Below are 138738 nucleotides of genomic sequence, written 5' to 3' on the forward strand. Positions count from 1 at the left end.
CCTCTCAGCGGGGCTCCCCGGTGCGGAGCCACAGTCCCCCAGCTCGGTACCTCCTGACACACCCTAGCACCTCCCATCACTGCGCCTGGCCCAGCTTGGCCTCCCCGTGCGCGGATCCACCCAGATCCTGACAGCTCGCAGCCCGGCTGAGACCCCCCCTGGACAGCCTGGCCATCTCCCCCCACCCGCCCCTCCTGGTTCAGCCCCTTCCACCCCATGGTTCTCCGCCTCCTCCTAAGGGGATGGTCTTGTGGGTCAGGCCCCAGATTGGGCTCAGGAGACCTGGGTTCAAATCCCTGCTCCACCCCAGGCTCCCTGTGTGACCTTGGGCCAGTCTCTGCACCTCAATTCTCCATCCTCTCTGCCCGCCTCCCGGCCCTGGTTCAGCCCCTGTGTCCCATCCGTCTGCTCCTCCCCACACAGCCTGGAACAGCCTCCCTGGGCCAGCGGCCCAGCGACCCCATGGCTCAGAGCCCCGCATGTGCCATACCAGCTGCTGACGGGGACATTGTCACTCAGTCGCTCCTGGTCCCCTTTCTAGTCTGCAGGTCCCATCTCCGGAGCCAGCTGGGAGCTCTTCAGAGCAGGGTCCATGCAGCACCTAGCGCCCGGGCTCTACTGCAGTGATATTGACTGCCACGAATCTCTGGTGCCCTCTGTGTATTGGACAGCAACGACAAGGGCACCCCCTAGGTAGGGGGTCGGGATTTGAGAATCTGGCTGGTGGCTTCCCCTCCCCTTGATTCTACCAGACCCTGTCTCTCTGGAGGACACACACACACCCCTGCCCTGCTGGCTGGATGGCCGCAGGCCCCTTATGGGGGGTTCATGCAGGCCCCTTGACACACGGCTTTGTGAGGGGCTGGGGTCCCCTGGCTGCAAGCTCTCCCCTGTGCCCACCTTGCAATGCATGGTGTCCTGCCTGGGGCTGACTCCATGGGGCATCTCCTGCCCTCCGATCTGCCCCTCGGGCCCTGCCCCCTCCCCATCCCCGCTGCATGTCGTTAGCCGGCTGGGCTGCCTTCCATTAGGGGTGGATTGCATCAGCGCAGCGGAGAAGCGAGCTGGAAAACAAAGCTCCCCCAGGGGCCGGAGCCCCGGCTTAGCAACGCGCTGTCCCTGGGGGGGAGCTGAGCCAGCTAATGTTGCCTGGAAGGAGGGAGGCGAAGGCAGCGTTTGCTGGTGGAAGGTGCCCTGATCCCTGCCGACCTGCAGCTGCGTTCTCGGCCCCATCTTGTGCCAGCCGCACCCTGTGTCTCCCCCCATGTCTCCTCCGGGGGCCCTGGGCGTGGGCTGCAGCCGCTGGTGGATGCACCCTGTTTACAGGACGATCCCAGTGCACACCATTGGCTCGCCCTGCACATGCCCCCCAGCCTGGGAAAATACAGGGTTCCCCAGGCCCCCCAAGAGCCACCAGCCCCGGATGACCCAGCCTGGGGCCCTTGCTGCTCTCGAGGTTCCCAGCAGTGCACCCCTCGGGGGGCTACAGAGACGTGCTGCTCGCACTCTGCACCATGGGGTGGCATTGGGACGCCAGGCCCCCTTCTGGTCACCTGGCCCCTGGGGCGGGTGGGAGCCAGTGGGTGCATAAGCCCCCCAGAAAGGGCTGGTGACCAACCCCACCCCCCCAGCTGGCCCCTGTGCTCTGGCTAGGGTTACGGTGTCCAGCTGCCGTAAGGCTGGTGCCCATGCGCTCAGGGGCAGGAGCATTTCAGGGGTGGCTGCAGAGCGAGCGGACGTCCCCCCCTGTTCGCTAAAGCCCTGGCGCTCAGCAGCCCTGCGTTGGCTACTCTGGAAGGAGCCATTGGCCACCGTGTCACGGCCACTCGGTTTTCCCCGGCCAGACCAGGGCAGGGGAACGTGCGGGCTGACAGGTTGGGGATGGTCGGGGTGGGGGCTTGGCAGAGGCTTCCCTTCTCATGCGGCTCCCCCCGGGAACTGGCTGCCCTGGCAGGGCAGGAAAGGATGCCATAGGAAGCACTGGGATGGGGCCCAAAGCCCACTGGCCTGGATGCGAATCTTTCCACTGCCTTTGAGCCGGTATCCGGGGCCATCCGAGGGGCCAGAACCGTCACCGGGCCTCAGTCTGCACCCACCCCCGTGGCACCAGGGCGCCCTGCGCCAGCGTGATGTGAACGGTGACCAGCATTTAGCCCATGTCATCCCCCCTGCTCCTTCGCCCCTGGCACCGAGTGGGTTTAGTGCAGAGCCGTGATCAGAGAAGTCCGGGCCCACACTGTGTGCACAGTGCAGGTCGAGGGTCCACCCCTATGGGGCCTGTTCCACCACCGGGGACTGGCCCCCCGAGAACTCTCTGGCTCCTGCACTGATGTGCCCACTGCCCCCCCACAGCAGACAGCTCCCGTGTGCCAGCGGGGGGAGCTGCCGGTGGCCCTCAAGGTCCCAGAGGGGCTCTGAGTGCCAATGCCCTGGAAGGTGGTGGCCAGCCCCTCGGCCAGCGTGGACGGGCTTCACTCCCATGCAGTCAAGAGCATAACCGAGTCACGCAGCCGGGGGGCTGCTCCGGGGCTAGCCAGGCGATCGGAGCGAGGCCACGTGCCTGGACCGGGGGACTGGCTCCGGAGAGGGAATGGAAGGCTCAGCCCAGGAGCAGCGGGTCACCGGGCCGTGCGTGAATGTCGGGGCTCCTAGGAAGCGTGTGTGTATGGTGCGGGGGGATCGAGGGCGTTTCGGCCAGGCCCTGAGGAGCCCGTGGGCTGGGCCTGCCAGGGTCAGAGGAGCCGTGTTCTGACATGGGGCTGGAAGCTCTGAGCATCCATTGTTATCGCTGCCCATCACCGCCGCGCCTGGGCACTGGCTTTATTCGGATCTCTGCACGAAGGCAGGAAAATCCCCTCCCCGGGACGGATCCTGCTGGCCAGCGCCAGAGCAGCCTGGTGCGAAGTGAGGGGGGCACCAGGTGATGCACGGGGCGTCAGGGCTCGGGGCCGGAGACGGGCCAGAGGGCTGGGACGAGGCGGGCTCAGGACAGAGCCAGCTGAGAGAGCGGGGACAGGAGGGTGGAGGCATCTGGGGCTGAGGGAAGGGGGCAGCATGTGAGGCGAGACAGCAGAAACCAGCAGGCCTGGAGGAAGGCGCCTGCCTGGAGCGGGACCCCAGCGCCTGGTTAGCCTCTCTCCTGCCTTGGGAGGGCGACACAAAGCTGAGAAGTGGAGCAAGTTCTTCCACACACACACGCACCCCGGGCAGCACCCCGGGCCAGGCGCTGAGCGTGCCTCTGCGGTTTGCATCTGACGCTGGGGAGAGGCAGGGATCTCAGCCCGGGGCCTCGCCAGCTCTCCCGCCCGCTGCAGGGAGGGGAGACGAGTGGGCCAGGTGGGACTCGGTCGCTGAGGGCTCCGGAGGAGACGTAGGACCCCTCTGGGGTAAGGCTCCAAGGAAGGGCCGGAGCCGATCCCAGACGTTTCCTCTCCGCACACCGATCAATAGCCTGGAACGCCCCAGAGGCTGCCCGTGGCTGCACTGGTATGGACGGGAGCGTCGGCCAAGGTGGGCACCTCGTGAGAGGTCGAGTCTGTCCCAGGGAGCTCCCAGGCCACGTGGAGAAGACAGACAAAGGGGCGGGGGCTGGGGGGAAACTCATCCAAAGTCCCATAGCAGCAGAGCCAGGGGTACAGCCCAGCCCAGCTCCTGGCTCCCAGCCCTGTGCACTGAGCTCAGGGCACGGACATGCCCAGCAAAGTGCCCTCTGTGTGCACCTGTCAGGGGAGAAGTGGTGGCCCCTTGGTGATGGTGGATGGATATGAAAGGGCTTGAGGGGAGGCAAAGGGTTAGTTTGCCTGCCCCCTCCCCCGCCCCCCAGAACCCTGGCCTTCGGGGACATGGATTTATCCAGGGTTGGATGGGCAGGGCAGCCCAGTGCCCCCTCATCCTGTCTCTCTGGACCCGTGAGCTCCCAGAGGGGCCAGACGCCAGGCCTGGGGCCAGACACCCACGGCCTGGCCTGGCAGAGAGGGGGCGCTGCACTGGCTGAGAGGGGCTAGGGGCTGACCCAGGCCGGCACCATCCAGCCCCTCCGATCACAGATCCCAAAGTGCCCCATGGATCTCTCTCTCCATGTGCGACATGGCACAGTCACTGCCCCACGCTTGCCAAGTCTCATGATCTGACCCGCCCGGAGCTGGTTCTGGCCCCTGTTGCAGGCAGGTCTGTGCTGGGGCAAAGAGCTGCAGCCCTCACACGGTTTTGGGGAGGCAGCGAGAGCCCCCACCAGGCAGTGCCAGGTGGCCCAGGGGAAGGTGCACTAAACGGCAAGCCCAGAGCCCTGTGCAGTCCAGTCTCAGCTCCTCTGCTGGCTGCTAATAATGTTTCTGTGCATTTCATAGCCCTTGTTAGGTGCCACGGTCTCACTTGTTCCCCTACTCCCATGATAAACCTATCGACAGCTTACGCAAGGCCTCTCCGGGCAGAGTTGGGCACAGAGCCCGGATTTCGCCCAGCCCAGCCCAGGCTTCCCCGGGAATGGGCCAGTCTAAGCGCTTATGTGACCCACACTGACGTAGTCTGACTGGGTCACGCTCTGCAAAGCAGACGGCGGGTACAGGCTTATGAGTGACTGCAGCCCAGACCCTCAGAGGCATCCCGGTGTCTAACGCACCCCGATGCGCAGCCGGGCCTCTGCCGTGTCATGGAGCTGGTGACAGGTTTCTGGCCCAAACACGGGCATTGTTACATTTGCTATGTGCAACCACTAGACCGCACTCTGCTCCCAGAGCCAGGCCCAGAAAGCTGGAATCCTGCTGCCTTGTGTCACCCTGCTGCGTGATAGCCAGTAACGCTCCCCCATGAGGTCTGCTTCACCCGGAGGAGAGCAGCATGCCTCCCCTACACCTCTGCCGCCTGTCGTGCGGATCAGTGCTCTCTGCTTGTTCCCTTGGCTCCCCCGCGATCTGGCTCCATCTGTTGTCTCCCATCTTGTGAGCACTTTGGGGCAGGAGCCTGTCTGTACCGCACCTCGCACAATCGGAGCATTGGTCATGCTGGGTGCTAGGGTGTGACGAAGTGGGACTGTTCTTAATGTTTCCTCTGAATAGTGTGGGGGTGCCTTGGTTTCCCCTATCCAGTTCTTAAGTCTCTAGGGGATGGGGTAAGGGTGTATGGTCGTTGCAGAGCCCTAGAGGGCAGGTGTGTGCAGGGGTCTGGACACAGAGAATGGCCGACACCCTGTTTCCTGGCAACTGATGGCCTGGGCCCTTCCCCCCTGCAAGGTGAGAGCTAAAGGGCTGGAGAACAAAGAAATCAGGTGCCCTCCTGGCCGGGGAAAGGGACAAAGCCCAGAGGAGGAGGGGCTGGAGGGGGAGTCAGTTTTGGGGCTGGCTGGGGACATGGAGTGAAGTGGAGACGGGGTTGTCTGGCTCACTGCCCCCCAAAATGGACCCAGCTGAAGGGTCCTGTTCTCTGCACCTACAAGCTCTGTATTAGACCATGTTCCTGTTGTCTAATAAACCTCTGTTTTACTGGCTGGCTGAGAGTCACGTCTGACTGCGAAGTTGGGGGGCAGGACCCTCTGGCTTCCCCAGGACCCCGCCCGGGCAGACTCACTGTGGGAAGCGCACGGAGGGCCGGAGGATGCTGAATGCTCCGAGGTCAGACCCAGGAAGGTGGAAGCCGGGTGAGCTGTGTGTCCTGAAGACAGGCTGCTCCCAGAGAGCAGATGTCACCAGAGTCCTGCCTGGCTTCATGGGGAGCAGTTCCAGAGCATCGCCCCGGGACTCCGTGACAACTGGTGGGAGCTGTGGGATGTACTGCACCCCATGGACGGCGCTTCCTGCAGTAAGTGATGGGGGAGCAGTAAAACGAAGGGGGATTGACAAGGACCAGGCGTGCTGAAGGCTCAGAGGGGAGCAGTTTCGGGGGGTGGTTAACCCCTGGGAGTGTGTGACCAGCGAGAAGGACTGTGCAGTAATGGGGTCCCCCTGGGGACTGCGGTGAGCAGTCTCAGGGGCGGAGGAGCCTGCAGCTTGGCCCGGGGAGAGAGAAGGACTTTTGCAGTAACAGGGTTCCCCTGGGGATTGCAGCGAGCGGTCCCAGGGACGGAGGAGTCTGCAGCTCGACCCTGGCAAAGAGGAGGTGACCTCGAGAAGGGCTGGCACACTAGGGGTTCTCCCTGGAAACCGTGGGGAGCTGAGAGCACACAGGCCTATGAGTCTACAACAACTTGGGAGGAGCGGAGTGATGGCCTGTCACCGTCTCCTTAAGAAGGACATTGTAACCCTGTGCAGAAAGAGAGGGTTGAGCATTGGAAAGTTCACCAAAGCACAGTTCATCGTGCAGCTGGAGGAGGATGACCGCTCTAAGGAACAGATTCCTGACCCCAAATGGGGCTATAGCAGGATCTGGGAGCAGCTGGAGTGGTAGCCAGGCATCGCCAAGACTCCTGTCCCCGACCAGACGAGGGTCTTCACGATCGGGTTCCCCATCCGGGGATCGGAGACGGACGGGATTGGAGCTGAGTCCGAGAGAGCAAGAGGACTGTGGGAGACAGCGAGAGCCCGAGAAAGAGCTGCAGAAGCAGCAGCAGCATGAACTGGCGGTGGGGGAGCGGAGAGGCCTAGGGGACCCCCCAGGGGTGAGTGGGGATAGACCCCGGGGGGCCAGTTCCGCAGGGAACCTCGAGAGTAAATTGCTGCCCCTGGTTAAGGAGGGGGGGGGGGATGTGGATGCCACCTCACTGCCTTTGAGCAGGCTGGCGATTTGAACCAGGGGGACCCTGCGGAAAAGCCCCGGTGTCTAGCTCCCTTGCTGGGTCCCAAGGCCATAGACTCCGTCAGCCAGATGGGTGGGGAGGTGGACAGGCTCCCACTCCTGACCCCAACCTATATGTCTGTGTGGAGTTTCCTGGGGCCAGGCCCCGCGGACCCCCAGTGGGAGCGGAAGGGGATGGTCAATGGGGAGACATGCCTGGGGTGGCGAGATCCTGGGACAGAGGGAACTGGTGTCAGGCCCTGGGTGGTGCAGCCTCAGAGGCTGAGGGGCTGTGTGAGCGGGGTGAGGGTCCCAGGGATGAAGCCCCTTGCCCTGCCTATGGCCCAGATCCCTGTGCAGACCCAGGAGGAGTGGGGTGCTCCAGGACACCAGCTGCGAGACCCTGTTGTGGGGTGACTGTGTCTCTTTGGGACAGGATCCAGGCCCTGCTCCTGTAACTGCCAAGGGTTTGAATTTGAAGCCAGGGAACCAATCAGTGGAGGGGGAAATGGTCACTGAAAATGCAGACGACCTGGCTGGCAGCAGGGAGGAGCCCTTAGGCTCAGGGTACCTGCCTGCCTGTGACCAGACCCCTGGGGCTGGGTGGGACAGAGAGATGCTCCCCGCCCCTTTGCACACCGGAGAGGGGGGCTCAGGGGCGGAGGATGCTGGCTCTGATGCAGTGAGGAAAGCAGCGAGCTTGCTGCCTACCCCCACTGGGACAGCAAGGGCAGCGCTGAGCACAGGGGGGGAGATAAGACCCCAGCTGAGTGGGGGGAGACACAGGCAGGGCAGGGCAGGGGATCTGTTGGGAGGGGCAAGGTGCTGGGTAAGGAAAGTCTGGATGAGCCTAGGCAGCCTTGTGAGCTGATGGCTGTGTCTAGTCAGCAGGGTGGGAAGGCGAGGAGAGTGGCAGATGAGTGTCCCTGGACCTTGCCTGTTACCTGGGTGGAGAAGTGTGACAGGGAAGGAAACGTGCCTGTGTCTGCCAGGGGTATTGACTTGCCTGTGGAGGGAGCTACCCTGGTCTCCAAGCAGCTGTCTGTGACCAGCCTTGTATGCTGGGACCAGGGGAATGAGATCCCAAGCTGTGTGTCTGGGAAAGGAGAAAGTGTGTCCGGCTCTTCTTTGTCTGTGGAGCAGGCAGAAGGGGCCTTTCAGCCTGTGATGGTTGAGGGTCGTGCAGTTGTCTCAGAGCTGGTTCTGGATTCAGCTAACGCCCAGGAAGGGAAGGGTCCTAAGTTTGTGTCTGCTCGGGAGAATGGCCCTGTAACTAGGTCGCATCCAGTTAGTGTCTATGTAAAATCCCAGAGCCCAGACAATTTTGATGCTTGTATTTTGCCTGTTGCTAGTGTGTTGTTGGAAAGGGTGGAGCAACTCTGTCTAATCAGGGTGAGATCCTAGCCAGGGCACAAGGAGAGCATGAAGGTGTGTGATTGTGCTACCTACTGAGGGTGTGGAAACCTGTAGCAAGAAGGAAAAGATTCCTGAACTTGTGTGTGGCAAAGGGAAGGAGAATGCTTCTGACCTTTTATCTAGGAAGTCTGTCAGTTTGCCTGAAAGGGGGATTGTGTAGGAATCCGCTGGATGGGCCAGAGGTAATTCTGGGTGTAAGTGAGACCCAGAAAGAGTCTGTTGTTGCTCAGGAAAGTGTTCCTCTAGAGCAAGCCCTAGGTAAAGAGGGTAAGGGCAGAATTTCTGTGAGGGGTGAATTGTTGCATAGAAAAGCCCCGAGGGAAAGGAATCCTCATGGAGTCTTTGCAAGCAGTTTACTGCAACTGAAGGGTGTGAAAGTGATTTAATCAAAAAGCAAAGGAGGACTTGTGGCACCTTAGAGACTAACCAATTTATTTGAGCATGAGCTTTCGTGAGCTACAGCTCACTTCATCGGATGCATACCGTGGAAACTGCAGCAGACTTTATATACGCACAGAGAATATGAAACAATACCTCCTCCCACCCCACTGTCCTGCTGGTAATAGCTTATCTAAAGTGATCATCAAGTTGGGCCATTTCCAGCACAAATCCAGGTTTTCTCACCCTCCGCCCCCCCCCCCCCCCAAACTCACTCTCCTGCTGTAGGGAGAGTGGTTACTTTGGATGAGCTATAACCAGCAGGAGAGTGAGTTTGTGTGGGGGTGGGGGTGGGGTGAGAAAACCTGGGTTTGTGCTGGAAATGGCCCACCTTGATTGTCATACACATTGTGAAGAGTTTCCACGGTAAACATCTGATGAAGTGAGCTGTAGCTCACGAAAGCTCATGCTCAAATAAATTGGTTAGTCTCTAAGGTGCCACAAGTCCTCCTTTTCTTTTTGCGAATACAGACTAACACGGCTGCTACTCTGAAACCTGATTTAATCAAGAAAGTTTCAGTTCCTAACAGCCAGAAATTTTCTGTTGTGAATGGATCCACTGACTTTCCTGTTGAAAGACCCAGTGTGGAGAGCTTTGAGAAGGTCTCAGATGAAGTGAAAGCTGTTAAGAAAGTTAAACAGTCCTCTAACCAAGTGGCTGTGTTTGGCCAGCTTGTTGGGGAGAAGACCCAATCCCAGTTTGACCCCCTGGGGTTTTGGGGTGGCCAAAGGGCACGGGCCGCATAAACCTTCCCACATGCAGCCTGCGAGTGCTATCGACCACCCCCGACCTAAGGGAGGGCGTGAAACTGGAAGGGCCTGGTGTAACTCCCACCAAGGAATGGGAGAGATGCTGGGGCATCCATGGGAACGTTGGTGGCTTCGAACTTCCCCAGGTCACTGGCTAAAGTGACCCCACTCAGTTCGATCTCGAAGCGGGGAGAGATGTAACGAAGTGGGACTGTTCTTAATGGTTCCTCTGAATTGTGTGGGAGTGCCTCGGTTTCCCCTATGCAGTTCTTAAGTCTCTAGGTGGTGGGGTAAGGGTGTAGGATCATTGCAGAGCCCTAGAGGGCAGGTGTGTGCAGGGGTCTGGACACAGAGAATGGCCGACACCCTGTTTCCTGGCAACTGATGGCCTGGCCCTTCCCCCCTGCAAGGTGAGAGCTAAAGGGCTGGAGAACAAAGGAATCAGGTGCCCTCCTGGCCCGGGACAGGGACAAAGCCCAGAGGAGGAGGGGCTGGAGGGAGTTTCAGTTTGGGGCTGGCTGGGATATGGAGTGAAGTGCAGATGGGGTTGTCTGGCTCACTGCCCCCCAGAATGGCAGCTGAGGGGTCCCAGTTCTCTGCACCTACAAGCTCTGGTTTAGACCATGTTCCTGTCGTCTAATAAACCTCTGTTTTACTGGCTGGCTGAGAGTCGCATCTCACTGCGGAGTTGGGGTGCAGGACCCGCTGGCTTCCCCAGGACCCCGCCTGGGCGGACTCGCTGTGGGACGCGCATGGAGGGGCAGAGGATGCTGAATGCTCCGAGGTCAGGCCCAGGAAGGTGGAAGCCGGGTGAGCTGTGTGCCCTGGCGACAGGCTGCTCCCAGAGAGGAGACTTCCCCAGAGTCCTGCCTGGCTTCATGGGGAGCAGTCCCACAGCATCGCCCGGGGACTCCGTGACATATGGTAACACACATAACCCATAATCCTGTAGTAGAGGTGGCTGAGAGCTGTGTGGGGTAGATTTGAGGGTTCAAACCCTGCATGTGTGTGTGAAAAAACACATGGCTGCCTAAATGCGAGTGTAGGACCCACAGAATAGCTGTCGGTCGGATCTCGGATCTGAGGTTGCAAAACCTCTTAGCTGGTTGTTGTGCTGATAGCTGCACCGCGGTTGTGTTATCATGGTCTGTGTGTGGTTGTGTGGAGCTGTGCCTTTAAGAACCGGGTGGGGCAGCTTGAGCATGTTCGAGGGAGAGGGCAGTGTGTGGGAGACTCAGCCCGCCAGAGCTCTGGAAAGGTCGGCCCTGGATTTAATCGACTGGTCTCTGCAGACAGCAGCCACCGGCTCCAAGGCATGACACTAGCATGTCTGGGGACTGGCTGCGCCAGGTGTTGCTAATGAACTCAGAGCCATTCACCAGCAGGTGACCCAGCTGAACTCAGCTCCACAGCGGATGGAAGCTGTTCCCTTGCAATGGAAGCTCGGCAGCCCCTCTATGAGGTGAGTTTGTGAGGTCCCAGCCCCCAGGGCACCGACCCCCCATCATGGGTTGCACTTGAGCGTGAGCTCTTCAGGGGCTGTGTTTGTACAGCGCCAGGCACGGTGGGGCTCAGATCTCTGCTTCCCTAGACATTTCCCAGTTGGCCACTGTGTCCTTGACACACCCGTTGGGGGCAGGGCTGGGGGTTCACCAATCAGGAGGCAGCCCAAAGGCACCAGGGAATGGTCTGGGCCAGCCTCCTGCGTGGGGGGGTGCGCGTCTCGCCCAGTGGGACCTGCTGGGGTTGGCGAGCCTAGATCTGTGGTACCGGCTCGCGGCTCCTCGCCGGCTGGCGGAGGGCTCGGTAGCCAAGCTGTTTGCCCCGCAGCAGGGACGCTGTTCCTCACGGGCAGATGGCAGAGCCGTGTCGTGCCGCCCTCGGCCGAGGCTGCCAGCTGGCACCTGGGTGCTGGGCCTCGGGGGAAGCTTTTGGGGCAGCGTTTGGCCGGCTGCCCCATTCTGGGTATTGAGGAGCGAACCCTTCTGCAGTCACTTGGTCTGTCTCCTGATGCCGTGCCAGTCTGGGAGACTCTCCCTGCACTCACCTACCTGCCTCCTTCCCCAGGCCTGCACTCACCTACCCGCCTCGCTGGCTGGCAGCTCTGCCATCTCTCCCCCGAGCTCCCAGGGCATCTCCATCCCCCCGTCTCCAGCATCTGGTCTGCCCTGCGCTGAGGGTACCAGCGCTCTCCCCATCTGACTCCCCCTTCTTCAGGGCCATTCCTCCACTGCTCATGCCGTCTCTGCCGGCTCCTGGTAAGGAGGAGCGGGGCAGAAAACCCCGCGGCTCTCCCTTCCCTGCCCCATAGCAGCTGGGTGCCAGGCTCCAAGTTCTCCACAAGGCCCTAGAGAAGGTGACCTCGCCTCTCGGCCCACGTGTTCACTGGGGCCTGCCTGGGGCTGCCCCTCGCTGGCTGGGGTGCTGACCCTCCCTTGCCTCAGGCAGGGAAATCACTTGATTGGGCGATGAGCCCTCCAGGGCACAAGCCACCCCGCAACTGCCAGGGTCAGGAAGGAACGCCTCCCTCCGTGGGCCCCTAACCTCTCACTGCTTCGGCCTCGGGCTGCAGCCGGGCCCTGTTTTTTTTTGGGGAGCAGCCCCAGGAAAAGACAGCAGAGTCCCCGGTCGCTAAATCTCCCTTGACTGCTCTATGGAGTTTGATTAAATAATGCCCACCTCCTCGCCCGCCCTGGGGGGCACTGACCACCCGCTGCAGGCCCCTGCGCCCAGGCACCGCCAGCCCCTCATCCCACCAGTGTGGCACAGAAGCTGGGGCAGTTGCTGCTCCAGGCAGCAGCGGCTCCTGTCCCCTGGGGCTGGGCCTGATGTCCCGAGCTCACCCCACAACGGACGCTCCTGTCCACTGGGAGCTGGGCCAGGTGCCCCATTCCCAGCGTGCCCTGGCATATGGGTTCACGGTGCCACTCAGGCTTGGCCCACCCTTCTGTCATGATGCCAGGGCACGGCCCAGCGCCACTCGCTGAAGTTTGGCCTGCCTGCCTGCCCCGTCGTGGAGCCACACCTGCATGGCGCTGCAACCCAGTGTGCCAGGTCTCACCGCCTGGGGGGGAGCCAGGCCCAGCCCCATGGGCCTGCAGCAGAGCCAGAAACTTCACCCAGGTCCTTTGCACCCCAGGCCCGTGCCTTAGCCACAGATCTTCCTCCTTCTCCAGCCCCCTTTGCCCAGCAGCAACAGGTCCCGGGAGCTCACCCGTGTGTGCCGGAGCAGCCCATTCCTTGCAGTTGCAATTGTATTTTTCAAATGACATGGCTCTCCCCGCAGGGGGACCTGAGCACTGGGAACAGAGCGAAGGGCTGAGAATCTCTCCTTCCGGCCTGGCTGGCTGGTGGGGTCAGGACTGCAGCCCCTTCCACCTGGGCTGGGGCACAGAAATACGGATCCCTTTGGAGAGCTCGGCTGTCTGCACCCGGGATCTCCGAGCCCTCCGGCCGGGTGCAGTGGGCCAGGCGTGGGGTGCAGCAGTGAGCTCCTTTCGTCAGGGCTGGGTGCTGACAAGCAGCTCACAATGGAAAAGAACTGGTAGAGTGTCCTTGGGTATCGATAGTGTCAACAAACAGCCCTCTCCAGAACTGATCCTTGTGCGACATTCCCCAGGGCTTTGCCCCGTCTAGCGCTACAGACGCCAAGCAACAGAGCTCCCACCCCTTCTGTACGGAAACAACCCAAAGCCAGAGACTTCTCCTGCCAGGAAACGTCCTGATGTCCAGCCAAAATGTTCCTGTCTTAATCTCATCCCGTTACTTGCTGGCCAGAACCCCACGTCCCACTCTTAACTCCTCTCCCTCCTGGGGGTGCGGGCCCCTCACACGCCCCTAGACTGGGATCGTGGCTCTTGCTCAGCTAATCCAGACCGATTCGCTTTTTTCAGCTTTCCTCCCAAACCGGTCCCAGCTTTCCTCCCATCCCCTCCCTGAACCCCCTGCTGCCGCATCATGATCCTCTGGGGAACGCCCTGCCCTGGCACCAAGGCACTAATCAGCCTCTCCCCGGACAGGGACAGAGGAATGGCCGGACTGGTTCAGCCCCGAGAGCTGGTGTCCCGTCTCTGGTGGGCCAGCACCGGCTGCTGCAGAAGGTGCAAGAACCCTGCAGCAGCAGGTGTGGGCTAGCCTGCCCCCAGGAAGGTCTCACCCTGAGAGTTGTTTAAACTCTGGTGCATGAGGCAGCCTCTCCCTTCCAGCCGGGTCATTCCCTGGGGCAGCCCTGATTAGTCTTGTCCATATCAATGCCCAGTCCCCCGTAGGCTGTGTCTACACCAGAAACGCTGGAGCGCTGCAGTGCAGACACTTCGGACAGCGACCTCCATCGCCGTAGGAAATCCACCTCTCTGCGAGGCAGCAGCTAGGCCGCGGGGAGAATTCTTCCGGCCGCGCTGGGGCTTCAGCTGGCTGAACTATGGCACGCCGGCCGAGCCATGCTCCCCAGCCCGGGGTGATGCCGCCAAGCTGACCTGGTTTTGCAGCGCAGAGCAGCCCTGGGAAGCCTGCTAGGTTCTGGGCTGCAGGGACAAGTCGCGCCTTGCTTCTCTCTGCCGCTTGCAGCCCAGAACGCCCCTGGCCCTTTCTGGGAGCCACAGCTCGGTACTAACCCACGGGCTACTCTGCACGGCAAACAGGGCAGCTTAATGCCCTGAGCGGGCTGGGGGGACGGCGCGCTCCGGACGCCGCTCGGGGACGGAAGGGTTCCTCCACCGACCGAGCTGCTGCCTCTCGGAGAGGAAGAGCAGCTCCAGCGCTGGAAAAACCGCGGCTCTGCTGTCACCGCTCTAGTGTAGACGGAACCCGTGTCAAACTGGCTGCCTGCCCAGCCCGCTACGTGTCTCAGCCATTCCTCACCCACCCTCCTACTGAGCATCCAGGTTCTTTCCCCCCAGATGTGTCAGCTACAGGGTTCCCAGGGGACCCTATTTTATTTTCTACCCACGTCTCCTGGCCCCCGCTGTTATTTCCCATCCTTGCAGCGCTGCCCCCATTAGTGATTGCATCCCACCTCCCCAGTCCACTGTTTGTCCTTCTCCTTGGCCAGGGTTTTCAGCTAATCTCCAGGTGTCCTTAGCGGGGCTGGAGGTTGGGGTGCAGATGGGGAGGTCCCACTTGTTGGAGTGCAGTGGGTGAGGCTTGCTGAGCTTGGCTGAGCAAATGGTGTGGCCCTGATCTCCCTGACAAGATGTTGAGGGGTGACACTGAGGATTTGCTTGAGCTGGGGTGGATGTGGGGGGGGCACTACAGGGGAGCCCCTTTCACCGGAAGCCTTTAGGATGCAAAAGTTGAGGAATCCCTTTTGCTAGATGCAGCTCGGGGTGCAGAATTGGGGGCTTCTTACAAAGATCCATTGAAGGGTACAGAACTAGGGGTTGCCAAGGGGGAGCATTTTGGGGGTCTCTAGATGGGAGGGTTTGGGGGGGACTGTAATGGGGTCCTTTTGGATAAAGTGGATTATGGGGGAGCTGTTAGTTTGGGTGGTTTAGATTAGCAGGATTGCGGGTGTCTCTAGACAGTGGGCAGCAGTAATTTGGTATGGGGGATTCCTTTCATGGGTGAATTGGGGAGCCAGTATTGAGGTACCATTTACATGGATGGATGGGGGGGCAGCGTTGGGGAGAATGAGGGCATATTGGGTGGTCCCTTTAGCTGAATGGATTTGGGGGGCAACATGGGAGCCCATTTAACCAGGTGGATTTGGGGAGGCAATATTGGAGCTCCCCTTGGATGGGTGGACTTGGGGGCTCTTTTGGGGGCAGTATTGGGAAGTCTATTAATTTGGGTGCATTAGTGTGTCCTTGAGCTGTGTGAAGTTGGGGGTAGTATTGGGGTCCCTTTCACCTGGTGGATTGGGGGGACCCATATTGGGAGGTCCCTTTGGCTGGGTAGATTTTGGGGGCTGTATTAGGCCTTTAGCCTGGTGCATTTGGTGAGGCCGTGTTGGGGGTCCTTTTAACCTGGTGAATTTGGGAGGGTTGCATTGGGGTCCCTTTAACTAGGAGGATTTGGGGGGACGTGTTGGGGTCCCTTTAACCTGATGGGTTTGGAGGGCATGTTGGGGGTCCCTTTAACCTGGTGGATTCGGGGGGTGCGTTGTGAGTCCCTTTAACCTGCTGGGTTTGAGGGGCTGCATTGGGGATCCCTTTAACCTGGCGGGTGGGGGAGGCTGCCTTGGGGTTCCGTTTAACCTGGTGGATGTCGGGGGCCACGTTGGGGGGCCCTTTAACCTGGTGGGGGCTGCATTGGGGGTCCCTTTAACCTGGTAGATTTGGAGGGCTGTGTTGGGGGTCTCTTTAACCTGGTGGATGTGGGGGGCCACCTTAGTGGTCCCTTTAAGCCAGTGGATTTTGGGGGGCCACGTTGGGGGGCCCTTTAACCCAGTGGATTTTGGGGGGCCACGTTGGGGGGGCCTTTAACCCGGGGGAGCTGCATTGGGGGTCCCTTTAACCTGGTAGATTTGGAGGGCTGTGTTGGGTGTCCCTTTAACCCAGTGGATGTGGGGGGCCGCCTTAGTGGTCTCTTTAAGCTAGTGGATTTTGGGGGGCCGCGTTGGGGGGCCCCTTAACCCGGTGGGGGCTGCGTTGGGGGTCCCTTTAACCTGGTAGATTTGGAGGGCCGCGGATTTTGGGGGGCCCTTTAACCTGGTGGAGGCCGGGTTGGGGGTCCCTTTAACCTGGTGGATGTGGGGGGCCGCGTTGGGGGTCCCTTTAACCCAGTGGATTTTGGGGGGCTGCGTTGGGGGGCCCTTTAACCCAGTGGAATTTGGGGGGCCCTTTAACCTGGTGGAGGCCGCGTTGGGGGTCCCTTTAACCTGGTGGATGTGGGGGGCCGCGTTGGGGGTCCCTTTAACCCAGTGGATTTTGGGGGGCCGCGTTGGGGGGGCCTTTAACCCGGGGGAGCTGCGTTGGGGGTCCCTTTAACCTGGTGGATGTGGGGGGCCGCGCTGGCGGTCCCTTTAACCCCGGTGGATTTGGGGGGGCCCTTTAACCCGGTGGATTTGGGGGGGGCCGCCTTGGGGGTCCCGCTCAGCGGGCGGGCTCAGGGGCGGCCGCCGGGGGAGCCGCTCCCTGCCCCGGCGCTGCCCCTCGCCCCCCGCCGCCGGCTCGGGGAGGGGCCGCTCCTCCCCGGAATGATGTCAGCCTGCCCGGCTCCGGCTCCGGCCCCGCCGCCCGCCCGCTCGCCCGCCCTCCCCGGGGAGGAGGCGGCGGCGGCGGCATGGCCCGGGTCGGCCAGGCCGGCAGGGGACCGGGCCGCCCGCGGGCGCAGAGCGGCGGCTCCCCGGGGGCCGGGGCGGCGGCGGCGGCGGCCGGGCGGCTGCTGCTGCTCATGGTGCTGCTGCCCGGCGAGGGGCGGAGGAGCCGCAGCGGCAGGAGGCGGCGGGGAGGCGGCCGGCCCGGCGCCCCGGCCCCGCGGCTCCCCCGGGAGCGCCCGCGGCGGCGGCGGCGGCTGCTGCCCGCTGCCCCCGCCTGGATGGTAACCAGCGCCCCGGCCCCGCGCCTGCATCCCGGCTCCCCGCATCCCTCCGCCGGCCCCATCCCTCCGCCTCCTCCCCGGCCCCGCCGCTGGGATTTCCTGCCCTGCTCTGCTTCCCCTCCCCGCGCGAAGCTGCCCCTCCCCGCTGCTGATTTCCACTTGGCTCCTGCTCCTCTCTCCAACTTCCCTGGACCTCCCACCCCCCCGAGCACCACCCCTTCGCCGCACTTGGAAACAAACAACCCCAGATGCGGCTTCCCTGGCTGCTGGGACAGTCGCCCCTGGCACCTGGGGGTCGCCTGGGCTGTTGCTGGGCGGGAGGTGGCCAGGAGGACACTGGCCTGAGCCTGCGCCGGATCCAGAGCCCTGTGTTGCTCTGAGCTGGGATCTGGGATCAGCTGCAGAGCTGGGGGCTGCCTGGGGCTTTGGGGATTCGGACCCCCCCCCTTTTTAAATAGCATTTTCTAGAAGTTTGGCCAAACAAACTTTTGGTGTCCATTGCTTCAGTGGAGCCTGGATTCCTGTCTCCCCCCGGGAGGTGGCCTGGGGGCGCTGAGGGGCGAGCTGATCCCCCCCCTTCCCCTTTCAAAGGCGGTTTTGATGTTCTCCATCCAGGAGGGTCTCCCCAGAGGAGGGCTGACCATGAAAGAAGAACCCTTGACCAGTGGACTGACATCCGTAAGGTCCTGGATGCAAAGCACTGGGATCCTGGATGCCAACACCGCAGCCCAGAGGTAAGGGACCAGCCGGCCCCAGCCCTGACACTTCACAGCTGAGCAATCTGTCATGCCACCGCTCTGTGCAGGCACACACGTCCTCCCAGAGCCAGAGCCCTGAAAGCCAGTCCTGCTGAGTGCTTGCTTCTGTGTGGGGGCATGGTACTTGCCAGACCAGTACACACCTGACCCACAGCTTTATGCTCGAGGGGGAGCGGGTTTATGGAGGGCAGTTGTTAGTTTTATTCTAATTGGCCTCTATTGTTTGAGCTGGTTGGTGAGGAAACGGCCAAAGAAGTAAACTGAGGCTTCCTGGAAGGAGAATTAACGAAGGAATTTCTGACCCCAGGTTTTTTTGTTCTTAGTAAATGTTATCCTTCCCTTTTCCCTCCCCCTCAAGTTCGGGAGGGTTAATATTACCATCGTTTGGTCGACGCGTCGAGCGATGATAAACCATTTAGACCTGTTCTGGTACCAAGGAGACCAGAGAGAGAGAAACGTGCTTTTGGGGGTTGTTCTTAGAGCTGTGCAAACCGTCAGAACTTGCAGAAATATAAATGCTTTCAGATGTATCTCTCCACAGCGTCGAAACGATTTAGATTGGAAGGGACGAGGGAGCTCAGTTGACATGACTTTAAAAAACCGGCGTTGCGTTTCCTTTCCCCAGGCCGCTGGAAAGTGTTTTGAAATTAACACTTCTGGCTGAAACGCAAAACTCTGTTGCCAAGACAGCTGAGGGTCTCCAAGATGCAGGGAAAATTGTTCCTTTCCCCCCCTCTCCTCCCTTGCCTAACACCCAGAGGGTTGAAACTTCGGATCCATGACTCTAAGTGGCCGGGAAAGTTCTCAGTACTGGTAGATGTGTGGGGTTGGGTTGGATTTGGTTTTTTAATCGGTTGCTTTATTGATGCTCCATACCAGGCTGATGGATTTCAATGTGGAAATTTAGAAGCGTGGCAGGCTTCCTTTTCAGGTTTCTAATGCACAGATAGACACCTCTCTTTGTTGTGTGGGATGGCTACGTCTGTCTACAGTGGACCTGACTTCATCCCCATTAGATTGTTTCGGTATACTGCTAAACAGGAATATGTGAATCCCATGTCTCTGTGCTTGGAGGACATAGATTTGTGCTTCCTTTGATTTAAATTGGTTTTTGTATTGATCTTGAATGTTGCCAAAGCTTTGATTTCTGCTCTCCTTGAGCATTTATTTTAGTTCAGTTATGCAGAGAGGAAATTGAGATTATGAAAATAACGTGCATTAGATAATATGTAAAGTGTGTGTGTGTGTAGATAGATATATAATATGATTTAGCATCTCTGTTGTCTTTCCAACTCATTGTCCAGCTGGCTTTTCACAGAAGAAGGAAAGGTGCTGGAGTGCTTGACTTTAGGCAAAATTCCCCTAGCTGGGTATTTTCCTAACCTTCTCTATGAAACAAGAGGCAGTGAACTTGGCCAAACCTTGGTCTAAGCCCTGATCTTAATGTAGCCTCCTTCCCTGCAGCCTGTGACACAGCAGCTCCTTGGGTGTAATGTATCATTTCCCTCCTGCTGTTCTGGACTTGGACACTCACCTCAAACTGTCAAACAAAACTGAAATATCCAGGGTAGAATTGTGGAGGAGACGGTAAAGACCTCTTAGTTCCTGTCTGGTCTATCCCCAAGCAGGCTGTTCTGTTTTCTCTGTTTCCTAATTCTGAGTCTAGGCTAGTTTTAAGCATCAGAAGCAAGCAGGCTGAGCAGGACTTTATCTATTAAATGTATTTTGGGGTGGTGTTTGTGTGGCGATCCCTGGAGAAATTGTAAAGGCTTATTTTAAAACCCTGTGATCATAACCATACAAAAGATCTATCTATCTATCTATCTATCCCCAAAGGTTACACTGAGGTACTTTCTGTGGACCAGATGGCACCAGACAAAGCAGGGTAGATTAGCAGGAATTCTGCCCCATCTCTCTGAAGTACCCTCCCAGATTGTGCCTGACACGGGGGAAAAGCAGAAAATCCTTCGAACCCAGCCAGGAGGGCTATGTGCGGGGCACCGAGGAGGGTGGAGCTGGACTTTCACAGCTGACCTGGGCTAGGTTTCTGGACCTGCACCGTGCCCTGCCTTTCCTCAGTGCTATTGCTAATGCTCGCCGTAGGGATCAGCAGCCCCTTCTTCCACTCCTGGGCTTGGTGGGGCCAGTCCACAGAAGCATCTTTTAGGCCAGGCAGCCTTGATGGCTGAGGGAATAACCACCTGCAACGTCAGACACAGCGGCTGCGCTTAGCTAAATTCTGCCCTTGGAGCCGCACGCCCAGCTCTGATCAGCGGAGAGGGGCCTCTGTGTGTCCGAGGCTGGGTTCTGCCCCTGTTAGCACTCCTACAGCACTTTGCAAACACTGAGCAATTAACCCTCCCAGCCCCCTGCCAGGGAGGGGAGGGGCGAAACTCAGATTGAAAAATAAATACGTAAGGCAGGGCAGAATGGCGTAGGATGAAAGGGGAGATTTATTTTCCCCCTCACACTGGTTGCAATAACAGGCAGAACCAGACGTTCACAGGGAAACTGACAAATTCCAAGATTCCTCCCCGCTTTTCGGGGCTCCCATATTGCCTAACCCAACAAAAATTATGCTTAGTAAAAGATTTCCAGCCTGGCCTTGTAACCGAACCTTCCCGCTGTCCTGGAGAGGTCAGGTTGATTTCTGAGGTCAGAGGGGGGAGAAGGTTTGCACTTAGACAGGTTTCCTGCAGTACAGAATGTTGTGTTGGATTTTGTTCCAGGTATTAACTCCGCTGTCCAAATTAATGCCCCTGGCTAATAATGCTGGCGGGCTCTGCTTGGGGGTGGGGGGTGGGACAATGGGTCCAGAAACACGCAGGAGTTCTTCAAACTGGCGCTGTTAGAAAGGCACCAAACCCCTTCCTGGGAGCGTGAGGCTGTCCTTAACTTCGCTGCCTTCTCCTGATCCCCAGGCACCCTGGCCCAGATCTCCCTTCTGTCAATGTCAGCTGAGGGAATTGATCAAAGGCAGGAACAATTTGAGCTCCTGGCTAATTGCACTTGATGGGGATTTTTTTTCCTTTTAAATCTTTCAACATCCTTTCCCAAGTTGCTTCCCCCTCTCCCCCCCCACCCCGCCAATTCCAAGGGCTGGGTGATTCCCTCTCCCTGACTGAAGAGAAATTTTACCAGGGCAAAACCATGGTTCCCCAGAGTGGGATTTTCAGTCCAGGGTTTGGGTAGAGGCACTAATTAATCCTTAGGGTTTGGAGGATCACGCTTGGCCTTTCCAAATGCACCATTGGGATCCGAGTGCAAGACAATAAGCGATGCATGGAGGGTTGGGGGGCAGAGACGAAATGCACCAGGCCAAACCCTCTGCGAGCGTAAATCAGCAGGGGTCTCTTGACTTCAGTGGAGCTGGTCTGGATCAATTCCCAGGGGCGTGTTCTCTAGCTGGGACTCTTGGACAGGTGTCCTTGGAGAAGCAGGGCACTGGGATGAGGAGGGCAGGGATGTCACAGAGCTGTGCAGGGAGTGGGGCCGGTGGAGCGGGGCACTGCGGGATGGGGGAGTGGGCAAAGCGGAGGCTGGCACCCCGGGCAGGGAGCGTGCCTTGAGAGGAGACGGGAGGGAGGGGCAGAGCAGTGCCGGGCTGTGCACGGGAGGGTGAGACACCTGAATTTGTTGCAGTGGAAAAGAACAACATCGCTCCCATATTCAAGCAGATTTAGGCCCTCTACTGATTTACGCCCGGCGAGGATCTGGCCCTGTGGGAAGTGTTATGTCTCCGGGTGGCAGGGAGCAGCTCCCCGAGCAAAGCATCATAGAGCTGGGGTCTAGCCCCGCAGCCGCCTCTATTCCGAGCTGTACACCAGGGGCCTGATCCTGTCTTCCCTGTGTGCTGGGACCCAGGATCGGCCCTCTGGAGAGGGGCCAAAGGCTTCCCGCTCAAGCCCTGGGTGCAGGAGCAAAACGCCCCCCGGCACAAGTCTGGGGTGCTGTGGGTTGAATTAACCCCTTGAGCGCTGAATGAGGTCTGGCCTGCCGTTGCCAGGGTCCCCGTCTAACGCTCTTGCTGAGCTGGTTAACCCGGCCTGGCCCCCGGGGTGACCGTTGAATGCTGTGCATGCTGAAAGCGAGGAGAGCCCCAGCGCCGGGGAGAAACCGGGCCTGATTTCCAGGGGGCCGACCCAGGCCAGCCAAGGAACTAGTCAGGCAGCAGCCTGGGAGCGTATGTACCTCTGGCTGGGCAGTGCCTATCCCAGACCGCCACACGAGAGCCAGGGCACCTGGGGGCCCGCTGACCCGGGAGATGGCCTGGAAGCCGCCGGCTTTCCCTGCGGTCCCCCATTCCCACCCTCGTGTCTCCCAATGTCTGTCCTGACCAGATCCAGCCAGCGCCCGCCACGCAGGCGTGGCACACTGGCAGACCCAGGCGTGGACGTGGGCTGCACGCACACGCTCACTCTCTGCCATTAGGCAGCTGGTGGGGTGCTGCAGTTTGGGTTTGCCCTGGCACATTGCCAGGCTCTTTATGGAAGTTGCTCCCAGGGCTGCTCCGCTCGCGGGCCGCTTATTAAAAGTAAAATCCCACAAGTCGCCACCTGCAAAGACCCGTTAGATCCCATTCCCCCCCCCCCACTCCAGCCAATGCAGGATCGTTCCCTCCCACGGGCTCCCAGCAGGAGGATAAAGTCAGTGGAGACCCGGTGACCCGGTGTGGCCATTTGCAGATCCGAAAGGCCAGGGCCCAGCTGGTGTAAATCAGTGGCTCCATCAACTTCTGCTGATTTGCGCTGTCTGGGCTCTGGCCCCTCTCTCCCCTGCCCCTCTCTGGAGTTAACGAAGGAGGAATCTCGGCAGTGTAATTGCCTCGCGCCCCTTGTTCCTGGAGGATCCGGGAGTGGAAGCTGGTGCTTTCCTGTAACAGACATTCGCTGGTCTTGTTTGCTAGGAAATGCTCTGATTTCCTTTAATAATTAATGGCAGCCGGGCCCGGCACTCAGCGCACCGGGGTCTCCGCAGCGCTGAGAAGAGAAGCAGCCATTAACCGCGTGACGGCTGCCTCGGTCGCTCAGAGTTTGCCTGTTTGTTTATTTCTCTCCTCCCCGGCTGTGGGGAAGTGGCGTGGAATTAAAGGCGGGCTTGCGGTCTCCCCAATGGACAGGGAAAGATCGCTGGCCTGGGTGCCAACTCCCGGGAGCTGGCGACAGAGATGCCTCTGCCAGGGGGTCGTGACACTTCGCGTCAGACTGGACAGAGTGCCAGGACACCTCCCGGGGGGAGCCAGATAGAGGGGAGAGCAGGGGGAATGGGCCAGCGGGTCACCGAATAGGCTCTAGAACACGGGGTGGGCGTCCCGAGCCGTCGCTGGGCCATACACGGCACTGCGGCACGCTGGGCGGGGCGGGCGTTGTTGTCATGCCTCCCTTTCCTGCCTCCTGCGCCCACTCGGGAGGGAAGTTGTAGCCCAGCCTTCGCCATGGAGGGCTCCTCTGCCTTGCTAGCGTGTGCGTGGGCGTTTGGGTCTCTCCAGACGCCTCTGCCCGAGCAAAGCCCCATCGGGGCGGTTTAGCTACGTTTAATTCCAGGCTCTCCTTGGTTAGCGTGGGGAGCGGGGCAGCGAGGTGGCTCGGGGCAGCTCGGAGCCCGGCGGGGCAATCGAGCGCTCTCTCTCGTTCGTTGTCTGGGCTCTCTGCTGTGCCCTTGCCCGCTGCGCGCTCCCGGGCCCCGCGGAAGGGTCTGGCTCAGGCAGCCTTTCCATGCTCGGCCCCAGCGCGCTCCGGCTCCCGTGGCCCTGGCAGCTGCACGCAGCCCTCGGCCAAATCGGTCCCACCCGGCTGCTCGGGCCAGCTTTCGGACAGGGCCCTCGATGGATTAGCGCCGACGCTCGCCTGGCTGCCTGCTCATGTGTGGGCAGCAGGGGCAGGGAAGGCCCCGGCCCGGCAGACTGACTCTTGCGAGGCAAGATGTACACGGAGCCCTATGGAGCTTACAAGGCAGCTCCAGGGATCGTGTCACCCGTGGATGAGAGCGTGTGCAGGGTCAGTGCTGGGGCCCCCCAATCCCGGCCCCTCTAGTCGCGGCCGCCTTATTTCAGGTGAAAAACGAAAGGCAAGGTTGGATTAAAATCCCCCCAACCCAAACAGCAGCAGCAGGGTGATCACTGTGCCGGAAACTTACCAACGCGAAGAGGACGGAGAGAAGCCGGGGGAGGAAGGGAATCGCGGCGAGCGGAGGGAGCCTGGCGCTCAGCAGAGGGGGTGCGTGGCTGGGGGTGGGGAGCAGCCCACCTGTGTTCCCTGTGCTTTATTCAGGAGAGACCCTGCAGCTAAACAGGCTTTCTACCTGTGGCGGGGGGTGGGGGGAAGCGATCCAGCTGTCAGCTCTGTTCTCCTCAGCCCCTGGCCGGGAAGAGCCGGGCTCGCTGGCTTCCCAGCAGGGATTGTACAAGGAACCCAAAAGCAAAGGGGAGGCAGCCGTCCGGCGACGGGGGCGACTCTGGAGCGCCCGTGCTCTCCGCACACGGTACCGGCGCGGGGCCGGAGGACAGAGCCATGGGGCCTGTCGCGCTTTCCTCTCCGCTCGCTCTGCTCCCCCCCGGCCTCTCTCACTCCTGCGGGGAGCCGCAGCTCCCCAGGGCAACGCTGGAGCCTTTCAATCCCTCGTGCAAACGGCCTTGAGCCTGAGTCTGGGTCGGCCCCAGGGGCCTCGGCGCATTCGCCAGCTCTCCTTAGCCGTCAGGCGAATCGGCTTCCACAGCCTACCGGCGAGTCAGCTCGCCCGCTTCTGCCAGCCCAGTGCATCCTTCATTTATTTTCTTCTTCCCAACGGGATCTTTTTAACCATACCCCCCTCCCCCACCCAGGTGATAACCCAAGCGACCCAGCAGTTCTCTGACAAGCCAGAGGTTTCGAGGGACCCCATATGAATATTGGGCTAATCAGGATTCTGGTCGGAAGACTCTGAAGGGAACACCCGGGATGCCCCCAGCCTGGCTTTGAGCATCCCCAGGGCTGGCTGCCCGTCTGCACCCAGGGGGAGTGGAGCTGGTCCAGGGGGAGTGGAGGTGGAAGGCTTTCCCAGGGGGGCCTCACGCAGCGAAGGCTGGCGGGTTTTCAGAGCAGGGTTTGCCGTAGGTACTGAGCGAGTACTGGAATGGCTTTTCCTGGGACAGTTTGTGTTCCCACTCGCTGGATGTCTGAACCCTGCGGTGCTCTAGCTAGGGTACTGTCTGCCCCATCTCCATAGTAGCATCACTCTTTCCTGGCTTCATCCTCACGCACCCCTGGGAGCTGGGGCAGGGCCAGCCTCCCCATCGTACCGAGGGGAAACTGAGGCACAGAGTGACTGGCCCACGTTACAAGGACTCTGTGGTGGAGCAGGGAATTGAACTCAGGTCTCCCAAGTCCCCATCCACGGCCATTGCCTCGTGGCTGCCCTCCTCCCCCTTCCTGGAGCATGCATGCAGGACACGCTCACATGGATGTTTGCCAGGAGCATGTTCCCAACCATGAAGCACTCGCTTGGGAGCTCTTGCGCTTTGTCCTGTGTCGTCAGGGGGCTGTCATGTGACCCGCAGGCCTAACTTTGGGCAAAGGGGGACGATAGTTGGCCAACAGCTGGTCGAGAATCTGCTGCGGAGGATGCGCGAGCAGGCAGGGGGCCGGCTGCTCTCTGCATGGCCAGGGACAGTCACTAATGAGCCCAGGGGTGGGGAGTGCTTGGCCCAGCTCTGGCTATTGGAAGGTGAGCCAGAGAACAATGGCTGTTCATTCCCTCTGGGGCACCTGGCACTGGCCACTGCCGGCAGACAGGATACTGGGAGAGCTGGACCTTTGGTCTGACCCAGTATGGCCGCTCTCATGTTCTTATGATGAAGCCGGCGTAGGTCCCTTCCAGTCAATGGAAGCGGGCCCATGGGCATGAGGGCCGAACGGGCACTGAAGAACTCCAGAGGAGTTTTGTCGTTGGTTTGAATGGGAGCAGGATCTGGTCTTTCAGCTCCAGTGGGTTTTCCTCTTGGCTGCAGCTTGGAAGGGAGGGAGGGAGCGGCTCTGTTCATGGATCCACCCACCCGCTTGGCCACTTTGCTGCCCGGGGGCTCGTCTCGCCACGTCCCCTTGAGTTCTAACCTGGCGACATCCTGGCCCGCCCCCAGCTCTGGCCTCCCCGGCCCGCCAGGGGACGAGGGTTACAGACCGGCACCTGGCCTTGGCTGAGCCTCTGCCGACATGTCTGCAAGGGTCTTGGGGCCACTCTGCCAGTGGGGGGGGGGGGCACAGAGGGGACCTTTGGCTGAGCCCTGTGGCAGCAGACAGGGCTCCAGGGAGCCCCGTGCCCTTAAAGAAGTCTGGGCTGGATGAATGGCCGGTTTTGTTCAATATCTTCATTAATGATCTGGAGGATGGTGTGGATTGCACCCTCAGCAAGTTTGCAGATGACACTAAACTGGGAGGAGAGGTAGATAGGCTGGAGGGTAGGGATAGGATCCAGAGGGCCCTAGACAAATTAGAGGATTGGGCCAAAAGAAATCTGAGGAGGTTCAATAAGGATAAGTGCAGGGTCCTGCACTAAGGACGGGAGAATCCCATGTACCGCTACAGACTAGGGACCGAATGGCTCGGCAGCAGTTCTGCAGAAAAGGACCCAGGGGTGACAGTGGACGAGAAGCTGGATATGAGTCAGCAGTGTGCCCTTGTTGCCAAGAAGTCCAATGGCATTTTGGGATGTATAAGTAGGGGCATAGCGAGCAGATCGAGGGACGTGATCGTTCCCCTCTATTCGACATTGGTGAGGCCTCACCCGGAGTACTGTGTCCAGTTTTGGGCCCCACACTACAAGAAGGATGTGGAAAAATTGGAAAGCGTCCAGCGAAGGGCAACAAAAATGATTAGGGGACTGGAACACATGACTTATGAGGAGAGGCTGAGGGAGCTGGGATTGTTTAGCCTGCAGAAGAGAAGAATGAGGGGGGATTTGATAGCTGCTTTCAACTACCTGAAAGGGGGTTCCAAAGAGGATGGATCTAGACTGTTCTCAGTGGTGGCAAATGACAGAACAAGGAGTAATGGTCTCAAGTTGCAGTGGGGGAGGTTTAGGTTGGATATTAGGAAACACTATGTCACCAGGAGGGTAGTGAAGCTCTGGAATGGGTTACCTAGGGATGTGGTGGAATCTCCTTCCTTAGAGATTTTCAAGGTCAGGCTTGACAAAGCCCTGGCTGGGATGATTTAGTTGGGGATTGGTCCTGCTTTGAGCAGGGGGTTGGACTAGATGACCTCCTGACGTCTCTTCCAACCCTGATCTTCTAGGATTCAATGATGGTGCTGTTCACAAGAGACGTACAGCAGCCCGGAGGCTGGAGACATGCGCTGCCCGTGGGCGTCCAAGGGTCTCGCGGAGGACCTGACCTGGCAAAGGGCTGTGTAGACGTGCCGAGAGAGCCGGGCAGGGAGCTAGGTGGCGTCATGCCCCTCCAGGTGCCCAGTGTCCTCCGGGAGCTGCAGGAGACGGTGGAGCTCCCCGCTGGCCCCGCCTGGAAACGCTGCTCGGTGGTCATGGGTGAGCTGAGTTTGGGAGGGCTCTGCCCAGCTCCTAGAGGCAGCAGCTCTGCAGCAGGGGGGTGAGAACTGCCTAGACTTGGGGAGCGGCTCCCCCTGCCCCCCGAGGGAGCTCCCTGGTTGAGGGCTCTGGGGACACTGTGGGAAAGTGCCCACAGCGTGACTGTGCCCCTCCCTGAGAGAGTTGGGTGTAACCTCCTCGTTACAGGCAGCCAGTCTGAGGATGGGGTTCAGCTTTGCGGGGGGCTCTGCCCTTAGGGGCAAGGCCCTTGTGACAACCTGTAGCCGCGCAGCTCTGACTTCTCTGCTCGCCAAGGCTGCCTGGAACCAGATGGCAGCAGCTGGAGTAGGACTGGGCTCCTCCAGCTTTCAGAGGCACCTGAGCTGCCGGAGAATCTCCGTTAACAGTATAGGATCCATGACACGCAGCCAGCCACTCTGATCCCCTCCGGTGGAGGCAGGTGGGCACACAACAGCCATGTGCATCGTGGCAGCGTCAGGTGGTGGTGTGGATGTTTCAGGAAGTGCCCAGACGGAGGACAGGGACCCAGCCAAGGTGCGGGACGGGGAGCTGTGACCTGATGGACTGTCTGGAGATGGGGCTCCTCCAGATGAATTGGGGGTTGATGGGTGGGGAGTCAGAGGGGTCCCTAGGCTGGGGGTTCTCGGCTGGGGCTGGCTGTGCTGCATGAGAACCCCAACACGGATGTTTAGGGGTACACTCACTGGTTCTCTAGCTTCCCCACCTGCAGGGGGGCTAGGACAGCCGCAGTCCTGCTGCAAAGGGCTATGGGCTGGTTCCTCCCCTGCCTGTGCGCGCGGGGGCAGAGCCGGGATCCATCGGGGCTGGGGGGCCGGGAATTGAATGTTGTGAAAGTGAGGGGTGGGTTAACGCTGGCTAGAGTCAGGGGTGAGTTGTGCAAACTCCCCACCCGCAGCCCAGCCAGTGCCCCTCACTCCCGACCTATAGCCCCCTGCTAGCCTAGTCCTGGGATCCCCCCCCCCCCCGGCTCTGCCAGTGCCCCTCACTCCCGACCCACAGCCCCCTGCTAGCCCGGCCCTGCCCCCCCCAGCTCTACCCGTGCCCCTCACTCCTGATCCACAGCCCTCTGCTAGCCCGGCCCTGCCCCCCCCCAGTTCTACCGGTGCCCCTCACTCCCGACCCGCAGCCCCTGCTAGCCCGGCCCTGCCCCCCCCAGCTCTACCGGTGCCCCTCACTCCCGACCCGCAGCCCCCTGCTAGCCCGGCCCTGCCCCCCCCAGCTCTACCCGTGCCCCTCACTCCTGATCCACAGCCCCCTGCTAGCCCGGCTCTGCCCCCCCTGATCTCTACCGGTGCCCCTCACTCCCGACCCGCAGCCCCTGCTAGCCCGGCCCTGCCCCCCCCAGCTCTACCGGTGCCCCTCACTCCCGACCCGCAGCCCCCACTAGCCCGGCCCTGCCCCCCCCAGCTCTACCGGTGCCCCTCACTCCCGACCCGCAGCCCCTGCTAGCCCGGCCCTGCCCCCCCCCAGTTCTACCAGTGCCCCTCACTCCCGACCCGCAGCCCCTGCTAGCCCGGCCCTGCCCCCCCCAGCTCTACCGGTGCCCCTCACTCCCGACCCGCAGCCCCCTGCTAGCCCGGCCCTGCCCCCCCCAGCTCTACCCGTGCCCCTCACTCCTGATCCACAGCCCCCTGCTAGCCCGGCTCTGCCCCCCCTGATCTCTACCGGTGCCCCTCACTCCCGACCCGCAGCCCCTGCTAGCCCGGCCCTGCCCCCCCCAGCTCTACCGGTGCCCCTCACTCCCGACCCGCAGCCCCTGCTAGCCCGGCCCTGCCCCCCCCCAGCTCTACCCGTGCCCCTCACTCCCGACCCACAGCCCCCTGCTAGCCCGGCCCTGCCCCCCACAGCTCTACCCGTGCCCCTCACTCCTGATCCACAGCCCCCTGCTAGCCCGGCCTTGCCCCCCCCGATCTCTACCGGTGCCCCTCACTCCCGACCCGCAGCCCCTGCTAGCCCGGCCCTGCCCCCCCGAGCTCTACCGGTGCCCCTCACTCCCGACCCGCAGCCCCTGCTAGCCCGGCCCTGCCCCCCCCCGATCTCTACCAGTGCCCCTCACTCCCGACCTGCAGCCCCTGCTAGCCTGGCCCTGCCCCCCCCAGCTCTACCGGTGCCCCTCACTCCCGACCCGCAGCCCCCTGCTAGCCCGGCCCTGCCCCCCACAGCTCTGCTGGTGCCCCTCACTCCCGATCCACAGCCCCCTGCTAGCCCGGCCCTGCCCCCCCCAGCTCTACCGGTGCCCCTCACTCCCGACCCGCAGCCCCTGCTAGCCCGGCCCTGCCCCCCACAGCTCTACCCGTGCCCCTCACTCCTGATCCACAGCCCCCTGCTAGCCCGGCCCTGCCCCCCCCGATCTCTACCGGTGCCCCTCACTCCCGACCCGCAGCCCCTGCTAGCCCGGCCCTGCCCCCCCCAGCTCTACTGGTGCCCCTCACCCACAGCCCCCTGCTAGCCTAGTGCTGGGATCCCCTCCCAGCTCTGCCAGCGCCCCTCACTCCCGACCCTCAGCCCCCCCTGGATTTCTGCAAAGTGTGCGGTGATTTTCTGATAGGTCTAAGCCACCTGATTCGGTTCCATGTGGTGACCTGACCCAGAGATGTCAGCAGGTGGGGTGGGGTGCATTCTCTCTGGGGAGCTGGGGCTGGCTGCAGAGGGGGAGCCCTGGGGCTGCCCCATTGACATCAATGGCAAACTCTCACTGGTGTCCAAGGGACAGGCTCAGCCCCTCGGCTATGGAGAGATGGGTCACGGGGGGCACTGCCCCATCCTGCAGAGAGCTGGGCACCCTCGCACCCAGGGCCCTGAAGGCTCCCCGCACCCTGTCTGTCTGTCCGTCCAGTCACCGGGGCATCTAGGCTCTGTGGACAGTGGGCTCTGCCCTGGAGGAGCGATACCCTCACCCGGGTACAGCCTGGCAGGCCCCTGTCCCGGGGGGCTTGCCGGGGTGTCAGCCGGGATCCGGCCTCGGGCAAGCACTGAAGGGTCAAGGCAGGGGAGACTTCCCGGTGCACTTCGCAGAAGGGCCAACAGGGGGCAGTGGTTTATCGTCTGTGCTGTGGGTGCGGGGGGCTGGCACCAGGCGCTGGGCAGACGAGCCTGGCGCCCCCTCGTCCCCCCCCCCAGCCTGCCCCCTGGCCCCGCTCTGGGGGTGAGGGGAGTTCCGGTAGCCGCCCCGTCCAGGCTGCCAAGGCAGGGTCCGATGCTGGCGTGATGGACGCTGGCCCTGCGCGGAGCGAGGCTGAGACCCCCGAACTCATGGCACATGGGGTTGCCCAGCAGCCGTTAGCCAGGAGCGGCTCCCGGACTCGAACCAGCAAACCCGGCACCGGACGGGGCAGCAGGACACGGCCCCCAGGGAGAGCAGGCACCACTGCCCCGGAGACGCCCAGGGAGCTCCCTGCTGTCGGCAGAGGGGCCAGGCCGGGGTCCCCGGGCCTGGGCCAGGGCATCCCGGGTCTCTGCACACACGGGCCCAGCGAGGCTGAATTGCCGGCTCCCTGCGGGGCGGCCAGGGGGCTGGAGTGGGGGCCAGGGCTCTCCAACAGGCCTGTCCCAGCTGTGTGGGGCAGGGGGAGTTTGCCCCGCGCCCACCCTGCCGGGGGCTGCACGGATTGCAGCGGAGAGGTGGGTTCAGGAGGGCAGGGCCCAGCAGGCAGCCGCCCGGAGGGGCCGGGGGGGCTCTGGACCTTTGTGTGCTAAGTTATCTGGGGCGGGGCTGCTCTTTGGGGTAGAGACAGGTTGGGGGGGGTCTCTCCAGAGCCAGCTGCACAGGGGTCTCCTCAGGCTGCGCCTTTAAACGAACAACCCCCCAACCCCCCCCCCCCCCCCGGCCCATGCACCATACGGGACAGTTACGGCTCCGTCACTCGGACTCGGAGCCGGCTCCGGCGCTGGGAGACGTGGGCAAAGCAGGACGTGAAACCGCCCTGCCTCACGGCCCTGTCCCCATCCCTGAATGGGAGACGGGGCCAAGAAAGCACACGGAGTAACTCCCCGGCCAGCTGGGGCAGCTGGACTCGGTCACAGCCGGCGGGCGCCCGCTCTTTGATCACGGGACGTGAGGAATTATTCCTGATCTATATTTCCCTCGGCATCGTCCCCCCGACCGGCTGTGTGTGCCGCAGGCCTAGATCCAGGGCCAGATCCTGCTCTCAGGCACACCCAGAGAATCGAGAGCACTGTCCCACGTGGCTCCAGCCCTCGCCCGGGTACCTGAGGGCAGCGTCTGCCCCGCTGCGTATGACGTGGGCCTGCGGGATCGCCGTAGTGGGGCAGCCTGGTGCGGGGGGGCAGTTGTGGTTGGACATATCCCTGGGGGTTTCCTCACGTGACATCATCTTTAAGTCAAGACAGATCTTTCATCCCTGGAGACTCCTGGCCAGTCCTGGCGGGTTGGCACCCCCTGGCAGAGCTGGCTCAGATGCAGCCCACATGGGTACCCCTGGCAAGGGGCGAATGCAGCGGACAGGGGTTTGTCGTGGATCTGGCACTGTTTGGGGGTTTGCTCGAAGCTCCTGCTCTCGGCGGCAGGGTTACAAGGGAACCCAGCTTCTGTTTTCCTAGCTCTCAGCGTGGCAGAGAAAAGCCCTGGCTGTGTGACCCCAGCACGACCTCCAGCCTCCGAAACCGGAAGGCAGAAAAAACTGGCAGGGAGTTTTGGTGCCCGGCTGGTGATTTTTGAACACTCGGGCTTGTCAGCACTGTGGGTTTCCCCCCATTCGTGCAGGTAGACCACGCCGACCCCTGTGCACGCCGACAGGAGGGACTGGAGCAGAGGCCCCTCTGCAATCTGTTGGCTAGACAAATCTCCACTCCCTGCCCTAAGCTGTTGTGTAGCAGTGCTGGGTGCTGTTAAACAGCTGCCACGCCCTGTTTCAGAGGTGGCTGCATTTTGGTGGTAGGTGAAGTGATTCGTGTGTGTGTAAAGGCTGGAAAGCCTTCTGGGATCTGCCGGGGTGTGAGGCGTTGTCTGACGGGCAGACGTGGTTGTGGCTAAACAGCTTCTGAAAGTGTCCTGGTGCCGGCAGGGGCTTGGTAAATGGCGTGAAATTAGTCAGTTGTTTCCGTAGCTTCTGGTACCCCACGTTCTGGCTGACTGGAAGGCCGGGGCTGCAGTTCACACCAAGGGACCCAAGCCCCTCCCAGGAGCAAAGCAATATGGGGCGTCTCCTCCCAGTGCCCACTGGCGTGATCCATGTTCTACTCAAGCCATGCCGCGGAAGGGGGGGGCTGCTCTGCATCTAGGCACAAACCAACCCCTTTGTGCCGGTCGCTGGTGATTTCGAGGGGGGGCACTGGCAGAGCTGCAATCTCAGGGGAGGGGTCTGTGCAGTGCCCCGTGTGACAGGGCCCCCGATCTCGGGGGCGAGGGGGCGGTGTCTGTGCAGTGCCTGGCACGACGGGGGCCCTGGTCTCAGGGGGGCTCGGTGGGAGCCTCTGGCAGGACTGAATAGAAAAGGTAATAGCCTACCAATACGTCATGCTCCTTGATCATGTGCCCGTGGCCAGAGAACAGCACGCAGGGGATAAAACAGGCCCGATGGGGGGGCTCTGGCAGAGCTGGGGGTGGCCAGGCCTAGACTAGCCGGGGGGATGGGGGTACCTGTGAACCGTACTTAGCTCCCCACGACCCAGTCCCGTGATGACGAGGAAAGGATTGGCATTTTCAAAAGCAGTTAATGAGAGACGCAGGATGCCACCGGCTCTGGTGCCACGGGGCCCTTTCCCCGGGCCGTGGGCAGCCCCCTCTTCCAGCCCTGCCCCAGGGCCTTTGGCTGGCTGGGCAGCGTCTGGGCCATGGGGACTTTGGAGCTCACTGCTCCAGGTTTCCAAACCCTAAGGGAGCTCCCCGGGGTTGGTCACGTCTGCAGGCTTCCTGGCGGATCTGTTGGCCGGTCACTGTGCCCGGGCTGGCTGCCCCACTGGCCCCGAGGCTCTCTCGGGTCCCTCGCCAGGTGGGAGCCTTGGACATTTATCCTCTGGGGGTGGAATCCTGCATCTCTCCCACCCCTCGCCCGGCCCCGGGCTACAGCCCCCGCGTACCCGCCCCACATACCTGGCAGGTCTGACCGGGCTCTGGTGGTTCCTCCCGTTGGGAGCTGTGACCAAACCCCCGTCTTCACACCGATGCTGCGTGGGGCCGAACGCAGGAGACAAGGGGCTGTAGCAGCTGCCAGCTGCACCCACGTCTGCCTGGCCCAAGGCATCCGTGCCATGACCAGGTGACCACATGCCCTGCACCAGCTACCACAGAGCCACTCCGGTGCCCTCCCAGCCCCGTCATCGGTGCTCCCGTGACGGGTTCCTGGGGTACCACCTGGAACTGGGGTACCACTGAGCCCTCTGACCCACCAGCCTGGGCTCCCTCTCACCCTGGGCTGCTGTGAGGATGTCCGAACCCCTCCAGCCTTCACACAGGTAGGGACACACCCAGCTGCAGTTACACACAGGCCCTCTAACTACCAGCTTCCCAGCCTAGGACCCAGAGCAGTACCGTCCTGCCCTGGTCGGATCTGGCCAGTATATGGGTTTAACACCCGGTCCGCCTCTCCCTCAGTGTGAAGAGAACAACGCACACTTGTGGTAACCACACTGGGATTTTCCCCAAGCACTCCAGTCAAAGCTCACTGGTTTGGATTAAAACTTAAAAAAAGTTTATTAACTACAGAAGGATAGATTTTAGGTGATTATAAGTGATAGCAAACAAATCAAAGCAGGTTACCTAGCAAATAAACAAAACCGCAAACTGAGCGTAACACACTCGATTGGTAGGAGATGAATTAGCAAATTCTCACCCTGAGCGATAAAAAGGCTGGCAGATTCCTAACGCACAAGCTGCCTTGGCTCTGCAGCTTGGCTTTCTCAGGTTTTCATACTCAGGCTACACATCCCTCGAGCCTGGGACCATCAATTCTCCCTGTTCAGTCCTTGCCCCTCAGGTGTTTTCAGGTGCGTTGTTGTAGGGAGAGTGAGGTACCCTCGTGATGTCATTGTCCCCTTTTTATATCTTCTCCCCACTTGCTGGAAGCTCTTTTGCTGGGACCTGGGTCAAGCAGTTCCCGTTGTGTAGTGCTGTCTCTGAGAGGTTTCTGTTGTACACAGTTCCTGGGGTAATTCTGGAGCTTGTGTGTCTTTCCTGAGTGAGCCATTAACGTTGTTTGGCCTTTTTATGGTTGTGCCTGAAAGGCTGCTTGTGGGTGTTTTCAGCCTCACAACACATTCCAGTAACACATACAGAGCCAAACTCCATAACTTCACACACGACGGTAGCGCATACCGTCCAACGAGATACGACTGTCTAGCAGACCAAGACTTTTACAGTGACACCTCACAAGGCAGACTTTGTACAAAACATGTCCTAATTACATGCCAGTGGTGAATATTGGGGTGCCAGGGTGTCACAGCTCTGGTGGCTGGTGCTCTGCTGGGAAAGCCAGGGCTGCCAGGCCATGGGGCAGGATGTACCGTGTCTAGCCAGGCAGGGGGAGCTCAGCCATGTGTTCTGGCTTCTTCGACATGCCTCAGCAATGGCCACTGGGCTCTCCTGGGCTCTCTCCCACCCTGGTTCTGGATGCAGGCTTGTGGCAGGGGGCTGTGGTGGTCTCTGGGGGCCCGTTCACTCAGGGCAGCTGTGGTGGGTGTGGGGGGAGAAGCCTCTATCACTACCAGAGCCTCCGCCCCGCTGCATCATACTCACCAGCCACGCATTGGTTAAGTCAGGCCTCGGCCGCGCTAGGTGCTGCATGGGGCAGACTCAGCCCATGCACCTCCCGCCTTGTGGCCAGGGTCTGTGTAGCCCTGACGGGCACTGGTGGGGGGGGGTGAGGCGGACGACAGAGCCCAGGCTGTGCTCGGGAGAGGAAGGGTGGGCCCAGCGGACGGGGAGACCCACTCGCTAGGACTGTGGGTGTCTGGGAGTAGTGTCGTGCCAGCTGTAACGTATCCATCGCCAGCAGCGAGGTGCCTGGACCTGCCTGGGGAGGGGGCCGGCCAGGGTGTTTCTCTGCAGCCGGCGTTGGGCCAAGGCAGAGCAGGGAGCTGTGGGGCAGCCAGGGGGACAGGGTTTGACCAGGTGGGGCCTATGAGGGGCAGTGCAGGGAGCTGGGGGGCAGCGAGAGGGAGGGGGTCTGGGCAGGCAGGGCCTGTGAGGGGGAGCCCAGGGGTCCCGGGGGGAGCTGGGCGGGGGAGGCTGGCGGAGCCCGCGGCAGGGACACCGGGCCCTGGGAGTGAGGGATGGGCACGGCTGGGGGGGCCCGGTGGGCATCTGGCACTCAGCACCCTGCGCTCTCCCTTGCAGCGGGGTGGGCCTGGCCCGCGCCCATTTCGAGAAGCAGCCGCCCTCCAACCTGCGGAAATCCAACTTCTTCCACTTCGTGCTGGCCATGTACGACCGGCAGGGGCAGCCCGTGGAGATCGAGCGCACCTCCTTCGTCGACTTCGTGGAGAAGGACAGGGTGAGAGCCCGCCCCTGCCCCCTCCCCAGGGCCAGCCCTGGCCCCGCTCCTGTCCCATGGTCAGCCCCGCCCTGTGCCTCACCCCCTCCCCATGGCCTACCCCACCCCCATTAGGGTTGCCAGGTGTCTGGTTTTCGACCTGAAAGCCTGGTCGAAACGGGACCCCAGCGGCTCCGGTCCGCGCTGCTGACCAGGCTGGTGGTGCAGTGAGGCTAAGGCAGCTCCCTGCCTGCCCTGCCTCTGCGCGGCTCCTGGAAGCAGCGGCATGTCCCCCTCCGGCTCCTAGGCCTAGGGGCGGCCAGGGGGCTCCATGAACTGCCCCTGCCCCAAGCGCCGGCTCTGCAGCGCCCATTGGCCAGGAACCGTGGCCAATGGGAGCTGTGGGGGCGGCGCCTGCGAACAGGGCAGCGTGCAGAGCCGCCTGGCCGTGCTTCTGCATAGGTGCCGGAGGGGGGACATGCCGCTGCTTTCGGGAGCGGCTTGAGGTAAGCGCTGCCCGAAGCCCTTACCCTCCCCCCATCCCCTCACACCCCAGCCCCCTGACCCAGCCCTGATCCACCTCCCACCTTCCAAATCCCTCGGTCCCAGCCTGGAGCCCCCTCTTGCACCTCAAATTGCTCATCCCTCACCCCACACCAGAGCCTGCACCCCCAGCCCAGAGCCTGTATGCCCCCACACCCCACCTCCTAGCCTCAGCCCGGAGCCCCCTCCTGCACTCCAAACCCCTCATCTCCAGCCCCACCCCAGAGCCCCAGCCGGAGCCTTCACCCCCCCACACACCCCAACCCCCTGAGCCAGCCCAGTGAAAATGAGCGAACGCATGAGGGTGGGGAGAGTGAGCAAGTGGGGGGGGATAGAATGAGTGGGGAGTCCAGCCCCAGCCTCCCGCTCAGACCCATCCCCCAAGGGGGCCAAGACCCCCCCAAACTCACGTCATGGGCGGGGGACCCTGTGCAGCCGGCAGATCCTCAGCCCATCCCACCCCGTCCGCCTGCGAGGTGGAGGCCACGCCAGCTCGGGCAGGGGCGGGGGCTGGAGGGGGGGGCAGATAGCCGTGTCCCAGGTACCCTGGAGGAGGGGGAGGGCCAAGGGCTCGGCTCCCTGCGAACGGCCAACGTCCGACCTGCTGTCTCCCTCCCCAGGAGCAGAACGGTGAGAAAACCAACAACGGCATCCACTACCGCCTGCAACTGCTGTACAGCAATGGTAGGGGCCGGGGGGCTGCGCGGCGGGGGGCCTGGGAGACAGGGGCTGCGGGGGCAGGGATTATGGGGCCAGGGGACTATGGGGGATGGGGGCTACAGAGCAGGGGGTCTGCAGGGCCGGGGGCTATGGGGAAGGGAGGCTGTGGGGCCGAGGGGCTGCGGGGCCGGGGGCTACGGGGCAGGGGGGCTGTGGGCCCGGGGGCCTGGGAGACAGGGGCTGCGTTGTGGGGGGCAGGGGTTATGGGGCCAGGGGACTATGGGGGATGGGGGGCAGGGGTTATGGGGCCAGGGGACTATGGGGGATGGGGGGCTGGGGGTTACAGAGCAGGGGGGCTGCGGGGCCAGGGGCAGGGGGCCGGTGGCAGGGGTTATGGGGCTGGGGGTCAGGAGGCCAGGGAGCAGGGGGGTGGGGGGCAGGGGTTATGGGGCCAGGGGACTATGGGGGATGGGAGGATGGGGGCTACAGAGCAGGGGGGCTGTGGGGCCAGGGGCTGGGGGTAAGGGGGCTTGGGAGCCGGGGCTAGGGGGCTAGGGGGCTGGAGGGCAGGAGGCTGTGGGATCAGGAGGTTTTGGGGCCGGGGCCTCAGCATCATGTATGGCACCGAGGACTGACTCCCTGCTGCAGCCCAGCACCTGCGGTCCCGTCCCCCTCTCCTGTCTGTCCTGCCTCCAGAGGGGCCGGATGGGTCTCCTGCCTCCCCATCGACGTGCCGAGCTGCACGTTCTCAGCTGCTGAACTCCCCGGACAGTGGCCTAGAACTACAGGGGAAATAGCATTGCCTGGGGGGGTCCTGGAGTATGCGGGGGCTGCGGGTCTGGAGTGAGGGGCACCGGCAGAGCTGCGGGTTGGGGGGAGCCCAGGTCTGGGGTAACGGGGGCCTGCGGGTCGGGAGTGAGGGGATCAGTGGCCAGGTGAGAATGTCTCCTCTCCCCCGCGCAGGGCTGCGGACGGAGCAGGATCTCTACGTGCGGCTCATCGACTCCATGTCCAAGCAGGTAACGCTGCCAGCTGGGGACAGTGCAGGGGGAGGCTTGGTCCGGGCTGGGGGCTGGGGGTTCAGACCGGGTCACCCCCCACCCCTCCCAGTAACTCCTGTGCCTCTGAGGTGCCACCCAGCCCCCGCCGGGCCTGCATCTCGGGCCCTCTTCTGCCCCCAGGGCTTCCCCCGCAGCACCCGTGTCCTTCCCCGCGGCCCGCTGGCCGGGCGGCTCCCGGTTTGCTCCGTTCCCGCGGGGGCTCTGAGACGCTTGGTGCCGGGTCAGAGCCGCCCCCCGGGCGGTGCCCATTGCGATCAGAGACCCCACGGGCTGCGTGCTGGCAGAGCCCCTCACCCGGCGCTCTCTCCCGCCAGGCCATCATCTACGAGGGGCAGGACAAAAACCCCGAGATGTGCCGCGTGCTGCTGACCCACGAGATCATGTGCAGGTAGGTGCCGGGCTCTGCCGCGGGGCCCCCGTCCAGCCACTCGCGCGGCTGCAGGAGCCGGCCTGCGGGCCCAGCACGCTCTGCGCAGGCCGCCGGTGGGGGGCACTGCCAGCCCATGCTGCCGGGGCCCAGCGCACTGGCCTCAGCCGCCCTCCTCTCTCCGGCTCAGCGTTCCCACCGCCGTGCCCCCGGGGGCCCCCCAGGCGGGGCGGGAACGCAGGGCACCTGCCGAGGGCGGTGGAGGCAGAGCCGGGGCTGGGTTGTTGGGCGTTGTCACGGAGTCCTCGGGCGATGCCCCGGAACGGCTCCCTACCGAGCCAGGCACGACTCTGGGGAGTCTCCTCTCGGGGAGCAGCCTGTCTGCAGGACACACGGCTCCCCCGGCTCCACCTTCCTGGGTCTGACCCCGGAGCATTCAGCCTCCTCTGCCCCTCCGTGCGCTTCCCACAGCCAGTCCGCCCAGGCGGGGTCCTGGGGCGGGCAGAGGGTCCTGCCCCCCAACTCCGCAGGCAGACGTGACTCTCAGCCAGCCAGGAAAACAGAGGTTTATTAGACGACAGGAACATGGTCTAAACCAGAGCTTGTAGGTGCAGAGAAAGGGACCCCTCAGCTGGGTCCATTTTGGGGGGCAGTGAGCCAGACAACCCCGTCTGCCCTTCACTTCATGTCCCAGCCAGCCCCAAACTGACTCCCCCTCCAGCCCCTCCTCCTCTGGGCTTTGTCCCTGTCCCCAGCCAGGAGGTCACCGGATTCCTTTGTTCTCCAACCCTTTAGCTCTCACCTTGCAGGGGGGGAAGGGCCCAGGCCACAAGTTGCCAGGAAAGAGGGTGTCGGCCATTCTCTGTGTCCAGACCCCTGCACACACCTGCCCTCTAGGGCTCTGCAATGATCATACACCCTTATCCCACCACCTAGAGACTTAAGAACTGCCTAGGGGAAACTGAGGCACCCCTACACTATTCAGAGGAAACATTAAGAACAGTCCCGCTTCGTCACAGGCGCGTTGGTGGGAGGCAGGGGGCAACTGGGGGGCGTCCGTGCCTGGCAGGCCGACAGAGCCGAGCTGCCCTGCCCGGAGCACCGCCCTGGAGCACTGGAGGCCCGTGTCTCCCGGCCGGCTGCACGCGGGCGGGGTGGGGGGGGCAGTGAGCCCGCGGGGCCGGGAGCGTCTCTCCCCCAGCTGCGTCTCCGCATGGTCCCTGGTGCCCCATTAGAGCTGCCTTGTTTATGGCGCTCGTGCTCGGTGTTTGTGGGAATTAGCGGCTGTGTCAGCACCGGCTTTCCCAGCTAATTGATCTCCGGGAACCTCACTAATGATCTCGGGGCTCAGGGAATAGGGGCAGCCTCCCGCTGGGTTGTTTATCCCTCGTCTCCATCCCAGCCCTGTTTTCGGTGCCTGGAGACCCAGGGGCCAGGCCGCAGCTCCCGGCCTCAGCCAGCCCTGACCACGGCTGCAGCTGCGACTGGGGGCCGGGCTGGGGGTGGGGGGCAAAACCTCTCCCTGCAGGGCCAGCGGTTCAAACCCACCTGGCTGGCAGCGAGCGGGAACCAACGCCCCCCCCACTTACCCAGCGCTCGGGGTGTGTAGCTAGAGGGGCGCAGGGGGACCCGGGGGTCTGAGCGCCCCCAGCAGACGAGCCTCTCGATTGGTGCTTTGCCCCCAAGCTGGGAAGGGGCGTGGGTCACCCAGGCTCACAGCAGGGCCCCAGAGCACCCCCAGAGCTGTGCGGAGACCAAGACACCTGCTGCCACCCTAGGAACAGTGCTCCTGGCCCCCAGGGCACCCCCCAGCTCTCTGGAGCCTCCCACAGGGGTCTTGGCGTCTTGGTGCTGCCCCATACAGGCTCCCCACAGTCCTGGCTATGCTCCCTCCACGGGGCAGAGCCTGAGCCTGTGTGCTGCGGGCCTGGCTCTGGTGGGGGGGGGGCATTCGTGAGGGGTGTCAGGGGGAAGGGGATTGGAGAAGCGGGGGGCAGAATGGCGGGGAAGGGCAGGGGGAAGAATGGGGGGAGGGGGAGAGGTACGGAGATGGGACAGGCAAGGGGATGGGGGGCTCCTAGCCTGGGCCACCCTGTCCCCCTGCCCCCATCAGCCGTCCCTGGGGGTGGGAGGGGCGCCAGGCCCTGGGGGTGCAGGTTCTCCTCCCCCACTCACCCCGACTTCTCTCCCCCTCGCCCCGGCCCAGCCGCTGCTGTGACAAGAAGAGCTGCGGGAACCGCAACGAGACGCCCTCCGACCCCGTCATCATCGACAGGTGAGCGGGCCCCACGTGGGGTGAGCGGCTGAGCGGTGGGGTGGGGTGAGCGGGCCCCGCCATGGGACTCCTGGGGTCCTGTCCCCATGCACCATCCCCAGCGCGCCGACAGGCCATGGGACCCCCCCAGACTGTCCCAGGGTCCTGGCCCCACACGCCATCCCCAGCACCCCACCAGGCCATGGCACTCCCTCCCCCACGACCGTCCTGGCCCTGTGGGCTGGATCCCGTCAGGCGGGGCTCAGTGCTGGGGCCTGACCCCGCCAGCGGCTGAGCACCCTCAGCACGGCCAGTGGGGGGAGCTGGGCACAGGCTTGGGCCCCGAAAGACTGACGGGCACCTGGCTTGGCTGAGCTGGGGGGTGGTGCCTGGAGCCCCGTCCTCTCCCTCCCCCGCTGCCTCGGGATGCCCTCAGCTGCGTCTCCCCGGTCCCCAGGCTGTGTGGCTGTCTCCTCCCTGGACTGGGCCCCGCGCTGTCTGGCTCCGTTCAACCCCTCGTCTGCTCCTGCCCGCTGGCGTCGTGGCTGCCCGGGTGCAGAAAGGGTGACTGCAGGATGGGGAAATTGGGAGTTCCTGGGTCCAGCCTGGCTACTGCCCTGCTCCATGCCGCGGTCCCCCCAGCTGTAAATTGGGTGTGCTGATGTAGTCCTACGCTCCTGGGACTGTGCAGTGAAATGCGTTACAGCTGGCCAGTGGCCCTTGGGCAGGAGAGGCTGGGACGTCTGTTCTCACCCAGCACGTTTGGCCTGTGGAACTCACTGCCACAAGAGAGCCCCGAGGCCAAGAGCTTTGCAGGATCCTAGGGGAGCAGGCCTTGGCATCGACAAGGAGAATGCCCAGTTACATTGAGGGGGCAAGGGATGGGGATGTAACTCCTGCTGCTACTGGACACCAGCCACCCTCCCGCCTCCGGGCCTGGGATGCAACCCCCCTGGGGCAGGTTATTCCATAATTGGCCATTGTGGGATTTCTTGGGGTGTCCGATGCAGGCTGCTATCAGACAGGACACTGGACTGGACTAGCCAGACTCTGTGTGTGACTGCACGCTGTTGGAACTGTTCTGCTCTGTGTCATAGGCCCTATACTGCCAATAGCAGCGATTCTCTGTTATCTGCAGCAGCAGGAGAAGCGGGGTTCCGTCCCCGCTGTTGCTGTTCAGTGCCGCCAGCTCTGGGCTGCGTCCTCGGGGCCCATGGCTTTGCTGTGTGCTGGGGACGGGGCGCCAGCATGTGTGACATTTGGCGAGGACATTCCCTGACGGCCAGCGCAGACAGCAGGGGAGAGCTGGCCTGGGAGCCCGAGCCAGATCTGTGCTCCCCCTTCCCGGTGCCCCCACTCCCCCGTGCACCGCGTCTCGTCCCCAGCGTGTTCCCCTGGAGCAGAACCGTCCCCTGCCAGCTCCGGTTTCCTGCGTGGACGGCTGCAGTGCCCAGAGCCACGCTGCAGTGATGCTGCATAGCGGCCATTTCCCTCTGAACAAACCGGCCCGTCCAGGCGACGTGCCATGGGGCTGGTGCCTCCCGGCAGCACCCAGATACCTGTGCGCCCCTACTGTGAATGGGGCGGGGGGGCGGGGAGAGGTGGTGACTCGGGGGAAGAGACCTGGGTCACAGAGCCCCTTCCTGCATTCAGACCCCAGACGGCTCAGGAGCTCGCCAACCTGGGTCAGCAGGAAGGGTTGAGGGGCAGTGGGGGGGGCACTTGCCATCTGTCCCACTCGGCTCCCTGCCTCCCGGGAATAAGCAGGGCTGTAAATTCCCCCATTAAAACAGTCTCACCCCAAAGGCCTCCAAGCCTCAGGCTCCCCGGGGACCCTGGAAGCCCGAGAGGAGGCGGAGAGCGGGCCGGGGGAACCTCGGGGCTCTGGGACTCTGCATTGCCAGCGTCAGCCCTGGTTTCGAGGCTTGGCCTGGGTTCTTTATGCAGGGCTGGGTCTGCGCCCGCCCCGGCTTGGGGCCCGAAGCTGGTCCATAAATCGGGCAGACAAGGAAGCCCCTGTCCCCACCACAAACTATTAGCATCAGCTGCCTCCATAGTGGCTAATGGGCTGAATTCATGGTGTCGTCCCAGCCACGGCTGGTCGCAAATTAGGTGGTGCTTTGTAAATCGCCCTGGCCTCTCGCTGCCCCACACGCAAGGCAACGGCTCTGTGTCAGAGCCTGCATGGGGCTGGCTGGCCGGTCGAGGGGCCCGTGGGCTAGGGATTGTGGCAGGAGCCTGTCGAGGGGTGCTCGGGACCCTAGGAATCAGAGGCGGCAAGGGCGTTTGGGCCAGGTGAGCTTGCTCAGTTCATGCATTAGATCAGCTCCCGGTTCTGGGTGTTTGGGTCAGGGGAGGTCCCTCAGGGCCTGCATTGGATCGGATGCGGGTTGGAGCCAGGGCCCTCAGGCCCTGCATTGGATCGGATGCGGGTTGGAGCCAGGGCCCTCAGGCCCTGCATTGGATCGGATGCGGGTTGGAGCCAGGGCCCTCAGGCCCTGCATTGGATCGGATGCGGTGTGGAGCCAGGTCCCGCAGGCCCTGCATTGGATCGGATGCGGGGTGGAGCCAGGTCCCTCAGGCCCTGCATTGGATCGGATCCAGGTGGAGCCAGGGCCCTCAGGCCCTGCATTGGATCGGATGCAGGTTGGAGCCAGGGCCCTCAGGCCCTGCATTGGATCGGATGCGGGGTGGAGCCAGGGCCCTCAGGCCCTGCATTGGATCGGATGCGGGGTGGAGCCAGGGCCCTCAGGCCCTGCATTGGATCGGATGCGGGGTGGAGCCAGGGCCCTCAGGCCCTGCATTGGATCGGATGCGGGTTGGAGCCAGGGCCCTCAGGCCCTGCATTGGATCGGATGCGGGTTGGAGCCAGGGCCCTCAGGCCCTGCATTGGATCGGATGCGGGGTGGAGCCAGGGCCGTCAGGCCCTGCATTGGATCGGATGCGGGGTGGAGCCAGGGCCCTCAGGCCCTGCATTGGATCGGATGCGGGTTGGAGCCAGGGCCCTCAGGCCCTGCATTGGATCGGATGCGGTGTGGAGCCAGGTCCCGCAGGCCCTGCATTGGATCGGATGCGGGGTGGAGCCAGGGCCGTCAGGCCCTGCATTGGATCGGATGCGGGGTGGAGCCAGGGCCCTCAGACCCTGCGCGGATTAGTCCCCGGAGCCGAGGTTCGGGGCGCTGACCCTGCCTGTGTCTCCCCCAAGGGGGGTTTCCCCGGGGAGGGTTGCCTGATGAGACGTCAGTCTTGTCGCCTGCTTGGAGCCCCTTCCGCAGGGACACAAGCCGCGTACTCGAAACCAGGTTCCCTCCCGGCTCCCTCCCTCCTGCTCGCGGCAGCCAGGCAGCCAGACGCGGCAGATGGTGGAAGTGACATTTGCCGTCAGCGCCGCACTTTCACTGCAAATAAAACAAATAAATAACACAAACAACAAGGAGCTGCTTGAATTAGCCAAATGGGGACGGTGAGTCACCGCCGTCCTGCTGCCCCGGGACACGACAGCCTCACCCCCGAGCGTGGGACACGCGCCACGCGGGGCTAAGACACGCCCGGACACAGACACGGCATCCACGCGACACACACAGAGACACCGACCAGACACCCCCGGCCCCCCCCGTCCAGACATAGCTAAGCCTTGCCCACACAAACGTCACACAACCCGCCGCGCCCCGCCCCGTAGGGACCCAGACACGGCCGGCTCGGAACCCGCCCCGCCCCCGCCCCGTAGGGACCCAGACACGGCCGGCTCGGAACCCGCCCCGCCCCCGCCCCGTAGGGACCCAGACGCCGCCGGCTCGGAACCCGCCCCGCCCCCGCCCCGTAGGGACCCAGACGCCGCCGGCTCAGGAACCTGCCCCGCCCTCGCCCCGTAGGGACCCAGACGCCGCCGGCTCGGAACCCGCCCCGCCCCCACCCCGTAGGGACCCAGACGATGCCGGCTCGGAACCCGCCCCGCCCCGCCCCCGCCCCGTAGGGACCCAGACGCCGCCGGCTCGGAACCCGCCCCGCCCCGTATGGACCCAGACGCCGCCGGCTCGGAACCCGCCCCGCCCCCGCCCCGTAGGGACCCAGACGCCGCCGGCTCAGAACCCGCCCCGCCCCCGCCCCGTAGGGACCCAGACGCCGCCGGCTCGGAACCCGCCCCGCCCCCGCCCCGTAGGGACCCAGACGCCGCCGGCTCGGGAACCCGCCCCGCCCTCGCCCCGTAGGAACCCAGACGCCGCCGGCTCGGAACCCGCCCCGCCCCGTAGGGACACAGACGCCGCCGGCTCGGGAACCCGCCCCGCCCTCGCCCCGTAGGAACCCAGACGCCGCCGGCTCGGAACCCGCCCCGCCCTCGCCCCGTAGGGACCCAGACGCCGCCGGCTCGGAACCCGCCCCGCCCCCGCCCCGTAGGGACCCAGACACGGCCGGCTCGGAACCCGCCCCGCCCCGTAGGGACCCAGACACCGCCGGCTCGGAACCCGCCCCTGCCCCGTAGGGACCCAGACGCCGCCGGCTCGGAACCCGCCCCTGCCCCGTAGGGACCCAGACGCCGCCGGCTCGGAACCCACCCCGCCCCCGCCCCGTAGGGACCCAGACGCCGCCGGCTCGGAACCCGCCCCTGCCCCGTAGGGACCCAGACGCCACCGGCTCGGAACCCGCCCCGCCCCCGCCCCGTAGGGACCCAGACGCCGCCGGCTCGGAACCTGCCCCGCCCCCGCCCCGTGGGGACCCAGACGCCGCCGGCTCGGAACCCGCCCCGCCCCCGCCCCGTAGGGACCCAGACGCCGCCGGCTCGGAACCCGCCCCGCCCCCGCCCCGTAGGGACCCAGACGCCGCCGGCTCAGGAACCCGCTGCGCCCCCGCCCCGTAGGGAACCAGACGCCGCCGGCTCGGAACCCGCCCTGCCCCGTAGGGACCCAGACGCCGCCGGCTCGGAACCCGCCCCGCCCCGTAGGGACCCAGACGCCGCCGGCTCGGAACCCGCCCCGCCCCCGCCCCGTAGGGACCCAGACGCCGCCAGCTCGGAACCCGCCCCGCCCCGTATGGACCCAGACGCCACCGGCTCGGAACCCGCCCCGCCCCCGCCCCGTAGGGACCCAGACGCCGCCGGCTTGGAACCCGCCCCCGCCCCGTAGGGACCCAGACACCGCCGGCTCGGAACCCGCCCTGCCCCGTAGGGACCCAGACGCCGCCGGCTCGGAACCCGCCCCGCCCCCGCCCCGTAGGGACCCAGACGCCGCCGGCTCAGGAACCCGCCGCGCCCACGCAGCTGCAGAGATGCCTGGCACAGGCCATTTGCACACGCAGCCTGTGCAGATCATACATGCACACCTGTTCCTGTACCGCCCGGCCATGCAGACTCCCCGCTCAGCTGCACCAACACACATTTGTTCATGCCACGAAGACGAGATGCCCACACACAACCCTGCCATGCCCCTGCGATGTGCCCAGAGCACCCCTTACAGAGGTGCAGACGTGCCGTGCGCCAGGACCCACTCATGGAAGATGCCGGGAACACGCAGGCATGCTGAGACGCACAGGCCAGGCCGTGTTTTTCTGTCAAGGGGCCAGTTGTAGTGGCAGGTTTTGCAAAGCAGAGACTTGTCCACTAGGAACTTGGCTGAGGCCCCCCAGACTCATTGCACGTGAGCTGCCTCACCACTTGTGAGAAGGCAATGACTTTCAGCCCCAGCCGCCGTGGGATGGGTTGGGCTAACGGCTTTGTAGCCAACTCCAATTCCCTGAGGCACCCAGCACTCTGACTCAGACTTTTGGGACCTAGATGGTCTCTGGCCCTGAACCCCCCAGCGGCACTGAAGGTGGGGTCCTTGGAATATTTAGTTTCTTTTGTATAATCCCAGGTGACCCCTGTCAAATGACTTAATGTGATCAAAGAGACTCAAATACAGAACCCTCAGAGGAGACGACCGTACCTGGGTAGCCCTGGTCCAACCGCCCAGGGAATTACTGAGGGTGCCCAACTGTGTCCCTCAGACTCGCCTGTTTGCAGTCCCACATAGCTTTCTGAAGAGCTGAACTTGCAGGCTGAAATTTCCCTTGTTTGGATTCTGCTCACGGGTGTATATTTCTGGAAAATTTGGGTACAAACAGTTTAGCTGTTTTTGAGTAAGAATAAAATGACCAAAAAGCCACACAACAAACAAACCCAAAACACACGCACACTTTCCCCCTTGCCAAAAAACCCTCCTGCAACCCTTTTTTTTTTTTTTTTTGGCCACCTTTAAAGCCAAAGGGCGAAAGTTAAAAATTGGCTCCCTGGGGAGGAGCGTCTGTGAATGTCTGGGTGCTAACAGGTTTGGATTTGACGGAATTAGGACCCATGCAGTGACGTGCACGGCGAAAGGGGGCTGTGTTGGGCATACGTGCCTGGCTCGTTCAGCTGCTGTGGTGTGGGTGTGCAGTGCCTGGGACAGGAACCTGTGTATGCTGGAAGACAAAATCTGACCGGCTCCAAAGCGAGCCGTGGGAAAGCCGTTGTCCCTGCTGATGTCCTAAGCTGTGTCACTGTTCCGGGAGGGTCTAGCCACTAGTGACCCGTTCTGGAGTGTTCCTTTTAAACAACCGAGGCAATTCCACCCAGACAAAAACTTTGTTAAGGGAATTTTAAGGGTAAACAATCAAAGGGCAGGAAAAAGCCAAGGCGATGGGCTGGGTTCTTCCTGGACTAAAATAACACCTTGTTCTGAGCACCCTAGTTCCCCTGCTTGTGGAGTACGGTGCTACTGAGCATGGGGAAGGGTGCTCGAAAGTTACCCCTCCCTCCTGCGTTATACAGCAGTCTAGCAGACAGTACAATGTAACCCCCTGCTGGGGGAATTGCCGATCATCACGTGCAGCGTTTCCCCCGTCCTTGTCTCCTTCCTCGATTTCCCTTTTCGCAGTGCTCTGACCTGTCTTTTGCTTTGTGTTTTTCCCGTGCGGCGGTTTCTCCGAGGCTTGTATCTGCAGCGTTCTCCCAGAGCCTGGCATGATGCGGTTTCTTTTCAGGCAGTAGCAGGTTTCCCTGTGCAGTCCAGGGAGGAGAAAACTCGGAGGGGACCTGATAGGCAGCAGGGCCCAATGGGCAGGGCAGCAGGCTGGTGCTCAGAAGAGCTGGGGTCGGTTCCTGGCTCTGCTGGCTGACACCCCGCCCATTGCTTCTCTGGCCTGTCAATGCCGGTAGGACACTGCTCGGGGCAGGGACGGTCTCTCCCTGCGGGTGCGGCACTGCCTGGTGCTACTGCTCTGTGAAGACATGCTGCCATGATCCTGGCGCGCAGAACGAGGGGGGAGACGGGGGCACTCTGAATACAAGCGCCGTCAATGGAGCCGAAAATCCGTAACTCTCAAATAGCTGCAGGGACCTGCTCTTCTCCCCGGTGAGCCTGAGCTGCCAGGAGAGAGCGCCGCAGCCAAGAGCTCCGTCAGCTTTGTCGAGAGACGTGGCATTGCCTGGAGAACGAGAACATCCCCAGTGGTAGGTGCTCGAAATCTGCCTCCTCCAGCCCACGAGGCAGCCCTGCCACCCAGGTATGAGCAGAGAATTTCTCTGAGATGATCAGGGCTTTAGCCAAGACGGTCAGGGAGGCAGCCCCGGGCTCTGTGTCCCCCTAGCCTGTTTGCCATTAGCAAGGGGATGGGTCATTTGATGATTCCCTGTTCTGTTCATTCCCTCTGGGGCACCCGGCACTGGCCACCATCAGAGGACAGGAGATTGGGCTGGATGGACCTTTGGTCCGACCCAGTCTGGACGTTCTGATGTTCTGTGGGCAGGTGGTTCTGTAATGGTCACCAGTGGCATTTCTTCCGCTGACTCATTGGTCACTGGCCTCTGGTGGAGGCAGGAGACTGGATGGGCCACTGCTCTGACCCCTGCCAGCCCAGGCTAACAGGGTGGGGCTCTCTGCCCTGTCTAGTGGTAGAGCGTGCAGAGAGGTTTGCCCAGGAGGGCTGGCCCTGGCGTTCAGGTGGGGAAGCCTCATGCTTGTAGATCCCCGCAAGCCGCTCACCCAGTCGTTACAAGTGATGGTCCATATGTGGAACGGACCTCTGAGGGACCTTTCCCAGTCTGTAAGAGGTTTCTGACCCTCCTGCTGGCTAACACACCCGGTCCTTCCATGCAGGCAGGAAAGCCTTGTGCATTTGCTCCCAGAGCTCTTGGGTTCGATCCCCACAGCTGTCCCAGACGGGCTCGGCATTGCATCCCCGCTTCCCCAGGCGCCGCACGGGAGGCGAGGAGGTGGCGATCCCTGCAGGTAACAGCCATGTGCTTCAGCTCCCGTTGTGGAGGGGGGGACAGTTCCATCCCTGCAAGCTGGGGAACGCGCTTTGGGAAGGGTAGAGGGGCCCACCCCCCACCAGAGTCCGGGGTGTCTTTGCTGCACCCTGACTCTCCGGTTCCGCAGTGCTGCAGTAGCCAGGGAATGTGTGCTGGGACCCGGGACATAGGCGCGGGAACTGGGGGTGCAGGGGGGAGCCGCAGCACCTCTGGCATGCACTGGGGGCTCTGCTCCTGACCTCATACTTGGGGTCACAGCTGCCAGCCCCATGCCCAAGGTTCTGTTCCAGGCCTTGGCTTCCGGCTCTGCGCCCAGGGTCCCAGCTGTGGCCCCAACCCCGGCCCCCTTACCCCTGTCTGAGGGTAAAAAGTTTGGGGCCAGTTTCGCTGGCTTTCAGCAGCCCCACTATAAAAAATATTCAGTGTCTCTGACCAGGGATGCTCCTGGGACGGGGCCGGTGGGGGGAGAGCTGGTCCTGCTGGCCCGTAGCCTGTAGTTCCCTAAAACAATTCCATTCTATCAGCATCGGACCTGTCACCCTGCAGGGCCCAGTGAACGGACCTGAGCAGGAGTTATACACAGGTATCTTCACCGGCCTCGGCAATGCGGCTAGCTCTGGGGGGTGGCAACCGCTGCCCAGAGGTGCCACTCAGCGGTGTAGGAGAGGTAGCGAGGTGGAATCCTGTGTCCAGTGAGACAGTAGGGGCTGTCTGAGGGCAGCCGGCTGTGGTGGGCTGGACACCAGGGTTAACACTTCAGCTCTGGAAGGAACGTGCCTGGGGACCCCCGATGGCCCCCGGTGGTCAGGGCCACGCTACCTCTGGCTCCCTGCAGGGAAGAGCTCAAGGTGAGGGGGAGAGCCGGGGGGGGGGGGCAGGGGGAGGACGTGCAGAGCAGAAAAGGGAAGGCTTACAATTAATTTTGTGGGTGCCAGGGTGCATTGTGGGAGAGCGATAGGAGCCCAGCTGTCAGTTTGAGAAATGAGGTGTGATGCCGGGAGCCAGATGTGCCGACGAAGGGAAGAGAGCTCGTTAGCTAATTGCACATGCAAATCACCGTTCTCTGTCCCTTGGCACCAGGACTGGTCCGTGCAGCTGGGACCATGGCGGCCAGGTGAAGGGGAGAGTGCACCCCCCCATGCCTGTGCACCCCAAACGCTGCTTGGGCTGGGCCGCGAGCGTCCTGCTCCTGGGAGAGACCGTACCCCTCCTGTGGGGCAGCGGGGGACAGCCTTCCTCTGTGGGGACGGGTGGGATGTAGGGACCCGGAACAGCCAGTTGAGGTCAGGGGATGCTGGCTCTGAGCCATTCGGGCTGGTCGCTGGGTCAGACACTGAGCTCCTTCTCTGGGGAGCCCCGTCCCCGCCAGTGGGGGGCACCAGGGCTTTTTCTGCCCTTTACATCAGAACAGGGGAATCCAGGGAGAACCCTCCTTTTCTTCCCATCCCTAGCAATTCAGGAACACGGCAGTGCCATGCTGGGCCAGACATCAGCCCAGCTCCAGCGGGATCTCCCCGCCCTGGCCAATCAGGACAGACCATTGGCCCATCTCCAGTGGGATCCGCCCTCCCTTGCCAATCAGGATGGACCACTGGCCCAGCTCCAGCGCAGGGATTTCCCCACACACACCCCCGAATTTCCCCAACACCTCCCCCCACCCCAATTTTGGGAACTAGTTACATGCAGTGTTGCCAATTTAGTGATTGTTTGGACATCTGAATTGAAATGGAAACATTAATACACACTTTAAAAGCATACACAGTGTATGATAAAATACGTGTATCTGAAGAGGTGTAATAGATTTGAAAAGTATGAACAGAGACCAGCTTCCTTACACAGCTGTTGTTTTTATGACCACGTCACTGCCTTCATTTCGGTGATGTTGGCCAACCTCACAATTTCAGGTGATGATTTGTAAGCAAAGTCGAAAGGAGCTCTCCCTGACAGCTAGTGATGAGCTGGGGCTGGGGGGAAAGGCTCCAGGACCAGATTGTATTTACATTCACACCTAATCTACCCAGGTAACCAGCAAACAGAGCTGCGTTGCCCAAGTGATAGATTTGGGCTGGGGTGGGGTTACACATCACTTGGATGCGGGGTGTGAGGGGGGATGAAATGGGGTTGTTCTTATTGCAGGAGTAAAGGGCAGTAGAACTGGACGTAGCCTCTGCTGACTGAGGGCATCGAGCGGGAGGGAGGGTGGGGACAGGTGTTTTGCTTGATGGTCTGCCTGAGTCACAAGTACGATTTGACCTGCCCTCTCCACTGTTTAAAGACAGAGCTGATCAGGCTCCATAGAGAGTCTTTTGTTCTGCTAAGTGACCCCTGCTATAGCTGAAATCAGGTCTAAGAGCTCAGACCGGCGGTGGGACCGTGTTTCTGTGGCAGAGACGGCCCAGCCTGCACCCGCAGCGAGGTTCCCCCACTGCGAGCTCGGCTGAAACCACTGGGAGCCGATGGAACCTCCAGAGACCCACTGGCAGAGGTCACAGGGGCAGGTGGCAGCCGAAGGTGACGGCGCAGGGCCATGGGCCACAGAGTCATAGAATATAGACTATCAGGGTTGGAAGGGACCTCGGGAGGTCATCTAGTCCAACCCCCTGCTCAAAGCAGGACCCATCCCCAACTAAATCATCCCAGCCAGGGCTTTGTCAAGCCTGACCTTAAAAACCTCTAAGGAAGGAGATTCCACCACCTCCCTAGGTAACGCATTCCAGTGTTTCACCACCCTCCTAGTGAAAAAAGTTTTTCCTAATATCCAACCTAGACCTCCCCCACTGCAACTTGAGACCATTACTCCAACAGAGCGAAGGAGTGAACGGTGGCACAATGAACAGCAGTGGCCAGAGTGAACAGTGAGCAGCTGGAGGAATGAGCGAGGGGCCTTCTTGCTGCCCACCTGGGAGGTGAACTCATGTGAAAGCACCTCTGAACTCTGAGTCTCCACTGACCCAGGACAACACCGGTGTGTGCTAATGAGGCTGTTAAGAATGCTGGAGACACAACACCATTCATGCGAACAAACGTGGCTGTGGCATTGTCCTTTCTATTTAAGCAAGAGACACCACACACTGCAAACTGGAGGCCAATGCTAAGTGCATGGTCACTTGTTCATCCTGAAGTTGAACACTGGTTCCGAACACGACCAGCAAATGCTCACTGTCTTTCTGCAAAAAACTCAGCTGACTGGCTAGACGTATGTGGTGCAACAGTGAAAAACTCAACAGCTGAAAAAGTGAAGACCTCTGTCACCACATTTGAAAAGTGTGCATACCTGGCTGATGAATGCACCATTGCAAATGGTCATCAAGAATTAAGTCATTGTGTACGTTATCTTGATGTCAGGGGAAGGCCAGTTGATGCATTTCTAGATGTTCAAGTTATAGAAGACACATCGGCTGCATCTGTGACAACCCACATCTTAGAAGAGTTAAATGCTTGTCAACTGGATCCCAAAGAGATGGCTGCTTGTGCATTGGATGGAGCTGCAAACTTCTCTGGAAGACGTGGTGGAGCACAAGCTTTGCTCAGAGAAAAGTGTAACCCTGGTCTCTCCTATCCACCCTGCAGAGGCCATCTACTCCACCTAGCGCTAGTACGAGCTGCAGACTCTTCAAAAGACATTACAAAAGCTATAAATGGAATGTCTTCCTTCTATTCTTTTTTCAGCAAGAGTCCAAAAAGACTGAATATCTTGGAAAATATAGAAGATACACTGGGACTGAAGTTCAAATTAGTCCAACCTGGGAAAACCCTCTGGCTTTCTCATGAGTGATTCTTTGCTGTTGTCTTAAAATCACTCCAGCCATTATTACTGGCTTTGGAAAGTATCTACCAAGATGGGATGGATCTAAGTAGTGAGGCTGGTGGATTGCTTTTGCTACTACGTTCAGAGAAGACTATTGCCATTCTCTCTCTTGCAAGTCTATTCTTGAAACCACTTGGGTCATTAAACAATGCCGTCCAGGCATCTGCTACAACAGTAGCAGATCTTTGTCCAGCAAGAGAAGCTACATTTGGATCAATCAGAGAGCTATCCACTGAAAACGTACTGGAAGAAGCAAAGACTTCAGTCCAGAAGTTGACGAATGAAGGCATTTATATTGAATCCTTAAGTGGAGAGGACAAGAAGTGTTTGTTAAGACAACTGGAAAAGTCCACAGACTTGATTCTTAAAAATCAACAACAGCGACTTCTAGATTCTACTCACCCTCTACGTAGCTTTTACAGATCCCTGTCCTATAAAACACCGACAGCTGAGTGGAGTGAGGCACTGCCAGCAACGGGGCTGCCGTGTGCTCAGGACAGAACAGAGAATTTGAACACAGAGTGGAATATCATACGACGAATGGATAAAGATTTGACTTCAACTTCTTTTTCATCATCGCTAGTGGCTCGGACGGATCTTTGTGCTCTGTTTCCTGGGCTGGAAGAAGCAGGAATTCATCTCTTGCGGCTCCCAGTCACAACAGCGACAGTCGACCGTTCTTTTGCCGCATTGAATAGAATTTTGTGCTCTGAAAGACGTCACCTTCTGCCTGATCCTGTGAATGATCTAATGAGCCTAGCAACTGAAGGAATGGAAGTACCGGACACACGAGAAGCCACCAAAGATGAACACATTGCATTCGAGAAGTTCATTAACAGAGTTGTGCAAAATTATAACAAGAAACCAAGAAGGATGTAGATGTCATGCTTCATAGAAGGCTTGAATAGCCAACTTTAATTTGTGCGATGATTTTAAAACATGAGTTAAATCTAATTAAATGGTCATGAAACATTTTTCAGTTTTTACTATGGTGCCTGTCACGGAGTCACCAGGGTGATGCTCTGGAACTGCTCCCCATGAAGCCAGTCAGGACTCTGGGGAAGTCTCCTTCCTGTGAGCAGCCTGTCTGCAGGACACACAGCTCACACAGCTTCCACCTTCCTGGGTCTGACCTCGGAGCATTCAGCATCCTCTGCCCTCCCTGCGCTTCCCACAGTGAGTCCGCTCAGGTGGGGCTCCTGGGGAAGCCAGAGGAAGCCCCCTAACTGCGCAGTCAGACATGACTCTCAGCCAGCCAGTAAAACAGAGGTTTATTAGACGACCGGAACATGGTCTAAACCAGAGCTTGTAGGTGCAGAGAACAGGAACCCTCAGCCGGGTCCATTTTGGGGGGCAGTGAGCCAGACAACCACGTCTGCACTTCACTCCACATCCTCAGCCAGCCCCCAACTGACTCACCCTCCACCCCCTCCTCCTCTGGGCTTTCCCCGTTCCGGGGCCAGGAGGCCACCTGATGCCTTTGTTCTCCAGCCCTTTAGCTCTCACCTTGCAGGGGGGAAGGGCCCAGGCCATCAGTTGGCAGGAGGCAGAGTGTTGGCCATTTATGTACCCTGGCCCTTTGCTCTGCAACAATTACACCCCCTTATCCCACCCCCTAGTGACTTAAGAAATGTATAGGGGAAACTGAGGCACCCCTACAGTATTCAGAGGAAACATTAAGAACTGTCCCACTTCGTCACAGTGCCATAGGGCCACCTTCACCCTCACGGTCTCACCCCTCATCGGCCCTGACCACCTCCCCCCATAAATTCGAATCCCCCCCCCCCCAATTTCAATTCCTGGAGAAAACACTGCGCCAGCGGGATCCCCTCTCCCTGGCCAAATCAGAACAAACCATTGGCCCAGCTCCGGCGGGATCCCTGGCAAATCAGGACTGACCATTGGCCCATCTACAGTGGGATTCCCCCTTCCTGGCCAATCAGGACAGAGCAGTGCCCATATTATCTGGTAACCCCGACCTGGCCAGCAGTGGATACGTCAGGGGAAGGTGGACCCCTCCCGCTGTGTGCCGGGGTTGGTGCGCCGTGGCCAGTGGGTGCAGAAATCCTCTGCTTGCCCACTCTGGTAAAGGCACTGGTGGGCACCTTGGTGGGTCACTTCATGGTCACCCCGGCGGGCCGGGGATGGAGTCTGTTCGAGTGCACTAGGCCCCCCAGCCCTGCATGCACTGCATCCGCCCTGCGGTAGGAAACAGAAGGGCCAAGAGGTGGGCCCAGGGGGTGAGCTGTGACCCCACGTCTGGGCCTATGCACACACACCCTCCCGCCCGGCACTGTTCCCAGTAGCTCTCCCCAGGCTGGTCCGTCACAGGCGGTCCGGGGGGGCACCCGCTGGGCTCACTGCGACCTGGGGGCTGCAGCCAGGGACAGTGCCGGAGCAAATGCCGCGGCCTTTCTGCGGGTGGCCATGGTGAGGCCGGCAGTCGCCGCTGTTGGGGTTCGGACTGTCAGCGGGGGGGCGTTGTCGGGGGGGGGTCTCGGTGTGGCTTCAGGAGTCGGTGTATACGTGTGTCTGGGGTGTGATGTTAGCGGGTGTGAGCGAGCGCGCACCTGGAATCATAGACATGTGGGACCCTGGGAGATGCTCAAGTCCTGGGGCAGGACCGAATGCGCCTAGCCCAGCCCTGGCAGGCGCCTGTCCAGCTGTTCTTGCAAACCTCCAAGGCCGGGATTCCTCAGCCTCCCTTAGACACACGCCTGGGCTAGAGCTTAACGAGTTTTTCCCAGTATCTGACCCAAATCTCCCTGGCTACAGATTAAGCCCATTGCTTCCTGTCCTGCCTGCAGTGGACATAGAGAACAAATGATCTCCGTCCCCTTTATAACAGCCCTTAATATACCTGAGACTGGGATCAGGTCCCCCTCTGTCTTTCCTCAAGACTAAACATCTAGTTTTTTTAACCTTAGAACGGCCAGACTGGGTCAGACCAAAGGTCCGTCTAGCCCAGTGTCCTGTCTTCTGACAGTGGCCGATGCCAGGTGCCCCAGAGGGAATGGACAGAACAGGGCAATTAGCGAGTGATCCGTCCCGTCACCCAGTCCCAGCTCGGGCAGTCAGAGGGCAGCTTTTTGAAACCTTTCTCCCTTTCGTTGCTGTCCTCTGGACTCTCTCCACTTTGTCCACATCTGTCCTGAAAAGGGCATCTGAAGAAGTGGGGTTTTTACCCACGAAAGCTTATGCTCAAATAAATCTGTTAGTCTTTAAGGTGCCACCAGACTCCTTGTTGTTTTTCCTAAAGAGTGGCACTCAGACCTGGACACTGGACTCCAGCTGAGGCCTCCCCATGCCGAGCGGAGCAGGACAATGACCCCCTGGGTCTGCCGTACGGCACTCCTGTTAATACACCTCAGAATATATTGGCCTTTTGTGGAACAGCATCACCCTGTTGGCTCATGCTCCGTCTGTGATCCACTAGAATCCCCTGCTCCTCTCCAGCGAAACAGCCGGCTTGGCACTTCGTCCCCGTTTGGGAGCTGGGCGTTTCGTTTCCCCTCCCCACGTGAAGTACTTTGCCCTTGTCTTTCTTTGACTTTCAGCCTGTTGATTTCAGATCAATTTCCATGGTGTGTGAGCCTGTTGTGTGGCTGGGTCCTTGTGTGCATGCGTGTTAGTGAGTGTGTGCTGTCACGTCTGTGTGCAATAACAATCACCTGTCTACCTCCTTCCCCCCGTCCCCCTCCGAGGGCTGGAGAATGGGCTGGGAAGAAAGGCCCTTCCCAGCGGTGATGGGGGAGCCCTGATAGCGCGGTGACATTTCTCCGGGTTTTGTCTGCCTCGATAGCATCTGATGTGTCCTGTTGAGGCTGGAGCAGCGGGGACACTGCCTGTCACTCCACCAGCAGCCAGGGAGCCAGCAGCTGGGAGGAGAGAAAAGGGGCTGACAGGGCAGCAGACAAGATTAGAAGGAGAAGAATCAAACCCATTACAGCCAGTCCACACACCCATTGTGTGCTCCGGCCTTTCATACTCCCCTCCACCACCCGCCTTAACCCCTGGAGCCCCAGTGTGGGGAGCAAATGCAGCCCCCTCGGGGGGCTGGGGAGGGTGGTTTGGACAGGGAGGTTGTGGGTCGTCCTGGGGAGGGCACTCTGGCTGGCTGGCTGTCCCTATGCACGTCTGTCTGTCTATCTACCTGATCCTCCCCTTCCATCCGCTCAACCCCTGCCCTCTGTTGCCCTGGCATGAATCCAGGGGAGCTCTGTGGAAGCACCCAGGGGGAACAGAGATTGGGTCTGAGCCCTGGGTTTACATTGCCCCCGTCAGCGCAGGTTTGTAGCACGTAGCCAAAGCCAAAAGAGCTGCCCAGGCACCAGCGAGCCTCCCCTGCGCTGGCCACGGAGCCCCGGGCAGGCTGCCTCTTTGGGCCAGCGTGGCCGGAGGGGTCAGTGCCGGGGCAGGGCTCCCAGAGACGGGGGAATGGGCTGTGGCAGACGGGGCTCTGTGCGGTCAGAGCACTTAACCAGGGCAAGGGCAGGAGCAGATCCGGCCCCTCCGCTGTCGTGCCTGCCCACCCCTTTAGCGGAGAGTGAGGTGACAGGGCACCTTTAAGCCAAAGGCGCCCGTGAGGGGCCGGCTGGGAGCTATTGTTCCTGCAGGGAGCATTGTGCTGAGAGTGCCAGGAGACAAACTGGCTTTTCCCAGCCTGTGCAAACAGAACCTGCCTTCCCTGCCACTGCATTTCATCCCCTGCACAAAGGAGCCCAGTGGCTCAGTGCCCTCGAACGGAGGGGAGCCGGGCTGGGCTGTCTGGGGAAACAGGAGGCTGGAGGGCCCATTAGAGGGAGTGGACGGGGAGCGTGCTCGGGGGAGACAAGCGGCTAGGTCTGAGTCTGCAGTGGGATATGGCAGCTGCAGCAGTGGCTTGTGCGGGGCTCTCGCCCCACGGAGCTGGCAGGTGAGAGACCCTCGGTGTGCGATGGGTGGTGCCCGCACCCGGGACACTGCGTCCATTCCTGGGCTGTCTGGCAGGCGGCAGGGCAGAGGAGCGCAGGGTCGGCCTGTGGCCCGCTGTCTGCTCCAACACTGCTGCCCCGGGGGCGTGGGCGAGACCCAGCCTTAGCCAGGGACAAGAGAGCTGGCTCCTGTCCTCTCCGGGCGGCTCCAGCCCACGTGGCAGAGGGCTCAGCTGACGACTTGCGCGGGCACCGGCCCGGGAGGGCACTGGGCATGATGAAGTGGGCCCAGCTCAGAGCGAGGGGATGGGCCGAAGGAAGGGTAATGGAGACCAGGAACCCAAGGGCGTGGGCGAGAGTCCCGGGAGCCGGGCCAAGCCGAGTAACGCTGCAGGGGCCGGAGGGGGCGAGAGGCCAGCGGGCCCTGTCGTCTCCATGTGCGACGCTCGCTGTGACTTGCTATGGGAGCTGAAAAGCCGTCTCTGGGCGGCTGGTCGTGGATGGCGTTGTTCTAGGGGTACTTTGTATCAGGCGCCCGCTGGGGCAGAACCTGCGTCGTCCGCTGGGCTGGGAAATCACCCCATGCGTTGTCAGGGCTCCTGCCATTTGAGTAACGCCAGTAAGCAGTAGCTTGTGACTTCCTCCATTCGTGCCATAGATAACTCTCTGGCCCTGTCACAGCAGGGTCTGAACAGCCCCTAGCCTTCGAAATAGCCGAAATAACCATCTCTCCCTCCCTCCCGAGTTCGCAAGTGAAACAACTTACTTAGTTCAGAGAGGCTTCTCCGGTTCATCTGGGTGGGGCTGTGGGAAGGGGGGCTGGGTGTGTCTGAGGGAGGAATGGGTGTGTCTGGGTGTGAAGAATTTATTGAAGAAAGGAATGAGCCATTTGGGTCTTCACAGGCTGTGGCCTCTTCTTTCTAGTGGCAGGGAGTTCCACAGTCTAGGCCCAGCTCCTGTGTAAATTCCGTCTTCTGCGCTGCTGAGCATTCCCTTGTTGGCTTCGTTGCTCTAGCGGGCTCTGTAATCTAGCAGAGAGAGGCAGAACAAGACCCGAGGGCTGGAAGCTGAAGCCAGACACACTCCAGTCAGAAAGAGACAGACATTTTTCACATTGAGGCTGATTCACCATTGGGCCGAGGGCAGTGGGGGAATCAAGGCTGGCTGCATTCCTGGGAGACGTGCTAGCCAAAGTGACTGGGCTCCAACAGGGGCAGCGGGGTGCGGTGTAATGGCCCTGGCTATGCAGGGGGTCAGAGCGGATGATCTAATAGTCCCTCTGCCCTTATGGCCGCTTACATTTCAAGCTCTGAGCCTGGCAGCCGGCAGCCTCACCCTGGCTCTGCCCAGCCTGGGTACTCCTGGCAGGCCAGCCTCTGATTCCTCCAGCCCCAAATTCACCCCCAGTCGCTGTCCTGCAGGGACCGGCCCCATGCTGGGCCCTCCCAGAGCCACCTGTACAGAGACAGGAAAACACCCCGGCCTGGCCACGGGGTGAAGTGATCCCAGGTAACGAGGAGAAAGCCAGTGGTGGTTACACACATCGAAAACGTAACCTAGCAGACCCAGTCTTTGTCCTCAACGGTTTCTCTCACCCCCAGGCTCTTTTCCAGCTTTCACCGGCCTGGCCAGGCCCCATCCCAGAGAACAAGTCGCTTAGTTCCCGTGTCGGCCAAGGTGGAGGGTAAAGGCAGTCTCTCTGTCCCTCGTATCCCCAACGGGATGGTTTTGTCTCAGTCAGGGAGGCCTCCTGGGGGCTCCATCTCCTTCGTCTCCCTGGGTGCAGATGCCATGGCACGTCTCTGCCTCCCGAGTTCAGGCCCGCCCGGGACAGCCCCTGCTGGGTTAGCTCCCTGGCTTGTTTACGGCTAACGTGGAAACCGGGGTAAAGCCAGATTCCTTTGGCTAGGCAGCCCTGTCCCGAGGCCCGGCTGCCTGCCCTGAGGGTTGTAGTGGCAACACGTCACCATGAACACCCGCCTTGCACAGCGATGTTCAGACCCGGCCTGTCCTTAGCGCTCCTGGCAGAGCGCACGGCACCCTTTGCACAGCGGCCATGACAGCCGTGTGTTGGGGGCAGAGAGTGGGCTGGGTCTGAGGGCAGACAGTGCCCCGAAGCCACTGGGCACTCGGGCTCGGAGGGTCCCAGGGAGCTTTGCCTCTGACGTCAGTGGAGCCCGGCTTTCACCCCGGGGTGCGGCTGGGCTCCGCCCGTGGGAGGCAGCTGGCTGCTGCTGGCCCAGGCCGGATGTCTCTTTGGAGTGATCTGTCCAGGCTCCCACTGGCGTATCCTCTGCTGGGTTCCTCCTTCCCTGACTTGTCCCAGGGAGGGACGTGGGCCTATCAGGCAGTGGGATGCCAGACATGCAGGGAGCCGCCAGACCACTGAGTCCCGCGGGCTGGCACTAGGGAGGGGAGTTGGGGAAGATCTGACGCACCCCCAGATGCCCACGGACTGGACACGGGACACGGTGCTGATGCTGTGGTTAGGGGCGAAGCGTCAGACACTCCGGAGTGGTGGCGGTGGGAGGGATGACTTGCCCTCGGCTCCTAGAACAGTGGCTCCTACGGCCTTTCCCAGGCTGGAAGATCAGAATGTCGCGCTCCCTGCCCCGTCTGGTGTACGGCCCTCGGGTGCCCAGACCTCCCTGCCCTGTCTGGTGTACGGCCCTCTGGTGCCCAGACCTCCCTGCCCCGTCTGGTGTACGGCCCTCTGGTGCCAAGGGCTCCCTGCCCCGTCTGGTGTACGGCCCTCGGGTGCCCAGACCTCCCTGCCCCGTCTGGTGTACGGCCCTCGGGTGCCCAGACCTCCCTGCCCCGTCTGGTGTACGGCCCTCGGGTGCCCAGACCTCCCTGCCCTGTCTGGTGTACGGCCCTCTGGTGCCAAGGGCTCCCTGCCCCGTCTGGTGTACGGCCCTCGGGTGCCCAGACCTCCCTGCCCCGTCTGGTGTACGGCCCTCGGGTGCCAAGGGCTCCCTGCCCCGTCTGGTGTACGGCCCTCGGGATAGGACACAGAGGGCCCTAGACAAATTAGAGGATTGGGCCAAAAGAAATCTGAGGAGGTTCAACAAGGACAAGTGCAGGGTCCTGCACTAAGGACGGGAGAATCCCATGCACCGCTACAGACTAGGGACCGAATGGCTCGGCAGCAGTTCTGCAGAAAAGGACCTAGGGGTGACAGTGGATGAGAAGCTGGATATGAGTCAGCAGTGTGCCCTTGTTGCCAAGAAGGCCAATGGCATTTTGGGATGTATAAGTAGGGGCATTGCCAGCAGATCGAGGGATGTGATCGTTCCCCTCTATTCGACATTGGTGAGGCCTCACCCGGAGTACTGTGTCCAGTTTTGGGCCCCACACTACAAGAAGGATGTGGAAAAATTGGAAAGAGTCCAGCGGAGGGCAACAAAAATGATTAGGGGACTGGAACACATGACTTATGCGGAGAGGCTGAGGGAACTGGGATTGTTTAGTCTGTGGAAGAGAAGAATGAGGGGGGATTTGATAGCTGCTTTCAACTACCTGAAAGGGGGTTCCAAAGAGGATTGATCTAGGTAGCAGATGACAGTGGTAGCAGATGACAGAACAAGGAGTAATAGTCTCAAGTTGCAGTGGGGGAGGTTTAGGTTGGATATTAGGAAAAACTTTTTCACTAGGAGGGTGGTGAAGCACTGGAATGGGTTACCTAGGGAGGTGGTGGAATCTCCTTCCTTAGAAGTTTTTAAGGTCAGGCTTGACAAAGCCCTGGCTGGGATGATTTAGTTGGGGATTAGTCCTGCTTTGAGCAGGGGGTGGGACTAGATGACCTCCTGAGGTCCCTACCAACCCTGGTGTTCTATGATTCTATGTCCAGGGCTCCCTGCCCCGTCTGGTGTATGGCCCTCGGGTGCCCAGGGCTCCCGGCCCCGTCTGGTGTACGGCCCTCGGGTGCCCAGGGCTCCCGGCCCCGTCTGGTGTACAGCCTTCGGGTGCCCAGGGCTCCCAGCCCTGTCTGGTGTACGGCCCTCGGGTGCCCAGGGCTCCCAGCCCCGTCTAGTGTACGGCCCTCGGGTGCCCTGGGCTCCCGGCCCCGTCTGGTGTACGGCCTTCGGGTGCCCAGGGCTCCCAGCCCCATCTGGTTTACGGCCTTCGGGTGCCCAGGGCTCCCTGCCCCGTCTGGTGTATGGCCCCCAGGTGCCCAGGGCTCCCGGCCCTGTCTGGTGTACGGCCTTCGGGTGCCCAGGGCTCCCAGCCCTGTCTGGTGTACGGCCCTCGGGTGCCCAGGGCTCCCAGCCCCGTCTAGTGTACGGCCCTCGGGTGCCCAGGGCTCCCGGCCCCGTCTGGTGTACGGCCTTCGGGTGCCCAGGGCTCCCAGCCCCATCTGGTGTACGGCCTTCGGGTGCCCAGGGCTCCCTGCCCCGTCTGGTGTACGGCCCTCGCGTGCCCAGGGCTCCCAGCCCCGTCTGGTGTACGGCCTTCGGGTGCCCAGGGCTCCCTGCCCCATCTGGTGTATGGCCCCCAGGTGCCCAGGGCTCCCTGTCCCGTCTGGTGTATGGCCTTCAGGTGCCCAAGGCTCCCTGCCCCATCTGGTGTATGGCCCTTGGGTGTCCAGGGCTCCCTGCCCGGTCTGGTGTACGGCCTTCTGGTGCCCAGGACCTCAGCCTGAGTCCCAGTGAGGCCCCATGTGCACAGGACAGAAAGCACCAGGTCTGGCACTGACGGGCCCCCTTGTCAGCAGCTGCGGCCCTGAGGCCAAGGACTGAATGGCCCATGGAGACTGAGCTGCTCTCGCCCCTGCAGGGCAGGGCTGATGGGTGGCTCTGGGTATGGCTGAGCATGCATCTCCCCGTCCCCCTCACCGTGCTAGTCTCCAGCCTCCAGGACTGTCCATCCTAAACCTCCCATCAGCCCAGCCTCGGGGGCAGGCTGCAAGGGAGACCCTCTGTGCGCCTTCTAGCTTCATCCAGGTGATCCCCCCTGGCGGCCCAGGGGAGCAGCCTCATGGTGCTGTCATTGCCGGTGGCTGCCGGGTGATCTGAGGACCTGGCGAGCCATTGCTTTCCCGATGTGGACACGTGCGAACGAGTCGTGGGCCAGCTGGGGGAGGAGATGGGGTCGAGCTCCTGCCCACCACAGCCTCCACGGGAAGAAGCTCCCAGCTGACTGGAACCGGATTTCTGACCCCCACCCCCTGTTCCCTCTGTTCTGAGTGGATGCTGGCAGGTCTCTGGACACCACGACACACAGTAACAGCAGCAGCATCTTCTGCAAAGGGGAGTTCAGCGTTGGAGTCCCAGGACCCTAAACGCCATGCTGCAGTTCCCGGCATCCAGCGGGGCCCTGGCCGCCCAGGGCGTGGCTATGGGAGGCGTCGAAGCGCGGGATAGACAAATCTGCACCTTCATCCCAAAGGAAGGACACTGGTGGTGGATGAGCCACATCCATAAACCTTCTCCAGGAATGGCCACACCGACAGCCAAGCTTTGTGTTCTCGGCCCGTGAGCCCTGGGGTGATGGGATCTGAACCTCACTGGTGTTTCTGGGACAAGAGTTACGTGAGAGCCTGCTCCCACTGGCCGGGCTTGCACGCTGTAACCAATCCGGGAGCAGAGACAAGCCCATATGGTTGTTTGGCCAGTCACAAAGAACCGGTGCAACTCAGATCCGGTGCAACTCAGATCTGGAAGGCTAGAAGTGCCCACGAGAATCCTTGGAGTGAATAAAACAATTCGAAAAGATGTGTCTGATGAGGAATCAATGAGAGGGAATTGCACCTTGCCCGTAGGCATAACAGGACCACAGGATCCTCAGGGATCACACCACACAACCACCAGTGAAATGCAGCCACTGCTGGGCTGGAACATGCTACGAAACCGCCTCAAACAGGAAAGGAAGAATCCCAAGGAAACAGGAGCTGGGTTTTGGCCAAGGCATGGGTTGATATCCCTGCTCTTGGGCTCTGTCAAGGCACAAAGTGTTTGGTGGGGTGGTCATTTCCAGCACAATATCCACCAAACCCCTTCCGGCCTTAGGGGAGTCACTGTGGCTGTATGCCACTGGTGGTCCCATGGGAGAGGCTCTTGGATCCCTGACGTGTTCTCTTGACCTTTCTCCTTCCCACCGGAGCAGAGATAAAACCCTCTGCTCTCCTCGGGGGATGCCATCCCATCTTCCCCCCACTCGCCATCTTCCCGCCCCTCACTCTGCCATCACCACCTCGCCCTCTCCCTCCGGACAGTGCTACCAAGGCATTGTTGACTGGGGACATTTTGGTCTCTCCTGACAGAAAAGAGACTCCGTATTGTCTCCTGCGTTGAAGGTGCCGGGTTCCCTTTGGGGCAGGCCAGGGCAGGGGGAGCTGCCTGACCCATCAGGCTCTCTCTTCCTGGGTCCAGAATCCTCTGCAATGTCACTGCATCATTACAGTTCCTCCCCCCTGCCCCCCATCTCCATCTGGCTGTTCTGGCTTCTCCCCCTTCCCCACCAGCTTCTTCATCTAGCTGGTGGGGAAGGGGGAGAAGTCAGCTCAGCCCCATCCTTCTCCTCTTTCCCCCTGCACCTCCCCTCTCCCGGCAGAGATGGCGCCGAGTCGCTCCAGACGAATGACTGTTGGCTCTGGGGCGAGAGAGGCTCAGTGCATGGGGCCGGGGTTTCCTGGGGGAGACTGGAGCCTCCGGCAGATCTGTAGGGGTCAGGGTCTCCTCAGACCTCTAGGAAGGCCTAACAGCAAAGCAAATTGCCCTTAGGGGTCCCTCCCCCCCAACACCTGCTGCGTAGCCTAAGGGGCCTTTCCTCCATCCTCACCAGGGCTGTTCCCCCCCAGCAACACTCCCTGTCCCCAGACCGCTGTGCCCAGAGCCCTGCTTGTGGGGGGCAGAGGTGGGGGCAGCTGTGCAGGCTGAGGCTTGGGCTCCTCTCTGACCCCCTGGAGGAGCCAAGGCCAAGAGCCGCTGGGCTAGCCATGGCAGGGGCTCTGACAGCAGCCAAGGCCAAGCCCTGGGTTCCAGGGCGAGAGCCGGGAAGGGCCAGGTCTGGTTTGGTTCCTGTTCCCAGGGCGGGTGAACTCCCAGTGCGACGGCCGGCGTTCATTTCTGCTCTGCGTGCCCAACTCCGGCTGCCCAGGGGCCCATAGTGGAGGGGCCCAGCCCCAGAATAATTCCCCTGTAGGCAAGGGGCCCGGCCCGGTGGTGATTCCCCCGTAGGTCAGGGGCCAGGCCTGGCGGTGATTCCCCCGTAGGTCAGGGGCCAGGCCTGGTGGTGATTCCCCATAGGCAAGGGGCCCGGCCCGGTGGTGATTCCCCCGTAGGTCAGGGGCCAGGCCTGGCGGTGATTCCCCCGTAGGTCAGGGGCCAGGCCTGGTGGTGATTCCCCATAGGCAAGGGGCCCGGCCCGGTGGTGATTCCCCCGTAGGTCAGGGGCCAGGCCTGGCGGTGATTCCCCCGTAGGTCAGGGGCCAGGCCTGGTGGTGATTCCCCATAGGCAAGGGGCCCGGCCCGGTGGTGATTCCCCCGTAGGTCAGGGGCCAGGCCTGGTGGTGATTCCCCATAGGCAAGGGGCCCGGTGGTGAATCCCCCGTAGGGGAGGGGCCTGGCCCAGCGGTGAATCCCCCCAGGCGAGGGGCCCAGCAGTGATTTCCCCATAGGTCGAGGGGCCCAGCGGTGAATCTCCCATAGGGGAGGGGCCTGGCTCGGCCCTGAATCCCTGCCTAGGCAAGGGGACCAGCCCAGCAGTGATTCCCGCCTAAGTGATGGGCCCGGCTTGGCAGCGATTCCCCCGTTGGCTATGGGGCCCGGCCCGGCAGCAAATCCCCCGTAGGTCGAGGGGCCCAGTGGTGAATCCCCTGGAGGTCGAGGGGCCTGGGCCCAGCAGTGATTCCCATGCGAACCAGATGGGGAAATGTTCAGGCTGCAAGAAGGTCTCATGGCTCTGCCTGTGCCCACATGTATCCCCCTCCCCTCTTGGCCCGGGGGGAAGGACGCTCCATGGCCAAAGGGCCGGCACAGCCCTGAGCCTCGCACCACGAAGCCTTCCCCAGGAGGCTGCGGCGATCCCCAGCAGGGCAGGGCTCCGGGACGCCTCCGGCCCCGGCCCTTCCGGGGTGTCTGACTCGCTGCCCCTTGGGAGGCTGGGGCGTCTCTGTTCCTTCCTCCTCTCCCCGCCACATGCCTCCCTCTTTCATCCCCCCTGCGCCCCCCACCAGTGCTCAAGGGATCCCTGTCGGGCCCCTCCTGCTGGGCGGACCCCCTGCCCCTTGTTCGAAACATGGTAGCGCTGCGGGGAAGGACCATGTAACCCGCTAACCTGGAGCTTGTGAGCATGGTGCTGTACACTTGGGGCAGCGGAAGGGCGAGATGCTGAGCGAAAGGGCATTTCCCTAAAAGGTCCCTTCAGGTAAAGCCTGGCCCTCATTTTTCCTGCGGGTTTCCCTTCGTGCCATCCAGCATCGGTGGCCACCATCTCTCCTTCCAGCCTCCTCTCTCTTCCCACCCCTCTCCGTCCATCCCTCCCACTCCGAGAGCAACCCTGGCCTTGCTCAGGTCAGCTGGGGGGCAAGGATCTCCCCAGCCCACCCCCTTCCTCCAGCCTTCCTTTCCCCTCGCCGCCCTGCTCCCGCGTTCCCTGATGCCCAGCCCCACTGGTTTAGGGAGCCCGATAAGTGCCCTATCAACATGTTAATCAAATTACTTAGGAGCTAAAATTGATGCTTTTCATTAATTATACAAGATTATTCTAATTGCAAATTCAAATTTATGCACTCGGAACAGAAGGTGTTCGGCAGCGTTGCTGGGAATTTGCATATTAAATGGGGAGCGTTGTGCATTATAGATGCTAATGTATGCACATTGTCTTTATTTTTAACTCCCGGGCCCATATGCGCGGCTGCCGCTTAAGGAGGTGAAGAAGTCCAACGTGGGTTTATTATTATTTTTCCCCCCTCCTCTTAGTCAAAGTCGGCGGTGCCAGAGGGGTGTGGGAGCAGCCATGTGGGGGTTCATTGGGGGATCAGAGCTCACTTGCTTGCTGTCAATCTTGGATCCTTCCCGGGATAGGGAGGGGGAATAGTGTCCCCCCCACTGCACTTCCACGTTCCTTCCTTTCTTTGATTTCCACCTGGGACGGTGGCTGGGCCTCCTAGAAACGGGATCCTTACCTAGGTGCCCTTCTCGCTTTCTGTCGCTCTGTCTTCTACGTTCTCGCGCTCTTGGAGGTTGTCTCCTGGACTCGATTAGCCTCAAAGGCTGAGTTATTTCTTTATTTCTTTATTTGAATGGGAGACATGACGAGAGAGATTTTCTCTCTTTCCTTCTTTGGATTCCCCGAGACAGTTTTGTATTTTCAGTGCGTTTAGTTGGACTGATTGACTTTTCCGGGGGAGGAATCGCCCCCTTGCCTGGACCCTGCCTTCAGCTGGCATGGGGGAGAGCCATGCAAGCAGGGCGAGACAGTCCTGATTGAATGCGGGAGGGGGGTTGCCATGTGCATAAGGTTGAGACGGCCTTAGAGGTGCTGTCCAGGCCGGGGGCAGAGCTGAGCCGTTCTAGGGTGGGCACGGAGGGGCTCCAGCACATGTCTTCGTGTGGGTGCTACAGGTTCTGGAGCATTTCCGACGGGGTTCGAGAGCAGCAGCGTGTGTTAAGGACTCTAGATGGCGGTTCTAAAGCGGCGGTGTGCACCGAGGGTTCTAGGTCAGGGTTCTAGAATGGTGGCGCACGCTAAGGGTTCTGGAGGAGGTTCTAGATCGGCCACTTGTGCTCGGGGTTCTAGACCGCCACCCCCACGCCATTCTCTCCACGAGGCGGGTTTCCGTTCTCTGGGGCTGGAGGTGTAGGACACCTGCTCTTTGCACTGGTTTGTCTGAGCTCCATCTGCGAGGGAGGGTTCGTGGGCACAGTGCCCTGGAGCAGGGGATGGGGCAGTCCCTCGCGGGGCAGCTCTGCTGTGGCTGGGTCTGTATTAGAGCCTCCGGGTCAGGACACCACGTGACCAGGGAGGTATTGAGAAATGCTGGGGAGCTCCGAGAAGAGCCACGAGCAAGCCTGGGTTTGGGGGCGCTGGAGGGATAAGCAATGACGAAGGAGGGACTTGAGAGTTGTCTGCCAGTGCCTGATGGGCAGTGACCCTGGGGGAGAGCCCGGGGTCAGTCGGGTGCAGCTAAGAGGCTCGGGGCTGGTGTTCTTTGTGTTGTGCTGAGTCCCATTGTGCTGAGCAAGGCCCAGAGCTATGCGGAGACGTGGTCCGCGCCACGCAGCTCTCATGGTCTAATTAAAACCAGACCCAGTGGGCCAGACTCTTAGCTGGTGTTGATGGGTGTGGCTTGGCTGACCTCGGTGAAGCATCACTTGCTGGTGGATCTCCTCGGACCTCTAGGAAGGCCTAACAGCAAAGGAAACTGCCCTTAGGGGTCCCTTCCCGCCCCAACACCTGCTGCGTAGCCTAAGGGGCCTTTCCTCCATCCTCACCAGGGCTGTTCCCCCCCAGCAACACTCAGTGCGGGGTGGGGAGGCGGTGTTACAAACCATAAAGCGATGGGGAAGGGAGGGTAGGTGGGGTCATGGTAATGAGCCTGCAGGTCTATCTGCTGCTGATTAATTATTCTTTGTACAGTGGTAGCACCTAGGAGCCCCAGTCCCAGAGCAGGGCCCCACTGCGCCAGGCGCTGGACAGACAGGGCAAAGAGAGAGTCCCTGCCCACAGACCAAGAACCCACAGGAGGATCCAGGTGGATGGGGGGATACAAGGGAGCGAGGAGCTCATGTTGGATACCGTGTGCACGGCTTGGTGGTTCCAAGGCATTTCAGAGTGGGGGTGTGGGGGTTTTAAACATACTAGATAGGGACTGGCAGCCCCCACGTGCCAGGATCCCTGCGGCTATGCTGCCCTGCCATTATCACAGCAGCTGGGGGTCTCAGCCCAGGGCTCCCCACACTGAGGGAGGTTGAGAACAGGTGTTGGGGTCCTTGCCACCCTGCCCTTCCCAGCTGGCTAAATGGGGGGGCTCGATCGTGGCTAACCGGGGGGATCGCAGTGGGGGAAAGGGTGACGCCCTGGGCTTTGGGATCAGTGTAGAGGAGTAGAGGGGAGTGATATGGTAGGAGCCATGGACCAGCAAGATGACTGGAGCGTGTTGAATGGAGTCGGGGTGAGGCACGGCTGCCTGGAACCTGCTGCAGACCTGAAGCCAGGTATGCGGAGGCCCCAGTGATGAGACACAAGCGTCTCTGCCAGCCCCCGCTGGGATGGCCCCATAGAAAGCTGCCATGCTCCGTTGTGGGGGCACGCAGGGTGTTGGTGGGACGCTGCTCACGGCAGAGACTGCCTCTCTCCGTGCTCCGTCCAGCACTGAGCACACTCGACAAATAGTAACAACTGCAGGTGTCTGCAAGCGCTGTCATCTGCATAGCGCGCCCACGGGGAATCCGGCAGGCCCCGGGGTCGGGGACGTGCCCACGGCCCAGACGTGGGGTCTGGCAGGGATGGTGTGCATGCGATGGGGGTACGGGAGTGCTGGGTTTGTGGGGAGCGATGTAGGTGGGGCGTGGGAGGGCAGGGTGTCGGTGTGCGGGGAGGGCGGGGGCCGTAGGGTGCAGTGTGTAGAGAGGGGGACTGTATTAAAGTGCTGGTGATGGAGTCCTGCTCCTGGCTGCCTGCTGTTTCCTGTCCCCTCCTGTCCGCTCTGCCGCAGGGGCTCCGTCCATCCCCAGCGAGCTCTGAGCCATGGAGCACAGGGCAGGGAGGGTGGCTCTGGGCCTGTAACCACACCCCTGTGTCTGGGGTCCTGGCTGGGGCTGGGGGCAGCAGCAGACGTTGCAGGGGAAGGTGCAGGAGCCTCACAGTAGCAGATGTGGGATAATCTGCCCCCTGCATTCATAGACTCGTAGACAGGACGGGCTGGAAGGGACCTCGAGAGGTTATCTAGCCCAGCCCCCCGTGCAGAGGCAGGGCCAGGTACACCTAGACCAGCCCTGACAGGGGTTTGTCCAACCTGTTCCTAAACACCTCCGGTGACAGGGATCCCACAACCCCCAGGGAAGCCTGGTCCAGAGCTTCACTCCCCTGAGAGTTCGACAGCTTTTCCCAATATCTGACCTAAATCTCCCTGGCTGCAGGTTAAGCCAGTTACTTCTCGTCCTGCCTCCAGTGGACACAGAGAACAGTGGATCCCCGTCCCCTTTATAACAGCCCTGCACAGCTGTTATCAGGTCCCCTTTAGGCGTCTTTCCTCCAGACTAAACTTTTAACCTTCCCTCTCAGGTCAGGTTTTCGGAACCTTTTCTCGGTTTTGTTGCTTTTCTCTGGAGTCTCCAATTCATCCTCCTCTTTCCTAAGTGTGGCACCCAGAACTGGCCACAGTGCTCCAGCTGGGGCTTCACCAGTGCTGAGTAGGGCCGGACAATCATCTTCCGTGTCTTACATACGGCGCTCCTGTGCATACAGCCCGGAATATTGGCCCTTTTGGGGGACTGCATCCCATTGGTGGCTCTTAGTCAATTTGTGATCCACGACAGCCCCCAGAGGCTTGTCAGCCGTCTGCCGCCTCGCCAGCGAGCCCCCAGTTTGCTTTTCCCTTCCACACTGAAGTACCTGTGTGCTCGTCTTAATAGTATTTCACCTTGTTGATTTCAGACCAGTTCTCTAATTTGTCAGGGTCCTTTTAAATCCTCATCCTGTCCTCCAAAGTGCTTGTAACCCTCCCAGCTTGGCGTCGGCCACAGAGCTTATGCACAGACTCTCTACTCCATTGCCCAAGTCATTAATGAATACACTGATTAGTGGCACGCGCAGAGCTGAGCCCTGAGGACCCCACTAGCTGTGACCTCCCAGTCTGACAGCAAACCATTGATAGCTCCTCGTTCATCCAGCTGGGCACCCACTTTACAGTCATCCAATCGAGACCACATTTCCCTAATTTTCTAGGAGACTGTACCGTGGGACTGTGTCAAAAGGACTAAAATCAAGTTCTATCATGTCTTCTGGTCCCCCCGATCCACTAACCCAGTAACCCTGCCAAAGAAGGAAATTTGGCTGGTTTGGCATGATTTGTTCTTGACAAATCCATACTGGCTATTCCTGATTGTTCAATAATTTGTTCCAGTATCTTTCCATGTATCAAAGTTAGTCTGTAATGCCCCAGTTCTCTTTGTCCCCCTTTGTAGAGACTGGTTCAATGTTTGCCCTTCTCCAGTTCTCTGGGACCTCACCCGTCCAGCCTGAGTGCTCGAAGACCATCTCCAACGGCTCTGAGATTGCTTCACCTAGTTCCTGAAGCACCCTCGGGTGGATTTCCGCAGGCCCTGCCGACGTGAATCCATCGCACTTGAGTACATGCAGAGCTCGAGTAGCTAAGGTTGGCCGAGGCCCTGAAGCAGGAGGTGTAATATCCCTTCTGGAACTTGGGGGGTTAGTTGGGAATCACTTGGGATGTTCTTGTTATCCATGGGAAAGTCCAGCCCCTCTTTGGATCTTGCTTCCCCGAGAGGAGAGTTGGGGAGAGCTGGAGGCCGGCTGATGACCTGGAGTTGTTCCCTTGGGGCAGGTTCCTACCTTTCCCGTCATCGTCCACATTAGCGGTGATACCCTGGAGTGTCCCTCGCCCCCAGCCCCCCAGTGATCCTTCGTGGGAGCGTAGCCATCCGAGGGGGCTGCGGGGCTTTGGCACAGACGTGGGGAGAATACTGGGGGTAGCGAGGCCTTGGAGAACTGACTGCGTTTGCTTTGGGGGCAGAGGGGCAGCTGGTGAGATCTCGGGGAAGGAGCTGGCAGAATGACAGGGAATAGGGCTGGGAAAGACCTGTGTGGTCCCTTCTCCTTCAGCTCCTGGGGCCACTGCAGGTGGGTTCATCCTCCCTGACTGTGTCCTGTCTACTCTGCCATGTCCCAGGTGCCATCCTCCATTCACAGCCCGACAGACCCCACTCCTGTGGCCGCCGGCCGGCTCTCCCTTTCCCTGCCCAGAGCACCCCGGCCTGCTGGAGCCCTGAGCTAATGGCTCCCGGCGCCGGGCTCCTCACCGCGCACCCATAGAATCATAGAATATCAGAGTTGGAAGGGACCTCTGGAGGTCATCTAGTCCAACCCCCTGCCCAGAGCAGGATCAATCTCCAACTAAATCATCCCAGCCAGAGCTTTGTCAAGCCTGACCTTAAAAACTTCTAAGGAAGGAGATTCCACCACCTCCCTAGGTAACGCATTCCAGTGTTTCACCACCCTCCTAGTGAAAAAGATTTTCCTAGTATCCAACCTAAACCTCCCCCACTGCAACTTGAGACCATTACTCCTTGTCCTGTCATCTTCTATCACTGAGAACAGTCTACATCCATCCTCTCTGGATCCACCTTTCAGGTAGTTAAATCAGCTATCAAATCCCCCCTCATTCTTCTCTTCCACAGACTAAACTATCCCAATTCCCTCAGCCTCTCCTCATAAGTCGTGTGTTCCAGACCCCTAATCATTTTTGTTGCCCTTCGCTGGACTCTCTCCAATTTCTCCACATCCTTCTTGTAGTGTGGGGCCCAAAACTGGACACAGTACTCCAGATGAGGCCTCACCAATGTCGAATAGAGGGGGACGATCATGTCCCTCAATCTGCTGGCAATGCCCCTACTTATACACCCCAAAATGCCATTGGCCTTCTTGGCAACAAGGGCACACTGCTGACTCATATCCATCTTCTCGTCCACTGTCACCCCTAGGTCCTTCTCTGCAGAACTGCTGCCTAGCCACTAGATCCCTAGTCCGTAGCGGTGCATGGGATTCTTCCATCCTAAGTGCAGGACTCTGCACTTGTCCTTGTTGAACCTCATCAGATTTCTTTTGGCCCAATCCTCCAATTTGTCTAGGTCCCTCTGTATCCTATCCCTACCCTCGACTGTATCTACCACTCCTCCCAGTTTAGTGTCGTCCGCAAACTTGCTGAGGGCGCAATCCACACCATCCTCCAGATCATTAATGAAGATATTGAACAAAACCAGCCCCAGGACCAACCCTTGGGGCACTCCGCTAGATACCAGCCTCCAACTAGACATGGAGCCCAGGCCTGGCAGGAATGGCTACGGCAAGGTGGGTGGGCCGGACACTGGACAGAGAGGATTGGGCACCCGGGGAGCAGCCTGCCAGGGAGGGCTCCTGGGGCAGGCGCCCGCAGCAAGAGGGGGATCATGCTGGGGTCAGTTACCTGTGGGGGGGTTACTTTACTGAGACCCTCTCCCTGTGTCCAGCCCTGGGGAAAGGCACTGGGCTGCCAGGACAGTGGTGGGGCCGGCTCCCTCCATGTGCCCTGACAATGGGCCCCGATACGAGGTACCAGTGGTTTTTGAGGTGCAGCCGCCCATCCCATTGGGAGCCAAACTGAGACCACCCGCCCACGCTCGTCCCCTCCAGGGCTGGACTGGATTCCCCTCAGGTCAGAGGCCCTATCCCCTGAGCCATCCAGTTCCCCCAACCTCTGCAAATGTGAGCCTGCAGCCAGCTTGGGGTGCTCACTAGGCCCAGGGGTCCCTGTACCTGGGGGGGTGTGGGGGTGGGTACAGGGCTGGCACCGGGCCAGGGAACGGCTGTGACCTGGCCTCTGCTGCCCCCTCTGACGCCGCTTGGTTCCCTCCGGGCCCAGAGACGCCCCAATTCTCCGGCTAGCCGCAGTGACCCCAGCTCCTCTCTGCCCCTCCCCTGCACTCCAGACTTGCTGCTCAATCAGCGGCTAATGGGGCTGCTGCTAAGTGGGCTCCTTCCCGCTGCGGCTCCTCTCGGCTGAGTCAGCTCCCCCTCCACCCCCCCATCAGCTGCCTTCTCCTAACCCCCCTTCCCCCATCTGCCCCTCCGCCAGCCCCCCCTTCATGCACCATCCCTCACTGTCCCCTGGCCGCATCCCCCTTGCTCTCCTCACCTCCTGTCCCCACAGTCTGCCCAGTCTGCTCTGCCCCTGGCCCCAACTCTGCCCTGGCTCTGCCCCCTTCCCGGAAATGGGGCAGGAGCAGGAGGAGGGATGGGATGGGGGTGGGGGAACAGCTGGGGTTGGTGCAAGGTGGGATTGAGGTGCATTAGCAGAGCGGGGGGGGCAGGCAGACGGGCTGGGCTAGCAGGGGCTGTGGGTTGGGAGCGAGGGGCACCGGCAGGGCTGGGGGGGAGCCCAGGGCCGGGCTAGCAAGGGCTGTGGGTCGGGAGTGAGGGGCACCGGCAGGGCTGGGAGGGAGCCCAGGGCCGGGCTAGCAGGGGCTGTGGGTCGGGAGCGAGGGGCACCGGCAGGGCTGGGGGGAGCCCAGGGTCGGGCTAGCGGGGGCTGCGGGTCGGGAGTGAGGGGCACCGGCAGGGCTGGGGGGAGCCCAGGGCCGGGCTAGCGGGGGCTGCGGATCGGGAGCGAGGGGCACCGGCAGGGCTGGGGGGGAGCCCAGGGCTGGGCTAGCGGGGGCTGCGGGTCGGGAGCGAGGGGCACCGGCAGGGCTGGGGGGAGCCCAGGGCTGGGCTAGCGGGGGCTGCGGGTCGGGAGCGAGGGGCACCGGCAGGGCTGGGGGGGAGCCCAGGGCCGGGCTAGCGGGGGCTGCGGATCGGGAGCGAGGGGCACCGGCAGGGCTGGGGGGGAGCCCAGGGCTGGGCTAGCGGGGGCTGTGGGTCGGGAGCGAGGGGCACCGGCAGGGCTGGGAGGGAGCCCAGGGCCGGGCTAGCAGGGGCTGTGGGTCGGGAGCGAGGGGCACCGGCAGGGCTCGGTGGAGCCCAGGGCCGGGCTAGCGGGGGCTGCGGGTCGGGAGTGAGGGGCACCGGCGGGGCTCGGTGGAGCCCAGGGCTGGGCTAGCGGGGGCTGCGGGCTGGGATGGGGGGCACAGCAGTGAGGCAGGGGAGCCCAAGGCGGAAGCACTGGGGCTGCCGGTGTGGAGTGGGGGAAGCAGGGAGCGGCCTGGGGTCCCAGACCTGGCCCTTCCCTCCGTGGAAGCTGCTAGGCTTGTGCACGTGCCCACCAGAGACACGTCCTGATCGGTGAGTTCCCAGCCCCCGCGCTGCAAAGGGGGAGCCGCGCTCCCCGCCTTGCATGGCCCCGGCCACGGATAACCCCCGGGGGCCGAGAGCAGAGCCCCGATCCACAACTCGTGCACACACCCCCATGTGCGCACACCTCTCCCCCCCCCACACACGCACACGCCCCCCCCCACACGCACAGGGCTCCCCTCGGTCCACTCCCTGTATTAATACCTGCATGGTGTCACGGCTGAGGCGAGAGGGGAGCTGGCCCCGCTCCAGCCGGCCCGAGTAGCCAGGCAAAGCTTCTGCTCCCAGCCCTGGCCTTACGTCCCCTCCCGCTCCCAGCTGCGGGTGCCGGCAGAGCGGCTCCTAACGCCAGCCCCGGGCACTGGTAGGGGCAGACTCCCCGCAGCCGACCGTAAAGGCTGGAGACGGAGCAGACCTCCCAGGCCCGTATCCTGGGGCCAAGGCGGGAGCGAGCGCCCAGTGTCGCACCCATTGAGAGTGGAGAGGGTCTGGAAGGAATCGCTGCTGGGGTCCTGGGCCCCAGCCCTGTGGCTGGTCCTCGTGTGTGTGCAGGGGGCTCCAGGGTCCTCGTGCTTCCCCGGGTGCAGGGGCTGCTCCCTGCTTGTGTCTGGCTCAGCGGGGTGGCCACGGAGCAGTGGCTGTGACCGGGGGCTGTCTGCAGTGGGGGTGCAGTGCCCTGGCGTGGAGGGGAGGGTGTGGATTGATTTATTGGGGGAGCAGGGTTTGTACCACAGAAGCACTCAGAGGCCTCGACTGAGATCAGGGCCTGGTGGGCCAGGCGCTGCTCAGACACATGGTGAGAGACAGACCCTGCCCCAAAGAGCTCACAGGCTAAACAGAGCAGGCAAAGGGTGGGAGGGGAAACCGAGGCACAGAGCAGGGCTGTGTGGGACTGTGCGTTTGTGTAGCTGGCTGTGAGGGGGTGATCTAGGTCACAGGGTGGCTGGCTCTTTAAGGTGCCCAGACTCACCTGTGACTGATCAGCAAACCAAGCCAGTGTAAAAGCCAGGGGGGAGCTGCCAGGAGCAGGGAGATTGGCAGGAAGCCCCTGAACCTGGAGGGGCGGATCCAGGGAGTGGGTGGGCTCCTGGAGCAAGGTGACTGAAGCAAGCCGTAGGGACTAGAGAGGCCTCAACGGAAGATCCTGGCTCTGGGGGAAGCCCTGGAAATTGCACTGAACTGTTTTACCGGAGAGAAAAACAGTGCGGGTCTGGCCAGAGCTCTGGGCGTGGGGGCAGCCGAGGCGGGGCAGGCAGGTCAGACCATGCAGTGGCTCAGTGTGCCTGGGCTGGAGGTCGCAAGCGCGTGATTTAGGGCACGTGCCCCTTGGCACACACCCCGTAAGTGGGATGTGGAAGGCTCCAGCCGGATACTTGTACGTTTGGTTTTGGGGGCACTGGCTGACAGGAGTGTCCTAAATTCTAAGCCTGACTTGTTCAGCCGTGTGTCCCTCCCCCACTCTCTGCCTCAGTGTCCCCATCTGCAAAATGGGGGTGAGAGTCCTGTAAACGGGCAAGCGTACATGTGTCACCACTGCCCTCTGCTGGGTGGAATCAGAAGTGCCCCACCACGTCTCATAGGCCCTGTGCTGCTAGCAGAGGAGCTTCTCCTTGAGCGGTCCTGGCAGGGGCCTGGGCAGTTTGATCAAGGGATTCAAATTCTCGCCCCCTTCCCCCCCATGGCTGTGAAGTTCCATGGGGTGCAGCAAGGGGCCCCCCACATAGGGTATATTACTCCTGCAGGATCCTTCCACCGCTTTCCTGGTTCCTGCAGCCAGCTAGGCGGGTTCCCCCCAGCTTTCCCCTCCCCTGGGGCGCAGGGGTGCCCCTGGGGAGGGGGGACTATGGTGGGGGGCCGGAGGGTGCCAGCTGTGATAGCAGGGAGCAGGGATGATGAAGGATCCCCTCCACATGTCACTTACAAACCTGGCCCCCTGGAGCCACTAATGAGGGGTCACCTGCTAACGAGGCACTAGGAATACCCCAGTGTCCCCAGCCCCCCGCGGGGTAAGTGAGAGGGGAAGCGGGAGGAAGAATTATCCCTGTGGTAGAGATGGGAACTGAGCCCCCCACCCCTGTCTGGTGACCGCCCTGGCATTCTGCAAGGCCCATCTCCGTGCCCTGCCCCTGGGGGAGAGGGGCATGTTAAGGGCTATTGATGGGGGGAGAGAGCTTGGGCTGAATAATGTTCGGGGCAGGGGGGCTTTTCATGGGTAGGGGCTGAGGGGCAGCAGCTGCTGGCTTTCCCCGGGAATGGGCCGTATGCTGGAGATCTGGCCAAGGGCAGGTGCGTTCACCCAGGAGATGAGGGGTCTCGCGATGGGGACAACTCAGGGGGCGCTCGGTGCTGGGTGGGGGGCCCCGGCTAGACTGGACACGGCATGTGTTGGTGGATCTTTGGGTCTGTCCAGGTAGGTGCGGGTTTGTAGATCCCCGTGTGGCCAGGTGTGTCTAGGTGTCTCTGCGTATAGGTGTGTGCTGCTAGGCCCCTTGGGGTGGCCAGGGGGGTGTGTCGGGATGTGTGTGGGCTGGTAGGTGGGCGCGCATGCGTGTATAGGTCTGTTGCTAGATCCAGGTGTGTCCGGGTATTGGTAGGTCCTGGGGTGTCCAGGTGTCAGTAGGTTCCGGGGTGTCTGGTTGTTGGTAGGTCCCGGGGTGCCCGGCTGTGCGAGTGGGTAGGGATCGGGGTGCCTGGCTGTGTGTGTGGGTCGGTCCCGGGGTGCCTGGCTGTGCGTGTGGGTAGGGATCGGGGTGCCCCAATGCGTGTGGGTTGGTCCCGGGGTGCCTGGCTGTGCGTGTGGGTCGGTCCTGGGGTGCCCAGCTGTGTGTGTGGGTTGGTCCCGGGGTGCCCGGCTGTGCGAGTGAGTAGGGATCGGGGTGCTCAGCTGTGTGTGTGGGTAGGGATCGGGGTTCCCAGCTGTGCGTGTGAGTGGGGATCGGGGTGCCCGGCTGTGCTTGTGAGTGGGGATCGGGGTGCCCGGCTGTGCATGTGGGTAGGGATCGGGGTGCTCGGCTGTGCGTGTGGGTAGGGATCGGGGTTCCCAGCTGTGCGTGAGAGTGGGGATCGGGGTGCCCGGCTGTGCGTGTGAGCGGGGATCGGGGTGCCCGGCTGTGCGTGTGGGTAGGGATCGGGGTGCCCGGCTGTGCGTGTGAGCGGGGATCGGGGTGCCCGGCTGTGCGTGTGAGCGGGGATCGGGGTGCCCGGCTGTGCGTGTGAGTGGGGATCGGGGTGCCCGGCTGTGCGTGTGGGTTGGTCCCGGGGTGCCCGGCTGTGCGTGTGGGTCGGTCCCGGGGTGCCCAGCTGTGTGTGTGAGCAGGGATCGGGGTGCCCGGCTGTGCGTGTGGGTCGGTCCCGGGGTGCCCGGCTGTGTGTGTGAGCGGGGATCGGGGTGTCCGGCTGTGCGTGTGGGCGGGGATCGGGGTGCCCGGCTGTGCCTGTGAGCGGGGATCGGGGTGCCCGGCTGTGCGTGTGAGCAGGGATCGGGGTTCCCGGCTGTGCGTGTGAGCGGGGATCGGGGTTCCCGGCTGTGCGTGTGAGCGGGGATTGGGGTGCCCGGCTGTGCGTGTGAGTGGGGATCGGGGTCTTCTCCTCCTAGGCCAGCCCTGCACGAGTGCTGCTGCGGCCCATTAATAATTGACGGCATGATGGCGATTACGGGGCCTGTACAAGCGTCCTGAATATTTCCTCGGGCCCTGCTGCTGCTGGGAATGGATGGGGCTCCCTCCTCATCCATCCTCCGCAGGGGGCTCTTCCCTGCTGCTGCCTCAGCTTCTCCCTGTGGGGCCGGGCTGGGCTGCCCCACACTCCTGGACTCCTCTCCCCTTCTCTGGCCCAGCCTGCTCTGCACCCTCCCCAGCCCCTCTCATGCCTGGGGCTCTCACCCCCTGCTCTCCAGGCTGCTCCTCCGGGGGGCGTCCTACCCACAGCCCTCGGCATCAATCCCCGCTCTCCCCTCCCCCCAGGACTCCTGGGTCCCGCGGCTTGGGCTCCCTGATTGATCGGGCTCCCTGATTGATCGGCTCTGCAGCAATAAAACCCATTAGCTGCCTGCAGCCAGGGAGGGCTCAGGTGGTGGTCAATACCCAGAGCGGCTGGGGAGAAGCCGCTGGAAGGGCCAGCCCGGCGCTCGCCGGCAGAGATAGCTGGATGTGTGTCTGTGGGGACCGATGGGCCGCGGGTGGGCGGGGGCGTCTGCACGCGGGAGTCGGGGTGGGGGTGCTCTAGCCGGGTGCTGGGGGTGCTGCAGGGGGGCATGGCTGTGACTGGCGTTGGGGTTGGGGGGGCATGTGGGGGTTCGTGCAGCCTGCCATGGGTCTGCCAGCCCTCGCCACCCCACCCGCCGCCATCGGACCAGCCACCCGAGCTTGCTGCCCCCCCGGGGGGCAGAGGAGAGACCTGGCATGGCATCCCGCCTGGCCTGCCCGGCCCCCACCAGGAAGCCAGAGCCCTGGGAATGGGGCTGGTTCCCCATGTCACCCCAAGGGCACTGGCCTGGTCCCCGTCATTTCACAGCGGCGTGGGGACTCTCCCCGGGACATCCCCACCCCACAGCCCGGGTGGGGAGACACCCAAGGCTCGGGGCGGGGGGGCATGGGCTCTGCCCCTGCTCAGTGGGTACGGATCTCCCTGGGGGCGTGTGGGATGGGGCAGGTGTGGTGGGATGGGAGATGTATGGGGGTGGGATTGGGAGGTGAAGCCATAGGCTGCGGGACCAGTAGGACAGGACCCCCCCCAACACACGCATTAAATATCCGGATTTCTCCCCTTTTCTCTCAGGTTTTTCCTCAAGTTCTTCCTCAAGTGCAACCAGAACTGCCTGAAGAACGCGGGGAACCCCCGGGACATGCGCCGCTTCCAGGTGAACCCCCGCCCCCCGGGACAGGGGCCCCCACCCGGCAGGTCGGGACTGCAGCACCCCCCAAGCGCCGGGGCTGGGGACGAACAGCGGGGGCTCGGTCATGGCCTCCAGCCAGGCCCCCGCTGCCCGCTCTGGTGCTGTCCCGCTGCGCCACCCCCTGGGTGGGGAGAAAGGGGGCGTCGGGCTGGGGATGGGCCCCATGGGCCCCCCAGCAGGTAGCTCCGAGAGCAGCCTGGGACGGGCCTCGCGGGGAAGGGCACAACCCCGGGGTGTTCCTGACACGGAGGTCTGGGGGTGTGGAGACGGCTCCCCTGGGAGGGCTGGGCGGGGGGTCCGTGACTTGGGCCAGGCCTGGCTCACAGGGGCAGGTGGCCTGGCTGCTCCCCGCGGCCGGTTGCCTGGGGGGCGGCTGACGGGCTGGCTCAGCCCGGGCCCCTGAGGGTGACCAGTCCAGTCTCTGGGCAGTAACCGGTGGTGTGGGGGGGCACATCTCAGCCTCCTCTCTGCCCGCAGCGAGGGGAGAACCCCACTCCCCCAGGGGATTCCCGCGGTCTGACGTGGCCAGGCCACGGGGCGCGGGCAGCCTGTGTCCTCGCTCATTGCAGAGACTGCAGCCAGGCCTGCTCTGGGGACCCCTGGAGGGCCGGCACGTGTGGGGCTAGGAAAGATGGGTCCTCTGCTCTCCGGGCTGTGGAGTCGGCTCCCCTCGCCAGCACGAAACCCACCAATAGATCCACACAGCAACGGCTCCCGGGCCTGCACCCTGACATTTGTGCGCCTGAGAGCTGTAGGAGTTTCTGAGGGGCCTAGGGGAGTTAGGAGCAATCCCCCCCAGAGTGACTCCACGGTCTGATCTTGCTGGATTCTGGCACCGTTGCTCTCCTTGGAGCTGCTTACCTGCCCCCTCACCCCAGCCCAGACGGAAGGAGCTGAAAAGTGGCACCTTCCCCCTTCCATTAGCCCCTCGCTGGCTCAGTGCAGCAGCTGGGGGCTGCCTAGATGTCTGGGGGACGGGTGGTTTGGGGACGTCTCTGTCTCTGCGGCTCGTGGCATTACGTGGGGTCGGAGGGCTGCATTGTGGCGTGGAAGGCAGAGGCAGTCGCAGCTGTGCCCGGCGGGCCGTTCTCCAGGGGGAAGGGGGGTCTGTCTGTCTGCCTGTCCCGTCTGAGGAGTGCCAGAGTGATTGTGACACTGGGGACTGTGTGAATAACCAGCCTGGCACCATCGCCAGCTCCTGGGGGCCTCGGCGGGCCTGCCAGCCCAGGGCCACCTCAGGGTGTTGGGAGCCCTGTGTCCAAGGCCTCAGCTGCACTACCAAGCTCACCGGACTGAGCCGCGTTGTGCCGGGTGGCTGTGGCCGAGCCTGCAGGAACGGGGCATCCAGGAAGCTGGGTTCTTGAGGGACCAGGGCTTTGGCCAAGGCGTACTGTGGTTCATTCTGTAGGACGGGGGCGGGCAATTGTATTGGACACCCTGGGGCAGCTGTTCCCATTCTACCACCCGCACTGTGTCAGGCAGCCAGGGATCTGTAACCCCAAAGTGTTCGCTGGTATCTCTCGTCCTCCATTCTTCTGCACTTCTCACATTTCACAGATGGGGAAACCGAGGCATGAACAGTTCAGTGACTTACAGTCGCCCGCGGTGCAGTGGCAGAGCCAGGGCCCACTGTGCGTAGGGTCACCGTTCCCCGCTGGCTCTCCCAGCCAGAGGGGTACATACCCTCGTCACAGCGACCCCCGTTGTATCACAGGGCGAGGGCTCATTAGCAGCACTACAGCCCTGCATCTCTCCCAGGTAGGCCAGCCCTGCCCCTGCCCGCCCCCTGCATCGTGTGCCTCCTCTGGCCTGCCATGCCCAGCTCCCCCGTGGTGCCTGGCGGGTGCAGCTCGGCAGGCGGAGGTGGCGGCTCTGGCCCGGCTCCCCAGCTCACCCCCAGTGCGGCGCCTTCATTAGGGCCTCTCGGAAAGATATGATAATTGTGACATTTTTACATGATTAACAACCCATCCAATTTGCATAGCGCCGCAGTTCCTGGGAGAGCAGCCAAGCCCGCCACCCCGACGAGCCAGCAAGCGGGTGGGGGCAGGGAGCAGACCTGGCAGCCAGGCTGGGGGCTGGGGCTGGCCTGGCCCCCTCGCCCCCTGGAACGCTGACCCTCATGTAACAAAACGGCCTTTGGCAGCACACTACTGAAAGTATCAATTCAGGAAAAACTGCTTCGAGCGGGGCAGTCACAGCCCCAGACTGGGGTTTCTGTGCACCCCAAGGCAAACCAAACCAGCCAGACAGAGAGGACTTTGGTCTTACCCCACTGGCTAACCACAAGTCACACAAGCAATTCCCTTAGACACCCCAGTTTCCCAGTATCCCCACCAGCACCGCTCCTTATGGGGACGAATGGTTATGAAAACCAAATACCCCAGTAAAAGTAAAAAGGTTCTCTCGATCCCAAAGGACCAAGCCTCAGACCCAGGTCAATATACAAATCAGTTCTTACCCACAAATCACGCTGTGGCCAATCCTTTAGAATCTAAAATCTAAAGGTTTATTCATAAAAAGAAAGAAATATAGATGAGAGCTAGAATTGGTGAAATGGAATCAATGACATACAGTAACGGCAAAGTTCTTGGTTCAGGCTTTCAGCCGCGATGGAATGAACTGCAGGTTCAAATCCCGTCTCTGGAGAACATCCCCAGCTGGGATGGGTCCTTCAGTCCTTTGTTCAGAGCTTCAATTTGTAGCAAGGTTCCTCCAGAGGTAAGAAGCAGGATTGAAGACAAAATGGAGCCGTTTCCAGGGCCTTTTATATCCTCTGCCATGTGGAAGGACACCCCTTTGTTCTTACTCTGGAAAATCACAGCAGCAAGGTGGAATTTGGAGTCACCTGGGCAAGTCACATGTCAATGCATGACTCAGGTCTTTACAGGCAGAGCAGCCATTGCTCACATGCTACCTTGAATGTTCCCAGGAAGACTTTTCATATGTGGACTGGAGTCTCCCAAGGTCCATTGTCAGTTAAGTGTTTCTTGATTGGGCACTTACTGAGAATAGTCTTTTCTCAAGAAGCTGACCTAATGCTTCCCTGAGGCTACCTAGAATCCAAACACATTGAGATGCGAGTACGTAGCCAGTATCCATAACTTTAACTACAAACATGACACACCCACACAGATAGGATAATCATACCGAGCAAATCATAGCCTTTCCATAGACACCTCCCACGACCCCCTTTGTACAATATTTGCTGCAAATACAGAACAGTGGTGGCAACACTGATCCGTGCGGTCCCCGTTCATACTAGTAACGTCAGAGCGGGCCCAGTTCACGTCAGTAACGTCACACCTGGCTCTGCAGGGCACATGGCAGCAGGGAGTTGCCGCGGCTCAGGGTTCAGGACTGAACAGCTGTCCTGCCCCAGAACCTCCCCTCCCAGCTTTCCCACAATGCACCGGTGGGTGGCGTGGGCCATCGCCTAAGCAGCGTCAGACCCTGGTACTTAGCCCCTAGTAATGGCATCCCCCACCCCCCACCCCCGCCGGAGAGGGCTGGGCCACGGCTGGCATTCAGGGGCCTTGCAGTGCCTTGGGCTGCCCCATTGGGGGTAGGGTTCAACAGACACTGCCGTGCGATGGGCTGCCCCATTGAGGGGGCCTCCAAGGACACTATGGTGCAATGGGCTGTCCTGTTTCGGGGGGGTTCCAAGGACTCTGCATTGCAATGGGGCTTCCCCATTGAGGGGTGGTGCTAAGGACTCTATGGTGTGATGAGCTGTCCCGTTTCGGGGGCGGGGGTGCTAAGGACTCTGCATTGCAATGGGCTGCCCCACTGAGGGATGGTGCTAAGGACTGTGGTGTGATGGGCTGTCCCGTTTGGGAGGGGGTTTCTAAGGACTCTGCGGTGTGATGGGCTGTCCTGTTTTAGGGGCGGGGGTGCTAAGGACTCTGCAATGGCTGCCCCATTGAGGGGTGGTGCTAAGGACTCTATGGTGTGATGGGCTGTCCCGTTTGGGGGGGACAGGGGTGCTAAGGACTCTGCATTGCAATGGGCTGCCCCATTGAGGGGTGGTGCTAAGGACTGTGGTGTGACGGGCTGTCCCGTTTGGGGGGGGTGCTAAGGACTCTGCGGTGGGATGGGCTGTCCCGTCTGGGGGGGACTCTACCCCTGACCTGCACTCTCGGGGTATAGGCAATGTCCCAAACTGGGGCGGGGTCGCTGAGAGCTGCCGCGGGGGCCCGAGCCGCGCAGTGCACCGGCTGCCGGGGTCTCGCCGGACCGGCTCTCCTGCCGCACGGCTGCCGTAACGCTGAGATGCTCTTGGCCCCCAGGTGGTGGTGTCAACGACGGTGAACGTGGACGGGCACGTCCTGGCGGTGTCCGATAACATGTTCGTCCACAACAACTCGAAGCACGGGCGCCGGGCGCGACGGCTGGACCCCTCCGAAGGTGAGCACCCCCCGGCTCTGCCGGAGCATCCAGCCCCCTGCTGCACGCAGGTCGGCGGGAGCGGGGGGCTCAGAATGAGCAGCCGCTTTGGGAAATTGCAGGGGGCGGGCCCCAGCTAAGCGTGCCGGGGGTCTCCAGGCATGGAGTGCCGGGAAACAGCCACAGAGAGCGGCCCCGAGCGCAGCCCTGTGAGCACTCCCCTCGCACGGGCCTCCCCAGCACCGATCACCATTGCACCGCCGTGATCTCCATTTCCCCGTGCGATCGCACCAGGCCCCGACCCACCCCACCCACCCGGGTCCACTTTCAAATCCTGAGCCAGAAACCAGCACCCCACCCCAAAATAAAAGCAACGCGAACCCTCCCCAAGACCTGGCCCCCACGCTCTCCCCGTGGGTGGCTGGGCCCTGGCCAAGGCCCGTCCCCTGGAGGCAGCCAGCCGGCTCTGCTGGCACGATGCCCGGCATTGCAGAGGATCCCGACACACGCCATCTGCCCTAGAAATGGCCTGGCACCAAATCCCACAGTGCTGCCCTGTGAATGACCCTGTCAGCCCCTTAAGAGCTTGCTGGCCCCCGCCCCAAACCTGCCGCGGCCCAGCTGCCCACGGGCTTGATGCTTCAAACGGGGCAGCCCCAAGTTCTTGGCTAGCGGCCAGCACATCCCACGGCGGGCTCCGTAGGAGCAGGATGACGTGCCCTGTTGATGGCAGTTGCCCAGCACAGGCTGTTCTGGGAGGGATGGGGGGACCTGTACGTCACCCCAAACACACCGCTCCCTGCATAGCACTCGCTGTCAGCGCCCCGCGGTGGGTGCTCTGGGCAGCCGGGAACGCTGAGTGCCCCCAGGACACCCCAAGCCCGGGACACCCGGGACCCCCCAGCCCCGGGCCCCCTTTCTAAGCCGGCAGGTGGATGATCGTTCCCTCGCTGCCCCACAGTAAATGGGGGGCTGAGCCCTTCGGGGGGCGCTGCTGTCTCAGGTGGCGGGTGCACAGAAGCTAGACGGCCCCCCCCCCGCAGGGGCCCAGTGTGTTCTGATCGGTTGCTGCTGCCAGGGCCCGGCGCCCACGCTCCTGGCCCGTTCCTGCATCATGTGCGTGGCGAAGCCTGGCTGAGACGCCGGTCACCCCCCATCCCTGCCCCAGCAGCCCCCAGACCCCCGATCTCCACCATCAGGGCTCCCCCGGGCAAGCAACTCCACTGGCTCCTGCTTCGCCCCTCCTGCTGTCGAATACAGCTTGGGGGGTGGGGGTGGCGAGGGGCAGGGCCTGGCACTTGGCTCTGGGGCCTGCCGTGGTGCAATGCCATCGGCAGGGCACAGGTGCAGCCAGACCCACACATCACGGCCCCGGGACCTGCACCCAGCGGGATGGGATCTGTGGCACACCGACGCGGCACCGGCCAGGCTGGCACTGGCCTGGGGTCTGGCTCCTGGCATGGTTCTGCCAGGGCTGCCACTGGCCATCCTCAAAGCCCCTGGCCCCAGTGACTCAAGGTCCACTGATGGCAGCCGGAGGCTTCCCAAGGATCTCACAGGGGTTTGGGTCCTCCCGCCTTCCCCCCGGGCCTGCCAGGGCTGGGACCGGGAGCTCTCCGACGCGGGCCTTTGCAGCAGGTCCCCGGGAGAAGTGTGTGCCCCCCGCGAACCTCCACTCGCCCGCCGTGCCCTGGGGTCTCTCCCCGCTGCAGCTGCTGCAACACCGCACAAGTCCACCCTCTGTTCCCTCCGCTCCCCACCCCACCCCCTCTGGCATTCGGGGGCCAGGCCCCCAGCCACGCTATGTTACGGCCTCTGTGGAACTGCCAGTCCCCGCTGGCAAACCCCCGGCTCGGCGTCTATGTCTCCCCCAGCGCTGACCCCCCCGGCCTGGCAGGCTAGACCCTCTCTGGAGCCGGCAGTGCCCAGCGGCCCTGCAGTGCCCCGCTCTAGAGCTCCCCCCAGCCCCCTCCCCAGCCAAGGGAAGCTTTGCCATTCCCACGGGGAACGGGTGTCCCAGCCCTACTCCCCTGCAGTAAGTCCATCTGCCCCCCTCCCTCCATCCATCCGCCCTTCCATCCCTCCCTATTCACACCCCTCCCTCCATCCCTCCCTATTCACACTCCTCCCTCCATCCCTCCCTCCCTCCCTGTACACACCCCTCCATTCATCCATCCATCCCTGTACACACCCCTCCATCCATCTCTCCCCATTCTCACCCCTCCATCACACCCCTCCATGCATCCGCCCCCATACACACCCCTCTGCCTATCCTTCCATCCCTCCATCCATCCTTCCCCATTCACACCCCTCCCTCCATCCTTCCATCCATCCCTCCCCTACACACCCCTCCACCCTTCCTTCCATCCACCCCTCCCTCCATCCCTCCCTATTCACACTCCTCCCTCCATCCATCCCTCCCCCTACACACCCTTCCGCCCATCCTTCCTTCCATCCATCCCTCCCCATACACACCCCTCTGTCCATCCTTCCATCCCTCCATCCATCCTTCCCCCTACACACCCCTTCCTCCACCCATCCCTTCCCATTCACACCCCTCCTTCCATCCTTCTGTCCCTCCATCCATTCATCCCCCTACACACCCCTTCCTCCATCCATCCCTCCCCATACACACCCCTCCATCCATCCTTCCATCCCTCCCCCTACACACCCTCCATCCTTCCACCCCATCACACCCCTCCCTCTATTCCTCCATCCATCCCTCCCTGTACACACCTCTCCCTCCATCCATTTCTTCCCATTCTCAGCCCTCCGTCACACCCCTCCATCCGTCTGCCCCCATACACACCCCTCCGCCCTTCCTTCCACCCCCATCACGCCTCTGCATCCATCCCTCTCCCTACACACCCCTCTGTCTGTCCCTCCATCCATCTGTCCCCATTCACACCCCTCCTTTCTATCTGTCTGTCTCCCATCCCAGCCCTGCTCTCTCCTCTCCTCGCCTGCTTTCTCCTCCTCCCCGTCCCGGCTCTCCCCGTGCTCCCCGCTCTCTCTCACCCCCTGACCACGCCCTGTCTCTCCCTCCCCGCCTGCAGCAGCCACCCCCTGCATCAAAGCCATCAGCCCCAGCGAAGGGTGGACGACGGGCGGGGCCACCGTCATCGTCATCGGCGACAACTTCTTTGACGGGCTGCAGGTCGTCTTCGGCACCATGCTGGTGTGGAGCGAGGTGGGCGAGCCTGAGCCCCCTTCCCCCGGTGCCTCTCCGCCTCCCCACACCCGCCCCCCAGGCCTCTGTCCATCCTGAGGCCTCCCGGCGCCGCGCAGCCCCGTCCCGACGCGCCGGGCAGGGCCTCTTCGGGCTGGGCCGGGGGGAGCTCTGGGTCAAGGCGAAGGGGCCCTGCCCTGTGGGGTGCAGCCCCCGGAGGTGCGGAGCCCAGGCTCCCTTCAGAGCTCCGGCCCCACCAGATCCTGTCTCAGTGGGCACCGTGCCAGATCCCCCCCGCCCGCCTCCCGGTGCCAGGCCACTTCCCCCGAGGGAGCCCCGGCCCAGCCTGGCCTGGGGAACGGGGCAAGGGCAGAGGGCGCGGGGGACAGGCTCCGAGGCACAGCGGCACCCTGGGGGCTTCCCACGAGTGGGGGCTGTGATGGAGGCTCCTCGTGCCCCTGGCTGGCCAGCGAAGGGTCCTTGGACTGGGGCTAGTCTGTGAGCTTGAGAGGCTGGGGGAGCCGGCTGGGCTCAGCCCCGGGGGTGGAGAGTGAATCTGCACCTGAATCGGGGCCTTAATCTCCTCCCCGCCCCATTGCCCCTCCGGTCATCATCTCCCCTCCTCCATCCCCCCCCCGCACTGCACATGGGCTCAGCCCCCCTCTCTCCTGCCCCTTGCAGCTGATCACCCCTCACGCCATCCGGGTGCAGACGCCGCCCCGCCACATCCCCGGCGTGGTGGAGGTGACTCTCTCCTACAAGTCGAAGCAGTTCTGCAAGGGAGCGCCCGGCCGCTTCGTCTACACAGGTGAGGGGCGCGGGCGGGCCGGGCAGCTCTGCCCTCGGGGCTCACCACCCTGCTCCACACCGCTCGGCCACGGCGGGACGAGTGACGTGCCTAGGGCCAGACAGCGAGTGGGTGGCAGAGGTGGGAGTGGCACCCCAGAGTCCTGCCCCCTCTGGTGTAACTGCCAGGCCCCGCCCCGGGGGACTCTGGGAGTCACTGGGGGTCTGGGTGGCCAGGGACTGGTGGGTGATCTGTCGCCCCCAAGGCCTCCAGCCCATTGGATGGCCAGGAAAACGCATTCTTGGTGGCCAGCGCCTCCTTGGTCTGCCCTTGGGATGCCGTTTCCTCCTGTCCCAGGGCGAGGGGCGTCTGGGTGGGGTGCTGTGTCCTGGGCTCCGGGAGGGAGCCGTCACATGGCCGCTCGCGGGCGTGATGGGAGCAGCAGGCAGCCCCTCTGCACGGCCGCCCAGACGTCTCCCCGCCACCGGCCCAGCAGAGACCGGCTCCCTGCTCTGGGGGCGCCCCCAGCCTGGGCATGGTGGAGCCATGCTGGAGGGGCAGGGCAGCAAGGACCTGCCTCTCCTGACCCCGTGGAAATGCAGGAGTGGGAGCGGGGCCTCCGTCTGGGCCCTGGTGAGCTCTGAATCACCCCCCAGCCCAGCACAGAGGGCCTGTGGGGGCGGGCGGGAGGACAGTGAGGGGCAGATGTCTCTATAGGGCTGGTTTGGTGATAGATGTGTGTAGGGGGGAGGGGCGGAGGGGTAAATGGAGGTAGTTAGGGGTACATGGGGTAGATTATAGAGGGTTCGTGGTGATAGGATGGATGGATGGGTAAGTAAGTTGGGGGGTGGAGGGAGGGAGGTGGACGGAGGTGGGTAGGTGGGTGTGGGGATGGATGTGGGGGACATGATGGATGGATGGGTAGGTAGGTGGTAGATGCATGGAGGATGGGTAGGTGGGGGGATGGGAGGGGCGGGGATGGAGGGACGGGGTGGCTGAGGTGGGTCAGTGAGAGGTAGATCCATGCGGGGGATGGATAGGTGGGTGGGGAAGATGGGAGGGGCGGGGACGGAGGGAGGGGGATGGCCAGAGGTGGGTCGCTGTGGGGTAGATGCATGCGGGGGATGGGTAGGTAGGTGGGGGGGATGGGAGGGGCAGGGATGGAACCAGGGGGGCGGCCAGAGGTGGGTTGCTGGGGGGTAGATGCATGGAGGATGGGTGGGGGGGATGGGAGGGGCGGGGATGGAGGCAGGGGGGCAGCCGGAGGTGGGTCACTGGGGGGTAGATTCATGCAGGGGGGACAGAGGGCAGAGACCCGATGCTGCCTTTCGTAGGGCACTCGTCCAGGTCCCCCACTCCCACTGCTGCTTCTCTCCCTGCTGTGTGGGGGCCCGGGGGGGTTCCCGGCACTCAGCCTCCCTTTCCAGACCAGGGCTGCTCTGTGCGTATCGACCCGGCTGAGGGGGCCGGGGGCAGTGATTGATTTGGCCCCCGCTCCGCCGGCTAGATCCCAGTTTCCAGCTTCTCTGGCTTTGCCCAGCCGTGGAAGATTTGGGGGGGGGGGGGGGATCAATAGGGTGTGTGTTCCTGGGCGGGGCTTTCCTCTGTGTGTGACACCCTGTGTGTGTCTAAGACTCTGTGTGTGGGACATGACACTAGGGTGACCAGACGTCCCCATTTTATGGGGACAGTCCCGATAGTTGGGGCTTTGTCTTCTATAGGCTTCTATAACCCCCCACCCCCTGTCCCGGTTTTTCACACTTGCTGTCTGGCCGCCCGACATGACACCGCGTGTGTAATATCGTGTGTGCGTGTGTGAGACCCTGTGTGTGTAACACCATGTGTCTGAGACCCCGTGTGTGGTGCTGTGTGTGTATGTCACTCAGTGTGTGTGTGTCACAGTGATTCTCCCTCCATCCCCATCTGCCCCCCCGGCTGGCACGTGCTCCAGGTGAGCCCCGGCTGCTGAATGGCAGCTCCCCCTGCCAGGCGGTTTGGGCACCTCCCCGGCCCGATGCCCGTGCTCCCCTCCACGGGGTCGAGCCGCTGACAGGGGTCCCAGCACGCAGCGCCGGGTGGCTCCTGCCCGGAGCGTGGGGCGACGGGTGGGGAGACAGCCCGTCGGCCATTGTCGAAGGGCTGGGGCAAGCCTGCCTGTCCCCAGGCCTTCCCCGGGAGCCAGCCCGGCCCACCCACGTTGCGGCCAGGGGCTCCTGCTGCCAGCCTGCAGAGCCTCTTCTCTCCCCACACCCAGCACCCCTCTGTCTGTCTGTCTGTCCAGCCCTAGCGCCCGGGCGCACCCCTGTCCGTCCAGTCCTAGCCTCCACATGCCCTGTCTGGCCGTCCAGTCTCTGCCCCTCTGGCCTGGTGCCAGCCCAGGCCGTGGTGCTGAACCCTGGGCTTGGACCCTGGCCATGCAGCTGCGGGGGTTCGGGGAGAGGCAGGGACGTCCCGGCCCCCGGCCCCTGGGTAGACTCCATGTCACTCGCACAAGGAGGCGACGTCCATCTCTAACGGGAGCAGAGTAGGTGGCTGGGCCCAGGGGTCAAGGATCCATGGGATCGGGGCGACGCCCCATCTTTTAAACAGTCCCTGGGAGGCCCCCCTCAGTATGCCAGGCCCCCACTGGGTCCCACTTTTCCTTGTGTGGGCCCCACTTCCTAGATGGAGCCTCTGGGCTCCAGCCCCCTGCTTCATGCCTGAAGCTCTGCCCAGCGGGTCGCATGGGGCCAGCCCCCCGGAGAGCCTCGCCCCCCTACATGGAGCAGTGCACCCACAGGTTATGCGGTAACGCCCGGCTGAATTTGCAGACCAAGCCAGGTTTGTTGGGCACCAGGGCGCAGCCCTGGGGCAGCCCCGAGACGTACAGGTGAAAGCACCGTCTGTCTATCCTGCCCCCACAAAGCACCAGTCGGGGGTGGCGGGTTCACCCCTGGCTCTGGCTCTCTCTGGCCTGCCTCAGCCCCTGGAGAGGGCAGACAGCCTGTGCCAGGAGCCGGCCCCTTATCACTGCCGGTCCCCTCCCAGCCCGCTGTGCCCAAGCCTGCAGGCCAGGCAGTCGCAGGGTCACCGGGGTCAGTGTTCTGGCCTCAGGGATTGCCCATTGTCATCTCGGGTTCTCCATGGCTTTGGGTCAGACTCAGCCACTCTTTAGCCTGACAGCTCAGCGACACGCATGCCTGCGTCTGCTGGCCTGCCCTGAGAGCGAATGTTGTCCTTTCTTCCCCCTGGGAGCCAGGCAAGGCTGGAGGGAAACTGAGGCACACACCGGGGGCATAGTATTAATACAAAACTTTCCCACTTTGTCACCCCAGGACTCCTGGGTTCTGTGGCCTGGCTCTGTGCCCATGGGTAGGTCAGCCCCCTGCACCATGCCTCAGTTTTCCCCACGGGGACAGCGCCAGCCCTTCCCCTCAGGCAGGTGGGGTTTAGAGGGAGCCCCGTCCATGGCACCTGACCCTCTCTGTTTCCCTCCCTTCCCAGCACTGAACGAGCCAACCATCGACTACGGGTTCCAGCGGCTGCAGAAGGTGATCCCCCGGCACCCCGGAGACCCCGAGCGCTTACCCAAGGTAGGGTTGCTCCCCCGTGGGGCACGGAGGCAGCACGGGTCAGGGTAGACAGCCCCATGGCGGTCAGGTTCCCATGCCACTAGCCCCGCAGGGTGACTAGCGGGTGGCCCTGTCACAGAGCCCCCGGGCGATGCTACAGAACTGCTCCCTACGAAGCCAGGCAGGACTCTGGGGGAGTCTCCTCTCTGTGAGCAGCCTGTCTGCAGGACACACAGCTCCCCCGACTCCACCTTCCTGGGTCTGACCTCGGAGCATTCAGCCTCCTCTGCCCCTCCGTGTGCTTCCCACAGCGAGTCCGCTCAGGCGGGGTCCTGGGGAAGCCAGAGGGTCCTGCCCCCCAACTCCGCAGGCAGACGGGACCCTCAGCCAGCCAGTAAAACAGGTTTATTAGACGACAGGAACATGGTCTAAAACAGAGCTTGCAGGTGCAGAGAACAGGACCCCTCAGCCGGGTCCATTTTGGGGGGCAGTGAACCAGACAACCACGTCTGCCCTTCACTCCATGTCCCAGCCAGCCCCCAACTGAAACTCCCTCAGCCCCTCCTCCTCTGGGCTTTGTCCCTTTCCCGGGCCAGGAGGGCACCTGATTCCTTTGTTCTCCAGCCCTTTAGCTCTCACCTTGCAGGGGGGAAGGGCCCAGGCCATCAGTTGCCAGGAAACAGGGTGTTGGCCATTCTCTGTGTCCAGACCCCTGCACACACCTGCCCTCCAGGGCTCTGCAAGGATCATACACCCTTACCCCACCACCTACAGACTTAAGAACTGCCTAGGGGAAACTGAGGCACCCCCACACTATTCAGAGGAAACATTAAGAACAGTCCCGCTTCGTCACAGGCCCACAGTGGTGGCGGGCTCCACAGCACTGCTAGCGAATGGCTGCATGGCTCTGCCCCCATGCTCCCCATGCCCGGACAGCATGCTGGCACCCGGGCTGAGGGGGCAGGGGAGGGGAAATGGTGTGCCAAGGCCAAGCAGCTGCCTGGGGCTCCCCGAAGATCCTCCTATTCTGCTGTGACCCTGCCCTGGCGTTAGTGAATTTATACCCCTCCCTGCCCTCACCTCCCGAGGGGGAAACTGAGGCGCAAGTGGCAGGGAAGTCCCTGGGGCCTCCCTGCTGCCAGGGCCGCCCGGCTGGGTCTGTTCGCAGGATTGAGGCCACCATCATCAGTGGGAATCTGGTTTTTGTTTCCCGAGGCACTTTCCCAACATACAGACACCCCAGTGCTGCCCGAGAGACCACAACCCGACCAACCGGCCCAGGGGGAGCAACGTGGCCATCGGCCATGGGGAGGGGATGTCGGGCTGGCTGGGGACTCCAGGCCTGGCACGCCGCACCCCTGAGAGGCCGGGTGCCTCAGAGACTTCAGCCGTCCCTGACACTCCTCCCTCTGTTGGCAACTGCTCCCTCCCTGTGCCCCCCTTTGCACCCCTTGCCCCGGCAGGGGACAGCGGTTTGCTATCGCTGTGCTGGTCGGGGAGAGGGGTGGACGCTGCCTGGGGCAAACATAAACGCAGTGTGAAACAGCCCCCCAAACAACCCCCATGGGGCATGGGGGGCCCTTTGGAGATGGTGCCAGGCAGCTGGGATGGGGGCACAGCCAGTGCTGGGCTGCATGAGGGGTGGGGGCCGGCGGGCTGTGGGGCGCTGCAGGGAGCAGGGCCTAGATGGGCCTGTCCTTCCCCGCACCACCTCACCCCCCCCCCCCCCCGCGCGGTGACACTAATGGCTCCAGGCAGGGCCAGGGCCGCCTGATGAGAAGTGACAGGCCAAAGCTGCTGACAAATTGGAGCCATTCATCATGCGGTGACAGGGCCCAGCCGCCCACGCTGCGCTCGCTGCTGCCCCTGTGGGGATAGGGGGGCAGGGACCCCCGTCCCAGAGTACACATGGGGGCCACAAGGGGGAACGACCTGCCCCAGGGCCCAGAGGCCATCGGAGACAGACGCAGGATTAGAACCCGAATCCTGTGCTCCGGCCCTATGGGGCAGCGGCCCCTCCGCCGGGAGTGGGGGGACAGCACGGCATTCTCTGTGCCGCCCACCAGCGTATGGCTGTCAGATAGCCGGGGGGCCGGTGGGTAGAGCAGGGGGTGGGCCTCAGGACTCCTGGGTTCCATTCCTGGCTCTGGGAGGGGAGTGGGGTCTGTGGGTGAGAGCCAGGACTTCTCCCCCAGGCCTGCAGTGCTCCCCTTTCTCCCACCAGCTGTCCCAGGCGTGGGCACGTGAGGCTTGGGGGAGGGTGCTGATGGGGTGTCCAGGCGTCCAGGGTTGTACCGGGGTGTCACGGAGTCCCTGGGCGATGCTCTGGAACTGCTCCCCATGAAGCCAGTCAGGACTCTGGGGCAGTCGCCTTTCTGTGAGCAGCCTGTCTTCAGGACACACAGCTCACACAGCTCCCACCTTCCTGGGTCTGACCTCGGAGCATTCAGCATCCTCTGCCCCTCCGTGTGCTTCCCCCAGCCAGTCCGCTCAGGCGGGGCTCCTGAGGAAGCCAGAGGGTCCGGCACCCCAACTTCACAGTCAGACGGGACTCTCAGCCAGCCAGTAAAACAGAAGGTTTGTTAGACGACAGGAACATGGTCTAAAACAGAGCTTGCAGGTGCAGAGAACGGGACCCCTCAGCTGGGTCCATTTTGGGGCCAGTGAGCCAGACAACCACGTCTGCCCTTCACTCCATGTCCCAGCCAGCCCCAAAACTGAAACTCCCTCCAGCCCCTCCTGCTCTGGGCTTTGTTCCTTTCCTGGGCCAGGTGGTCACCTGATTCCTTTGTTCTCCAACCCTTCAGCTTTCACCTTGCAGGGGGGGAAGGGCCCAGGCCATCAGTTGCCAGGAAACAGGGTGTCGGCCATTCTCTGTGTCCAGACCCCTGCACACACCTGCCCTCTAGGGCTCTGCAATGATCATACACCCTTACCCCACCCCCTAGATACTTAAGAACTGCATAGGGGAAACTGAGGCACCCCCACAATATTCGGAGGAAACATTAAGAACAGGCCCACTTCGTCACATCTCTCCCCCCTTCGAGATCGAACTGAGCGGGGTCACTTTACCCGGTGACCTGGGGAAGTTCGAAGCCACCAATGTTCCCATGGATGCCCCAGCATCTCTCCCATTCCTTGGTAGGAGTTACACCAGGTCCTTCCAGTTTCACGCCCTCCCTTAGGTCGGGGGTGGTCGATAGCACTAGCAGGCTGCATGTGGGAAGGTTTCTGCAGCCCATGCCCTTTGGCCACCCCAAAACCCCAGGGGGTCAAACTGGGATTGGGTTTTCTCCAAGAGCTCCAGTCTGGAGGGCTGCAATTCGGGCTCTCTTGGTTAAGGGCCCCCATCTTGACCTGGGCCACATACTGTTCACTTACAGAACTAGCATGGAGACATCCCTTTCTCCACAACCTTGGCTCCCCAACAAGCTGGCCAAACACAGCCACTTGGTTATAGGACGGTGTACCTTTCTTAACAGCTTTCACTCCATCTGAGACCTTCTCAAAGCTATCCACACTGGATCTTTCAACAGGAAAGTCAGTGGATCCATTCACAACAGAAAATTTCTGGCTGTTAGGAACTGAAACTTTCTTGATTAAATCACTTTCACACCCTTCAGTTGCAGTAAACTGCTTGCAAAGACTCCATGAGGATTCCTTTCCCAAGGGCTTTTCTATGCAACAATTCACCCCTCCCAGAAATTCTGCTCTTACCCTCTTTACCTAGGGCTTGCTCTAGGGGAACACTTTCCTGAGCAACAACAGACTCTTTCTGGGTCTCCCTTACATCCAGAATCACCTCTGGCCCATCAGGCGGATTCCTACACAATCCCCTTTCAGGCAAACTTACAGACTTCCTAGATAAAAGGTTAGAAGCATTCTCCTTCCCTTTGCCACACACAAGTTCAGGAATCTTTTCCTCCTTGCTACAGGTTTCCACACCCTCAGTAGGTAACACAATCACACACCTTCATGCTCTCCTTGTGCCCTGGCTAGGATCTCACCCTGATTAGACAGAGTTGCTCCACCCTTTCCAACAACACACTAGCAACAGGCAAAATACAAGCACCAGAATTGTCTGGTCTCTGGGATTTTACATAGACCCTAACTGGATGCGACCTAGTTACAGGGCCATTCTCCCGAGCAGACAGAAACTTAGGACCCTTCCCTTCCTGGGCTTTAGCTGAGTCCAGAACCAGCTCTGAGACAACTGCACGACCCTCAACCATCACAGGCTGAAAGGCCCCTTCTGTCTGCTCCACAGACCAAGAAGAGCCGGACCCACTTTCTCCTTTACCAGACTCACAGCTTGGGATCTCATTCCCCTGGTCCCAGCACACAAGGCTGGTCACAGACAACTGCTTGGAGACCAGGGTAGCTCCCTCCATAGGCAAGTCAATACCCCTGACAGACAGAGACCCATTTCCTTCACTGTCCCAATTCTCCACCGAGCTAACAGGTAAGGTCCCGGGACTCTCATCTTCCACTCTCCTCGCCTTTGCACCCTGCTGACTGGACACAGCCATCAGATCACAAGGCTGCCTAGGCTCATCCAAACTTTCCTTACCAAGCACCTTGCCACTCCCCACAGATCCCCTGCCCTGCCTGTGTCTCCCCCCACTCAGCTGGGGTCTCAGCTCAGCACTGCCCTTGCTGTCCCAGTGGGGGCAGGCCACTGCTTTCCTCAATGCATCAGAGCCAGCGAGAGTCCCCACTCTTGTGTGCAAGGGGGCAGGGAGCATCTCTCTGTCCCACCCAGCCCCAGGGGTCTGGTTACAGGCAGGCAGGTAGCCTGAGCCTAAGGGCTCCTCCCTGCTGCCAGCCAGGTCATCTGCATTTTCACTGACCATTTCCCTCTCCGCCGATTGGTTCCCTGGATTCAAATTCAAGCCCTTGGCAGTTACAGGAACAGGGCCTGGATCCTGTCCCAAAGAGACACAGTCACCCCACAACAGGGTCTCGCAGCTGGTGTCCTGGGGCACCCCAACGACCAGCCAGCCCCACTCCTCCTGGGTCTGCACAGGGATCTGGGCCATAGGGAAGGCGAGGGGCTTCGTCCCTGGGACCCTCACCCAGCTCACAGCGCCCCTCAGCATCTGAGGCTGCACCACCCAGGGTCTGACACCAGTTCTCTCTGTCCCAGGATCTCGCCACCCCAGGAATGTCTCCCCATTGACCATCACCTTCCGCTCCCACTGGGGGTCCGAGGGGCCTGGCCCCAGGAAACTCTACACAGACATATAGGTTGGTGTCAGGAGTGGGAGCCTGTCCACCTCCCCACCCATCTGGCTGATGGAGTCTGTGGCCTTGGGACCCAGCAAGGGAGCTAGACACCGGGGCTTTTCCGCAGGGTCCCCTTGGTTCAAATCGCCAGCCTGCTCAAAGGCAGTGAGGTGGGCATCCACCCCGCCCCCCTTAACTAGGGGCAGCAATTTAGTCTCGAGGTTCCCTGCGGAACTGGCCCCCCGGGATCTATCCCCACTCACCCCTGGGGGGTCCCCTAGGCCTCTCCGCTCCCCCACCGCCAGTTCATGCTGCTGCTGCTTCTGCAGCTCTTTCTCGGGCTCTCGCTGTCTCTCACAGTCCTCTTGCTCTCTCGGACTCAGCTCCAATCCCGTCCGTCTCGATCCCCCGATGGGGAACCCGATCGTGAAGACCCTCGTCTGGTCGGGGACAGGAGTCTTGGCGATGCCTGGCTCCCACTCCAGCTGCTCCCAGATCCTGCTATAGCCCCATTTGGGGTCAGGAATCTGTTCCTTAGAGCGGTCATCCTCCTCCAGCTGCACGGTTAACTCTGCTTTGGTGAACTTTCCAACGCTCAACCCTCTCTTTCTGCACAGGGTTACAATGTCCTTCTTAAGGAGACTGGGACAGGCCGTCACTCCGCTCTTCCCAAGTTGTTGTGGACTCAGAGGCCCGTGTGTTCTCAGCTCCCCACGGTTTCCAGGGAGAACCCCTAGTGTGCCAGCCCTTCTCGAGGTCACCACCTCTTTGCCAGGGTCGAGCTGCAGACTCCTCCGCCCCTTGGACTGGTCGCTGCAATCCCCAGGGGAACCCTGTTACTGCAAAAGTCCTTCTCTCTCCCCGCGCCAAGCTGCAGGCTCCTCCGCCCCTGAGACTGCTCACTGCAGTCCCCAGGGGGACCCCATTACTGCACAGTCCTTCTCGCTGGTCACACACTCCCAGGGGTTAACCGCCCCCCGAAACCGCTCCTCTCTGAGCCTTCAGCAGGCCTGGTCCTCGGCGGTCCCCCTTCGTGTTACTGCTCCCCAGTCACTTACTGCAGGAAGCGCCATCCACGGGGTGCAGTACATCCCACCGCTGCCACCAGTTGTCACGGAGTCCCTGGGCGATGCTCTGGAACTGCTCCCCATGAAGCCAGTCAGGACTCTGGGGCAGTCGCCTTTCTGTGAGCAGCCTGTCTGCAGGACACACAGCTCACACAGCTTCCACCTTCCTGGGCCTGACCTCGGAGCATTCAGCATCCTCTGCCCCTCCGTGCGCTTCCCCCAGCCAGTCCGCTCAGGCGGGGCTCCTGAGGAAGCCAGAGGGTCCGGCACCCCAACTTCACAGTCAGACGGGACTCTCAGCCAGCCAGTAAAACAGAAGGTTTGTTAGACGACAGGAACATGGTCTAAAACAGAGCTTGCAGGTGCAGAGAACGGGACCCCTCAGCTGGGTCCATTTTGGGGCCAGTGAGCCAGACAACCACGTCTGCCCTTCACTCCATGTCCCAGCCAGCCCCAAAACTGAAACTCCCTCCAGCCCCTCCTCCTCTGGGCTTTGTTCCTTTCCTGGGCCAGGTGGTCACCTGATTCCTTTGTTCTCCAACCCTTCAGCTTTCACCTTGCAGGGGGGGAAGGGCCCAGGCCATCAGTTGCCAGGAAACAGGGTGTCGGCCATTCTCTGTGTCCAGACCCCTGCACACACCTGCCCTCTAGGGCTCTGCAATGATCATACACCCTTACCCCACCCCCTAGATACTTAAGAACTGCATAGGGGAAACTGAGGCACCCCCACAATATTCGGAGGAAACATTAAGAACAGGCCCACTTCGTCACACGGGGCCACCCACCCCACCCTGGTTCCCAGCTCAGCACTGGCTGGGGCTGCTGATCGGGTTCCCGGGAGGGGAAGGGCACTGTGTCCGTGCTGCGGCCCAGATGAGGGGCCCCCCTGCCCCCCCCATGGCTGGGAGGCTTTGTGCCCCCAGCCCGTGCCCATAGCTGAGACACGTGGTGGGCGCGGGGGTATTGGCTGCATTCAGCCCCAGCCGTAACCAGCTGGCTGGCTCGGCATAGCCGGCCCAGGCCGGGGGCCAGGGGTGCCTGGAGAAGGGCAGTCGCTGCCCCCCCGCCACCTGCCCGCGCCCCAGCAATCCCAGGGTCAGTACCACCCACGCTGGCGATCAGCCTGAGCGAGCGGTCAGCGGGTGCGGGCCGCAGCCGGGCTTCTCCATGGCGGCATTGATCGGACAGGGATTACAGACGGCCAGCGAGCGCGTGGCCGCGATTGTCCGTGCTTAGCTTGACAGCAAGTCAATACCGCGGATCTCAGTGGCTGGGGGAGGGGGGCTGGACGGACGGGGCGCTGCCCACCTCGCCCCCACACACGCCGTTGCCGCCCGCCAGGGGGCCCTGGGCAAACAGCTGGGAACCGGGCGGGGGGCCGAGGCCTGGCAGACTCCTTCTCTGTGCCCGTCGCCCCACAGACCAGCTTCCCATGGAGGGGCCTGGGCTGGGGTGCTGTGTGTGTTGTATATCGGGGATGTGTGTGTTGTGTATTGGGGGTGCTGCCTATTGGGGAGGGGTGTTGTGTATCTGTGGATGAATGTGTGTTACATATTGGGGATGTGTGTGTGTATTGGGGTGGGTGTGTTGTGTATCGGTGTGTCTGGTGTTGTATCTCAGTGGGTGTTGCGTATTGGGGGTGTGGGGGTGTGTGTATCGGGGTGCTGCATATTGGGGTGAGTGTGTTGTGTATCGAGGTGGGGGGGTGTATCGGGGGTGCTGCGTATTGGGGGGGTGTTGTATATCGGGATGTATGTGTGTATGGGGCGGGTGAGTTGTGTATCAGGATGTGAGTGTGTTGTGTATTGGGGTGAGTGTGTTGTGTTGTGTATCAGGGCATGTGTATTGTGCATTGGGGTGAGTGTGTTGTGTTGTGCATCGGGGTGAGTGTGTTGTGTATCAGGGCATGTGTATTGTGTATCAGGATGTGAGTGGGTGTGTTGTGTATCGGGGTGAGTGTGTTGTGTTGTGTATCGGGGGCACATGTGTTGTGTATAGGGGATGTGAGTGGGTGTGTTGTGCATCGGGGTGAGTGTGTTGTGTTGTGTATCAGGGCACATGTGTTGTGTATAGGGGATGTGAGTGGGTGTGTTGTGTATCGGGGTGAGTGTGTTGTGTTGTGTATCAGGGCATGTGTGTTGTGTATCAGGATGTGAGTGGGTGTGTTGTGCATCAGGGTGAGTGTGTTGTGTTGTGTATCAGGGCATGTGTGTTGTGTATCAGGATGTGAGTGGGTGTGTTGTGCATCGGGGTGAGTGTGTTGTGTTGTGTATCAGGGCACATGTGTTGTGTATAGGGGATGTGAGTGGGTGTGTTGTGCATCAGGGTGAGTGTGTTGTGTTGTGTATCAGGGCATGTGTGTTGTGTATCAGGATGTGAGTGGGTGTGTTGTGCATCGGGGTGAGTGTGTTGTGTTGTGTATCAGGGCACATGTGTTGTGTATCAGGATGTGAGTGGGTGTGTTGTGCATCGGGGTGAGTGTGTTGTGTATCAGGGCATGTGTGTTGTGTATCAGGATGTGAGTGGGTGTGTTGTGCATCGGGGTGAGTGTGTTGTGTTGTGTATCGGGGGCACATGTGTTGTGTACCCGTGTGTGTGTGTGTTGTGTACTGGGGCGGGGGGTGTATCCAGGGAAGGGTGCACCCGTGCACCCTCTATTGGCAGACCCCCGTTACAGCACGGCCCTGCCTGCCCCCCAGCGTCCGGTTGCTGTCCGGTGTCCGTGTGGGCAGAGGCCTGTGGGGCCGGGGTGACGGGAGGCTGGGGCGGGCCGGGGGGGCCGGGACTGGAGAGAGGAGAAAGGGGCCCCCGTACCTCCAGCTGTGGCTTTATGGTTGACCCCTGGGGATAAAATCTCGCCGGATGCGCCCTCTCCAGAGAGCGCCCCGCCCTGCCCGTCCCTCGCGTCACCCCTCCCGGCAGCCCCCTTGCGGCCCCGGGACTGGGGAGCCCGGGTGCGTCCGGCTGCCCGCTCTGGGCCCAAGGCCCACGGCTCTGCGCTGCACCGGACACGGGGCTTGTCCCCGGGGATCGAATAGGAGTGGCCGCGCCTGGCGCTCCTCAGGACCGGCTGCTGCACTTCCAGCCCCGCCCGCCCGCCCGCCCGCCCGCCCGCCGGGTTACGGCTCAGCGCAGACAGGGCTGCAGGGCTGGGCTGGAAGTGGTGCAGTGGCCCCCTTGCCATGTGGACGCCCGGACTCCAGAGGGAGCGTGGCCTGGACCCATTTCCCTGGCACGGGGGAGGAATCGACGGCGGTCGGCGTGTCCACACTGGCTCCGCAGCGCTCTCACTGAACTGCTTGGAACCTGATTTAAAGTAAACCAGTGTGACTCGGGGGTGTAGCCAGGCAAGCGGGATCGCTCCCTCTTGGGCCGTATTTCCTGGGAGCTTTCAACACCCTGGCAGGGTAAGGCCTAGGGCCAAAGGAATTGCTGTGGGGCGGGTCTCTGGCCTGTTCTCCAGGGGTCAGACGAGGTGAGCACAGTGGTCCCTTCCGGCCCTGGGATTTATGAATCTATGGATCCCTGGGCCACAGGCCCCCCTGCGCCAGGCACGGCCCAGACACGAAGCGCTGGTCCCTGCCCGAGGAGCTGGCAGTCCGAGGGCCTGATCCCAGCCCCTGGAGCCAGCCAGGGTCTCCCGCCGGATCAGCCCCAGGGAGCGTGGCAGGGGCGTTGGGGAAAGCCGCGCCGCGGGCAGTCACCGTTCGGCCCTGTGATTGGCGTGGGGAGGCCCGGGATGGCCGGCTGATGACAGGGTGCGCAGCCCGGTGGAAGGAGCCGTTCGTGCATCCGCGCCGGTGCCGGGAGCGGGGCCCTTGGCCGGCATTTCGTCACTTCAGTGTCTGCAGGCGCTTTGGGGTTCTGCCAGCGTCCTCTGTGGAAACCTGAGCTCGGCCAAAGGTGGGCAAGGGGTCCTGAGGCCAGCCATGGCGAATCAACCAGGGCTGGCCCCGATGCCCCAGTACAGCACTAGGGGGCGCTGTGCTGCCGGGAGCGGGGAGGGGCTCTGTGCGGGGCGCTCTCCCCAGTCCCCAGCATGCTGCTAGGGGGCGCTGTGCTGCCGGGAGCGGGGAGGGGCTCTGTAGGGGGCGCTCTCCCCAGTCCCCAGCAAGGTGCTAGGGGGCGCTGTGCTGCCGGGAGCAGGGAGGGGCTCTGTAGGGGGCGCTCTCCCCAGTCCCCAGCATGCTGCTAGGGGGCGCTGTGCTGCCGGGAGCGGGGAGGGGCTCTGTAGGGGGCGCTCTCCCCAGTCCCCAGCAAGGTGCTAGGGGGCGCTGTGCTGCCGGGAGCGGGGAGGGGCTCTGTGGGGGGCGCTCTCCCCAGTCCCCAGCATGCTGCTAGGGGGCGCTGTGCTGCCGGGAGCGGGGAGGGGCTCTGTGGGGGGCGCTCTCCCCAGTCCCCAGCAAGGTGCTAGGGGGCGCTGTGCTGCCGGGAGCAGGGAGGGGCTCTGTAGGGGGCGCTCTCCCCAGTCCCCAGCAAGGTGCTAGGGGGCGCTGTGCAGCCGGGAGCAGGGAGGGGCTCTGTAGGGGGCGCTCTCCCCAGTCCCCAGCATGCTGCTAGGGGGCGCTGTGCTGCTGGGAGCGGGGAGGGGCTCTGTGGGGGGCGCTCTCCCCAGTCCCCAGCATGCTGCTAGGGGGCGCTGTGCTGCTGGGAGCGGGGAGGGGCTCTGTGGGGGGCGCTCTCCCCAGTCCCCAGCATGCTGCTAGGGGGTGCTGTGCTGCCGGGAGCGGGGAGGGGCTCTGTAGGGGGCGCTCTCCCCTGGCTGGCTCTGCCCCAGTGCCTCTGGAGGTAGCAGGGGAAGCCTGCTCACCCGTGGTTTGTCGTGCTCTCCCCCCACACCGCCTTGCAGGGGGCACCCTGGGCATGGCCCTGCCTCTGACCCGCCTGGCTAGGCCCCTGCAGGGTGTGGAGCGCCTCTGTGCCCGCTTGCTCTCACGCTGCCCAAGCAGGGAACTGTCACAGGGCTCTCCCAGTCTATGGGCAGCCGGGCGCCTGGCCATGCCCCAACGGTCCCCCTGGGACCGGGAGCCCCATGACTCTGGCTGGTGGTTGCCAGGTTCCCTGGGAATCCTGCAGTGGGGCCAGCTGATTCTCCTCCTTCTTGGGGTGTGTATTGCTCCAACCCGAGCTCCTCCTTGGGCCCCCCCGTCCTGGGACTCCTCCCCTTACACAGGCCTCCTGGGCATGGCCAGTACCTCAGCCCCACGCCCACCCCCAAGGGCGAGATGAGGAGCAGAGCCCAGGAGACAGGACCCAGCCAGTGCACTGACAGGGCCAGCTGCAATCCAGTGTATGCCAACGGCTCGCGGGGGCTCTAACAGCCCCGCACCCCTCGCCCCTGCGCATTCTCCCTAGTGGGCTGGGGCACGGGCAGGGAACAAGGGGCAGGGGGCCCCAGCTGTAACTCGGATCCCCCCCTCCCTGGGGGAACAGCCCATTCTTCAACTCCGCCAGGTGAATGCAGCCTCAGGGAGCGAGAGTCCCCTCCAGGAGCCACAAGCCCCCACTCCACGGCCAGTCCACACCCCCATCCCTGACCCCTAGCCACAAGCCGACACCCGGGGCAAACAGAACGTCTTGGATCCATGGAGAGCTCCCCACGCCAGAAGGAGTTGGGGAACAAGTAGCTAGTGTAGGGTTTTGGGGTGAGGTTGTTGATGGGCCCGTTTGGGGGGGATACACTAATGCTCTGAGCACTGTGCTGCGGGTCCAGGAGGTGCATAGAGTGGGGGCGACACTGGCAGACCTGCTGCCAGCTCATGCCAAGGTCTCTATGGCTGAACTGAACACTGACAAATATGTATCTGGGATCTGCCCCCCCCCCCCCCGTTAGTGCTGGTAAAATAGGATTAGGGTTATAAGAATGTTTTTGGTGTTTAGACTTTACTGAACTCTTGTGGGTTGCTGCCAGCATTAATCTCACTTACTGCATCTGTGTCCCGTACTGTAAGGTGCTATTTAAGCAGTTGTATTGGGAGCCTCTCTGACACTGTAACTCACCAGACAGGAGAGAGACAGTAACTGGTGTGAAGTGCTGGTCTCCAACAGAAGGTGTTACGTCCTGGCCCACAGGGAAGGCCCAGCAACACCAGACGGACTATTGTGGGACATTAAAGAGGACAAAAGACATTGGCTGTTCTGCCCTCCCTCCGTGAAGACGAGTCATGCAAGTGGATTCCTCCCATCAGCTGAGTTTGCAGCTCAGAGCACGTGGTGGGAAAGGAATAAAAACCCTGGAGGGTGAGGTTTCTTGGCATAAGCAAAAGATCCCCAGTGCTTAGCCTAGGTTAACCCTAAAGGACATAAAGAGCTTGTTTATTATAGAAGGTTGGGTTACCTTTCGAAGCTTAAGATTGGAACTCGTGTGTGTGTGTATGTTTACGGCTTTAAACTTGTAAATAATTCTCATTTCCTTTTTGTAGTTAATCGTTAGATAGTTTATTGTGTCTCTGGTGTGAGATCTAAGGTGCAACTGACCTGGGGTAAGTGACTGGTCCTTTGGGATGGGAAGTAAGCTGAATATTGCTGTGATTCTTGGTGTAAGGGACCAGCTGTCACTAAGGCAGGCTCACAAGGGGGGCAAGAGAGATCAGAGCACCCAAGGGGACTGTCTGTGACTCCATGTTGAGGCTGTTATGGTGTGTGAGGAGTTTGCACTTGATGATTGGTTGGTGAAATGGAAGTACAGAACTCACAGCCCATTTGGGCTCTGTGCCCTGGCTCCTGACAGCCTGCCCTGAGGTTGGTTCTCACTCTCTGGAGCCCTGCAGGGCAGCCTGACCCCCGCGTAGCCGTGGCAGGCGTCACGTCCCCCAGATGAGTGATGTTTACCGATCAGGACCCCAGCACTGTTAGAAGTGTAAACTTGATATTGAAAATTGCCCAGGTCACAGAATAGACACGAGTGACCCATGAGGGGAAAGACCTGGAACAGATCCGTTTGCAGAGGGGAATATCCCATAACAGGAAAACCCCAGATCAGGCGCTGAGAGCTTGGATGCCCGGGGAAGAAGTAGTGGTGAAGCCCCAGGACCCTCCAGCCCCAGATGCCACAGAGGAGCCCACCGCAGGGGAACTGGCCTGACTGCAACCCCTGAGAGCCCAGGGAGAACATGAGCACGAGAGACTGATGGGGGAACTGTGGGTCAGGAAGACTGAAGCAGCCCAGACACTGGCAGACCCCACCAGAGGCAGGTGGGAGGTCCAGCAGTGCATCCCAAAGGACTGGGGCAGCGAAAGGAGTTTCTAGTCCGTCCCCCCACACACCCCCTCCCAGCACCATGGAGTGGGAGAAAGTCTGCCTGACTGCAGAGAAGAGTTCCTGTCTGCCTTTGAGCTTTTGAGAGACTGTGATAAAATGTTACAAGGAGGGAGAAAAATTGTTCTCGTTAACCTCTGAGGATGGGACAAGACGCAATGGACTTAAATTGCAGCCAGGGAGGTTTAGGCTGGACATTAGGAAAAACTTCCTAACTGTCAGGGTGGTGAAGCACGGGAATAAATTGCCCAGGGAGGCTGTGGAATCCCCATCACTGGAGATGTTTAGGAGCAGGTTAGACACACACCTGTCAGGGATGGGCTAGATAATACTTAGTCCTGCCATGACTGGCAGGGGACTGGACTAGGAGACCTCTCGAGGTCCCTTCCAGTTCTATGATTCTAGGACCTTGTTATTAAGAAATTGCTCTACCACGGTGGATGTGGAATCCCCATTGCTAGAGCTGGCAGCTACCAGAGCAGGGACAAGGACGAGTCATTAACCCGAAGGACTGGGCTCTGTCTGAACAATGGCTATGCGAAGGAGATTGCCTGAGCGGGGAAACCAGCTTGACCAAGTTTAAGGATGCTGCCTTTGGTGGGACAGGACTGAGAGTATCTATTCAGGACAAATTGCGGCAGGAGTGGGGCATGGAAATAGCCTGTAAGGAGGGGAAAGACGGCATAGAATAGGAGAACCCTGAGGTGCAGTCAGGAGCGTCGGTGACACCTGGATGTTGGGGGTCGCATCAGGCTGCCCTGCCGGGACTCAGGAGCACGAGCCCCAATCTCAGGGCAGGCTGCCAGGAACCAGGGCACAAGCCTCACATTGGCTGGGAGATCTGTGCTCAGATTTCACCAATCAATTACCGAGTGCAAACTCCTCAGGCCCCATAACTGCCTGAGCACGGAGTCACAGACGTCCCCTTGGGCGCAGCGGTCTGTCTCGCCACCCAGCTGAGCCTGCCTGTGTGACAGATGGTCCCAAAGAATCTCAGTAACATACGGGTTACTGCCAGTGCCCAAGGACCAGTCACTGACCCCCGGTCGATTGCACACCACAGAGAACCCCTGTAGCCCATCTTGTAATAAACTGTCTACAGGTGTATTAATAGGAACAGGAAGCGAGACTTATTTACAAGGCTAAAGCAGGTAAACATAGATACACAAATGAGTTACAGTCTTAAGTTTCAAAAGGTAAGAGAAGCTTCGATCATAAGAGAGCTCTGTATGACCTTTAGGGCTAACCCAGGCTAAGCACTGGGGCTCTCTTGCTTATGCCTGGAAACCTTGCCCCCCAGAGTCCAAGCCGCGTCAAGACACAGTTCCTTCTCCTTAGGGGTTTTATCCCCCTCTCCCCACGTGCTCTGAGCGGCGAACGCAGCTGGCAGGAGGAATCCACTTGCCCGACTCGTGTCGGGCAGGACATAACACCTTCTGCTGGAGACCAGCACTTCCCACCCTCCTGGCCCTCCCCCGTCTGGTGAGTTACACGGTCACAGGAGCTCACAGTATGGTGGGAATTAGCACCTCCCACGGGACTATGTGGGATATCGATGGGATCCGTGGGGGGGCAGCTCAAAACAGTCCCTAGAACACCAAAAAGCAAAGGAGGACTTGGGCACCGTAGAGACTAACCCATTTATCTGAGCATGAGCTTTCGTGAGCTACGGCTCACTGCATCGGATGCATACCGTGGAAACTGCAGCAGACTTTATATACACACAGAAATCATGAACCAATACCTCCTCCCACCCCACTGTCCTGCTGGTAATAGCTTATCTAAAGTGATCAACAGGTGGGCCATTTCCAGCACAAATCCAGGTTCTCTCACCCCCTCACCCCCCTCCAAAAACCACACACACAAACTCACTCTCCTGCTGGTAATAGCCCATCCAAAGTGACCACTCTCCCTACAATGTGCATGGTAATCAAGGTGGGCCATTTCCAGCACAAATCCAGGTTTTCTCACCCCCCCCCCCCCACACACAAACTCACTCTCCTGCTGGTAATAGATAAGCTATCTATCACATTGGGGTGATGCCCAGAGGCAAGTGGCGCTGTGGAGGTGGGAATGGGCACGCACGTGGATTTGGGCAGAGGCAGGGCATGGCCGGGCCACCCCGTCCCAATGGTGATGGGCACCGTGCAGCCCCGCAGAGGTGGGACTGGGCGGGCGAGGGGCCTGCCGAGCATCTGGCTTTGGGGGTGGCGCTGTGGAGAAGCCAGGGATTAGCGCGCCGGGCGTGCTGGGGCGTGCAGCACCATTGAGAGGCGACAGGAGAACTCTCCTTCTGCTGAGTGTTACCAGCCTGGAGACGCCAGGCGGAGCCCCCGCCGGCCACCTCTGAGCCCCCTCTGTCCCCCCAGGAAGTCTTGCTGAAGAGGGCAGCAGACCTGGTGGAGGCCCTGTACGGGATGCCGCACAATAACCAGGTACCACAGAACTGGCACCCAGCTGAAGACTCTGGCTGGGACGAGGGGGGTGGGAGAATGCCCCGTCTGCCTGCCCGTCACCAGGGCGTCTGACCCCCCTTCCTGGGCATTGGCCCAGCCGGAGCTGCCTGACGTGGCTTGGTGACCAAAGTCTCTGATGGCGCGACAGCCCCACTCTGGCACCCAGGCAGGAGTCGGGACAGATCTGGTCCTGGTCTGGTCCTGCCACCTCCCAGCCAGAGCCTGGGGCCTGGGGAGACTGTGAGCAGTGGCAGTCTCCTGCCCAGCGGGACCTGTCCCAGCCCCCCGTGGCCCTCACTCTGTGACTGGCTCTGTGACCACGAGCTGGGACCCGAGGGGCCATCTGGCGTCAGTGCCCGCCTCCCCGAGCCCAGGACCGGGGGTGGGCACGGTCTGACACCGTGGGACAGAGATTGGGTCAGATAACACCCCATGCACAGCCCCACCCCCACCCCTTCACTGCCTCGTCCATCCCCTCCACTCCCTGCACCCTCCCTGCCCCCCCACCCCATCCATGTCCTCCCACCCCCACCCCCTCACTGCCCCGTCCATCCCCCTCCACTGTGTGACCCCCATCCCCCTGCCACCTCTGTTCCCGCCCCCCCCACCCCGGCCCCGTTGGGGAAGGCAGGGGCGGTGGAGCTGGCTGGGCCCAGCCCCACATCTGCTTCGCATCAGGAATTCCAGGGCCGTTGAGTAAGGAGCGCCCGGAGCTGCCTCCGCCCGCGTCCAGGGGCTGCCACTTCCCCGGCCCCCGCCCCCGGGAGCCACCAGCGCAGCCTCTGCTGCCTGCCCCCTGGGCGGACCAAAGCCCCAGGAGCCCCCGCGGGTCAGGCCCAGCCCCCTCGGCTCCCTGTGCCCCGGGCTCGGGCTCTGTGAAGCCCCTTTGGTGCCAAGCCTGTCCCAGGCCTGCATGACACAAGTTTGGGAGGCCTCCGCCCCCACCCCTCTCGGCCTGGCAGCGGGGCTCACCCGTGCCCCCTGCCAGCAGGAAGGGTCTGAATGAGCTGTGGGGGGTGGGCCCCTCAGGCTGGGACCCTCTGGCCTGGCTGCCTTGCCCTGGCCGCGCCAGGCTTGCCAGGTAGATGCTCCGGCCTGGCAGCTGCCGAGCTGGTCCCCGGCCGGAGCGAGTCCCCAGGGGTAAGGGGCAGCTCCTGTCTCTGCAGGACATCATCCTGAAGCGAGCAGCAGACATCGCCGAGGCCCTGTACAGCGTCCCGCGCACCCCCAGCCAGCTGTCCTCGCTGGCCGGGAACCACGCCCACGCGGGCATGATGGGCGTCAACTCCTTCGGGAGCCAGCTGGCCATCAATATCAGCGACTCGGCCCCGGGCACCGAGCAAGGTGCGTGCAGGGGCGGGAGCCTGGTCAGACCAGCCCAGCCCTCAGTGCCACCAGCTGGTCCCTGGGGAGCAGGTGGGTCCTGCGCTGTGTCCCCCGGCCGGGGCAGGGCCCTAGGGACTCTGCCGAGCCCCCGGCCGGCTCCGGCCCTGCCAGCTGCCCACAGGGCTGGGGCTCTGTGCAGGGGGCTGGTCTGTGGTGAGCCCGGGTCAGGGAAGGGAGAGGACTGGGCGTGGTTTCCGATGGGCCAGGGGGTCTGGCGCCGTGTCCTGCCCAGGGAGCCCACTCCCATAATGCACCTGGCCGGGGGGGCGTTCCTTCCTCCCCTGCGACCAGGGTAGCGGGATCAGCGGGCGGTGGGAGCAGCCCCCCCCCCAGCCATCCCGCCAACGCTGCCCCTTGTCGCCCGCAGGCTATGCCCGCAACACGAGCAGCGTCTCGCCGCGGGGCTACGTGCCCAGCTCCACCCCGCAGCAGACCGGCTACAACACCATCACGTCCAGCATGAACGGCTACGGGGGGGCGGCCATGACCGGCCTCGGGGTGCCCGGCTCCCCCAGCTTCCTCAATGGCTCCACCGCCAACTCCCCCTACGCCAGTGAGTCGCAGAGGGGCACGGGCGGGTGCTGCCACCCTACGCAGGGGGCACCTCCTGTCGTGCGTCCGTAGGGGGCTGCACGGGGGGCTCTCTGGGCAAAGGTGACTCCACCGGAGCCCCTTACCCCCCCGGCTCCACCCACAGAGAGCGCAGATGGGCACTGGACCCCCAGGTTGCTGCCCACAGGTTGCTCTGTAACCCCATTGGAATGGCTCCCTTCTGGGGGGGAGGTGTCCCATGTCTCCAGGGCCCCTTGCCCAATACAGCCCTGCCCCACGGCATCACAGAGCCCCCAGCCCTGCCCCCTGCCCGGCGCCCAGCCCCTCTGCTCAGCCCTCCCCTGCGGTGTGCCATGGGCTCCCGTCCTGCACATGCTCTCAGGGTCTTCCTCGCATGCCGCCACCATACGACCTGTGCTGGGTGGGCCAGGGGGCGCCCCCCGGAGTCCCCTGCCAAGCCCCCCCAGACCACACCTGAGACCCAACTGCTCCGCGGGCCCCTGCCAGCCTGTCTGACTGTCTCCTCTGCCCGCTGCAGTCATGCCCTCCAGCCCCCCGCTGGGCGCGTCCTCCATCACCCTCCCGTCCGGCACCAGCTCCTCCACCCCCGCCGGCGTCTTCTCCTTCTCCCCGGTCAACATGATCTCCGCCGTCAAGCAGAAGAGCGCCTTCGCCCCCGTGGTGCGGCCGCCCACCTCCCCCACCCCCACCTGCACCAGCACCAACGGGAACAGCCTGCAGGGTGAGTCGGCTGCACCCTGGGGGCTGGGCGGCCGTGTGGGTCGCCGTGCGCCCCTCTGGATCCCTGGGCAGCCTTGGCCTGGATTCCCACAGGGGGCTGGGATACTAATGCCCTTGATGGGCGCTGCCAGTGCTGGACGGGCACAGCTAGGTATTCACCCGGGTGCCGCCCCGCCAGCCACGGGGCCGAGCTCCTCTCCCTCCCACTCTGCTCCCAGCCCAGGATCCAAGCAGGGAGCCTGGCCGGGCCCGCGTCCATCTCTCTCCCATGCTTTTTGCCTCTGCTCTTTTTGGAAGCGTCAAAGTCATTTCCCACTCTCCCGCCCTGCGGCAGCCAGTCCCACAGGTTGACAGTGCACCGCTCTAGCCTGCTCTAGCCTGCTCTAGCATGCGTTCCCTTCGGATCACATGGCGTTCCCACTGCTCCTGCCTTGGGACACCTCCTCGCAAACCCCGGCGTCTTCTCTGGACCAAGATGTGAGGCCTACCTCTGGCCAGGGACTGGGCAGAGCGGATTCTGCTATGGCCGGGTGGGGATCCCCTGCAGAGACTGGGCGGAGCAGGGCCCACCATGGCCAGGTGGGAATCCCCTGCAGAGACTGGGCGGAGCAGGGCCCACCATGGCCGGGTGGGGATCCCCTGCAGAGACCGGGCGGAGCGGGGCCCGCCGTGGCCGGGTGGGGATCCCCTGCAGAGACCGGGCGGAGCGGGGCCCGCCGTGGCCGGGTGGGGATCCCCTGCAGAGACCGGGCGGAGCGGACCCCGCCGTGGCCGGGTGGGGATCCCCTGCAGAGACCGGGCGGAGCGGACCCCGCCGTGGCCGGGTGGGGATCCCCTGCAGAGACCGGGCGGAGCGGGGCCCGCCGTGGCCGGGTGGGAATCCGCTGCAGAGACCGGGCGGAGCGGACCCCGCCGTGGCCGGGTGGGAATCCGCTGCAGAGACCGGGCGGAGCGGACCCCGCCGTGGCCGGGTGGGAATCCCCTGCAGAGCGGGGCCTGCCGTGGCCGGGTGGGGATCCCCTGCAGAGACCGGGCGGAGCGGGGCCCGCCGTGGCCGGGTGGGGATCCCCTGCAGAGACTGGGCGGAGCGGGGCCCACCATGGCCAGGTGGGAATCCCCTGCAGAGACCGGGCGGAGCGGACCCCGCCGTGGCCGGGTGGGAATCCCCTGCAGAGACCGGGCGGAGCGGGGCCCACCGTGGCCGGGTGGGAATCCCCTGCAGAGACCGGGCAGAGCGGGGCCCGCCGTGGCCGGGTGGGAATCCCCTGCAGAGACTGGGCAGAGCGGACCCCGCCGTGGCCGAGTGGGAATCCCCTGCAAAGACTGGGCAGAGCGGGGCCCGCCGTGGCCGGGTGGGGATCCCCTGCAGAGACCGGGCGGAGCGGACCCCGCTGTGGCCGGGTGGGAATCCCCTGCAGAGACCGGGCGGAGCGGGGCCCGCCGTGGCCGGGTGGGAATCCCCTGCAGAGCGGGGCCTGCCGTGGCCGGGTGGGGATCCCCTGCAGAGACCGGGCGGAGCGGGGCCCGCCGTGGCCGGGTGGGAATCCCCTGCAGAGACCGGGCGGAGCGGGGCCCGCCGTGGCCGGGTGGGAATCCCCTGCAGAGACCGGGCGGAGCGGACCCCGCCGTGGCCGAGTGGGAATCCCCTGCAAAGACTGGGCAGAGCGGGGCCCGCCGTGGCCGGGTGGGATCTCACACAGGCAGCAGGGGGCCTGTAATTCCTGGGGGCCGGGCGCGGATTGGCCAGTGGGCTGGGGGGTAAAGTGGCCACGCTGGCTCCAGTTCTCCCCTCCCGCCCGTGTTGACACTTTCCCTCTTTTCTTCCCTCCCCGCTGCGCTTTGCTCGGCTGCCCAGACCAGTCTTTCGAGGACTCCGACAAGTTTCACCCCCCTGCTCGGTCGCTCCAAGGACTGGCCTATTCCTAGACACGGTAGGTCTGTCCACGAGCTCTGCTGCCCCCGTGTGAGGAGGGGGGCCGCCCCCCAGGGCTCTGGGCGGGGCCCCTCCCCATTGCGGGAATCTTCGCGTTGCAAGCCGGGCTGGGTGGGACCCAGGCTCGCCCAGTGGCCTCCCTGCATCGCCGATGGGAGCGGGCCCGGCCCGGTGACTAGGGCATTGGCCTGGGGAGACTCTGAGAGCCTGTGACTGCCCCGGGGCCACCGGTCTGCACCGCCTGGCATCCCACCCTGCAGCATACCCTGACCTGGGCTGGACACACCGCGGCTGTGGCCGTCCCTGCCGCGGGGATGGGAAGGTGGCGGGACGTCCCCGGGCAGCGGGGCCGGGCCCCAGCGAGCCCTTGGTTCGTGGCCCTGCCCAGTGCTCTGAAGGGGCGAGAGGCTCAGGACAGCTGCTGGGGATTCTGGCATGCCTACCCGCCTCTCTCCATGCACCGGCATCTGCAGCGCTGAGCTACAAGCCCCCCGGGAGGGAGCAGGCAGCGGGACGCTGTTGTGGGGAGGCTCCCAGGTGCCTGGCTTTGCCACCAGCCCCTCCCAGCTCCGTTCTGCTCCCCCACACGACGCCCTGCTGGTGGGGCTGGTGCTTCCCGCTCTCCCCGGCTGCATGTGGCATGCAAGCGCTCCCCCCGCCCCGCCCCGCCCCCCGTAGCCCCCACGCCAGGGATGCTGGCCAACGCCTTCTCCTTCTCTCGCAGGCACGTCGGGTCTCATCGTGCTGCCCATGTGACCCGGGACTGGACCAGGACCCCGGAGGGAGCAGACCATGCACGGGGACCGAACCTCACCATTGACTCTGGGGCCCCCCAGGGGCTGTGGGGGGCTCGTGCCCACAGGCCCCCCCGCTCCAGTGGTGATTCGGTGGGAAGCCAGGCTGCGGCCAGAGGGGAAGCCGTGCCCTCTAACCAGGGGCAGTTTTCCTGCCAAGCTCCTGACAGGGCCTGGCGGCACGGACAGGCTGGGTCCCTCCACGGGATAGTGCAAAGGGATGGGGGCTGGCTGGGGGCAGGGGTCTCTCACTCTGACTGCACCTCCCGCTCCTTCCTTCAGGGAGCTCCCCCGGGCTGCCCCAGCCTGGCACAAGAATGCCGCTCCTGGCCGCCCCAGGTGGTGAGCTCCCGGTAACACCCCCCGAGCAGCGCTAGGCTAGGTGTGGGGCACTGCCGTGGGGGGAAGGGCCCCTGCTGGGGAGCTCTCCCCCATGGCTCTGCCCTGGGGCTTGAGAAGGGAGCTCAGAGAGGGCAGCTGCCCGAGCACAGGCTCTGGGGCCAGGACTCTTGGGTTCTGATCCCGGCTCCGCCCGACTCCCTCCGTAGCCTTGGCGACCGGCTGCCCCTCTTTGGCCCCATCTGGAAAGGGGGCTGGCAGGGGGCCGAGGGTGACTTAGTGACTGGGCCGGATTCTGGTCTTTGGAGTGCTGGCACCACCATGGGCCAGGCCACGGGCTGACCAGAGCCTGGCCCAGCTCACTCGCTCTGGGGGGGGCACTGGGGCGACCGCAGGCCGCTGGCGACGTGTCCTGCGCCCCACAGCATCCGAACTAACTGCCCAGAGTCCGGGGAAGCCCAGAGACCTGGGGGTGGGAACTGACCATTCCCACATTAACCAAACTTCATTATTTTAACGTCAAAACCCCAAACCCCAGCTCAGGGGCCAGGCTGGAGTTTGTGGGCAGAGGCTCAGGGCAATTCGTGCCTTTTCCAACCCCCCCCCGGGCATGCCCCGTCTCCTGTGCGCTGGGCAAACCCTGGGGAGATTTGCTGCCAGCACGCCCGCTTTGTTTCCCTCCTGCCTCTCTGGAAGGGTCACCTGAGCGGGGGGCAGGAGCCGGGCAGCCAGCCGGGACGCCAGGGCAACGCAAGAGGGGCTCACGGCACCAGAACCTGCCCCGGCACAGCCCAGAGCCCGCAGCGGTCAGAGCCCGGCCCTAGAACCGCAGCTGCCGGGGTTGGCCGCGCAGGCCCCAGCCCCTCGCGCCTCCCTTCCCAGCTCGGCTCGTGGGCTGGTCGCTCAGCACCGGGATGTTCCCAGATGTTCCCAGCCAGCTGTGGAGCTGCCCACCCACAGATCCCCCACAGGCTGCTTGCTGGGACCGCGGCAGCCGGCATCGGAGCAGCCTCATTAGCCTAGGCGGGGTAGTTTGGTGTGGAGCTTGGCCAGGTCTGGCTGGGCCCAGCCCTGCGAGCCGAGGAGGAACCGGAGCCCAGGCCAGCTGCTGGTTTGCTCTCCCAGGGCCGCCTCCAACGCCCCCTGGAGTCCCTGGGCCCCCTGGGCTGGGGGTCCGGCCTCTGCCCTTCCCCGGGCCCGGGGCAGGAATTAGCAAAGCGTGAGAGGCTCAGGCCGGCTCCGGCAAAAGGCAACGCCCTTGGTGGAGTGCACGGCCCTGCCGCGCTGGGAGAAACGCTGTGTGTAAAGCCGGCGTTGGCCTTTTCCTTTCGGCTCCGTTTTAACCCTGCAGAGCCAGGCCTGAGCCGCGGCCCCTGAGCCCAGATGCCGAGCCGGAGCTGCCGGCTTGGAGATGTAATAAATCCCCCCAGCCCCACCCCTGGGATGTAGTACCGGGAAAGGGGGCAGGAGGGGTTTGGGGCTCCTTCGCCCCAGGTGGCAGGGAGGGGCCCAGATTGTGTCAATAAGGGAAAGGGAAGGCCCTGGTGCCGGCTGGGCCCCCGGCTTCTCCGTGTTTCTCTGGCTGCCGGGTGGGTGCCTCCCCCACGTTGACTTTTTTACTCCGTCTGTCGTTGTCTGTGAAGCCTGTATAGGAGCCCTGGCCCTACCGTCATGCACTGTGTAAATGTAAGCACATGTAAAGCGAATATTAGCCTCCTTATCCACCCGCTAGGCGCTGGGGCCTAGAATATACTGCCCGACGCTGCCTTCCCCGGGTGCTCCGTGTGTCGTCTCTGCCCTGCGCCGAGCCACGCCAGGGCCGGGGAATCCCAAAAGGCCCAGCTTTGGCCAGGCTTTGTCAGCGCCAAAGTCTCAGGGCTGGGCCGGCGCTTGCTTACGCTGGTGAAAATCCAGAGCAAGGCCATGGATGGTGGTGGATTTGCGCCCATGTAGCTCCCTGTGTGGCTGTGGGGCGGAGGGCTGCTATGGGGCGAGGGGGTTCTGGCCATGGACTCCCAGCAGCCACACTTGTCCTAGGGTCAGAGATGCAAGGCCAGAAAGGTCACCCAGCCAGGCTGCCCTCCTGCATAGCCCTGGGCAGAGACCCTGGCCAGTGCCCCCTGGCCCGCCCAGAACAGCTCGGGGAGCCCGAGGCATTTTGTAGCCAGACATCCCATCTCGAGCCTGGACACCAAGCACGGGAGACTCCCCGCACCCCTGGGCACGCACGCCCCAGGGCCAGCGCCCCCTGCCACCACCTGGCTGCCCCATCCTGCGTCACTCGCACCGGCTCCCCACGGCAGCAGCTGAGGGTCAGCGTGGGAGAGCCGAGCTCCAGGGAAAGCCCCTTGGGGGACGAGCCAGGCTGTTCCCCCGCCCTGGCCCATGCAGGCTGGGCCCCCCGAGTCCATGCTCCAGTGCTGCGGCCAGTCTAGTCCCAGCCCTACCCTCGGAGACTCGGCCATGCCCAGGCTGGGCACCGTTTCCCAGCCTGCGGCCCGCCCCCTCACTCTCCGGTCTTGTGCCCCACTGGGGAGACCAGCCCCCAGGGCAGCACTGGGCCCCGGCTCCCCACAGGACCCAGGCTGAAGGCATCTGTAGGGGGGCAGGGAGCTACCCATGTGGTGAGGAGACGGGCCGAGGGTGTCTCCGGTCCCGGTGGGGTTTCACAGCCTCCATCCAGCCCATGAGGGGGTTGGCTCAGGCTGGCAGGCAGCAGTTGGGGGAAAGCCCCTTGGCTGCCCAGCCGGGCACCCGCAGCCCTGGCACAGCTGCCTTAGCCCAGCCGACACCCGGTTCTGGGAGGAGCGATGCCCAGATATGCCTGGCCCTGCTCGGCACAAGCCGGAGGGAGGCAGAGAGCCAGAAAGACCCTCTCCCTGCCCCCTGCCCGCCTCACTGGAGCTGCAGAGCCATGCGGGGGGAGAGTCCAGCCCCCCCAGAATCTGAGCCCCATGCTGGGGGACAAGGTGACTCCCCCCCTGCCCTGGTCTGATGGCGTTTGAGGCCAGGGGACTTGGGGGCTGGGCCTGTGCCACATACAGGACCCCAGCTTGGGGGTGAGGGGCCTGGGCTAGGGTGGGTCATGGGGGGGGTGATGCCAGCCTACGGAGACGCTGGGCGCACAGGGCTAGCGGGAGGCCAGGCTGGTGGGCCGCGATGGGGGCAGGGTATGAGGCCAGGCTAGCTGGGGGGGGTGGGAGATGGGTTTAGCAGGCTGCAGGGATTGGGTGCTGACCATGGCCCAGCCCCCCAGCACCGCGTCCGCCTCGCTGGCTCACGGCCCCTTTCAAAGCCCCCGCCAATAAGCCCCGATTTTACCCCCAGCCTGGCCCGGCTGCCCCCTCCCTGGGAAGGGGACACCCACTGGCTGCAGGGCTCCCCAGGAGCAACCCTTAGCAGCACCCCCTCCCAGTGCCAGGGACACACACACCCCTCCAGGCCAGCTCACCCCCCGGCTCCTTCTCCAGCCCCTCCCCAGCCAGGTCCAGCACCTTGGATTCCCCCCCCACCCTTAGCCCCACTGAGGCCGCTGCTCGGGGCTGGCGGTGAAATGCAGGGGCAGGGTGGGGCAGGCACCCCTGACACCGGTGTGCCCCAGTCACCCCCATGGGCCCGTGGGGCTGCTGCAGCTGAGCCAGGCTCTGCTGCCCACATGCGGGTTGCTGGGTCAGTGCCCCCTTCCTGCCCCCCCCCCTCGCAGCCAGGCTGAGCAGCAAGGAACGGGCCAGGGCCCCATCAGCGTGCTGTACCAACTGCAGGCCTGGGTGGCATGCCCCCCCCAACCAGTTATACCCCACGGCATGGGGGCAGGGGGCTTTTAACCCTGTTGTGTGCACAGGTGCCTATCGGGGCTGAGCAGTAGGGCGGGGAGGGCCTGTCAGAGCTGAGGGGGGGTCAGGGCGGGAGGGGAACAAGTCAGCACAGGAGGGCTGGGGGGCAGGGAAGGGGGTGCTCTGTCAGAGCGGAGGAGCTGGGGAGGCAGGGCAGGGTGACTTTGCAGCGCAGTGGGGCTCGGGGGAGGGCGGGGGGGCACGTGGGACCAGAAATGCAGTGAGCTGGCACCAGCCTTGCCCACTTGTGCCCTTTTCCTGCCCCCACCGCCCACCAGCTGGGAGCCAGGCAGCACGAAGAAAGAGGTGGTGAGACCACGGGCAGTCGTGGGACGCGCTGGACACTAGACAACATGGCCCACCAAGGCAGCGTGGAAGGGGGCGGATACAGGCAGTATGGCCCCGGGGGCAGATCTGGCAGGGAAGGGGGTGTGCACACACACACAAGCGTGTGCACCCACATCTGCACACCTGCAGACACTCGTACACACTTGCACACACATGCACGAGCCCGGGGTGCCCTGCAGGATTCAGGCTACCCCCCCCACACACACCCCCCCCATCCCCGGCTCCTTTAGCCAAGCCCTGTCCCGGAGTGCCCTGGTCGGGCTGTCCTGGGCATGGGGAGCCCCTGGATCAACGGGCTGGTGCCCATGCCCCACTCAGTGGCTGTCAAACCACACCGGGGGCCCTGGGCGCAGCCCCCCCCCGCGGATGCTGGCGGGCCCCTGGCTCTGCACTCGAACCCTGTGGGTGGTGCTGCTTTCCCTGCGCTCAGCAGAGCCGGGGGGGCGGGAGGGGGGGGCGAGCCAAGGCAAATATCCTGTCTCCGCCTCCACAAACCGCAGTGCGGCCCAGAGGAAGCAGGTGCAAGCCCCACGGCCTCCAGTGAGGGCGGCAGGGCCAGATCAGCCCTCCCCTCGCCCCCCACGCCAGCTCAGCCCCCACCGCGCAGTCCTGCAGCCGCTCGCCAAGGGCTTCGGGCGCCCCGCTCCGGCTCAGCTCCCTGGGATTGTGGCCCCTTGGACGGGCTGGTCCTGCCTTTAAACCCAATCCACACGGCGGGAGATACCAGCGCCTCCCACATAGGAACCAGGCGCAGACCCCCAGGGCAATGGGCACTGGCTGCCCCCCGGCTGGCAGCCGCAGCAGGGGGCCGTGGCAGAAGCAGAGGCTGGAGTCCCGGGACCATCCCCCAGCGCCCAGTTCCCTGCACACCGTCCAAGGCACCCAACAGCGACCACAGCCGGGCGTCCCCGGGCCCCTGCCGCTGGCGGGTAAAGTGAGCGAGGCCAGGCGGCTGCCGCTGGGCGTTACAGGCCAGCTGGTCTCTAAGTCGGCCAGGCCGCTCGCCCACATCACACGGGGCCCAGACACCAAGCAAGGAAAAGGCAGCTCCCCATAGGGCCCCAGCAGCTGGGTGCGATGGCCCAGCCTGGCGCTGGCCTGGCCTAACCGGCCCTGCATGGAGAGCCCGGGGATGAGCTGGGAGGACAGGAGGGGCCCCGCTCCAGGCATGGGGCCCGTAGGCACTGCTGTAACAGCAACCCTCACACGCATGGCCACGCACACATACCTATGTCCCTGCACACCCTTGCACGCATGTGGACGCACGTGTACAGGTATGCACCAGCCCGGGGCAGGCTGGGGGACTCAGGCTACCCACCATTCACCCCGCACGGGGGCTGGGCCCAGCCCAGGCAGGTGGGGGAGACGCTGGGCTCTGGTGTTCCTCTTTGGGCCTCCCTCGCATCGTTACAGAGCACAGAGGGTCAGGATACCTGGGGGGGTTCCATCCCCAGCTCTGCCACTGACAGCCTGAGTGGCCTTGGGCAAGTCACTGCCCACCTCTGTGCCTCAGTTTCCCCATCTGGCGAAGAAGGCTAACCCGCCTTCCTTTGTCTGTGGCGACTGTGCCAGGGCTGGGCCTGGCCCCTACCCTGCCAGCTCTGGGTGGGGGCAGGGTGAGAGCCCCAAGACACGGCTCAGTCTCACCCCAGTCCCCACGGGGACAGGGGCCCATGTGAGTCAAGCCCTGGCCCGGGGAAAGCGTTGTGGGGCTGTAGCCCCCGAGGCGGGGCAGGGGGCCGCCTCCAGCATGGGCCAGCAGGAAGCAGTGGAATAGGAGCGGTGCTGAGCCCCGCCCCAGCTGCATGAGCTGGGCCCTGGGGAGCCCTTCGCCGGCCAGCGCGGAGAGCAGGGCCCTTTGCCAGGTGGCTAATCGAAGCCAGATCCATCCCTCCCAGCCTCCTGGCTTGTGCTGCATGAGGGGGGTCCGGGGGGGGGTAACGTGCTGCCTGCCAGGGGAGCTGCAGCTGGGACCCGTGGACGGGTGGTGGGAGTGGGGGCCCGGGGCAGGGGGACTGGGCAGCCCGAGCTCTGCCTGCCGTGCCAAGGGGCAACCCGCACCACCAGAGCCCAACTGCTGCTCCCCAGCCAGCCTTGCACTCGCCCCGGCCTGGAGAGGGGTGAGGCGGCTCCACGCCCGGCCCCGGCTCCAGCTTTCCCCGGCAAACTCCAGAGCAGCTCACCTTTGCCCAGCATGCTCCGAGCTGCAGGGCTGCCGCGGGGGTGCGGGGTGGGGGTGCGGGGAGGGGAGGGGAGCCAGTTGGGGGAGCAGGGGGCTGCCATGGGAAGGACGTTTCCTTCTCCCCCAGGGCTCCGTCCCTTCGACACTAGCCAGCCCCGGCCCCCGACCTGCTGCCGGCCCAGGAGCTGGCTTGGGGCAAACGGGGGCATTGGACTTGCAGGGGCCTGGGGCTCGCACATACACAGTCCCGAACCCGGTGCCTGCAGGTGAGGGGCGGGAGCTGGGCCATGGCCGACAGGCTGGCAGCCGGGGCCCCGGCAGTGGAGGGTCTCTGATGCCCAAGCACCTGGGAGTGGAGCTGGCAGGCAGTGCCCGGCCTGGAGGGGCTGCCCCACTTCCGACTGGGTGGGATGGGCCACGCCGCGGCTCGGCAGCCCTCGCTGAGCTGACCTTGGTCTGAGGCAGAGCCCAGGCCCCGGCTGCTTGGGGGAGCATCTTGACACACGCACCTTCGTTTCATGGCACAAGTGCTGCGGTCACCCCCAGAGCCATGGCCCGTGACGCAGAGGCGGCCGTCCCTGGCTCCCCGACACCCCCAGACGAAAGGTGCCACATCAGAGCCAGGGCAGGTACCGGCCTGGCTGGTCTGTGTCACCAGCTCCCGCCACCAGATGGGATCAGCGCTGAGCAGCTGTGTATCATAGCCCCTGCACTGCTCACAGCTAACGGCGATTGGGCATGTCCCTGCTCAGTGACACGGCCGAGGGAGAGCACCCGGGTTCAGGGTCCAGCTTGCAACAGCCCCGAAATCCCACTGGGGCACGGCCCCTGGCCCTGGGATGGAGCCCCATGAGCAATAGGCTGCCCCCAGCAGATCTCAGCACCTGGGCTGGGAATCCGGGCTTGTGACTGAGCACCGCACCGGACAGGTTCAATCCTCAACAGCCCCCCAGACCCTGCTGCCCTTCCCCCTCGCCCCTGCCCAGAGTGACTGACATCAGTTTGAACTCTAGCGTGGGCTCATTTCATAGAGCGGGAAACTGAGGCACAGAGTGAGGGAGTGACTTGCCCGAGGGCACACAGTGAGTCAGTGGAGGAGCTGAAAATAGAGCCCAGGAGTCCAGGCTCCCAGTCCCCTGCTCAGACCTAGCTCTCCACTGGCTCCCGCCTCCGCTAAGTGGGTGCTGTCTGCCCCTCCCCCTCCAACTAGCTCCTGGAATTTGAGGTGCTTTCTGGGAAGGCCTGGGCAATCCCCGTTCAGCACTGGTCCCTTGAGACCCCCCCTCCGCTCACATCCATGGCCTTAAAGTCACCCCATCCTGCATAAAATCCACACTTGATGTTCCTGCTTCCTGTGGTGGTGAGTTCCGCTGGCCAGTCACTCATGGCACAGTGTTCGGAACAGGGTCTCCAGCCCAGGGGCTCTCAGCGGATCACCGTGGACAACCCCCCATGCTGATCTCTGCCCCCCCAGGGCTGATCCCAATCCCTTCCATTCCCTCCACCTTCCCCCTTGTCTGCCCCTGTTCCTCCTCTCCCCTCCCCATTCCCTGCCCTCCTCCTCCTCCCCAGTCCCTTCCCCTGCCCAGCTCAGCCACCACCCTGGGCCTCCCTCTTGCTCACTGCAGGGAGCTCTCAGAAGCCACCGGCTGGGGACACACTGGTTGGGGGGCCTCACATGAAACCCCCCCTTTGATGCCAGCAGCTTGCTGACGTCCCCCTCCTTTGCCACCTCTGCCCTTCTTGCTCCTGGATGGGAGGTGCTGGCCTATCCCACACCTGCTGTGCGGCAGCGGGAGGGTCCCCTGCAGACCACCCACCGCCGGGCTCCCCCCGCCGCGGCCCCTCTGGCCTAACCCCAGCTCCTCCTCCCAGCCCGGCTTCCTTGTCCCACCACCCGGACCCCGCTCAGGGGCTTTGTTCTCCGCCTGGCTCCCTTGCCATGGGCCCGGGACTGGACAGCTACGGGTATGGGGCCAGCCCCAGGGCTTCAGGAGGAGGTGGTGCAGGCTCGGGGGCAGGGGCTGGCTGCCAGACAGGAGGGCAAGGAAGAGGGGGTGCAGGCTGCGCCGGGAGCAGGGGCTTTGGCTGGGGGAAGGTTGCCCAGCAGCCCCGATGCAGCCGAGCAGGGAGGGCCGGCGGGGGGCTAGGAGAGGCTGGGTGGCCTGGCTGTCGCCCCGTGGCCCCCTAAATCCTCCCCAGGAGGGAGCCGCTCAACCAGCAGCCCCGGCTCGGCCTATAAACACCTTGGGTAGGCGGTGGGGCGGAGGGGGAGTGTGCACCCGACGGGCAGGGAGGCAGGGGCGGAGGGGGGGGTCTGGGGTGTCAGGCCCGGAGCCACGTCCCAGCGACACCAGGGCTGCCCGTGTGCGTGACCAGGGCGTGAGCCCCGGTGCCACCCTGCGGGTGGGCCGCTGCATGCGTCCTGCCCCCGGCGCAACCCCGGCCTATGGCAGAGGAGGGGGCTGTGCACATGGGACGGAAAGAGAGGGGAGGGGGCCCACGCCTGGGAAGGGACAGGAGGGTGCTCATGGGAAGGGGCAGAGCGGGTTTCAGACCCAGCGGGTTCTCTAGGGCCTGGCTCTAGGGTGAGCAGAACCCGCAGGGTCCGGCGGAGGGGCCCCCTGCCCCGGGGAGCTGCGTAACGTCGGAGCCCAGCCCCATGTGGCGGGCGAGCAGAATCTCCAGCCATTCCCTGGCCCCCCGGCCCACCCCTCCCATCGCCCCACGTCTGAGCGGGCAGGGGAGGGGCGCCGGGCCAGCACCTTCCAGCACACGGCGGTGGATCCAGCCGGCCGATGGGGCGCCCGCCTGGGCGGCAGAGCCGGCTCTCCAGCACCCTGAGAGCTGCGCCGGGTTTGCTCCGGGTGCTTACATTGCCATGATACGCAGAACCCGCCCCCGTGATGCCATCGTCCGACGTGTTTGTTGCTGCCCCAGGTCCTCAGCTTCACCCTCCAGCACCTGCAGCCAGGGGCTGATGTCTGAGCCCCGCAGGGCACCCGTACTGTAAGGAATGGGCTGGCGTGAGCTTGGCACCACTGCCCTCTGCTGGATGGAATTACAACTGCTCTATTGTGTGTCAGAGTCCCTACACTGCTCATGGAGATTCTCCTTTAGTTCGTGGAGAGTCACTGTGTCCTGGGAGAAGGGGGAGCTGAGTTCTGTGTCCCCCCTGCCACCTTGGGGTCCAGCACAGTGACAGACGGTGAGTTTCACAAGCCGTGGGTTTGTTACGGTGCTAAGTAGCGACATGGCTGAAGGAGGAGGCTGGGTCCCAGCACCCCCAACCAGAATCCTAGAATCAGAGAAGCTCAGGGTGGGAAGGGACCTCAGGAGGTTCTAGTCCCACCCCCGGCTCAAAGCAGGACCAACCCCCAACTAAATCATCCCAGCAAGGGCTTCGTCAAGCCTGACCTTAAAAACTTCTAAGGAAGGAGATTCCACCACTCCCTAGGTAACACATTCCAGTGCTTCACCACCCTCCCAGTGAAATAGTTTTTCCTAATATCCAACCTAGACCTCCCCCCCCCAACCTGAGACCATTGCTCCTTGTTGTGTCATCTGCTACCACTGAGAACAGCCGAGCTTCATCCCTTCAGGTAGTTGAAAGCAGCTATCAAATCCTCCCTCATTCTTCTCTTCCACAGACTAAACAATCCCAGTTCCCTCAGCCTCTCCTCATAAGTCATGTGTTCCAGTCCCCTAATCACTTTTATTGCCCTCCGCTGGACGCTTTCCAATTTTTCCACATCCTTCTTGAAGTGTGGGGCCCAAAACTGGACACAGTACTCCAGGTGAGGCCTCACCAATGTCGAATAGAGGGGAACGATCACTTCCCTCGATCTGCTCGCTATGCCCCTACTTATACACCCCAAAATGCCATTGGCCTTCTTGGCAACAAGGGCACACTGCTGACTCATATCCAGCTTCTCGTCCATTGTAACCCCTTGGTCCTTTTCTGCAGAACTGCTGCCTAGCCATTCGGTCCCTAGTCTGTAGCGGTGCATTGGGTTCTTCCGTCCTTAGTGCAGGACTCTGCACTTGTCCTTGTTGAATCTCCTCAGATTTCTTTTGGCCCAATCCTCTCATTTGTCTAGGGGCCCTCTGGATCCTATCCCTGCCCTCCAGTGTATCTACCTCTCCTCCCAGTTTAGTGTCATCTGCAAATTTGCTGAGGGTGCAATCCACACCATCCTCCAGATCATTTATGAAGATATTGAACAAAACCGGCCTGAGGACTGACCCCTGGGGTACTCCACTTGATAATGGTTGCCAACTAGACATGGAGCCATTGATCACTACCCACTGAGCCCGACGATCTAGCCAGCTTTCTATCCACCTTATTGTCCATTCATCCAGCCCATACTTCTTGTACTTGCTGGCAAGAATACTGTGGGAGACAGTGTCAAAAGCTCTGCTCAAGTCAAGGAACAACACGTCCACCGCTATCCCTTCATTCACAGAGCCAGTTATCTCGTCATAGAAGGCGATTAGATTAGTCAGGCATGACTTGCCCTTGGTGAATCCATGCTGACTGTTCCTGATCACTTTCCTCTCCTCTAAGTGCTTCAGAATTGATTCTTTGAGGACCTGCTCCATGATTTTTCCAGAGACCGAGGTGAGGCTGACCGGTCTGTAGAGGGCGGGTTGCAGAACCAAAATCAGGGTGCATGGCCTGGTGCCAGCCTCTGGGGTCAGATTCCCCCCAGCTCTTTGCACAAGCTACAGTGAAAACCTTGCAGAAGAGACAATCTCTCCCCCTGCTGGGCCCCGGGGTGGCCCATGTGCAATGAGCACCCGGTACCAATGCACTAGATGCTACCGTAACACCAATCAGAAAATCACTAGCCCGGAAACGAATCATTGCAGCTGGATCAGTAGCCGGAACTCAGATTGGATAAGAGCCTCCTACTGCTAGCAGCTAACAGAGCAACTCCTTTAGCTCAAGTGAGCAACACACGTGTTGCAATGCCAAAGACTTGGGGGTCCTTGGCTCTTACCCTGAGTCCGGCATCGGAGCCTTCTGGGACTCCCCCAGCAGGGCCCAGATGCGCCGGTGTAAGGAGGCTGGTTCTGGCGGGACCCAACGGAGAGGTGCCAATTCAGGACAAATTGTTTCGAGCAGGGCAGTTACAGCCCAAGGCTGGGGTTTCTGTGCACCCCAAGGCAAACCAAACCAGCCAGACAGAGAGGATTTCGGTCTTACCCCACTGGCTAACCACAAGTCACACAAGCAATTCCCTTAGACACCCCAGTTTCCCAGTATCCCCACCAGTGCCCCTTGTTATGGGGACAGATGGTTATGAAAACCAATACCCCAGTAAAAGAAAAAAGGTTCCCTCAACCCCAAAGGACCAAGCCCCAGACCCGGGTCAATATACAAATCAGATCTTGCCCACAAATCATGCTGTTGCCAATCCTTTAGAATCTAAAATCTAAAGATTTATTCATAAAAGGAAAAAGATAGAGACAAGAGCGAGAATGGGTTAAATGGAATCAATGACATCCATTGATGGCCAAGTTCTTGGTTCAGGCTTGCAGCAGAGATGGAATAAACGGCAGGTTCAAATCCTGTCTCTGGAGACCATCCCCAGCTGGGATGGGTCTTTCAGTCCTTGGGTCAAAGCTTCCGTGTAGCAAAGTCTCTTCAGAGGTCAGAAGCAGGATTGAAGACCGGATGGAGGAGCTTCCCCAGCTTTTTATAGTCTCTTGCCATGTGGCGTCTCTTTCTTTGTCCCAAAGACAAGCTGCCCATCCCATGGCCTGGAAACACCTCAGAGTTCTGTCCCTAGGCAGGTCTCTGCACACCTGGCTGAGTCCCCAGGCGTGTCTGCCTTCTCTCAGTGGGTCAGTTGTGTCGCTGATGGTCCTTAACAGGCCACCCAGCAGGCTAGGCAGAGCGGACACCCACTCGTCTGGGGTGTCACCCAGAAGCACAGCACGAGTTTGAACTATAGACAGTACAGAGCCAATGTTCATAACTTCAACTACAAAAATGATACCCACATACAGACAGCATCATCCTAACCAGCAAACCATCACCTCGTCTGAGACACCTTATCTGACCCCTTTTATATAAGATTTGGTGCCACTACCGGACCTTGGTTGCAACAATGATCTATACGGTCCCAGTTCAAGTCAATAATGTCACACCCTGGGAGCTCAGCTTCGCCCCCCGCGCCTGACAGGCCCTGTGGTTGTTCTAGGACAGGGGCTCTCATGATGGGGGGGGCACAGCCTGCGGCGGGGGGAACGGGGATGGAAGAGGCTGAGCCCAGTCCCAGCAGCACCGGGCTTTGGGGAAGCCCTCTCCCAGCAGAAGGAAACGCCCAGCCACCTTGGGAAGGGCCGGAGATCCTGAGGCTGCTCCCTTGGGAGCCCCTGGGAAAAGACCCTGGAGGGGAGCAGGATTGGGTCCTCAGAGCGCTAGCCCCGGCCATGTCTGGGGGAGCTGCGACCCGCTGGTTCCCAGCCCTGTCACCGCAGCGTGGGGCCCGGTGCTCCCGGCTCACACAGGGTGGTCTGCGGCCCAACCAGGGAAGAGCAGGCAGCCTGCTGGGGTCCAGGAGGCAACTGCTCCCCTGGTGCTGGCCTCCATGGCTCTACCAGCCTCAAGAACTGGAATAGCAGCACCACATTCCCCCTGGGGCTTCCCCTCCCAGCCTGCACCGTGGTGCCCGGGCACTGCCTGATGGCACACGGGGCCGGGGGCCCAGCCACAGCCTCTCAGCCCGTGTAGGCCTGGCCTAGGCTGTGGAGGGAAGGGTGGCCCCGTGGCACGGGTACTAGTGGGGAACCTGCGAGACCTGGAGTCAAGTCATAGAATCATAGAATAGAATCATAGAATATCAGGGTTGGAAGGGACCCCAGAAGGTCATCTAGTCCAACCCCCTGCTCAAAGCAGGACCAATCCCCAACTAAATCATCCCAGCCAGGGCTTTGTCAAGCCTGACCTTAAAAACTTCTAAGGAAGGAGATTCTACCACCTCCCTAGGTAACGCATTCCAGTGTCCCCTACGCAAGTCCCTGCTCTGCCACTGACTGCCTGTGTGACCTTGGGCCAGTCCCTTAGCCTCCCTGTGCCGCAGCTCCTCTCAGAACCACCCTGCCGCCCAGACTGCAGCAATGGGGCCAGATAAGAACAATGATCATTGCTGAGGCTCAGCACAGACACCAGGGTCTATCCATACACAATGATGGGGTCTAAATTGGCTGTTCCCACTCGAGAGAGAGAGATCTCGGAGTCATTGTGGGGAGTTCTCTGAAAACATCCACTCAATGTGCAGTGGCCGTCAGAAAAGCGAACAGAATGTTGGGAATCATCAGGAAAGGGATAGAGAATAAGACAGAAAATATCATATTGCCGCTATATAAATCCATGGTGCACCCACACCTTGAATACTGCGTGTGGATGTGGTCGCCCCATCTCAAAAAAGATATATTGGAACTGGAAAAGGTTCAGAAAAGGGCAACAAAAATGATAAGGGGTCTGGAATGGCTTCTGTAGGAAGATTAATAAGGCTTGGACTTTTCAGCTGGGAAAAGAGATGACTTTGGGGGGATAGGGCTGAGATCTATAAACTCATGACTGGGGTGGAAAAAGTAAATAAGGAAGTGTTATTTACTCCTTCTCATAACACAAGGTCACCAATTAAATGAATAGGCAGCAGGTTTAACACAAACAAAAGGAAGTATTTCTTCACACACCGCACAGTCAACCTGTGGAACTCCTTGCCAGAGGATGTTGTGAAGGCCAAGACTATAATGGGGTTCAAAAAATTGCTAGATGAGTTCCTGGAGGATGGTCCATCAACAGCTCTTAGCCAGGAAGGGCAGGGACACAAAACCATGCTCTGGGTGTCCCTAAACCCCTGACGGCCAGAGGCTGGGACTAGCTGACAGTCGATAACTGTCTGTTCTGTTCATTCCCTCTGAGGCACCTGGCCAGTGCTGGCAGACAGGATGCTGAGCTGGATGGACCATTTGTCTGACCCGGTCTGGCCGTTCTCAGGAGGTCGCCCCCCTACGTCTCAGCAGACGTTCCAAAGGTGGGGCCCACATTTGACAGCGGGGGGAAGCAACTTGCCCAAGTTCCAGTGAGTCAATGGCAACACGCCAAGAGCCCAGCGAGAAGCTAGAAAAGAAAGTGAACTCCAGGAACTGCCGGACACTCCCGGCAGCCAGCCTCGCCTCGCGGGTCTCCGCAGCGGAGGCCAGAGCCCCAGCGTGGTCACACTGCTCCAGCCACGCACACAAAACCAACGCCAACCTCAGTCAGCGCCGTGGGCTCGGCAGAGGGACCGTGAGACCGACCCCACCCACAGAAATCATGAACCAAAGGGTGCAAAACCCGACATCTGCTTCTCCCAGCCCGGTGCAGAGAGGAGCCCCGGGGAGGGGGAGAAGTTGGAGGAGGGCTTGGAAAGGGACATGACAGAGGAGCAGCCGACAGCTCTGTGACCCCGTGCAGCAGGTCACAACGCCTGGAGTGGGGAGCCGGGTCCCGCTCCATGGGACAGAAGCCACCGCTGCGGGGTGAGCGAGGCAGGGTCACTCTCCAGCCCACCCCCATGGCCTCCCCTCCACACCGGGCCGGGATTAGGCTTGCGGAGCCGGGGTGGGGGCTGTGGCTTCACGTGTCCCCTCAGCTGCTTAGCACAGTGCACCCGCTGCATGGGGGCCACGTCCCCCCCAAACTCTTCCCCCCACATGGGACCACCAGCCTCAGCCTCGCGACTCCAAAGCGCGGAACTCTCCGGGGTGGGGGCGGGAGATTTAGACAAGACTTTCTTGCCCTGGGCCCTAAACTTGCCCTGGAAACAAAACTGTCCGTCCCGGCGGATTCCAAAGGGAACTTTCCAAACTGCTGCGAGCCGGCTTATTGAATTTCCTGTAACCTAACACGGCCCAGGGCGCGCAGGAAGCCTGCGGTTGACAGTGGGCATCAAAGAAAAACCTGTGTCTACACCGTCGTCGGGGTTTCACTGGGTAAGTCTTGGAAAAATAACAAATTTTTGGTCAAACTTAACCCGCCCTCCCCTCCTGCCCCCTTCGAAACACTCGTCTCCGATCCTTTTGCACATTTAAGTACAGAATTTTATACTTAGTTTAACGCCTGACCATAGTTCTAGCTGTTTTCCACTTGTGTTCTCCTGGTTTTAAAAACCACACTTATAAAGACCACCTGGTTGATGGGTCGTATTGTTTCTTTTCACTGCTTGTACTTATGAAATGGCCACGCTCACCACGCAGCCATTCATAGGCGCCGAGGCCAGAGAGGAAGACGCTGATTGCCTAGTCCGACCTTCGAAAAACACAGGGCTTCCCGGGAAAAACTCCAGAACAGATCTTGTAGTAAAAGAGCTAGTCTTGATTGAAAAGTTTCCAGGGATGGAGAATCCACCATGACCCTTGGTAAGACCTGGTGGTAAGCTGTTCCTTTGGTTAATTACCTTCACAGCTAAAAATGCATCCCTTATTTCCAGTCTGAACCGGTCTCGCTTCAACTTCCAGCCACTGGATCTTGTTAGACCTTTGTCTGCTCGACTGAAGAGCCAATTCGCAAATTCTCTTCCCCAAGTAGACACCTAGAGACTGTGATCAAACCACCTCTTGACCTTCCCTTTCACTCAGAACTGCCCCAGCTTTGAACAGCGAATGGATACGAACAACATGGAATTTTTTAAAAAAAAACCCTTGTGTATTTTACATTGTCAGGGGTTCATCATCAAGGATTGTGCAGTTTCAGTAAGATAAGAACATTCCACACTTTTACAAAATTAAACCCTTAATGCACAGAGCACTCCCAAGGCAGGTCAGTAACATTTACTGTCCCCATTTTATAGATAGAGAAACTGAGGCACAGATCAGTTATGTAACAGAGGAAATCAGTGTCAGAGAGGGGATCAGAACCCAGGAGTTCCTGGCTCTTGAACATGTTCTCAGTTCATTTCTTAATGTGAAATTACCTCCCAGGTAAATCCACGAGCTAACAGCCAGTACTCGTTATTTCCAGCTAACGAATTAATACAAAATAACATCATTCTGAGTTGCTGTATTTCTGGCCTGCTGGGTTGAAGCAGCACAAAGGATTCTGGGGTAGAAGTCCAAAGGACTCTGGGGAGCAAAATGTGAGCAGATGCCCCATCACAAAGCCAATCAATCAATGTTTTTCCCCATGTCTTCTGGGTTTGGAGCCAACACGTTCCTACTGAATCACATGCCTCCAGGAGCTGGGCCTTTTTGGAAAACACCAGCTCCCCTGAGACTTGAGATAAAACCAGGAGAGCCACCCCGGTCTTGGAGAATGTGCACGGGAGTAGAGGCCTGCTTTCATTACACAGACCAGCACTGAGCCAGAAGAGTGGGGAGGAGGCCAGAGGGAACACGGCATCACTAAAGGAGGTGTTGAGCTTTTACAGCCTGCTGAAAGGTAGCACCTCTTTGCACCGCAGTGAGACACAGGGGACTGTGATGGGGGAACGCGCTCCCCTGAGTTAGCCACCTCCACCCTCCAACAGCCCTGGGTTCTCCTTATTCAAGCACTACTCTGGCCTGACTCGGTTCAGGTCCAGCTGCAATGAATAAGGAACGGGGCGATGAATCATACAGAGAATATTCAAACAGCCTTGTGTGACTCTGTGGTGGTCTCCATCTGGGAACCAGAGTGGGCTCCCCATCTCCGAAAGGATATTGCAGAGCTAGAGGGGGTTCGGAGAAGAGTGATGAGAATGATCAAGGGCCTGGAAAACTCTCCTACGAAGCGAGATTGACAAGACTGGGCTTGTTACCTTAGGAAGGAGACGATGAAGAGGGGAAATGATAAAAATCTTTAAAATTACGTCTTGGCTGGAGAACGGAATCAGGGGCTTCCCTTCCCCCATCTCCTAACACAAGAACGAGGGGACAGTCAATGGAATTGAAAGGTAGGAAATTCAAAACTGGTACAAGGAAACACTTTTTCACACAGCGAGATTTAGCCTGTGGAACTCTCTGCCACAGGATTTCATTGTTGGCCAAGAACTTGGTACAATTCAAATAGGGACTAGACATACCTGTGGATAAAAAGACTCCCCAGAACTAATGACGATAAAACATTGGTAGGGATTTAACCCTCACACTTCAGGGTTTAAAGCGACCTCTGACTATTAGAGCCCAGAGGAGCCCTAATTATCCCCCATCTGCCACTGCCAGGTTTTGACACCTGCCTCTGCAGCCCCTGGCCCTGCCCGTCGGCGAGAGGCCCTGGGGCTAGCTGGACCTCGGGGCTGGCCCAGTCTGGCTAGGGCCAGCGTGTAGCATTAGCAGCTGCTGGATGAGGTTGGCAGGGATATTCCTGAGCCCATGTGAGTTTGTCCAGTGAACAGATTCTTATCCCAGCCACCTCGCCCCCCAGCACCGGCTTTCCCACCCCGTCCCGCTCACGCTGCCTGTCCCAGCCCAAATATGCCAAACAGCTCATGCCATAATTTGCATAAATCACTCTCACCGCAGCCCCAGGCTTGGCAGCTCTGGGACGTGCCCACCCCTGATGCGTTCATAGCAGCTACTCCGCAGGGCGAGGAGTCAGAGCCACAAACTGGGGCCGGGCGGGTAAGTAAAGGCTGAAACGAATGATCAAACCCGTCCTTGTCCAAACTCCACCCAGGCGCGGTCTGGCCCTGCCGGGGGTCTTCAGAGGGTGCTCAGGGCTGCAGAGGAGGGGCTCAGCGCCCCGAGGACAGGCCAGCATCCTGCCCCTCCTTTGGGAATGTGAACACACCAAGACCTCGCTGTTCACAAGCTCTGCGGGCCACACGTCATCCGAGCCGTGTATCAGCTTGCTAGCCCTGCCTGGTGCCTTGCTTCACCGGCGACTCCTGGTGCAAGGTGTCCGGCGAGGCCGTCGCGAGAGGAGCACGAGACCCCAGCCCCCTTCTCCGGACGGCAGCGCCCCCCTGGTGTGTCTCATGCCCATGGCACGGCAGCTGCTTCCTGGCTGGGCTTGGCAAGCATCCTCCGCGGGGCGCGCTGACTGGCACTGGCCCACGAGCACTCCAGGGACGGGAGCCGGGCGCAGGGCACACTGGCCACTCAGCTCAGCTCTTTTGGCTGCTCTGGACTGGACCAAAGACTCGTAGGAGCCTTTGGGGACCGTCCCAGCTGCACCGCGCTCAGCAGCTGCAGCCGAGAACGCGGGGCCGCTGGCACTGGAAATGCGAGTCCTCTGGGCCACCATCAAGGCGCCTTGTACCCCATCGCTCCGAGGGGAGAGGAGTCTGGGGCAGGAATCAGAGTGGATGACGGAGGGAGTCGAAGTGGGGGAAGCGCCGGGCTGAGGGCCAGGAGAGGGGGTTTCATTACACGGTGTCCAGCACCTGGCACAATGGGGCCCCGAGCCCCGACCTTAGGCCAGAGGGGAGCAGCGGGGAAAGCATTTCCCAAGGCAGAGGAGGTGGAGCGAGGGTGCCACCCCCGGCTCGGATCGGCCCTCAGCCTGGCAATAAATGAGGAGAGGCAGCGCGGCCTAATAGCTAAGGCAAGAACTAGATTCCACTCTCCACTCCACTGCTGCGCGAGCCGGGCATTGCCCCCCTCCAGCCTCAGTTTCCCCATCTGCAGAATGAGGCTGAAGTGCTATGGGAGTGACAGGCAGAACGAGCTGTAAAAAGCCTTGGGGTTTGCCCCCCATGTATGGGCAGGGTATTGCTGGCTGGTGCTGAGCCAGGCCTCCAGCCCACTACAGAAATGTGGCCCTGTGGGCAGGGAACTGCCTGGGGTCTGGCTGGACCTGGGTTCGAGGCCTGTCTGTGCCATTGAACCTCTGGGTGCCCCAGAGCGAGAGCCCCTCTGTTTCCCCTCATCCTTTGTCTGGTCTCTGCAGACTAAACTCTTGGGTGCAGAGTGTGGCGAAACGGGGTCCTGAGAGCCAACGAAGCGTGTGAGCCCACCCTGGCTCCCAGATACCTCCTCCTCCATGCCCACTCCCCCCAGCATGGGCTTGGAACAGGCATGGGGGGTCTGGTGGAGCCGGTCTCCAGGGGTCCCCCTTGGCTGGGGGCAGTTGCTGATCTGCAGGGTGCCCCCTTGGCAGGTGATGCTAATCTGGGGAACCCCTTCATCCAGGGCTGTTACCCACAAAGGGGATGTCTTGCAGCAGACCCACTCTGACTTTCCCTGCAGCAGCAGGGCTGGAAGTCACATCCTCCTGCTCTAAAAGTACGGGCCAGCTGAGCCAAGGGAGAATCCTCAGGCACAATTAGCAATGTAGGGGCTGTGACACACAGCAGGTTATGACTGTAGGAGCTATGACAATGGCTTTGCAATGGCCGCAATGGGCCTCAAGAGAAGAGGCAGCCTCGGAGGTAACCCGCTTGAGGCTGTCAAGGGTTAATAGTTTAGTCACCAGCAGCACGAGCTGGTGACCAGGGCCATGTGCCCTCTCTGGTCTGCCCAGCTGCACCCTGCACCAGGCAGGTGGCTCTGGAGGGGAGTTGCAGGCCAGGCGCCCATGTGGCAGGACCAGCGAGTGGGTGCAGAGCCGCATGTCCCGGATCTCCAGGATCGGTGTTCGTGCCCAGCTTGGAACAGTCCCTCGGAGGAGCTGGCAATGACAGGAAAGCGGGGCGCTCTCAGCCTGGTTCCCCTGCCACCATAACGGGCGGTCACAGGCAGCCTGAAGCCATCGTAGCCCTGAGGCCGGGGTGACAGGGGACAAGCCACTGATGGCTCTTAAGCTGGAAGGGGCTGGTGCAACCATCTGGTCCGACTTGCCCAGCACAAGCCAGAGAACCTCACCAAGGACGGAAGCAGCATTCTCCCCATTTTGAAGAGGGGAAACTGAGGCACAGATTGGTGCAGTGACTTGCCCAAGGCCCCCCAGCAGGCCAGTGCCAGGACTCCTGAGCGCCAGTCCAGTGCTCTATCCACTGGGTGACGCAGTCTCCCATGCCTCGCTGCTGGGCATCAGTACGATGGGGGCAGGACTGTGAGATTTCTCGCTCCAAGGGGGACCTTCCCTAGGGGGCCTGGCTTGGGCTTGACGTGCTGTGGTCTGTGGTCCAGGGGAGACCATGGAGTCCAGGGCTGCCGATGCGGCTCACTTGCCAGCACTGAATTCACAAGCCATTAGCCCAGGGCAGGCCAGCTCACTGCGCTCCCTGGGCATGGCCCAGGTTTGGGGAAATACAACCACGTCTGCCCTTCACTCCATGTCCCCAGCCAGCCCCCCCCCACCCCCGCCCTGGGCTTTGTCCCTTTCCCGGGCCAGGAGGGCACTGGATTCCTTTGTTCTCCAGCCCTTCAGCTCTCACCTTGCAGGGGGGAAGGGCCCAGGCCATCAGTTGCCAGGAAACAGGGTGTCGGCCATTCTCTGTGTCCAGACCCCTGCACACACCTGCCCTCTAGGGCTCTGCAATGATCATGCACCCTTATCCCACCCCCTAGAGACTTAAGAACTGCATAGGGGAAACTGAGGCACCCCCCCACTATTCAGAGGAAACATTAAGAACAGTCCCACTTCGTCACACAGGCCCTGGCTGTAATCCCTCCTCCCCCAGGCACTGGGGCAGCCGTGACCCCCTTGCTTAGAAAAGCAAGTAGGGGAAAGAACCCAAGCCCCCGAGCCATTTCCTTTCCTAACTCCTGCCCGCTCTGGGGGCTGCCTTTCGCCCTCGCGCCGTCCCGCGCTCGCTGGCTGCGGCACTGTGATTTACTGGGAGCTCCAAACCAGCTGTGCACTGCACGGGGGGCAGGCGGCAGGGGCCCGATCCCCTTTCAGCTGCGATCCGCGTTTACACATGGCGCTGGATCTGCTCCTGGCTGCAGGGGAGGGCAGGGCTCCTTTTCCGTCCGGTCACAGCTCGTTCGCACCCAGAGCCCAGGGGCCACCACCTGTGCAGGGCCAGGGACGTGCCAGAGAACGGCCCAACGGCTCGCCTGGGACCAAATTCGGCTCTGACGTAAGAGGATGCAGTTCCCAGAGCAGGCACCTCCCGGGGATGCTGGGCAAAGGGACCAGATCCTCTAACGGGGCGGGGGTCCTCAACCTGGGGGTCACGACCCCTCGGGGGTCACACGGGCGCGACATGGGGGTCGCGAGCACGTGCGCGAAGCAGAGACCAACCACTATAAAATCCATCATTTAACTCCAGCGTTTTGGGAACGGGCCCCCCCCCCCCGGTTCCTTCGCAAGGCGGCGGGGCCCCTTCCCGGAGTCTCGGAGGCGGGCAACGCCGCGATCCCGCGCCCGCCCACAGCGTGGAGCTGCCCTCGCACCCCGCTAAGGAGCGGGACTCCGGCCATCGCAGGGCCGCGCGCTCGGGGGGCCCAGGCGGCGTTCGGGGGGGTTGAGGGGTCAGCAGCTGAAGGGCTGCATAAAACGCAGAGCGACCAGAGCACGGAGAGCCCCAACCCCCCGTAATTTCTAATTCAGCGGGCAGCACCCAGGCAGGGGCGGCGCCCGGGGGGGGGGGGGCTTGGGGAGGCAACACCCCCCCCCAGCCACCCCAAAGCAAAGGTCAAACGTCATGCAGAAGGGAGGCTGGCAGGGGAGGGCGTTGCCCCCCCCCTGCACTTCCGCGGGTCTGCGCTGCCTTGGGGGCCGGGCACGGGGCCTGCAGCCGCTGCTCTCCGCCCGCCCCGCCGGGTGCCCGGGCCCTTGGGTGCCCGGGCCCTTGGGTGCCCCCCGCCCCGGCACCGGCCCGTGCCTCCTTAGAACACAGCTCTGCTGCTTGAGCCAGTAATTTGATAAAAATGAGCGTTCGCCTCCCCGTGAGAGCGGGGAGAGAGGGTCCGTCCGGACGTTGGAAAGAACAGGACCCCACATGCAGCCTTTAAACGCGTGCGAAATATGAGAAACGTGGCTTCAATTTATACGGGGGCCTTGCCGGGGGCCGGGGGCCGGTACAGGAAGTCTGAGGACCAACTGCTCTAAAGGAAAATCAGAGCATCCCTCCCTCCACCCCCCACCTGTCCCTCCACCCCCCACCCCTGCACCCCCCCACACCCCCACACCCGTCCCTCCACCCCTGCACCCCCCACCCCTGCACATGTCCCTGCACCCCCCACACACCCCTGCAGGTCTCTCCACCCCCCATCCCTGCACCTGTCCCTCCACCCCCCTCCCCTGCACCCCTCCATCCCCCACACCCCCCCACACATGTCCCTCCACCCCCCACCCCTGCACACGTCCCTCCACCCCTGCACCCCCCACCCCTGCACCCCTCCATCCCCCCACACACCCCCGCACATGTCCCTGCACCCCTCCAACCCCGCACCCCTGCACATGTCCCTCCATCCCCCACCCTGCACCCCTCCATCCCCCACACACCCCCACACATGTCCCTCCACCCCTGCACCCCCCACATGTCCCTGCACCCCCCACCCCTCCACCCCTGCACCCCCCACCCCTGCACCTGTCCCTCCATCCCTGCACCCCTCCACCCCCATCCCTGCACCCCTCCATCCCCACACACCCCTGCACCTGTTCTTCCATCCCTGCACCCCTGCACCTGTCCCTCCACCCCCCCACACCCCCTGCAGGTCTCTCCACCCCCCACCCCCACACATGTCCCTCCACCCCCCTCCCCTGCACCCCTCCATCTCCACCCCCCACCCCTGCACCTCCCTCCATCCCCCACACACCCCTGCACCTGTCCCTCCACCCCCCACCTCTGCACCGCCCTCCAGCCCCCCACATGTCCCACTGGCCCCATGGCCCCTCCCTAGAGGCTCACTGCAGAGTCCAGCTATGCCTCCTGACCAGCCCCAGGGCCCGGGCATCCTGGGGCCCAGCTCTCGCTGTGCAGCTGACTCACTGGATGACCCTGACCTCTCTGTGCCTCAGTTTCCCCATCTGTAAAGAGGGAAGCAGGGTCACTGCCCACCTGGCCACAGGGAGGCTGAATTCACTCATGCTGGGGGGCTGCGTGGAGCAGATCTCTCCCCCCACTCCCCCGCTGCCAGCGATGTCCTGCGTGGTGCTGAGGGCCGGGGCTTTAACCGGAGAGGGTTGTGCCTTCCCCCAGCAAGGAGCAGCCCCAAGCCAAAGGCTGGAAGCGCCAGGCTAGGAGGGGAATGCGGGAGGGAGGCCTCAGCCCAGTCAACGTGCAAACAGGGCTGAGCTCAGTGCAAGCAGCAGCGTGGGCAGGAACCACCAGCTGTGCTGGCCGCGCCAGACCCAGGCCCAAGGCACGTGGGCCGCCCCTGGCCCTAGACCCCAAGGGGAACCCCCCGGGGCTGGGGCAGGGGCACGGGGGGGGGGGAGGCAGGCGCCCGGGGGGGGGTTCTGTCAGACCCGGCTCTCTGCAGGAGCAGCTGATCACCTGCGGGGGGAGCGTCTGGATCCCCCGTGCAACGAACGAACCTCCCAGAGCCCCCCAGGCTGCCGGGCGGGGCCAGAGTGAGCCCCCGGCCCGGAGACAAAGTCCAGACTCCAAGGGGGAGGGGGAGGGGATGGGCAGGGGTACGTGCCTGAGCTGCAGCCATGAGCGTGTGCCCGCGTGTACGTCCCAGGCACGTGTGTGCTTGTGGACACGCTCACGGCTGGCTGTGCCAGAGCTGTGGGCGTGTATGGGCACAGGCAGGTCTGAGCAGGGCCGTGGGCCTGTCCATGCACGCGTGGGCTCCCGGGGGCCCGGGGCCGTGGGCCTGTCCACGCACGCGTGGGCTCCCGGGGGCCCGGGGCCGTGGGCCTGTCCACGCACGCGTGGGCTCCCGGGGGCCCGGGGCCGTGGGCCTGTCCACGCACGCGTGGGCTCCCGGGGGCCCGGGGCCGTGGGCCTGTCCACGCACGCGTGGGCTCCCGGGGGCCCGGGGCCGTGGGCCTGTCCACGCACGCGTGCGCTCCCGGGGGCCCGGGGCCGTGGGCCTGTCCACGCACGCGTGGGCTCCCGGGGGCCCGGGGCCGTGGGCCTGTCCACGCACGCGTGCGCTCCCGGGGGCCCGGGGCCGTGGGCCTGTCCACGCACGCGTGGGCTCCTGGGGGCCCGGGGCCGTGGGCCTGTCCACGCACGCGTGCGCTCCTGGGGGCCCGGGGCCGTGGGCCTGTCCACGCACGCGTGCGCTCCTGCGGGCCCGGGGCCGTGGGCCTGTCCACGCACGCGTGCGCTCCTGCGGGCCCGGGGCCGTGGGCCTGTCCACGCACGCGTGCGCTCCTGCGGGCCCGGGGCCGTGGGCCTGTCCACGCACGCGTGCGCTCCTGCGTGCGCTCCTGCGGGCCCGGAGCCGTGGGCCTGTCCACGCACGCGTGTGCTCCTGGGGGCCCGGAGCCGTGGGCCTGTCCACGCACGCGTGTGCTCCTGGGGGCCCGGAGCCGTGGGCCTGTCCACGCACGCGTGTGCTCCTGGGGGCCCGGAGCCGTGGGCCTGTCCACGCACGCGTGTGCTCCTGCAGGGCCGGGGTGTTTGCTGGTAACAAATCCACACGTGCCATGTAACTGCAGCCGAGGGGGCTCTGCTGCGTCTGGGGCTGAGGCCGGGGAGGCCGGGGGAGGGCAGGAGTCTCCGCCAGGCCTGGGGCTACTGACCTCGCTGACAATGGAAAGTGTGGGGTGGTCTGGAGGCGCCTGCTCCCGCTGGCTCACACACCAGAGCGATTCCAGATGCTTCTTCCCCCGCTCGCCTTCTGCATTTCGCCCAGACCACACCTGGGCTCCATAAATCAGCCCGACAGCCGGGCCCTGCGGGGAGCAGGCGTGGCGAATCCAACCACCGGCAGCGAGCAGGGCGAGCCGGTGCAGAGGGGAGGCTCTGGGTGGAACAAGCCCCCCCGCATTCTTGCCCTGCACGTGCCGGCGGGGCTGGGTGTGACCAGGCCCCAGCTCGCTGATTGCAGCACGGTGTTTAACTCCCACCTCGGCTCACAACTCGCCCCCCTGCCCCGGGTCTCCGCAGCCAGGCAGCCCGCGTGCACCGTGCCGACGGCCGGAGAGCTCCTTCTGGGCAGCACGGCCCCATGGTTTGAGTGCAGAGACTTCCCCTCCGCCAGGGAGCTCCTGGCACAGGGCTGGGGGTGCCCGTCAGCTCCCCGGGGCTGCCCGGGGCAGGGGCTGCCCGGCAGAGCGCTCTGAAGAGAATCGACAGCGTTAAGAACCATTCACCTAGGACCCATTCACCTCTCGGTGCCCGGGGCACTGGGCTCGCCCGGGGCAGGCCTCGGGCTGCAGCGGGTGGCCCCTGGGCCCCGGCACAGCACCCCCCGGGCTCCAGGACGCTGGGGCAGGGCCTGCGACCGGCCGCTGTTCAGGGCAGGGGTCGTCCACACCTGGCAGGCGCCGGGCATCGCTGCCCTCTCAGCACAGCGCCCACCCGTGCCAGAGGGGCGCCGTGACGTGGCCTGGGCCCTGGCCCGGCCGAAACAGCCCGACAAGGAGCCAAGCAGCTAATGCTAGAACCAGCGTTTTCTCACGGGCGCTTTTAAGCCCGGGGGGTGGAAGGAGGCTGGAGCATCCAGCGTCCGCTGGCGGCTTCCCAGGATCTCGGTGGACAAGGATACAGCTCCCG

At 62.3% G+C, this 138738-nt stretch overlaps 1 protein-coding gene across 4 annotated transcripts; it reads left to right on the top strand.

The window, feature by feature from the left end:
* The first annotated feature begins 16530 nt into the window (after positions 1-16530).
* Positions 16531-114336, top strand: EBF4 (EBF family member 4). Of its 4 annotated transcripts, none has more exons than XM_073343083.2 (18): positions 16531-16788; positions 17404-17522; positions 35398-35554; positions 36697-36760; positions 37700-37755; positions 38112-38185; positions 40371-40439; positions 79129-79210; positions 83536-83653; positions 86689-86822; positions 87483-87609; positions 91072-91160; positions 107060-107125; positions 108313-108490; positions 108900-109085; positions 109623-109826; positions 111686-111756; positions 112483-114336. In XM_073343083.2, the coding sequence occupies exons 1-18, from the start codon at positions 16531-16533 to the stop codon at positions 112576-112578; spliced, it is 2148 nt and encodes a 715-aa protein (XP_073199184.2). In that variant the 3' UTR covers positions 112579-114336. The 4 variants fall into 4 exon arrangements, with proteins under 4 accessions (XP_073199184.2, XP_073199181.2, XP_073199183.1 ...); XM_073343080.2 differs by having other exon boundaries at positions 111681-111756; positions 112483-112572; XM_073343082.2 differs by lacking the exons at positions 16531-16788; positions 108900-109085 and having other exon boundaries at positions 17031-17522; positions 111681-111756; positions 112483-112572.
* The last annotated feature ends 24402 nt before the right edge of the window (positions 114337-138738 follow it).

This window comes from Lepidochelys kempii, chromosome 4 (genome assembly GCF_965140285.1).
Source record: "Lepidochelys kempii isolate rLepKem1 chromosome 4, rLepKem1.hap1, whole genome shotgun sequence".
Classification (NCBI taxonomy): domain Eukaryota; kingdom Metazoa; phylum Chordata; order Testudines; family Cheloniidae; genus Lepidochelys; species Lepidochelys kempii.

Excerpts from the sequence above, each read along its gene's own strand:
- EBF4 (XM_073343083.2), top strand. The coding sequence starts at position 16,531 with ATGGCCCGGGTCGGCCAGGCCGGCAGGGGACCGGGCCGCCCGCGGGCG. Across the intron at positions 38,186-40,370 it reads ACCCACGAGATCATGTGCAG|CCGCTGCTGTGACAAGAAGA; the intron begins GTAGGTGCCGGG and ends GCCCCGGCCCAG. Across the intron at positions 109,827-111,685 it reads CAACGGGAACAGCCTGCAGG|TCTTTCGAGGACTCCGACAA; the intron begins GTGAGTCGGCTG and ends TGCCCAGACCAG.